The 144179-nt window shown below is 38.9% G+C and overlaps 3 protein-coding genes across 3 annotated transcripts in view; 2 read left to right on the forward strand and 1 right to left on the reverse strand.

The window, feature by feature from the left end:
* Nucleotides 1–23592: 23592 nt before the first annotated feature.
* On the forward strand, nucleotides 23593–25997 carry LOC131223219 (uncharacterized). The gene is made up of 3 exons (XM_058218544.1): nucleotides 23593–23752; nucleotides 25067–25298; nucleotides 25589–25997. The coding sequence occupies exons 1-3, from the start codon at nucleotides 23661–23663 to the stop codon at nucleotides 25883–25885; spliced, it is 621 nt and encodes a 206-aa protein (XP_058074527.1). The 5' UTR covers nucleotides 23593–23660; the 3' UTR covers nucleotides 25886–25997.
* On the reverse strand, nucleotides 25913–55109 carry LOC131223220 (NADH-cytochrome b5 reductase-like protein). The gene is made up of 13 exons (XM_058218545.1): nucleotides 54829–55109; nucleotides 44055–44097; nucleotides 43015–43090; nucleotides 40379–40438; nucleotides 40177–40227; nucleotides 38255–38309; nucleotides 37917–37987; nucleotides 37438–37489; nucleotides 29278–29355; nucleotides 28093–28182; nucleotides 27800–27913; nucleotides 26474–26542; nucleotides 25913–26145 (listed from the first exon to the last, which is right to left on the reverse strand). The coding sequence occupies exons 1-13, from the start codon at nucleotides 54997–54999 to the stop codon at nucleotides 26089–26091; spliced, it is 987 nt and encodes a 328-aa protein (XP_058074528.1). The 5' UTR covers nucleotides 55000–55109; the 3' UTR covers nucleotides 25913–26088.
* An 86876-nt stretch (nucleotides 55110–141985) lies between these two features.
* LOC131223223 (uncharacterized) overlaps nucleotides 141986–144179 on the forward strand; it is an 11586-nt gene continuing 9392 nt past the window's right edge. The window contains exon 1 of the mRNA XM_058218549.1: nucleotides 141986–143788. Within this exon, the coding sequence (XP_058074532.1) occupies nucleotides 143078–143788 (711 nt within the window). The 5' untranslated portion in view covers nucleotides 141986–143077. The remainder of the gene's footprint in view (nucleotides 143789–144179) is intronic.

Genomic DNA, 144179 nt, shown 5'->3' on the forward strand with positions numbered 1-144179 from the left:
CAGCCCCAGCTGTGGGTTAGATGGTGCGAGGGAGGCGAAACTACAGACGGGGATATCAAGAGCTACTGGTGTGGAACTTTTATAGAGAAGTTACCGAGATTTTAAATTTTCGTCAAATTATCGCGGGAAATTGATCAAAGGATATCATCTCGATAATACGGAGAGTTTTGAATAAGTTTTTAATTTCTCGCGGTTTATACCAATATTATGGGAATTACAACTTAGGAAACCTTTAAAAGTGAAAAAAGATTTTGAAAATTATTTAATAATTTTCAATAAATATTTTTATTAAGAAATTTATCAAAATAAATTTATTTTAAAATCTTTTATTTGAAAACTATTTACATACCAAGTGAAGAATTATAAATAAGTAAACTACTTAACATAGAAATTACATTTGGGTATCTTTTCCCGAGGTCTTGGATAGTCTATCTCATTAATTGAGGTATTTGGGTTAGTTGCGTGGGTAAAGGGTCAGCGACTCAAGTGTACCTACTACGGTGTCACGTTGAAACTTAACTCCATCATAAGGCGCATCACTTAATATTAAGACTATGTATCAAACATCAGCTTCATCTATGATTTAAATGTACCACACTATTAATAATATTGTATAGGGCAATGCCCACCATTTATATTGCTTCCTTTGGTGTGAACATTGTACAAGACAACGCTAACTTGAATTGTAGATGGACTGAACTATTAGGTCCTATGCCTAAATCTTAATGTGTCATCCAATAGTTGAAGTGAATTTCAAAGATGCACATCTCTCTCTGATTGTTTTCTCTGATGTAACTCACTTGAATCACATGTCATTGTGATTTTTACCTTGGACCTAATGTGAGATTACACAATCCTTATAGTAAATTTCACATACGCGTTATAGTTGGACCTTCTTAAAAATAATGGGTAAACGTCTCATAAAATTCCTTTTTAAAAAAACATATATTTGTGGAAATTAGGGACATTCATTATTTGTATGTGAAACCATTCCCACCATTAGATGGGTACTCCCATGTTAGAACTAAGGTTAAAAAATCAAGTTAACTACACCACATTATGGTAAACCATTGGGAGAGAGACATAGACGGTTGATTATTATAAGGCCCATCATGATTATATGAAATTCGCTCCAACCATTAAATGTCACACTAAAACTTATAATAACTCTTCAAAAAATCAGGCCAATCCGTGATTTAAGTAAGTCATGCTAAGATAAATAATTTAGAGGGTGAATGTTGCACCATGAACTTTTTATAATAATATGGTCCACTTGAATCACGGATGTGACTGATTTTTGGACCTGGCGGTCGAAGTGGTGTATCCAAGCTCTCACCTTGGATTACAAACCCCCTCAAAGAGGGGAGTGGGAACCCCCTGGATTGGCAATCCCCAACTGCTTTATGCTGCCAAACAACCAAGGGGATTTGAAACCCCCTCTAATCCCCCCCAATCCCCTCCAATCCAAGGTGCCAAACGACCCCTTAGGGACATTCATTATTTGTATGTGAAACCACTCCCACCATTAGATGGGTACTCCCATGTTAGAACTAAGGTTAAAAAATCAAGTTACCTGCGCCACATTATGGTAAACCATTGGGAGAGAGACATACACGATTGATTATTATAAGGCCCATCATGATTATATGAAATTCGCTCCAACCATTAAATGTCACACTAAAACTTAAAACTCTTCAAAAAATCAGGTCAATCCATGATTTAAGTAAGTCATGCTAAGATAAATAATTTAGAGGGTGAATGTTGCACCATATACTTTTTATAATAGTATGGTCCACTTGAATCACGGATGTGACTGATTTTTGGACCTGGCGGTCGAAGTGAATTTTGTATAAACATCATGGTGCAACTCACCCACATCAATGACCCCAACACCTGTTAAGAAAATGTAATGGAGAATACTCCAATGATAATTATTTAAATTATCAGCGTATCTTATTAAAAACCATTTTGAAAAAAGGTCTCACAATATGTAATTTATATCAAATAAGTAATTTTTCTACCAAAACTTTTGCAAGAGGACACCTTTTATGTACTCCCTATTGTCTTCTCCTTTAACCTTCACGTGTATGTCAATGTACCTCATAACTTTTTTCCATTTATACAAATAAAACCAAACACCTACAAAGCTTGTGAGGCCTACCATGCTATGTGTGTAAAACCTAGAACTGAAAAAAAATTAATTAATTAGGTCCACAACTTAGGTAGGCCACACCATGAGGAATAACGGGGATGGGATGTTGATTATGGGTTCGTGTATATTTCATCGGACTCATTAATCAAGTATAAATAACTAGGATGAAGTGAAAATACAAAAATCAGCCAAATCCAAATATTATTCAAGCTACACTATGTGAACTTACGCTGTAGGAGCAGTTTTAAACTGTCCCCATTGGTCTGCCCCATCGAGTATTTTATCAACCTAATCTTTTTTACTTAATAGTTCAGTTGATGGTTCATACCTGATAAAAGGAGTGGATTTATATTTAAAATATGGTGTGTCCCACAAAGCTTAGTGTTTAATGCATGTGCTTCGGACCGATTTGCTCCTTTTTGGAAGCCATACACTACAAAATGTCTACACATGTGCTGATACTAAATGCTTTTATGACATCGCACTTTTATAATGTTGGAAATAATGCTAAAAAAATCAGACAATTCCATTCCTCAGGTGGGCCACAACATACCAATCAAATTAAACTGCTACAATTTTATTTTTCCAAACATTCAATTATTTTGATTTGTTGTGGTTTCACCTTCAGTGTGAAATAGTCTATTTCTTTTTATTCTAGAATACCCAATGAAGTTCACTTGTTAGAAACCTTAGATCTCCAATACATGTTATGTTATGATACAAAGCACCCATGTGTGAATGTGCACAGGCTCACTCATGTGTGGGATCTAGAGAGAAAAAAAATAACTAACCTCCCACAGAGAGTGGTTTTCTATGAGAAAAACTTTGAAAATGCAGCAAAGTCTAATGGATGACATAAAAGTATTTTGAAATTACTTAAACAATAAAAACATGGCATAAAATGGAGTCAAATTAAACCATTCAAATTATGGCACCTGTGTAGATTTAACACGATCTGAAAATTAAACTTATTTGATTATTTAATTAATTGATTGACATTTATTGAATGGTTATAATTGAAAAATACTCAGCGGTCCTATTTCCACAAATGAGTGTCCATGAACAAGTCATTAGAATTGTTCAACCAATCTAATTACTTAAGGACAGTGGGCTACACAATCCAGCCGGTTTCATTTGACTTAATGCATGCGATGTATGTAATTTTTTAATGCCCGCTTATCATGCAACATATGCAGCTCACATATAACTCCTTTTTCATTTGTAGGGAAGGGAATAGTCTAAAACACTTCATTTACGTACGTATGAATCACATTGTTTTATATGTATATTCACTGTCCATTGGATGAGAAATCATCATTTGAATCGCGTGTACAAAAAATAAGCTAATAAATTGTTCACACTCAATTAATCATGGCCAAATCGAATGATCCAGAAGGTGTTTAGTGGCAGTAATACCACACATGGTGAGGATAAACCTCAAAGCCAAGGCACTAATGGCGTATTTGTGTCCTGAAGATCAAGACTAGAGTCCATAAAAATTAATTCTCTGTAAAAAGAAAGAGTTTATTCACATCAAAATTCCGACAAAGCTTTCTACAAATATTACTCAACTAAAATATCAAGAGGCTTATGGAATCTTTCTCGTATACGTGCCCTAAAATAATTAGCTACGCTTATGTAGAAAATCAAGAAGAATTGTACACCTGACTACCCAAATCTCTAATAATACGAAAATTATAATACGACCATCACGTTTCCCAATATATACGAGGAACATATGATGAAGAGGTCGAGATATCAACTGAGCCATCATTCAACCTCTCTCACAATGCAACATTGTCTTATCTTTGCTTTAGTTTGCCCACTTGTTATAAAAAGTCTAGAATTTAGCATAATTTAGATAATCGATGCCCAGTGTCTTCGTTGTAGTACGCTTAAAAGTAGTGTAAATATTCACGACCCACCATCATCAGATCCCAATCAACAAAGTCTATACTTGAGAGATCACACCAATTACGTCATATTGACCATCCACCTTAATTGTTTTTCTATATAAGTGATTGCAGCTGTTTATCTTTTTTCTTTCTTTGCTTATTTTATGTTATATTGATCGTATTAATCCTCATTATAAATCAATAAAAATGACAATTAGACTTTATTTTAATTCTTTTAATCCATTACTGCATTACTGAAAAATTCAAAGCCCACAATCAGCATTAAAAGAAAAGTTATTAACTCGATGCAAAAATATTAAATTTAAAAGGACTAACCCTCCCCTTCTAAATTGTCTGTCAAATCATTGCACATTGGTGGTTGGACAAATTGGGAAACCTTCACAAGTTTGATCATATGACAAATTTGGTACCTAGGGTATTTAGCATTCACTTAAACTTAAGTAAACTATAAATATGTTATGCCCAATTCTATCCTAATCATGTATGTTTGATCGAATATGAGTCAATCACTAACACATGTACTTATATCAGATTGAACTATAACGTAAATACTGATGTGCCACGCTATTGGAAACAATGTAAAACTATTACCATAGCATCTAAATTCAGGATGTATCTCTTGCTTAATATTCTGGCCAAACTAATTTTTATATTTTCACTTTATCCCAGTTGAGTTACATGTGATTAATGGGTTTGATGGAAGATAGACACCACAATGGCCCAATATACAAACTCATGTTCCTTGAGGGTGTGCCCCTCTCAATCATGTAACTCATTAATTTTTTCCCCAAGTCCTAAGATCAAGGATGTATCTTGATGGATGCAGTGGATTTAAATAACATGTAGACTAAGGTTAAACGGTTGTTCTAAATGATTCAATTGGAATTTATAAAAACCAAAATAACCTTTGCAGATAAATTCGTTACTACATATGAAAGTTAACATAGACCATAAGGGTCCCAGGATATGCATGACGAGCCAAACATACCCCGTGAACTTGTCCGGGATATAAGCAATCCCATGGATCTTAAAACAATCCACTGACATCACTGTCATTACCTTAAAATTGATCCCATCCGTTGGTTGGACGGATTGGAAGGTCAAATCTCAGGATATGCCGGGTGTGCCAAATAGACCCAGTCAACTTGTCCCAGGATATAACAATCCCATGGATCTTAAACCAATCCACTGACACCACCATCGTTACCTTAAAATCCATCTCATCCCTTCTAATCCCATGGGGCCAAATAGGCCCTAACAGGAGTACACAAAGGTGTCTCTTAGCCCAAAAATAAAAAATAAAAAAATCAGGTATTTTCATAAAATTTTAATATTTTTCTAGATTTTATTTTTAAATGAAATTGTTTTCGTAAATTTTTATTTATTATTTATTCAATTTAATATGAGATTTTACTGATAATATGACACGAGAAAATCAGGTTATGAAAATCTCTCGATAAATTCACTCGGCGAGAAATTGCCCGCAATGAGATTTTAGGAATGGGGAGCAGAATCGGTGCCGCCCCGCCTCACCCAAGACGGTGCAGTCCTCACTCACCGTGGGCCCATCTTAATATATGTATTGTATATCCATGCCGTCCAACCGTTTTTACGTATCATTTCAAGGCATGAATCCAAAAATTAAGAAAATCCAAATCTAACGTGGACCGTAATATAAGAAACCGTGGTAAATGAATGTCCTACCATTTAAATTTTCCTAAGTCCCACCGTAATACTTCTGTAATATTTATTTTCCATCCAACCTATTGATAAGGTCACATGAACCTGGATGAAGGGAAAAGATAAATATCAGCTAAATTCAAAACTTATATGGCCCATTAACGATCAATCACCACTTTTTCGCATAGTATGGTCTACCTGAGCTTTGTATTTTCTTCATTTTTTAGTTCATACACTAAAATTATCTTTTAAAACGGATGGACGGTGTGGATATAGAATAAATACCTCAAAGTGGGCCCTACGGCAACGGCCGCACCGCCTTGGTTGAGGGCGGCGCGCAGGTAATCTTCTACCGAATGGAATAGGGTTAGGGCAAGCAAGTCATGAGGTATCGCCTTCGGACAAATGTCTGCCACGTGTCACCACGAGCTTTGTTACGATACAGCGAACGCGACTTCAGTGGATCCCTTAATTCACGAGGTCGGCGGATACCTGTGTGGCCACCGTGATGTACGTGTCTTATATCCATGCCGTCCATCTGTTTCGCAGGATCAGTTTAGGGTACGATCCGAAAATGCAGGAGATCTAGCTTTCAATGTGGACCAAACGATGAGAAACAATGGCGAACACCATTAAAAACTTCTCAAGGGCCACAAATGTTTTATATCGAGCTGATATTTGTGTGGTCCTTATCCATGTTTTTATGACTTTATCAATAGGGTGGATGACAAATAAATATTTGGGTAGCCACAAGAAGTTTTTAAGGGTGGGCATTCAATCGCCACTGTTTTCTGTGGTGTGGTCCACCTGCAATTTGGATCTGGTCAATTACCATTATTTCCTGTGGTGTGGTCCACCTGAAATTTGGATTTACTGTAATTTTTTAATGCGTATCTTTAAAATGATCCAGCTAAAGAGATTAACGGCGTGGATATAAGACATACATCATAGTGGAACCTGCAGTTAGTATCCACAGAAGCCTTGCCCTTCTATAGCCATCTGTTTTGACGCCCCTAACGCACTCCCTCGGCCACTCCTGAGCTAGGAAGGATCGTTTCTCGCGCCATCCGGATTCATGGATTTTATTTACACGTAATTATTATTTTTAGGAATCTGATGATAGTTCAACGTGAAACAGAACGTTTTTTTTTTTTTTTTTGACTAAATTAGTGAGTTATACCCTAACTTGTTGCTTCAATAAAATATTTGATAAAAGTAGGTTTAGGGTTTTGTTCCTACTATAAGTGTATTTTAAGAGGATAATCATAAACATGAGCCTAGAGTCGTCCAACTTTTGTAGGGCTTAGTTGAGATCCTTCCAGTATACACTATTCTCGTTTATATCATCGGCCGGTATTATAAATTCAACCATGTCGATGAAACATCCGCCATTATACTTTTTTAGACATTTTTAAAGTTGCTTTATCTTGGTTGTGATCCCAACCCAGCTTCCCTCAAGTGTTGACGACTTATCACAAGACTTTTTCAACAGTGTAGCGTGGAGTAGGCTGATAGGGTACTATAGCATTCGGTAAATCATTTTTTAATCATAGAATAATAGCAATATCTTGCATTATGCTATTTGGATTGGTTCTGGCATTTATATCAGTTGGACGTTCATACTTATTCATTCTAATAAAATGTATTGACCCAAGTTTGTCCCCATAAAAACAGGCCTTGTCTGCATTGGATATGATTAACAATAGTCTGTCGTTGGCCAACACCAAGTCGACTTTATCTTAATTTCAAAAAATTATGAATTGATGCAAAGATGATTGTATACATAAGAAACAATGTATCAAATATCTCCGCAATAAGACATTATAATTTGATTAAATGTCGACCATAAGAAATGCTGTCAACACCTTTTTTGATCCCACCATTAAGTTGATCGATAGGACACTATGTGCTTGTGTCACTCCTCTGGCAAAATTATTGACCGTAACTTCAATTGGAATTAGATCATTAAAAGTTTTTTTCTAATTTGGCTATCATTCTGATTGAAAGAATATTCACAGTCGTTCCATTGTCAACTAAAACTTTGGTAATCGGACACCCCTCTAAATAGACAGAGATGTATAACTGTTTCAGATGTTAAGTCATAGTATTAGTGTGTATCTTTATCACTATTTTCTCGGACGGTATGCTTAGCTTGACTGTAATAGTCGACACATTCCTGGTTCTATCCTCAAAATCAAAGGAACTATGCTATATAATTATGGGATGACTAAGTTCTTCCATGTCTCTTCCATCTTACTTAGTTGTGTTGGTTTAGCTCGAAAGCTCAATGGTAGAGTAAGCACCATATTACAATATAAAACAACATGTGGAAATGATCCAAACTATATCATCGAATTCGGACATTGCCCCTCCCATACATTTTCAAATTCGATCATTCTTTTATACTGTTGACCGAGGTTTTTTCTTTTTTCTTGGTATTCGGTAAAATTTCTTTTAGCGATTTTTGCTTTTGCCAATATTTCCTCGATCAATATATCATCACCCGAAATGCATTCGTCACTAAAGTACTCAGCCAATCTGTTAATGTCAGTACCTTCCTTGTTAGGTTGTTGATTATTCTTGACCAACTTGTGAGGACAAGACTCCATAGTCAAGTCTACCATGTTCACAATTATATGTTCATCCTCTAGTGGCAGAATCCTCGGCATCGACTGTGATTACATCACCCGCATTACTATTTTCTGATTTTTGTTCTCTACATCCACCTTTCTCAAATCTTGGCAACTTGTTGCCTTTGCCAACGCCATTTTTATGTGTGAGTCATTCATTCATGTGTGGTTGGAAACTTAGGGTGCCTAACCCTTGATTCCTTCCTAAGTAGGGAGAGGTTTAACCATCCTTCGTCCTATTATTGGAATCGGTCAAGGGTAGTTAATAGGATGCTAACAAGATTCTACCTATTTTCATTTTCCTCCTCAAGCATGGTTTGGTTCAGTCATTTTCTTGGTTTGGCCGAGGAAACTATCTGGTCAACCAAATTGGTCCTGCGCATTGGTCGCATAAATGTGGTTTGCAGTAAGTAGGTGATACTACTTTTGACTGTGTTTTAGTACTCATGACCGCCCATCATGTCATCTTGGATCCCTTTCTAGGTTGTTGTCCCGGAACTTGGTTATTACTTGATCCAAGGTTAATTTTTCATTATAGTTGAGCCAATTTCTAATGATCGATCATGGCCATATTAATCTCCATGCTTGATGGAAACAGTTCGGTGTCGATCAGCATTGCCTCTTTTTCCTTTTCACAAAATTTCAGCAACTCTCAGTTAATATTGTCTTGGATAATATTTTTTAAAATAATACATTTATTAGTAGAATGAGATTAAGTTTCATGCTATTTGCAGTATTCCATTTTTTTCGATGTCGGTATCTGATGTTTAATGAGAATTTTAATGAACTTTCGAGGTAGTATGATATCAAAGATTTCATCGGCCCGGATAATATAAAATGTATGTCTTTTTAATCTTTTTGCATGGCCGACGTGACCGATTCTGCTTTAACCAATGTCGAGTAAATAAATGGGTATTTAGCCACTACCTTAAACACTACCACATTGCAATTAGGGTAATAATTGTATGTTCCGATTGACAAATTCTTCTACTTCATTCCTTCTTGAAGAAAGCTTCGTATCAGGATTTTTTTTAATTAAATCGTAAAGATCAGCAAATTCCATTCTGAAATTTTTTTTACGGAGTTTAAATTCCAGATTGTTTTGGGCCAATTGTACAAATTCGGCCTTAGTCATGACCACTTTGCATCGGCCTTTATCTCTTTTAAACTGAGCAATATAATTTTCGACCAATTTTCTTGAAAACTGTTAGAAACGTGTAAGGTCGACCATAGAAATTCCATTATCCTTGTAAAAGAATTGTGTGTGATACTTCTCTTCCATTTCTTGACAGTTTTAAATAGAATTTGACAATAGGTTAGAGGACGATGCGAAAGCCACTATTGTTAAGGAATGGCCAAACAATTACAAATTGTGATAATCATTATTGATCACTTCTTCATACTACATGGTAAATCGACTTATGTGTTTTATGATTGATTGACCAGTGTTACCAGTGAATAATGTAAAATCCGGTCAATAATTTCTCGGTAATAGATATTGTCGGTCAATCTATTCAGGATATGGTTTATATAGAAGAGAGTGGTAGTTCAACAAAAAACTTGACCAGCCACCTCTTGGATCAGTTGCAAAATTTGGTCAAGGTCCACATAGCAAGGCTCAACCATTAGAGGTGGCTTAGGGCCTATTGAATATTGTTCCCCATTGTAAGGGATATTCCTAAGAAATGTTTGCTCCCCAGGTATTCCTTGATTCCTAACCTCATGAACAAAATTTATATTCTCATGTTCAAGTCGTATGACCTCAACAGGTTGGGGAATACACAATACTTCTTATATTGGAGTAGGATATGTGTTCTGTTGAAAGAGATGTTCTGTTGGGACTGGTTGTGCTAGCGTCAAGTTTTCAATAGAGCTTATCTCAACAATTTGTTGAGTCAAAGTCATTTGAGTACTATGTTGAAGCACAATTGGTGCTCTTTCAGCGAAAATGACTATCATACGATTCAAGCTTTCAATCTAACTGGTCATCCACCTATTGAAGTATTCAGCTTGAATTCGGGATTGCTCGGCCTGAGCTTGTGAGTTCTACAATATGCTAAATCATCATTTACATATTGCGTGGTCTAACCAATATTATCTCAAGAATACCAGTTCGAGATGAAGATGCCCTATCCTAATTTAAAAGATTGGGTGTTGGATTTAGCAACATCTCAGGCACTAGTTGCACCTGCATTTCCTCCTCTTGTGTAGGAAGTTCATTGGCACCAGAAGTGTTGCGACCTCTTCAGCTCATATTGTATCGATGCACAATAAATATTTATTACAACTTACTAATTTTTAATCCCACTAGGCATGCCAAAAATTGTTGGTTCTTTGCATGATCGATGCACAATAAATATTAATGACAACTTAGTAGCTTGAAGTTCCATCGGGGGTGCCAAAAATGTCTCTCGGCTTATTTTTTGTCACATGTGGTGTGTGTCAGCATGGCAGAATTGATTTTGCGGCTCGATTCAATTCGAACAACTTTGACCCAAAGCACCAATATAGGCAGATACGTCGAATGTGATCATATATGACCAAGACTTGAGAAGATCGATCGACTATTCATCTACTCACATACAATTGTTTCAAGATGATCAGGTGACTTATTGAAGGGTGGGGTTCTTCCTCTGAAAATAGGTTACACTTTGCCTTCAGTATGAAAAAACATTTGGTATACCAAGTAATAAAAAACAATCACACAGAAAAAGAAATACTTGCAATCGATTACAAACCAAGACGATAAGGAATATTTCTAAATGAAGAGCTGCTTGTATTAAAATGAAACTAGTTTAGCGAGAGAGCATAAATTTGAATTACAACTAGAGATTATCGTTACTCCTAAGATAAAACTAAAGCTATGATAAAGAAAGATTGATTGATTTGTTTGTTTGGTTGGTGTGAGACAATTTATTCTGTTAATTTCTTCTTTTATTTATAAACTTTTCCACTATGCAAATACTTTGCAACTGTTTCTGTTATTTACTTCAAAGAACTGAATCGTTGTCAGGTTAGTCTTTTAGATTCTAATACCTCTTTATATTCTCCTAGCTATTTCTCTTTTCTCGACTGCTTTTTGTCATTTTACTTTGAGTTTTTTCGGCAATGCCCTATCATCAAATGACGTGTACTATCCAGCATAGTACTAACTGTGCTTTCATAAAAAGTACTCCAAATATTTTCTCAACTCTTTATGCAATAATACATGTCATTCACTAATTGACCATTTCACAGGTGATAAAAAATATTGCTTTAAAAAAAAAAAAAAGTTTTTAATCTTTTTCTGTTGGTCCTGTTACATGATTGTTTTTATTTTCCAACGTTAACTTTAACTGCAGATTGGATTAATTGAGTTATTCAATATAAATGATGTTTGAGACCTGCACCATCCATACTAGGCCTCACGCACCAATACGAGTTATTCAATATAAACGATTTTCGAGACCTGAACCATCCATAGTAGGGCCCACGCACCAATATGTGAGCCATGGTACTTTTGTACTATCTACTTCCACGCCTGTCCATCTGATGCTAGTGTTACGGCTTCTCTACACCATTGTACACGTATATAGGGGACGGTTTTGGAGGATCCCCAACTGTGAGGCCAACCTTGATGTATGTACATTACATGCCGTCCATCCATTTTGACAACTTATTTTAGGAGATGATATAAAAAACCAAGCACATCTAAATCTTAGGAGGACCACACCACAGGAAACAGTGATGATTGAATCCTCACCATTAAAAACTTCTTGGGGCCACGGGAATGTGATAAGGTCACAAAGACCTCAATGAAGGGGCTACACCAATATCAGCTTGATCCAAAACTTTTGTGGCACACAAAGTTTTTAATAATCAATCACCATTGTTTCTTATTCTGTGTTTCACATCAGATTTGTATCTGCTTTATTTTTTAGTCATTCTCTAAAATAAGCTTTCAAAGTTGATGAACGGTGTGGATATAAGGCATATACATCACAGCAGTCCCTAAAGTCAGGGATCCATAGAAGCCACGCCTCACTTATACACATGTAAAATCCATTTACCTGCCTCTGAAATGCCCACCTTGTTATGTCTATACCATCCAACCGTTCATAAACCATGATGATGGGATGATCTTATCCAATCATCAACTGGGCTCACCTAAAAATCAATTGGCCAGCTCATAAAAACATCCAAATTCACATCATGGCTCACATGATGGTCAGTTGGCATGATCTCTTGGACTTCCCATTTCCACAATGAGGCGACCCTGTCCCTTTGAATGAGCTGGATGCCAAACACACTAAGGTGGGCCCCACAAGTCTAAATAATTACCTTCGACCGTCCATATCTCCACATGGCTTGATGGCGTCTTCTTCCAATCTACAGTATTTTTATATTTATAATTTCATATTCTATAACTGCAATTATTTAGAAATTCTAATATGGAAAGGTTTATGTAGGGTAATGCTCACCTACGCACCTTCTATTTGCTATTGCCCACTTTCAGCTTGATACAAAACTCTGTTGAGGTAGATAAAAATAATAATTTCCACCGTTGAATTTCATTTCTCTTTGCTATTGCCCACTAAATTTTGGATCAGGCTGGAAATTGGGCCCGTAAAATTTCAAGGGGTGATGCATCACGTGGACCGTTCAGATTTCGTTTTCATGACACGTGTGAAAGGTGCTCATGGGTGCCTACGTAAGAAGGTGCGTAGGTGAGCATTCCTCGGTTTAGGTAACAAGCGTGCCAACCCGGTCAGCATTCGAAGTTAAAATTTCAAATTTTCTTTTAGCTGTTTCCAACTACTATGCAACCTGGTGTGTGGGGGTGGGGCCCACCGTGATGCATGCATAAACATCCGATGTGTCCATTGTGGGAGCCCCTTCATGTTCTCCTTGGAACCTAACAATCTAGCTAATCTAAAATTCAGGTTAGCCACATCATGTAAGATCATACTGGAAACCTATACAGTTTGGCTATGACCCCAACACCAGCTAGCTAGCTGGTGTCAAAGGTCCGTGGGTCCCATCATGATATGTCTGTTTTATCCACGCCGTCCATCCATTTTTTCAGATTAGATTAGGGCATGAGCCCAAAAATGAGGTAGATTCAAATCTCAAATGGACCACATAGGAAAACAGTCTTGATCGGATGTTCACCATTAAAAACTTCCTAAAGCCCGCTGTAATGCTTATTTTCATCCAACTTGTTGATATGGCCACGCAAGTTTGGATGAAGGGAAAACACAAATATAAGCTTAATCAAAAACTTTAATAACCCTCAAAAGTTTTTCATGGTAAGCATTCAATCCACAATGTTTCTTGTAGCGTGGTCTATCTCTGGCTTGGATGTAACACTTGGAAATTAAGGAATCGGATATAATCAAAATTTTCAAATCTCTTGATATTACCTTTTAATGTAAATGATTAATTTAATGACATAAATTTATAAGGTATCAAATTATGGTATAAAGAAAATCAATCTTAATCTTGTATGCATGTATCAACTAGAAGATAAGTGTGCGACCCATGCAACCAACAGGATTTACTCAAATTAGAGACTCAATATATACATGTCCGGAAATAAAAGTCTAAGTCTGTCACCCACTGGTATCTAAAATGATAAAATAGAAACAAATACGTAACAACATACAGCTAATCATCAACAAACTGATAGAATGACCCACTAGAAATATGGTCCACCACTTCTTCATCATTTCCGACTGTTCCATTAGTACATGCGTCACCAGCATTTAGTTGGTATTTTAAAACACCATCCTAAAAGGGAGTGAGTGATCAACTCAATGTTATCATTTCGCGAGTGATCAACTCAATGTTATCATTTCCTAGGTAAAAACATAATATCAACATGATCAAATTCAGGTAATAAAGTAGAGCAGTTAAGCAAGTCATATTCTACTTGTTTAATGCATGTATGCAATGCACAAATGCATAGTCCAAACAATATAAATGTGGGGCTTTCTCACCTACTGTGAAGTGAGCCTCTTGCCTCACACAATATGCTAGGGTATAGTTCACCACTAGTCTTCGTGGAGCAACCATGCACTCAGACACTTGTAAGTACCTATGCATATTAATGCATGATTGTTCAACTTATATTATTATGTATTCAAGAAGCAATATTAGTGAGGCCAGATTACCATAATTTTTTTGCAAGTCAATTACACATGAACCACAAAGCTTGTCATCAGGGTCCTTAAACCATTCTGGTCATCAACTATAAAATTTTATTGGTTTTGGCATTAACCCAAAACATATTCTCATATAATCATGGGTCGTTAATATAGATCGATGATGGTAGGCTCGTCTCCTCCATCGGTACTCAAGAGTTATTATAAAGTTCGCTCACTTACACATGTCAGAGACAATACAGACACAGTATCCCATACCACCATGCTTGACTCATGAGTTGTAATGAGTAGCACGTTAAACCGTATTTATTAACAATCATGAATGATGACTATTCGTCAATGGTAATCTAGGTAAATTGGATTAAGTTGAACATGTGACAACATTCACCAATTAGTGATTATTCTTGGATTATATAAATTTGATGAATTAAAAGAACATGGACTATACTAGCCTTGGGTGCAAAGCAACGCACGAGTAGCCAAGGCTATAGTTGGTCAGCTTAATTATGCTTTAATCAATCAAACATGTTATTTACTGCCAAATCAAAATTAGGCATTCATAATACCCATAGTTTCTAGATGCTAATCCCCAACAAAGTAAGTTTAGAATATTCTAAACATGCTCATATGCATAAATTGATAAATTTTAATTGAAAATCTCACTCACTCATTTAATCAAACACCTAACATATTAATTTCATATTTTTATATAAAAAAATTCCAATCCATATGATGAATAACTCAAACAACTCAAAATCATGTCATCAAATAACACAAATATCATGAAATTCATAATAAGATAATATTCATAATTCATAAATATAAATTAAATTAAATTTCACCAACTAAAAACTATCAATGCGTGATAGAAGCCAACTTAAAAGAATAGTCCTTATGAAATTGATTTTGTGTTCTAACTATAAGTAAAACCTAAAATCCAATGAAATCCTTAAAACCTTACATAAATTTCAAATGGAATTTGATTAGAATAAAAGAAAAAGATTTTGGATTTATAAAATCAAAGTTTAATGTAAACTCACGTTCAATTACTACTTGGCGTCGATTGATCGGAAAAACAACAACAATTTTAGAGGATTGCAGCTAAAAAACCCCAAAACCCAAAGAAAATCCAAAAATTCCTTATTTTATAACCTTATTTCTAATGATATATATATATATATATATATATATATATATATATATATATATATATATATATATATATATATAGGGAAAAGGTACTATGCGCTCGACCTCACGAGTCCGTCCCATGAGGTTGAGTTGTGTGGGCTCCACCGTGATGCATTTCGAACATCGACCCCATCAGTCAGATGCACCATTCCATCGCGGGCCTTGGTCTCAAAAATAAAGTCAATCTGTGACTTGTGTGGGCCACACCACATATAGAAGTGGGGAGGGGCCGTGCACCATTAAAACATTCATAATCATTTTTTAGGCTCACTGAGATGTGGTTTGCAAATCCAGCCCATCCATTATGTGTGCCCCACTTGGATGAGGGTTCAGACCAAGTTTCAGCAGCATTAAAAACTCAGGTGGGCCCCACCAAGTGCTTTTATATGTTTTAACGGTGTCTTCACATGATTTTAGATGGTATGGCCCACCTGAGTTCCGTATACGGCTGATTTTTGGGATATCCCATAATTTAGACGGGACTCATCAAATGCACGGTGTTGATGGTTGACACGCATCACGGTAAGGCCCACACAGCTCGACCTCACGGGAGCTTATCCTGAGGTTGAGCGCATAGTACCTTTTCCCATATATATATATATATATATATATATATATATATATATATATAGAGAGAGAGAGAGAGAGAGAGAGAGAGAGAGAGAGAGAGAGAGAGAGAGAGTGTGTGTCATGCTCCCCTACGCGTGTGTGTACTTTTGCACACGTGTCACGAGCGTCTAATTTGAACCGTCCATATAATGCAGAATCCCATGAAGCTCCAAGGGACAAATTTTCACCATGATCTAAAATTCTGGTGGGCCATAGCAAAGAGAAATGCAAATCAAGGGAGGAAACCGTTTTCATTTTTCATGGCCCACCAAAGTTTTGGATCAAAGTAAAATTTGGCCCCAAGGGGTTTCAAGGTACCAATTAATCATTTGAAGCATAAAGAAAAACAAAAAACAAAAAATAAAAAAAAAAAAAAAATAAAAATCCGTTTTTATAGCAATAACTATTCTATTTCAATTAAAAACAAAACAATAATAACAATAGTAATAGAACTTAACATCATACCAATAGGAATTACTAAGATGTTGTTGAAACTCTAGATTCCATTAAATTTTCCAATCTGTCCATTAAGACACTAAACACAATTCAACTATTTGAGAACATAAATATCCATTTCAAAAAAAGAAAAAAAAAACAAAAAAAAAACCAACAAAAAAAAATATGATTACGTTGCTCAAATGCTACTTGCACAATGTTACCAATCCAACACTGAAAATCATAATCTTCACAAAAAAAATAAAAATTACCTGGATCCGCATCCAGATCCAGACCCAGACCCAAACCCATATTTGTACCCTGAGCCAGATCCTGAACCCTCACCATAGCCTGACCCATAATCGCTTCCTGATCCTAGACCATGTCTTAATCCCGAGCCAGAACTGTTGAATTCAGATCCAGATCCAGATCCGGACCCATGCTATGGTTTCTTCCTTGAAGGAGGGATTGAAGAAGGGAGAGACAGGTTTGCACGCCCAGGGTTGCATTGAGAGAGAGAGAGAGAGAGAGAGAGAGAGAGAGAGAGAGAGAGAGAGAGGCTGCATAGGGGCGTTTGGTGGTAGGGATTGAGGGAGACAGGGCTGCTTGTAGAAGTTTAGGGAGAGAGAGGGCTGGACGGCGAGGGAAAAACACCCTTTTATATGGCCGTGTATGTGCTCGGCTTCTCAATAACCGGTGAAACCAGTTTTCTTATTTCAATCCACGCTAATATTCAGCCGTTGGTTTAAAAAACCCATATCCGACGCCCAGCGTACTGCCACCACTCGACCTTACATAATGCTCCGGTAAGGTTGAGCGTATAGTGTGTGTGTGTATATATATATATATATATTTCATGAGGTTCTGCTTCACATAGACTGTTCAGATTTTGGAGTCACATCATGTATGATGAGTTCTCAAAAAAATTCGCATGAGTTCCATATAAACTGGTGCGCAGTTGAGCATTCGGATATATATATATATATATATATATATATATATATATATATATATTATATTTATATATTATTTTTATATATTATAATGAAATGAAAATAACTCTTGGGAACTTCCCATGAGGTCAAGCTGTGTGGACCGTGATGCATGTCAAACATCTACCCCATCAGTTAGATGCACCAATCCATGGTGGGCCTCGATCTTAAAAATCAAGTAAATCCATCACTTGTGTGAGCCACACCGCATAGAAAAGTTGAGAGGGGTTACCCTCCCATTAAAACATTCATATTCATTTTTTGGGCCCACCGAGATGTGGTTCACAAATCCAGCCCATCCATTACGTGTGTCCCACTTGAATGAGGGGTCAAACCAACTTTCAGACGCATCCAAATTTCAGGTGGGCCCCACCAAGTGCTGTTATATTTTACCCATCTAATACACAGTGTCGATGTTCAACACAGATCATGGTGGGGCCCGCACAGCTCACCTCCACCAATTCTCACGAGAACAATGATAACATTTTCAGAACTCATCTCCCATTATACGAGCCCAAAATCTGAATCATTCACTTGATACAACACCTCATGAAACTCCCAGGGCCCAACTTTTACCCTGATCTAAAACTTTGGTGGGCCATGGTAAAAGAGAGAGACAGATCAAGGGAGAAAATTGTTTCCTTTTTCCATTGCCCATCAAAGTTTTGTTTTGAATCAAGGTAAAAGAAGGGCCCAGGGAGTTTCATGGGGTGTTGTATTGTGTGGACAGTTCAGATTTTGGGGAGTTTCACGTGAACGGGAGGAAGCTAATTGAGACAGCAAAAATCGAGGACCTAAAGTTCCTGCAAAGTTAGGTAGAATATCACTATGGTGTTTTATGAGAAATCCACCCTGTACTCTTATTGGAAAAATTAAGTTAGATATACTAAAAAATGAAATATAAAATGAAATAAAGTTCAATTATTTCGTTTCGCTAGGCTAAATCACGTGCCGATGAGTTACAAGTGAATTGTTTTTTGCTTGGTGGCCATCAATCGTTCAGAGCACCGTTCTCAGTCGCTTATAAAGCCTTGGCTCATTTCAGATCCATCGCACTGTCTCGCGACGATACGCATAAGGTTGCGAGGGAGCGACCACTATGCGAAGTGTAAAGTGCGCTAACTAACGCTACTACAACCACGCTGCCCACCCCTATGACCGCGTGCGTGCGAGTGTTCCACTGCGTACGTAACCCAAGCATCTCAATCTTCAAAGCTCGAAGTAAGAATAGCACACACATTTACATATAAACCCCAAATCTTCTCCTATCATTTTCGATGTGGGATAAAAGTACACACCACACTTTTCCATTTAAATTTTTTAAAAATTGTTTTGACGGTAAAATCTCAAAATTTTGAAATATTTGAAATATTTTTTCAAAAAACCACAAATCTCAACAACTAAGGTTTTACCATGTCATATTAGGATAGGAGCCCAAAAATGAAGAAATCTAAACTTTTAGGTAGGTCACGTGATAAAGAAAAAGTGAGGAGGGAAATACACACCGTTGGAACCTTTCTAAGGTCCACCTCGATGTTTATGTAAGATCATTGTCATTGTCAATGGTTTAACTAAAAACCAATCCTCATTTCAGGGCTCATTGTTATAACATGACGTGGCAAAACAGATGCACGAGGGGGATTTCTCACAAACATCACGTGGGCCCACCTAGCTTCCCTGCGGTCGGGATTCGCAGGCAATCCGCATCCTGTAGTGGATATCATGTACAAAACAAGACCCACACCGTCTGGAATGATTTAATGGTGGGCATCCATGCTCCTCCCAACTTTTCCCTGGCGATCCACCTGATCGGCCTCATTTCTAGAATACATAGTGAAATGAAGAGGTGAACCTTATGAATGGATTAGATGTGGTCCGTACATCACGGTGGACCCTACAAACCACACTGTAGAGGGACCGCTTCAGAGAGTTCCCACATGATGATGGGGCCCACATATCAGGATGGACTCTTCCATAAGGTTGGCCCCACCACAAGGATTGCCTCGTGCAAAATTCAGCCTCATTAGGTGAGCCTCACCATAGAAAACAATATCTAACCATTGATAAATAACAAAATACAATTGTGGTCCACTCAGTGAGTGGATGTGTTTGATTTTTGCACAAGGTGATCCTCACGATCGGACCAACCTGTTGGATGGTTTGGATGTCGCACGCCCATGAAAGGTTGCAACTGTCTTGCTGAGGAGAGATTTTGGGCATCCTCCACCCATAGTTCAATGATCCATACCATCAGTTATTTGCACCCCACCATGGATCGATCATGGCCAAAAAACATCCTCAGCAGGTCAATCCTAACATTTTCGTGCCTCCAGTTACACGTGGCAGATGTCTTTAATGGTCCGGCCCAGCCATTGTGGAGTTCGAATGGCCACTATTACTTTTTTTTTTTGTCAGAATATCCTGACCGTCTAAATCAATGGACCTCTTCTCTCTCATTGAGTAGGATACATTACTGACTTCTCTTCAAATCCACCTATCAAAGGATCTGAATTTCTGACAAATCAAGGGAGGAAATTGTTTCCTTTCTCCATGGCCCATCAAAGTTTTGTTTTGGATCAAGATAAAAGTTGAGCCCCAGGAGTTTCATGGGTGCTGTATCATGTGGACAGTTCAGATTTTGGGGAGTTTCACGCGAACGGGAGGAAGTTAATTGAGACAGCAAACATTAAGGGCCAAAAGTTCCTACAAAGTTAGGTAGAATATCACTATGGTGTTTTATGAGAAATCCACCCTATACTATTATTGGAAAAATTAAGTTGGCTATGCTGAAAATTGAAAAATAAAATAAAATAAAGTTTGATTATTTCGTTTCACTATGCTAAATCACGTGCTAATGGGTTACAGGTGAATTTTTTTTGGCATAATTAAATAGTGGATGCGTTTTACAATATTCTATGGAGGAGATGTTATATGGAGGATCTAATGGAAGGGGAGAGATTTTTGTTTACGTTTGAAAAACGTTTGACCATTCATCATTAATTTCAGTCGCTTCTAATCGTCAGACCGGAAGATCTAACCATTGGATCATCATGGCCCATTCTTTTCAGACTGTTGTGGCTTTCAAGGCAGCTAGCCATTTTCAACCGTTCTTAGTCACCTATAAAGCCTTTAGCTCATTTCAGATCCATCGCACCGTCTCACAATGGTACACGTAAAGCTGTTCTGGGCCTATTTAAAATTTTGATTTTGCCTGGCCCGAGCCTGGCCTATGAACGGCTTTAAGCCCCAAGCTCCAGCTTGCTCATCATATATTTTTGTGATGTCCAGTCTCTCCATCCATTTCGCTAACTTGTTTTTATGAGAAATGCAATGCATGTTGGGTCCCATTGGATTTGAATCAACAGTCAGGATCAACGAAAGATGGGCCTCATTGTACAAACTCAAGGTTAGAGGGTCTTATAATTCCACATGAGTTCCAAGGGCTTGTAGCAGCAAAAACGCTCATTCGGTAGGCCCCACTTACTCTAATCAGATCATCCATACCACTCAATCAGAACGAGGCCTACAAAAATATGTGGTTGGCTTTTCTTCCGTAAATCAAGCGGTCAACTTTCTCTCATCGACCTAAGTTCTGGCCGTGGCCCATCCATGGCTGAAATGCCCTACACGTGTGAGACGTTTCATGTTGACAGAAGTATCCCTTGGAACAAATTCAGGCCACTTTGCTCATCAGGTGGGCCATACTGTTGGAATCAGCAGATAACAGACGGTTTCACTCATCATACAGAGTGGCCCACCTAGTGAGTGGATCAGTTTGATTTTAGAGAATGACAATCTTCATGGTGGGGCCCATCATTTTCATGGTTCTGATTTTCTAAAAAGGTGGAGTGTTGGCGAGGAAGATGGCAATGTACCACAAGCTGTGATACGATTGTCCATAGGATCAGTTCTCCCTGGAGAGTTGGTGTTCCCATCTTCTCCAACGATCAAAGATAATTAGTTATGTTGGTTATGGAGAGAGAGGTATGATTGGGGGGGCTATAAATATTCAAACTCATGGTACACGGTTTAGATCTGATCCACGTATGCCACACTTGCAACAATGACATGAAGGAACGAAACCTCTTGTAGTCAATCATCTGGCGTCTACAAATAGACGGTTAATGAGAGATACAGGAACGGTCTAGTTCAAACCGCTGACTTGGCGGGACCCACCATGATGGGCCATCCTAATATTTCTCACATCAGATAATCCTCACCGTCCATTGAAAATGTACAATGAAACCCAGTGGTCCATTTAATGTGGGAGTACATGGCCCACCATGATCCCCAGAATATGGGTCCCACTCATACAGTTTTCAGGACCCCAAACAAAGGAAGCTTCGCCGAACGTTGTTCGTATACCCCAGGAATTGCTAACTCGCGCGAGTAAACTTTGAAGGTGGGCCCTACCTAGTGTTTGCGTGCAATCCAAACCGTGAATCAGGTGCACGTTCTCATGCACTGTATGAGAATTCAAATCACACTTAAAATCTCTAAATCAACGTGGGTGGTCCATATGAGTTATTTAATGGCCTGAATATTTTATTATCCCTTATTCATGATGGGATGCGTCTGATTAGTGGATTGGATTGTATATATACATCATGTTGGATACGGCACACAATCTGGAATTTTCTATATGGCCGGCGGTCCTTTCTTTCCCATCGTTCTTCCTTGTTCCATGTGGTGTGGCATACAAGATATTTAGATGAGATTTATTTTTGGTACCTGGGATTAACATAGTGGGCGCATCTGATGGACGGTTTGGATGGAAATGGAACATCATGGGTGGTCCAACACAGCTGGAACGTACTGGAAATCGTACGTTCAAAGACGTGCGAGGAAACCGACAAGACTGACGAGTCAATGATGGAACTCTTTATAATGCGTTTGTCATAACTACTTAAAATGTGGCAACTCATTCGCTCGTGCACATGGCATCAATGATGACAATCTAGACCGTTCAAATTGTAGTATCCATTTCAGATGCAGTGTGGTCCGAAACTCATACTGATCAGACAGGTGGATTATAAAGAAACCAATAACATTATAGCAGAAGGGGAGAATTTATAGTTGGGGAGTTACTTGATACTCTGGCAGTGAGATGGCTGATACATAGCCATCTTACAAAAATCAGGTTGGTTGAATGTTCCTGATCAATGGACATTTGTTGATTGAATCAGAACCGTTTAACTGTGTTTTTTTCAATTCAGCCATCCATTAAACATCCATCGGATAAGTTTAATCCTTGATTAATGATCATAGATTGAGACCCAAGATTCCCACCATTGTAGTCTTGGGTTGTGATTCAATGGCAATGGATCATAGGATCGACGGCCCAGATTGTCGTGCATGCACAAACTGGGAAGAGCAAGAGCTGCCACAGTTTTGCGATTTAGTCTAGCCTGCACTGGAAACAAAAATGCATAAAAGCTTAACCGCGAGGAGAGGTTGAAGAGGTGACTCGCAGTCCACAAACCATCGTAGAACACGTGTGAGAGATCCGAACCATGCATCATATGGTGATCAACATGATTATTCCATGCTCTTAAACGTATAGTACCCAATTTACTTGGTGGAACACACGGGTATGTTTAATACAAGCTGTTGGTGATTTATTACTATCACGAAACTATAGCTCAGATGATGTGTGGGTTTACGTTTTGTATAAATAAAGAAATTTTATGGTCAGAAAAAAAATAAAATGAATGGATCGGATCTATCACACACGTTCCATATTTCTAACCATGCTGCGATTCACCTCTTCAATCTCTCCTCGTGCAAATCGCCATTATATCTCTCAAATAGAAAAGATACGGCATTTTCGTAATAAAAAGCGAAATCAAGGACTTTGTTCAAGCTTTCCCAAATAAGGACAGCCAAGGAAGAAAGAAGGAACGTCACTCTCGATGGCTTCTTCAAAGGGATGGCTGAGCAATCTTCCTATCCTCGCCTCTCGAATCTATTTCTTCATCATCATCCTTCAGATCCCACTCTTCAGGTGATTTTCCCATTCGAATCTATCAATGCCCACATAAATCTTTTCATTGTTCATGAATCACTTTTTTTTTTTTTCTTTTGACATAGATCTCTGTACAAACAGCAAATCCAAAACTACAAGAATCTTGTTTTTTCCATTTTCTAAGATATGGGTTTTATTTATCTAATGAAATCTTACATCTGCGAATTGAGATTTGGATTTTTAATTTTTTTCCCATAGATTCTAAGATATGGGTTTCCTTCCTCTTGAAATATCATCACATGTGTTTTTTGAAATCCAATGAGTTGTAGCTAGTTTTTGTACTTGTTTCTAAGATCTGGGCCTGCCTATGTTAGTGGTTTTTAACAACACCAATGAAATCCATGAAAATGGTATTTTCTACACTTCAATTGATACCCATGTAATGGTTTTTGAGTCCTCTCATGGAAGTGAACTATACCTACTCCTCGGCCCACGGCAGTGGGAGATCGAGGCGTTCATCATGTGGGTCCCACTGTTTATGTGCCCTGGCCCAACAATCAGCTGGTTGGTTTCTATGTGGGCTGCTGCTGATGGGTGGCTGAGAAAAAAAAAAATGACGAATGGCCTGCCTTATGCTTGGGACATAAAAAAAATGCATACAATTGAGTCTGTTTTGGGAAGGTTTGGTTGATGAAACCCAAATTTGTGGTTAAAGCCGCGTTTGGATGCACAAATAAATTGAATTGTGAACATTCATTTTAAACAAGAGGGTTGAAAATAAGTGATGCTTGCTGGTATTTAAATTGTGAAAGTCTTCCTGAAATTGCAATTTCATCCCCTACAACTTGAATGTAATTACAATTTGGAGCCCAGGGAGATGCAATTCAACATGATGATGCATCCAAACATGCCCCTTCCACAGTCCCATCAATCAGAAATTGAATCTTAAGTCCATCCAAGAAGTGCATCTTTTATTTGACAATCACCAACATTCATAATCCAACTTGCATTGATTTAACATGCCCTTGAAATAGCCCTGAAATTGCAATTACATCCCCTTAAAATCCAACTTGAAAGTAATCACAATTTGGCGCCCGGAAATTCAATACCATTGTGCATCCAAACATGCTTTAAGGCTATAGACTTCTATCTAGTCACCCACATCTCCGCATGTCATGCATTGATTTAAAGAAGTACCCATGCAGCATTCTTAGTACTTTAGATTCAATACAGAATGCTATGCACTTTGAATCCGCTATGAATCCTGCGAGTTCTTATTGTTATTTTTCTGGCATGGATTGGCCAATGAGATTTCAAATTTTTTTTTTTTTTTTTGGTCTCTTCTTTCTTCAGGATCCCATGCAGATCTGGGATGTGTACAACACCAGTGGAGGTGACTTCTTCCCAGTTACTTGCAAGTGAGATCTTCCCGACGACAGCAGTGAAAGCCTTACTCTACCCCGGAGCCGTCGTAAATGGTCTCATCTCAAACATGACCATCCCTCAGTGGGATAACATCCTAACCATATATAACCTCACAGATGTGAAGAATGCATCCGCAATCACCGATCTTCAGCGCCTAGAGGTACCCCCACTTTCCACTCCTCACTGCTCGTTTATTGCTCTCCAACTGATTCTATATTTCGAACCAGGCCCTGCTAAGGCTACAAATTTCAAATCAAACGCCTCACATGTGGCAAAGACTATGAGACCAACCTGGATTTTTGGGCGACAGCACAGATACAGTGTGGCCTACCTAATAACCCACCAGGATCATGCACACACATGCCACCTTTTGCATACATACAAGGAATGGAACCTTTGCATTTCTCTTCATGTAGTGGTAATCTTTATCATTTTGCCTTTTCTTACCAGGTTCTTGCAGGGAGCTACTTCTCTGTGGCTGGTGCCTTTGTGGGTCTCATGAAACCGGGGAGGATGACAATGTTCGGCACGCTTTTGGTAGTCTGGGGCCTTGTCAAGGAAGGCATTCTCGGGAAACCTGTAAACACAGACCCGAAAACAGCTGTTTATGTCTACCCGACAATGTTACTTGCATTGATCTGTGCCTTCTCGTCTATAAAGTATGACGCGAAGAAGGTAGTCAGAAGTAGCCCAGCTAGACCCATTGCCAAACCATTGCAGAGCTCTTCAAAATCCAAACTGAAATGAGTCATTTGTAACTTGATGTTGTAGTGATTTTGACTGGAATACATTTCCGTTTTATTTGATTGAGGAACTTTAGTTTCTGTTCACTGAAAACATGAAAATCACGTTGCAGTAATTCTTCGGTTTCGCAACATAAAACAGCGTACAAATAACTGGAAAAAAAAGAAGCCTCAGCAACCGTGCATCTCAAACAGTCGTTGTTGACGTCAAAATTTATATACCATATCCTCTGTGTATTCGAGTTGCTTGAGTAGCCCTGTTAGCTGCATATAACAACAACGGGGAATGGTCAGTTTGGAAGTCTTGGCTATCCATCAAGGATGGAACAGAATGCGATGATGATGACGTTCAGAGCCTATACATGCCGGGGCAGATGATGTGCTGCCACAACTTGGCAGACCATGCATCTGGTTTTCCGTCTGCACAAGATATAGATCGTGCGGTTTGGCAATCTGTTCCTTTTTTTTTTTTGAATGATATTATATCCAAATAGGCCATAATCCTCTAAAGGATAACCACGGTAAGCAATAAATGGTTTTGGGTAACTTGCTTATGAGAAATTATAAACATGTATGCCAGGTTTTTCTTTACCTCGCCTTGGGTCCGATCTTTTGCCTTGTCACCTGAGATGTGTTTCATCATTCCTGGGGGCCCACATACCTGAAAACAATTGCTCGTTGAACTTATCTGATCATAGTAGTAAAATCCAGATGGAATTATCAACTGTAAACTTAAGTTTATTATTATTATTATTATTGTTTATAATACATTACTTTAGAAGATGGGAATGGATCTGGTGTCGTCATGTGTTTATATGTTATCTCCATAAGTGTGCCATGTGCAAAATCCAGTGCATCCACCTCTGGGCCTTTCAGCAGAAATCACACTGGTCACAGAATCTTAGCCGCTCGATGGATCAGCATTCAATGGGCAGAGAGGTCTAACCCATGGTTCGCTTTTTTAATTTAATTTTTCCTGGGTGTCCTGTGGTAGGGAGCAACAGATGAAAGGTTGGAATATTGTGAAATGACCCTTTTCCTAGTAAAAGATAAAAGATATATCACCTCTTTTAGTCAATTAGAATATTCCATTACATTTCTTTGCAGAGAAATAGAGAATATAGATCAGTTAGACATGGAAAAGAAGATAGTCTATATTACCTCCAATTACATTTGAACAACCTTCAAATCCTAATAAAGAAAATCTTTAAAACCATTAAGAAAATGAAACCCGAAGCCATTCTTCTTCTTTTTTTTTTTTTCTTGTGAACCGTGCGGTTTCATGTCTCAACAGAAGGAAAAAGGCTGCTTTCCATGGTGTTCGAACTGAGCAATAGGATTTGAATCATGCAGAGATTTTAACCATGCTAATTTCAATGGTATGGCAAGTTCCATAAATAATGATGGTTGCCAATGTTCTGGTTATCTTATCAAATTGAATCAATGATCCCTATTATAAATGAACTATAACTCCAATTTTCAAGACATGTCTACAAAATGTCATGTTTAGAAGTATGCTCAAACCATTTTTCTGCTGGAAATGTTGAGGCCACCTGGTATTGACAACATGCAGCATCATCAAATGCATGGAAAGCAAATACTAAATTAAGCAACGATACAATTTCCATCAAACAGCCCAAAATGGCCATGTTATCAATTTTATTTTACTTTTTGTGTGTGTGTGTGAAGGGGCGGGGGGTTCCCGCATTAGACAAAGCCGAAACAGTTCCAATCGTGGACTAATATCATTTGGCTGTCTGACAAATCAATTGGCCACAAAGGTAGATTTGTGTTTTACTAACTAAAGAAATGCAACCACTTAAGCAATCACGTTTTTCAATAAGTTTTAGATTACTTGATGCCATGAAGTGCCGAGACATTTAAAAAATATGCAAGGGATGATGGCAAAAGAACTCACGAGTATAAGTGTGTCTTCACTAGGACGTGGCAAGCCTTTCAACATCATGTCCTTTGATATGAACCCCTTACCCCCTCTCCAATTCTTTGAGGGATTGTCGACGGTGTAAAATATCTGGTATTTTCACCAACGAGAAAAATAAAATATAGTTAGTTTTCTTTCTTTCTTTCTTTCTTTCTTTCTTTTTTTCTTCTTTTTTCTTTCTTTTTTCTTTTTTTTTTTTTTTTCCTGCAAAATAAATAAATAAAAAAAAACTCTGCAACAAATAGTCTTCACATAAAGATGACAGTTACCTTCAGATTTGGATGGCTAGCTGCAAGCATGTCAAGCTTCTCTTTTAGTAGAATGTCATCTGGGGATATGTTAGCATAAAGCAAGGATACCTGAGAGCATATTGACAAGCATGAATTCAGTCAGAGAAACTAACTTCACTAGAGGAACCCTGATGTCAGTTGGGTGAACTCATCATGCCTGTACCCATGGAGATTTGGGGATTGGGTCAAAGAAGACAAACGAGTTGTGCCATTGCCCCTCGAATTCTATAACATTTGTACAGCAGGAAAGTCTGAAGTAGACTCCCCATAACAGGAAGGTGTTTTTAGGCCCTATATTTGGATGGGAATTCTTTCCTTGGTAATAAAACCTCCTTCATTGGTAAATTAAAAGGAACCCAAATGCCCTATGCAAGGATATGCATCTCAGTTTTGGACATAGATGCAAGGTGTTTGACTCGGGGAACCTCAAAAACATTACAAGCTAGAATGTGAATATAATTGTATAACTAAAGCATATTTATATATATCTTGACCGTGAAGGCATATAATATAGAAAAGCATATCTACGGGTGTGTTTGGTTGCACCAAATTTCACGAGTTTTGTACCAAATCAGACTGACTAATCATGAATTTTGCACCAAATTAGACTAATTATCATTTACAAATTTGAACAGTCAGGCTATCCAGGGCTTTGCAGTTGATGCCAACGTTATCATGTAGAAATTCAAACAGTCAGGCCAGTCCAGGGCCAGACGGCCAGTGCTTTATTTAGGCATTTTTGGCAACCCAACAGGAGGCAGTCTTGCCTTCCTTTGTGAGGCCAACTTGAAGAGGCAAACTCACCAGTGGCTGAGACTGAATCGTGCAGGCCATGGGATGTTGGGTAGATTATAGATGGTGATTCTCTCAGTGTGGTTCACTGAGCTACCAACGAACACTATCTAATGGACGATTGCGAAGTCATTCAAGGAGATCCTGCACTCTGTCAAGATCTTGGGGGAGGTCACACCATGTACACATAGGGAAGCGAATGCCAAGCTGATAACTTAGTTAGAAATGAGCTGCCAGAGATACCCCATCTCTGTATATGGGACCTAGCCATGAGGACGGTGCCTGTGGTCAATTTCTTGCAAATCTCCTTCGTATATATAAAAATTCGACATTATAATAGCCTCTAATTTTAAAATTAGTATGTGACCATACCTGAGTGACATCATCTGGGTTCTTCAGAATAGCTTCGATAATCTGCAGCATTGGTGTGATACCTGTGCCACCAGCAATCTGAGACAGAAGCATAGATCTGAGCACCACATATAAGATAAAATCCCACGCCATGTGTAACAGTACTCTATGGACAGAACAAGGTATACCTGATATGTTGACACATCCATGTAAACATATTGAATTAAATTGAAAACCATAGAATTAAGGAAAATACACAATTTAAATGTAAAATACACAATTAAGGAAAAATAATAGATATAATTACACCTCAATATTCAAAACAAGTCTGGTGACAATACAGAACAACATGGCTAAAACCATAGAAGTTCCATGTCCATATTTTGATTGAATTGGTCATACACAGAGCAGGTAGGATTTTAATATTACATATTTCAAATGGTAATCACTTCACACGAATCGACATGCTTGTGATCATTTTAGAAAATTTGGTCAAAAGAAAAAAGGAAGATCATAGTGGGCGATGCTTTGTTCCATCGAAGGCCTATTCCGGTCTTGGCACGCTGCTAGGATTGGTAGGAGAGATTGTCACAGTGGAAGCTAGCTCTTCTTGCTGTTCTTTGGGCAATTTGGGGCGAAAGGAATAGCTGTTTTTTTTTTTTTTTTTGGGTGTGTTTTTGCTGCCTTTGTGGCTTTTAATAAATTGCATTATCTTTCAAAAGAAAAAGGAAAAAGGAAGACGATTAAAAACAAGAACTCAACATTGTACTTTTCATTCCTTTCCATGACATATTGGACCCTCATGTTGCTTTTCAAGATGTTCCGAACAAGATCAGTTTGCTTTCACCATTCTTTGCAAAAAGCCATTCATTACTTGGAAAAAAAATTTCAGATGATATACAAACCACAGATTTAGCTAACATATTTAGTTAGAATCAACACATCGATATTTTCTTCTTGCTATCATGGGCAGGACTAGATCTGCCATGCTTGCATTTAATTTATGTTATATTTGGTTTGTATGCACTTCTTGCCAGAGCAATGTGCAGCTCATAATTCTAGCAAAAGTTAGCAGATAGCCCTACCATGAAGATGATGCTTGAATCAATACTTTCCAACCCAAGACGAAGTCATGTAAATGGAAAAAATATAAAATACAAATATAAATATTTAAAAAAATGGAGTAAGCTATACAATTTACTTAACCTTTGACAATTAAATGGAATTATTGAAAAAAGATAAAATTAATTATATAAAGTAAAACCTTCCTAGTGTCTTCAAAAGATCAATTTTTACATGTTTTTGGAGTCGCACAAAGGATGCCTGGTCATGGTTGAGGTTTCTATAAATAGAAGGGTTTATACCAAATGCAAAAGATAAGCGATATCTTAGAGATTTAGAGATTCATAATGGAAAACATGTGGCCCAAAGGGGTGATAGCACTTCACCAATCAGTAACAGAAGCCAGCAATCACAGACAGATTCTACGTTCCAATGGTTTCAGTTAAAATAAAAACAAAGAAAGTTGCCATGATTCAAACTGTGTGTGTGCGCGCGTGCGCGTGTGCATGTGTGTCGGCACGTAATTTTTATACCTTAATACCACAATATACAATACAATCTTGTTTTTCTGCCCTAATACCACAATACAGTCCTGGGCAGTCTAGACCTGGATGTGAGAAATGCTCACACACAACTAGTTGGACATTGCAAATTCGTCCACCTAATTGTGCATTAAATAGTTTTTTGTTAAAAATAAACTCTCTATGCAAATGCAATGCCCCCTCATGAGAGACTACGAAATATCATGTCCTACTTAAGTCATGTGTCAAAGATCCAGCTTGTTCATCAAATAGGGCTCACTAATTAGATGTTATCTACCAAAAATTAGTAAATGATTCTCATCACTGAAGCCACACATACGAGTTGAAATTGAACCGTTTGAATGCATTTCTAACAGCCCACTTTTCTTGTAAAAGAATATCTTGCTATCGATTAGAGAAAAATCATACTTTTTAGTCCTTCACATGATTACAAGGTACCCTATCTTATTAACGGACTGGATTGCCCGCACAAGTGGTGCATTGCCCGAATACATTACACGTGTACAATGTTAACATATAAGTCTCTCATTACTCCCTTCTAATTTGAAAACAAGCCTCCTCCTCCTCCTCCTCTCTCTCTCTCTCTCTCTCTCTCTCTCTCTCTCTCTCTCTCTCTCTCTCTCTCTATATCTACATCTGATTAGATTCTTTCAAGGGAGATTCTTTCAACGTATCTAGAGCAACTTGTTATGTTGTGAGCCTACATTCCTACCAAACCATTATCTAGTAAGATGCAGCATTGTTGGAATACATTATCTAGCAAAATAATTTGTTTGGAGAAATGCTAAGGCACGTGTAAGATGTGACACAGCTGTGAACATTGAACAACATAGGCCAGTCATCTGGATGGAGATCGACCAACCATGTGAATTCCCTGGCCCAGATTCATGCCCATGCACTCATGTGCTGCTAGGGTTTTTAGGTGGGAGGAGAGGGGTGTGTGTGTGTGTGTGTGTGTGTGTGTGTGTGTGTGAGAGAGAGAGAGAGAGAGAGAGAGAGAGAGAGAGAGAGAGAGAGAGAGAGATGATCCATTGAAAGAATCTAATTGGTTGAGAGAGAGAGAGAGAGAGAGAGGGGCTCATTTTCAAATGAGAAGGGACTAATGAGAGATTCATATGTTAGAAGTTCTACACCAGCAATGTATTCAGGCAATACACCACATGTGTAAGAAATCCAGTCTGTTAATTAGGTAATGTACCTAGTAAGCATGTGAAGGACTAAAAAAAATATAAATTTTCTCTAATTAATAGTAAGATATTCTTTTATGAGAAAAGTGGGCTGTTAAAAATGCATTCCAACAATCCATATTTTGGCTCTAGTGATGAAAATCATTTACTAATTTTTCATAGAACATCTAATTAGTGGATTCTATTTGATGAAAGTCGGATAATTGACACATCACACGTGTTCCCAATGTACTTAAGTAGTACATGATGTTTCATAGGGGCATTAACATTTGCATAGAGAGAGTTTTTTTTTTTAATAGACTATTTAATGCACAACTAGTTGAACGAATTTAAAATTTCCAACTAGCTGTGAGCATCTCTCACTCTCCCCACCCACCCACGCCCGCACATGCACACGGAGATACACCCACCCACCCACCCAGAGGCCACGCAGAGAGAGAGAGAGAGAGAGAGAGAGAGAGAGAGAGAGAGAGAGAGAGAGAGGCTCATTTTCAAATGAGAAGGGACTAATGAGAGATTCATATGTTAGAAGTTCTACACCCGCAATGTATTCAAGCAATACACCACATGTGTAAGAAATCCAGTCCGTTAATCAGGTAATGTACCTAGTAAGCATGTGAAGGACTAAAAAAAATATAATTTTTCTCTAATTAATAGTAAGATATTCTTTTATGAGAAATGTGGGCTGTTAAAAATGCATTCCAACAATCCATATTTTGGCTCTAGTGATGAAAATCATTTACTAATTTTTCATAGATAACATCTAATTAGTGGATTCTATTTGATGAAAGTCGGATAATTGACACATCACATGTGTTCCCAATGTACTTAAGTAGTACATGATGTTTCATAGGGGCATTACATTTGCATAGAGAGAGTTTTTTTTTTCTTTTTTTTAAATAGACTATTTAACGCACAACAAGTTGAACGAATTTAAAATTTCCAACTAGCTGTGAGCATCTCTCACTCTCCCCACCCACCCACGCCCACACATGCACATGGAGATACACCCACCCACCCACCCATAGGCCACATAGAGAGATGTCCACCCTTATGTGTATGTGTGTGTGAGAGAGAAGAGAGAGAGAGAGAGAGAGAGAGAGAGAGAGAGAGAGAGAGAGAGAGAGAGAGAGAGAGAGAGAGAGAGAGAGAGAGAGAGAGAGAGAGAGAGAGAGAGAGAGAGAGAGAGAGAGAGTGAGAGAGAGAGAGAGAGAGAGAGAGAGAGAGAGAGAGAGAGAGAGAGAGAGAGAGAGAGAGAGAGAGAGAGAGAGAGAGAGAGAGAGAGAGAGAGAGAGAGAGAGAGAGAGAGAGAGAGAGAAAGAGAAAGAGAGAGAGAGAGAGAGAGAGAGAGAGAGAGAGAGAGAGAGAGAGAGAGAGAGAGAGAGAGAGAGAGAGAGAGAGAGAGAGAGAGAGAGAGAGAGAGAGGCTCATTTTCAAATGAGAAGGGACTAATGAGAGATTCATATGTTAGAAGTTCTACACCCACAATGTATTCAGGCAATACACCACATGTGTAAGAAATCCAGTCCGTTAATCAGGTAATGTACCTGGTAAGCATGTGAAGGACTAAAAAAAATATAATTTTTCTCTAATTAATAGTAAGATATTCTTTTATGAGAAAAGTGGGCTGTTAAAAATGCATTCCAACAATCCATATTTTGGCTCAAGTGATGAAAATCATTTACTAATTTTTCATAGAAAACATCTCATTAGTGGATTCTATTTGATGAAAGTTGGATAATTGACACATCACACGTGTTCCCAATGTACTTTAGTACATGATGTTTCATAGGGGCATTACATTTGCATAGAGAGAGTTTTTTTTTTTTTTTAATAGACTATTTAACGCACAACTAGTTGAACGAATTTAAAATTTCTAACTAGCTGTGAGCATCTCTCACTCTCCCCACCCACCCACGCCCGCACATGCACACAGAGATACACCCACCCACCCAGAGAGAGAGAGAGAGAGAGAGAGATTCACACACATAGCTTGTTTTTCTGCCCTAAAGTCCCATCTTTTTGTGGGGGCATTAGAAGAACAGTTATCTCTGTACACTGCATAATGCTGAGGTGTATGTAGACATTTGTACATGCATCAAGTTGAATTACATACACCTGTGACAGGTGTGTTTATGAAAAAGATGAACAAGTCTGTGGTTTCCATTCGCCACCCCCTTTTAGATGGTGATGAACTCAGCTACCATACACTTGGAACAAATGTCCATCAATCCAGACAGTCCAAATGTTAGGCCCATACACAGTGGTGCCCACAACTTGTATGCTCTGGATTGCTGGACGTATACACAATGTGTGCAAAAAACCACACCATAGCCTAGCCCTAAAAATATTAGCGCTGACAGTTGAGCAATATTATAGAACTCAAAATCCAATGTCAAGATTACTAAAGGTGCACTCAGTCGTACCAGTATCTCATACAATCATCAAGTTGATCATTCTCACAAGTGATAACACTTGCTTCATGGCAGTTTCTTGAGCCCGCTCAGGTCACAAGAATGGTTGAATAACCAATTGAAGAATCTAAGCACAGTTTATCAAAGCCATCACAGATTAATGAAATATTCAAATCAAAGATGTAAAAATCAAACCATCCCTTTGATATTATAAAGAAGATCCGTCAGAGGGAGGAACACTAATCTATCTCAAAAATGTGAAAGCTTGCTGATTTTGACATCAATAGAGGATTACAGGATTTTAGTTCTGGTAACTGGAACACCCTTACCATGCCAATGTTCTTTTTCATATTGGGGCTATATCTGAGCTTCTCAATTGGCCTGCACGAGCAGACAAACATGCCTAATAAAGCTCATGTTCGGATTGCTTTCTCAGCCAAGAAAATAGGAGGATCCGAAATCCTTTTCCCACATGTCCTAATGTGGCATGTGTGTGGGAGATTTGGACTCTAATCAGGTTGGTCCACCATGTGCATGCCGTGGCCCGAAAGACAGAACAGCCGGCTATCAGGTGGGCATACAGAATGTGGACTGTTTGCCAATTCTTTCTAAGCATAATTTTTTTATTTTTTATTTCCCTTTAATGTGTGGTCCACCTAATAAGCAGAAAGCCAGGATTTCGGGTGTGGATGGAACATCAACGACACAGCTCTCATACACGTGATACATTGACATATGAGAGTAGAATTAAAAAAGCTACTCCCCAGTGCATGTGTGTGGTATTGTGGTGGGAGTGGAGTGGGGTTACCCTTTTACTTCTACTACATCGCCTGGTTTCAAACTTGCCAGATATTGACTCATTTTTCCATCTGGATAAACCTGCATCATTTTATGGCACAGAATGATCAGCAATGCAAAGTGCACGCATACATTGATATCACATGTGTCATGTCGACGGGACAAAATAAACTTGATCTTAAACATTTCAAAGCACAGGATACATGAAAACCTAACTGATACAAAAATAATAACAAAATAAAATAATAAGATGATAAAATGCTTTGAGGCAAGGATACGAAAATGTTCAAGTTGAAACAGAAAATCTCAAAAAACAAGCAACCCCATCAGCAATGAAACATTGCTTACCTTAATCAATAAATCAAAATATCCTTTAGAATCAGGATCTGATATAGGAGTGTACCTGAAAAGTATTAGTACAACAAAAAGATTATAGAATGGCTTGTGCATCTTTTTCTTTATCAGAAACAGTAATTCATTAGAAGAGAGAGAAAAAACATAAAACATTAGGCACGTGGATAATAAGGAACTATCTCCCTACGGCTAAAAAATCATCAACCCAACTCCCTATCCTTATCTTCTAGATTCACATGAAAAAAGGCCTTTCTAGTCCACATCCATACAACAGCTGGCAGGCCAACACACCAGGTGGGCCACACACCTCATCATCATCATCACCATACAAAGGAAGAGAGAGAGAGAGAGAGAGAGAGAGAGAGAGAGAGAGAGAGAGAGAGAGAGAGAGAGAGAGAGAGAGAGAGAGAGAGAGAGAGAGAGAGAGGAGAGAGAGAGAGAGAGAGAGAGAGAGAGAGAGAGGAGAGAGAGAGAGAGAGAGAGAGAGAGAGAGAGAGAAAGAGAAGGGACTAATGAGAGATTCATATGTTAGAAGTTCTACACCCACAATGTATTCAGGCAATACACCACATGTGTAAGAAATCCAGTCCGTTAATCAGGTAATGTACCTGGTAAGCATGTGAAGGACTAAAAAAAATATAATTTTTCTCTAATTAATAGTAAGATATTCTTTTATGAGAAAAGTGGGCTGTTAAAAATGCATTCCAACAATCCATATTTTGGCTCAAGTGATGAAAATCATTTACTAATTTTTCATAGAAAACATCTCATTAGTGGATTCTATTTGATGAAAGTCGGATAATTGACACATCACACGTGTTCCCAATGTACTTTAGTACATGATGTTTCTTAGGGGCATTACATTTGCATAGAGAGTTTTTTTTTTTTTTTAATAGACTATTTAACGCACAACTAGTTGAACGAATTTAAAATTTCTAACTAGCTGTGAGCATCTCTCACTCTCCCCACCCACCCACGCCCGCACATGCACACGGAGATACACCCACCCACCCAGAGAGAGAGAGAGAGAGAGAGAGAGAGAGAGAGAGAGAGAGAGAGATTCACACACATAGCTTGTTTTTCTGCCCTAAAGTCCCATCTTTTTGTGGGGGCATTAGAAGAACATTTATCTCTGTACATTGCATAATGCTGAGGTGTATGTAGACATTTGTACATGCATCAAGTTGAATTACATACACCTGTGACAGGTGTGTTTATGAAAAAGATGAACAAGTCTGTGGTTTCCATTCGCCACCTCCTTTTAGATGGTGATGAACTCAGCTACCATACACTTGGAACAAATGTCCATCAATCCAGACCGTCCAAATGTTAGGCCCATACACAGTGGTGCCCACAACTTGTATGCTCTGGATTGCTGGACGTATACACAATGTGTGCAAAAAACCACACCATAGCCTAGCCCTAAAAATATTAGCGCTGACAGTTGAGCAATATTATAGAACTCAAAATCCAATGTCAAGATTACTAAAGGTGCACTCAGTCGTACCAGTATCTCATACAATCATCAAGTTGATCATTCTCACAAGTGATAACACTTGCTTCATGGCAGTTTCTTGAGCCCGCTCAGGTCACAAGAATGGTTGAATAACCAATTGAAGAATCTAAGCACAGTTTTTCAAAGCCATCACAGATTAATGAAATATTCAAATCAAAGATGTAAAAATCAAACCATCCCTTTGATATTATAAAGAAGATCCGTCAGAGGGAGGAACACTAATCTATCTCAAAAATGTGAAAGCTTGCTGATTTTGACATCAATAGAGGATTACAGGATTTTAGTTCTGGTAACTGGAACACCCTTACCATGCCAATGTTCTTTTTCATATTGGGGCTATATCTGAGCTTCTCAATTGGCCTGCACGAGCAGACAAACATGCCTAATAAAGCTCATGTTCGGATTGCTTTCTCAGCCAAGAAAATAGGAGGATCCGAAATCCTTTTCCCACATGTCCTAATGTGGCATGTGTGTGGGAGATTTGGACTCTAATCAGGTTGGTCCACCATGTGCATGCCGTGGCCCGAAAGACAGAACAGCCGGCTATCAGGTGGGCATACAGAATGTGGACTGTTTGCCAATTCTTTCTAAGCATAATTTTTTTATTTTTTATTTCCCTTTAATGTGTGGTCCACCTAATAAGCAGAAAGCCAGGATTTCGGGTGTGGATGGAACATCAACGACACAGCTCTCATACACGTGATACATTGACATATGAGAGTAGAATTAAAAAAGCTACTCCCCAGTGCATGTGTGTGGTATTGTGGTGGGAGTAGAGTGGGGTTACCCTTTTACTTCTACTACATCGCCTGGTTTCAAACTTGCCAGATATTGACTCATTTTTCCATCTGGATAAACCTGCATCATTTTATGGCACAGAATGATCAGCAATGCAAAGTGCACGCATTCATTGATATCACATGTGTCATGTCGACGGGACAAAATAAACTTGATCTTAAACATTTCAAAGCACAGGATACATGAAAACCTAACTGATACAAAAATAATAACAAAATAAAATAATAAGATGATAAAATGCTTTGAGGCAAGGATACGAAAATGTTCAAGTTGAAACAGAAAATCTCAAAAAACAAGCAACCCCATCAGCAATGAAACATTGCTTACCTTAATCAATAAATCAAAATATCCTTTAGAATCAGGATCTGATATAGGAGTGTACCTGAAAAGTATTAGTACAACAAAAAGATTATAGAATGGCTTGTGCATCTTTTTCTTTATCAGAAACAGTAATTCATTAGAAGAGAGAGAAAAAACATAAAACATTAGGCACGTGGATAATAAGGAACTATCTCCCTACGGCTAAAAAATCATCAACCCAACTCCCTATCCTTATCTTCTAGATTCACATGAAAAAAGGCCTTTCTAGTCCACATCCATACAACAGCTGGCAGGCCATGCAATACCATGTGGCTGCATTGGTGTGATAGGTTGGTAAAATAACCCTCAATTCAAGATTTGGAATCACAAAATACCACATTTATCAAGAGGAACTAACACCAAATACAGTTTACCTTCATGTTTTAGATTTCTGTACAACAAGAGCAAGGTGAACAGTGGCAGTCCTCTTTCTTTTTCTTGTTTTTTTTTTCCTTTTTTTTTTTTTTGGGAGAATTAACAGTCTATTATCTTGTGATATTTAATAAATTGAAAAGCTTAAAAACCATCATCTAGTTTACGAAAACAATAATGTAACATTTTTGTCTAAAATATTATCAAGCTCGAGTAGAAAAGGAATGGTCACCGGCAGCATGAGTGAGGAAACAACAGAGATGTAGGAAGGAAGAAACCAGCTAATATTACATTAGCACCACAATTTTAATATATCAAGGACAGATTATTGGGATTTTGAATTAAGAAAGTTAATCTTTCTTATTTCTATTTCTGTGATGGGATTCAAACCTTAGAAGATATTTATCAATAAAAAACAACAAAAAGAAGAAGAAGGAGAAGAAGAAATCAAATATTAGAAGAGAGATTCTTCTAGAAACCCTTTGGTATGACTCCCTAGGGCCTTTTGTGGAGCGATTCGATATTATTTTCTGTTATTTCTTAATTTCTTACTATGATTGGATCTGATCAAGACGCGTTGGAGCATCTAGAGGTGAGGTTACATTCCCTTCAGGTCAATCTCATCAATATTTGGTAAATAATTGGATCTTGTGTTTCCAGTTCAATCCCATCTCTATGATTCATTACCCTTAAATTGAGGTTACATTCCTTTCAGGTCCAACCTGAAACTAGCATAATCACGATTTGGAGCCTAACAAAGGAAGGGATCACAATATGGTTATTTCCTCTCTATTTGACAAATTAATCCGTACAATTCAATCGATGCATCCAGTCAATTGCAACCAGAATGTTCAATTTATTGGAGTCAGATGGACAATGGCAGAAGACCATTGAGATTCTCAGGCAGCATTCCTGTTTTAATATCCATGTTTCTGGATGTAAAAGATCAATCATGTGTACCCAAAATGAAAATTGATTAAAGGGGAAGGAAAAATAAGGAGAACAGGGAAGTTACCCAATCATCAGTGAGCATACAAAATTACACATATACACATTCAAAACTGCACATACCATCGGGACCATGACAATGCAATAGGTTATTGGTCAATGTACATCAAATATTATTATTCTTTTTATTGTTATTATTGCTATTGTTATTCTTATTAGTGGGTATGGCATGTGTAATGCAAGGAGAGGTTGGGGGGGAGTCCTCTTAAAACCCAAAGTTCACGATTATCCGAAGACTAATCGCATGGGTAAAATTGTCCATGGCTACTTTTGTTATATATAGTAGAGATTGTTGTCATTGGTAAAATTGTTCATGGCTACTTTGCTTTATATATGGTAGAGGTGGTTGTTTTGAACGGCAATCTACATCACATATTGAACTAGTCATGACTGATGGAGTATGGCTGATCATGTGAAGAGAACTGAAGACTCACATAAATTTGTTATCAAAGCAGTTAACGCAAAGAAAATTGCAGGTCAGCATTCTATTATTTAAGCAGAAGACTTACGGGCGAATGACATATTTCGTTTTTCCTTCAGCATCATTTCCTAACGGGGCCCTGCAATCAGCACGGCTTTAGGAATTAGGTAACAAGGGCACAGTAAGGCAATGTATATGATGCATGCACACCTTCAACAGACTCCAATTTAAGAAACACCAAACAAAATACTCCTGCTAGGAAGAGAAAATGTGGGTGAAATAAAGAATACCTTGTAAGAAGACACGAAGCAATATCAAGGCCCAACTTTGCAGAAGGATCAAAGGAGAACCTGCCATTTTGTGAAAGAATTAAGTACAGCCAACTAAAGTTGGAAAGGTAGTAATGTCTAGATTATTTAAACAAATGAAAATAATATGAGTGAACCTAGTTAAGCAGGTTTTGCTGTGAAAATAAGAATAAATTTGAAAAACTTGAACAAAACCTGTCATACAACAGTTTAGTGAAGAATTCATTTTTTGCAGCCTAAGGTTTACATCACACCACACCACACCACACACACACACACACACATAAAGAAACAAAGAAAAAAAAAGAAAAGTACTCACGTGGGAGAATAGGGGTGCGAAAACACTAGGTCTGGACAAAGCTTGGGCGAAAGCCCAGCACAAAATGCAATAACTGTACACATGATAACATATAAGGGGTCGTTTGGCACCATGGAAATGGTGGAAATTGGTGGTATAGGCATAAAGTAAGTGTGTTTGGGGAGTGGTACGGTGGTGGTAAATGGATTCCATTTATCATCCTTTCACCCGTTTTGAATTCCTCAGTTAGAGGTGTGTTTTCAAACTCTGCATTACCACCTTTTACAATGGGTGACGCCTGCATAAAAAAGAACTATGTGCTTGCTTCACGAATTGGACCCCACTGTGATGTTTATGTGAAATCCACCTCGATCACTAAGTGTGCCCCCTTAATTTAACCGTAGAGCCTAAAAATCAGCTTGATGTGTGATTTAGGTGGGCCATACCAAGGGAAAAGCTAGGAGAGGGATACCCACCCTTATTTTTTTAGGGCCCACAGTGATGATTATATAAAATCCACTCCAACCATTAGATACAAAATTAAAATGTAGGCATAGGGACCAAAAATCAAGCCCATCCTCAATGCATATTGGCCACACAAAAAGGAAACAGTTTGGAGGGTGAGTGTTACTACTTTCCTTCGTATGTCCCACCTGAATCACAAAGCAATCTGATATTTGGGCCCTACATCCAAAATTAAGCAACACACCTAGTGATAGGGGTAGATTTTACATAAACATCATGGTGGCCATGTCCCACAACATTTTTAAGGCCTAGATGGGTTCACATGATGACATCTCTGCATGAAGTGACCATAGTTGACTTCAAGAATTGGTGTGCCTCACCTTAATGTTTATGTGAAATCCACCCCGATCACTAAGTGTGCCACTCCATTTTAGCCGTAGGGCCCAAAAATCGGCCTGGTTTGTGATTCAGGTAGGCCATATGAAGGGAAACGGTTGGGAGAGGCATGCCTTATATATTGTTTCCAATCGTATGGTCCACTTCAATCACGGACTGAACTGACTTTTGGGCCCCACAGCTAAAATAGAGTGACACACTTGGTGCTCAGGGTGGATTTCACATAAACCCTACCACCTGGTGATCAGGGTGGATTTCACATAAACCCTACAATGGGCTACTATTGAGAATTTAATAAAATACATGGAAAAAGGTGCCAAACACAAATTTTGGATTCACATGGAATCCATATGCATAGTGCCAAACACCAAAAGGATTCCAATTTGCATGAATTCCATGGTGATTGTGATTTAGATTACAATTCATCCATGCTGCCAAACGACCCCTAAAATAAAATGCATATCCAACTAAGAGAACATTCTTAACAGATGTTATTTGAATTAACTATCAAACACACAATATCCATAGCAACATGTAGGACCACCAGATCTTTCATCTCTTCGGCCCTCTTGTGGATTGCGCTTTACCCCAAACTAAGGACTCTTGAGGATTACAAGGAGGCGTAGGGGGAAAAAAAAATAGAGTCAACATTTAATATCCAATGGGAAAAAAAATATAAAAAAAATTCCTCCAAGAGATGGTTCGTCAGACTGGTGTGAATAGCCTATCAACGGCAGAGTATAATAGATGAACGATCTTGATTTTGCACATGCATGCCATGTGTTCAGGGATTGAGTGCTCAATAAATTAGCGAATAGCATTTAGCATTGGAAAATTCCTCTAGAAATGAAAATTTATTATAATTGCCATCATGATCCAAACCCAATGACCTTGACCAAAGCCCAGCCCAATTAGTAATTGGGCCTGAACATTTAGACTCAACCCATCCAGTAGGCCTCGGAATCTAGGCCCAAAGTCAACACATGACAGGCCAGACCCATCAAACACGTCAAACATGTGTTCTTTCTGTACAACTCAATCTGACAATGAGTCATGATGATTTCACCCACCGGACAAAGTTGCACTATGGTTCCCAGTTTTGAGTAAGCTGACATATGGGTAAAATGACTGCTTTGAATTGTTGATTATCTGCTTTGAAGCGAACTTCGCATCTGCCACTTATTTCCCAAAGGCAAATATTTCATCACTTTCGCCATGAAAAAATTTCACATGCAATAAAAATCATAGGAAAATCAGCAGTCAGTAATTTAGTGGTTCCCAAGTGTATCACCATCACCTCATTTCATTGTATGCCACGAGCATATGGAAATGCCTAAGTAAAACAGCTTAGATGGTAAAAAGATATGATAACCATGCATCTATGACAGTGAAGAATAGACCTGCACAAAGAGCTCTCTGAAGGAAACTGGGAGCAGACATGTGAACCAAAAGAAGTTACCTGAATAACTTTGTGTTGTGGCTGACCCTTGCAGTGTCTTGTAGCTCAAACTCGATCCACTTTTCGGGGTTGAGGGCTGAAAATGAAACAAAAGCTTCAATTGAGTTATAACATGCAAGGGTGAGAAAGCAGGACACTCGGCGACTTTCACTTCAAGAGGGAAGCTCACTGCACGTGACTTTACGTGCACACTTTTTCCCATGGGAATGACTTGTACAAGATCCACACCACTAATCTGGTGGGTCCCAGTGATTTATAAATGCCATCCAGTACAATTCATTTTTGGCCTAATGTAGTGGTTACTGTCTAAAATGCCACCAAACTAATACGGACTGAAATGGAACTGAAACCGACTGATATGAGACTGTTATGGATGAGTTGGGGCAAGTCGTCCCAGTTTTTGTTCCCAGGTCAGTCACTTTCCAAGATAGCTATTCAAAACCATGGTCCCACTATATATGGCCCATGGCCCAGAAATAAGGTTAGTTGGATCGGATTTTGAACATTGACAACATATGATGTGGTCCACTGGTTGAGTAATTAAGAACTTGCAGATATCTGCAGGTATCCCCCATGGAGATAGTAAGCAAAATGTGTGCGAACAATCATGCTTTAGCATTCCTCTCACATCACAGTATTTGATAGAATCACATCCCAAGTAGAAAAAATGACATATGAATTCATCAAAACCGGACTACAGCCAGGCCAAATCATCACTCCAACTATCAAGTGAACTGTGCAAGAATATAATTCTCAAAAATATAGTGGAAGCCTTCAATTGAAAAGCTATATACATGGCTAGCTTCTTTGCCATGTTCCCCACCCATAGATCAAGGAACAACCTATTTAACGGATTACTAGTAGATACCAATAATAGAAACCAGGAAAATTTTAGAATTTTAAACTTGAAAGGCGACAAAACCACACCCTGCATCCTGTTTTCTGCTGGATATACTAATTAAACCACCATAATCATAACCAGAAGTAGTCCAGATTCAAGAGGCTTTTCAAACTTGCATAAATAACAGAACTGAACATACCAACTTTTCTGCCCACTTCTTCACTTTGTTGATCTAAATGAACCTGTACATTGGATTGAAAAATGACTTAGGTGCCGCACATTTAATTAGAAGTGAAGAAATTTGGATAAAACATCGCCATAATTAAGTAAAAAAATGCAGATTCCAACAGAATTATTTAGCTTAAAAATTAAAATAGAGCAGAAGCAGACATTTTACAATTTTTTGATGCTCGAGCTTAAAATAATAGGTATTGCAGAAACCCAACTTCCATTCTATAACAACTTTCCTGAAAACCAAATGAAAGCAGCATCCTAAACCACCCAACCCATGTAACTGAATGTCTATAAAGACAAAATGACAGCAGGTAAATAAAACTCAAATACATCAAGAACCCGATTTGGTGCAATACCAGCAACTTCTCTAGAAACCTAAATGATAGAGCACCGGAAGTTACCAATGTGGCTCAATAACAAGTATTAGCTACAAAAGACACTGGGTACAGGGAATAAGAACCAAAAGAAAATACAGATATCAAACTCAAATAAACCCATTACTCTTGACAGCAAATTTCCATAGAATAACGACTCCAGAAATGATATGGTGAACATCCTTGCAAACCAAGGATTTCTAAACCTCTTTTTGTCATGCGATCTGCCTAAGCTTATAACATTTCTTCTTGCATTAATAAAGATTGATATTTGTTATTAAAAAAAAAAAAACTCAAGAAACCCAAATAAAACTGGTGTCAGAAACTACCCACCACATCCCTAGAACTCGAAGCAAAAGTAGAAGTCAGAAAAATTCAAATCCATTTATTAGTCTTTATATCCAGACTCCATTTTGATATTAGGAAAAATCTTCTTTGTATGCAAGTTACAAGAAGAGGAAAAGTGTAATTCTTGGCCTGAAAAACCAGTGTTTTCATTCACGCTTGCGAGGTGGTGACCACCTTTCAGCAACCCAAACCATTCACTCATGACCCTCAGAATGGATAGCTGACTCCATCATTATAATCGCTATTCATCCAATAATAGACCCCTAAATTGACAGTTAGAAATAAAATAAAGCTGACAATCTATATGGAATGGGAAAAGGTCCACCAATCGGATGGCTGGAATTGTTTCGTTGAGGAGATCTTTGATCCATCAGCTATTCATTGTAAATCCACCAAATGAACAACCCGGATCACTGAAAGATGGATCCATTTGTATGGATTGCTGGCCTAAATAAAAAATTCCAATATAGTTCAGATCAGACATTTTATTATCCTAAACTTCCCAGATGACCGTTTTATCTGGAATGATGTCCAATGTTCGAATTAACCCATTGCTTCAGAAATAAAATTTCCCTTGCAGGCTATTAAAAAAAAAAAAAAAAACCTCCATCCTAAAACAACTTTTCTTTAATGGGTATAATACAAGCCCCAGCCTAGACTACTTCTCAAAAAAAAAAAAGCCCCAGCCTAGACTACTAGGGTTTCATTTGAACCAGCATTCCATACAGTACATTCTTTTTCAGTGATTCAGTTCATCAATATAGTGTACACCAATGGCGGCAGATAATGGACCAAAAATCTCCTCCATCAGACAATGTAAGCCATCTGATCAGTGGACTTATCCCCGCTGCATATAGACTATTGGATAAGTTTCCTATTAGCCAACCATTTTGAAGGCGAGCATTTGGATTGCTACCATTGTTGGATAGTGAACTTTACAGCATCGCCCATTCGTCGTGGTATCACTGAAAGGTGGATCCCACCTGTACAGTCCACATCAAGCACAACCAATTCATGTATATTTTTGTATATTTCTTATTTCATGAGAAACAAAAGAACTTGCATCTATGGAAAATGCAATCACTTGTGCAATATCTATGGAAAATGCAATCTCCAAAGATTTTAATTGACATGTAGGACAATCAATCATCATCTGGACTGTCCATTTATACATACCACCAGGGGACAACGATGGTGGTGCAAAAAGATCACATCAATCAAATGATCCTAACTCTTTGAGTGTGGACCATTTTATTACAACTGCCCCTTTTTTGTGGGCCATATATCGGATAGCTAGCATCATTAAACCAAAGTGCTTCTTTGGAATTGTAAGCAATCCACGGTGGGACCATATTGAATAGATGTTTTAAGATATGATGATTGGACCTATTTTGTTTCTCTGCTTGATCTTGACTGTCCAATATTCATGCAATCGATCAGATGGTTAGGATCATCCAATCAGCATGGTTTTTGCACCATGGCTTGCCTATAGTTGTATGAATAATGAACACTCCTGATTGATGATTGCAAGCTCCACATGTCAAATTAAAAGCTTTGAGGATATTGCAAATGTTCCCATGAAGGTTATACTGGTGTAATAAAATGTGATACTCCAACTTCAACCACTGATCTTATTATTCAAATTCCATTCAACCCATTAATCACATAAGCAATTGATTGATACTTTTCAAATTCCATCCAACCATAAATCTATCAACCAAAAACATGATACGGGTACCATAAAACCTAAAGAACACTGCAGAAATGAATTCAAATCAACCCATCAGTCCTGATATCCAAATCCAATTGAATCTGCAACAAAATTCTATCAAAACCCAAACAAATAGTAATGCATCATAAGCCACTCTTTATAAGACTGACCCATTTCTTCGATGGCCATTTTCTGAATGACCGTCAGTCAAAACAAATTCGAATCGACCATTACTCCCAATATCCAAATCCAATTGAATCTGCAACAAGTTCTATTAAAACCTAAACAAACAATAACATCAAAAGCCACTCTTTACAAGATCAGCCCATTTCATCAACAGCCTTATTTTCTTTTTCTTTTTCCTTTTTTCCAAATGAACACTGCCGAAAACGAATTCAAAGCAACCTGATACTCCCAATCAATGTTTTCAATATCAATGATATCAGCTGATAGATCTCACAATATATCTTGTATCCTACCCATGCAATACGAAATGCACAGGTAGTGTGTCTAAATTTTTTTCGTATCGCAAGATATATTGCAATAAATTGCATGTTGTAGCAGATGTTGCCCAATCATTTACAAAAAATACTTCGTATCAGTGATATCTGTTGATGACGCAGGACAACCCTAATTATGATGCATGCTCATGGACATAATTAAACAACGGAAATAAAAGGAATAAATGATCTAAAATACTAACAGTAATCATCATAACTGAGAAAATCATAAAGGAAACATGCAATGGAGCGGGCCATCACTACAACCATAGATTATGGAATTCAATTACTACTTAGGTTGGATCCGGCGAGGGATGAGACCTCCCGATCTTGCATGGTCACACCCAATCGATCAATGAAGATCACTAGTCCGAAGAACCAAGAAGTTTCTCGGATTAGGGATTTGAGAATTTGGGGGTTTAGGGTTTAGATCGGTTCTCAAGATTTTGATCGAAGAAGGATTAGCCAAAACTGGAAAATAGAAGGAAGAAAATTATTACCTTGAAGAAGTTGGAGGGACCCAAGAAGAAATTAGAAGAAAATCAAGGGAAGAGAAGAAGCACCATTAGAGAGAAGAAAGGAAGGAGGCAACCAAAGGGTTTGCTTTTCATTAATCAATAGTTGAAATTCGTGTTTAGGGCTTTAGTCCACTTAAATAAGCAAATAAAGACATAAAATTACTAAAATACCCCTAGAATAAGCAAATAAAGACATAAAATTACTAAAAGACCCCTAACTAAGTCAAAAACGCGCAAATAACATAAGTACGGGAAAGTTTGGGCGCGTGGTGCGCTCGGTCTTCTTTCTCCAATCTTCCTTCACATGTGTCTTCCCTGAGTGGGGTCTTCTATATGTCCAATCACATGTGAAAGGTCTTCAGCTCCTCAATAGTCGCCTATCCATAAGGACGACACTTGTGGTTGGCGCTTTCTTCGTTGGTACACCTTGAATGCGCTTGTGTCCGCATCAATTCCCCTCGGGTGAGAAAAACTCGACTCCGACGAGTTGAAACTTTTGTAGCGCTCAAGTAGATCTGGATCAATACCCTGCAATGCGTCGCCAGACAGCCACGTAGATTCAGACGATGGTTTGTTCTTCCACTTGATAAGATACCTTTGGAAACCCCCATCTCTCGTGGATACTATCTCGTCATCCAAGATTTCCTCAATTGCTTATTTATGGGTAATGGGTGGAGGAGGGGGTGGAAGGGGTTGGGTAGCAAACTCAGAAAAAGGCCATGAAAGGGACGATGTATCAACAATGGGAGTATGGGCACGGACTAGATCTTCCACATTAAAAGTTGGATTAATGCTCATTTCAGGTGGAAGGTCAACCCGAAACGCGTTGGACCCAACCTTTTATAATATCTTGAATGATCCAGCACTACGCGCTTGTAATTTCTTTGCAGATCCTTGAGAGAATCGCTCTAGCCTTATTCGCACCATTACAGTCTCCTTCTTGAAATTCTTGCACTCTACTATGAGAATCAGCTGAAACTTTATAATCATCATTGCTTTTATTTAACCGCTGTCTAATATGTGTATGCAAATCATGAATATGGCGTGCGAATGCATCGGCTGACTCAGAAGACCTTTGGATAACAGACATAGGTAAGAGATCTATGGGCATTCTAGGTTTATAACCACTTACAATTTCAAAAGGACTCAACCCTGTAGATCTATTAACTGACCCATTATAAGCAAGTTCAGCAGTTGGTAAAATTAGGTCTCAAGTCTTAATATGTTCACCCACTAGACAACGTAGAAGATTTCCAAGGCTACGGTTTACCACTTCAGTTTGACCATCTGTTTGTGGGTGGTAAGCAGTAGAAAATTACAAACGAGTTCCCATAATGTGCCACAGTGTCTTCCAAAAATAGCTAGTAAATCGAACATCACGATCAGACACTATGGTTTTAGGTAACCCATGGAGACGCACCACACCATCAAAAAAGAGACGAGCAACATGAGACGCATCTGACGTCTTCGAACATGGGAGGAAATGCGACATTTTAGAAAAACGGTCCACAACGACAAAAACGAAATCGTGCTTTTTTATAGTCTTGGGAAGCCCGAGCACGAAGTCCATACTAATGTCCTGCCACGGAGCATGTGGCACTGGCAATGGCGTGTACAGCCCGGTATTTTGCTTTCTTTGCTTTGCCAGCTGACATGTTCGACACTGCCTTAAAACTTTGGCTACGTCTCGCTTGAGGCTTGGCCAATAGAAACGATCTTCCACGAGGGCAATGGTCTTATCACGACCAAAATGGCCAGCCATCCCTCCTGAATGAAGCTCCCAGATGAAGAATTCACAAAGGGACATACGGGGAATACAAAGTCCGTCTCCCTTGAAAAAAAAGCCATCTTTAAGAACATATTTACCCATAATATGCTGGTCACTAGAGAGCGACGCGTAAGTACCTCCAAAATCAGGACATATGGGGTATTCATCTTTCAGTTGCTCAAATCCGACTACCTCTACACTCAAGGAGTTGAGCAACGCCACTCTCCTACTAAGGGCATCCGCTGGTTTGTTTTCAACCCCGGCCTTGTGTTTCAAAACAAACGAATATTCCTGAAGAAACGCTACCCACTTAGCATGCCTTGGGTTGAGTTTCTTCTGAGAATGCAAATATCTCAAAGCCTCATGGTCAGAAAACAAAATGAATTCTTGCGGTAGGAGGTAGTGTCGCCAATGTCTCAGGGATTGCACTACCGCATAAAACTCTTTGTCGTAAGTGGAGTATTTTTGTTTTGCCTCATTCAGTTTCTCACTGAAATAGGCCACTGGGTGTCCTTCTTGACTCAACACTCCACCTATACCGATACCAGACACATCGCACGCTACTACAAAGACTTTAGAAAAGTCAGGTAGACGCATGACAGGAGCTTCCACCATCTTGCCCTTAATTTCTTTAAAAGCCTTGATGGCGGCTTTAGACCACACGAACTCACCCTTTTTCATGCACTCGATAATGTGAGCCATGATCGTGCTAAAACCCCTAATGAATCGACGATAAAAAGTTGCTAGGCCGTGAAAACTTCGCACCTCATGAATGTTCCTTGGTTCTGGCCACTCAACTATGGCCCTGACTTTTTCAGGGTCTGCGCACATCCCTTCAGATGACACTATAAATCCTAAGAACACAACTTGGCTAGACATGAATGCACATTTCTTAAGATTAGCGTACAACTTTTCCTTCCTAAGGACACTACAGACCTTCTTTAAATGTTCAAGGTGTGATTCCTTAGTGGTACTATAAATAAGAATATCGTCAAAGTACACCACTAGGAATTTTTCCATGAACGGCCTCAAAGCTTGTGTCATCACCCGCATGAAAGTACTGGGTGCGTTAGTCAAGCTGAAGGGCATGACCAACCACTCATACGACCCATCTTTCGTCTTAAACGCCGTCTTCCACTCATCTCCTGGGCGTATACGGATTTGGTGATATTCACTCTTGAGGTCTATCTTAGAGAATATAGTGGACCTGGCCAACATGTCAAGCATATCATCAAGTCTAGGTATAGGGAACCTATACTTAACAGTAATTTTGTTTATGGCACGGCTGTCCACACATATGCGCCACGTGCCGTCTTTCTTTGGCGTCAACAATGCAGGCACGACACACGGGCTCATACTCTCTTGGATGAAACCCTTTTGCAGAAGCTTATCAACTTGCTTCTTCAACTCTGCATGCGCTGCAGGGTTCATCCTGTAGTGAGGAAGGTTCGGTAGAGTAGACCCTGGGACAAGATCAATGGCATGTTGTATGTCCCTCATAGGTGGCAACTCATTCGGTAAGTCTTCAGGAAATACATCACCGTATTCCTTCAGGACCGAGGTCACCTCACGGGGCAACTCTGATGGAACCTCAGGTGTAATTTCTCTAGCCACAAGGGCATACACCATAAAATCCTCCTTAGCCTCTTTTTCAAACTCTCTTGCGCTGATTATATGTAAAGACTTAGGTTTGGATTTCTCCATTTCTCTAGGCTCACTTGCCTTCTCATCTTTCTTCTTCCCTAGTGTATTCTCAGGTGGCATGGGATTAAGTTTGATCTTTTTACCATTATATATAAAAGTACACACATTCGAACGGCCAAAGATCGTGACATCATTATCGAATAGCCATGGTCTACCTAGGATAACATGTCCCACATCCATAGGTAAAACATCACACCACAAGGACTCTTTGTATGACCCAAACTCGATGGGGACTAGACATTGCTGGGTGACAGGTAAGGATGTCTTGTCAACCCAAGAAACTTTATATGGGTCTGGATGAGGTGTGGATTTCAATTTTAAGCGATCTAAGGTGCTAGTGGAAATCACATTCTGACAACTTCCACTGTCCACTATCACCTTACAATTCTTTTCACCACACTTGGCAATAGTGTAGAAGATAGTCCTTCGACGCCAGTCAGCACTACTTCTAGACTGAGCTAACACACGCCTGACTACTGCAAGCGTTGCTTCTCCATCCACTTCTTCTTCATCAGTAAGTCCTCCTTCAGGGTGATACTCTTCAACTTCATAATCACCCTGGTCATCTCCACCCTCGTGGGACTCGCCTATAACTAAGGCTCTCCCATGGCTCTTCGTAGGATACTGATTAGACATGTGGCCAAGGTTGCCACACTCATACCACCTCACTTGGCTCATGTTACTAGGACCGGTACCAAGAACCCCTTTGCTCTTGTCCTCCCTAAGCCTAGGCGGAATGGTCGCTTGTGCCCTAGGTTGATTACCAATATTAGGTCTAGTTCCTTGGGAACTAGATCTAGCACTGGAGTCTCGGGACTCAAAACGACGAACGACAGGAGCCTTCAGATATTGCTCTAACTCCTGCACGACTTGATATGCTTCATCTAAGTCCGTTAAGGGCCGAGTAATAAGCTCGCGCTGAAGATCCGCACAAAGGCCCGTCTTAAAACCCGAGAGCGTTACTAGAGGATCTTCTCGGATATCACATCGCATCACATACTCTTCAAATTTAGCGATGTAGTTAGCGGCAGGCATTGACCCTTGGCGTAAGGATTGCCATTGGTCAAGGAGCTTCTGACGGTATGAGAGAGGAAGGTACTTCTCCTTCAACTTCTCTTTCATCCCATACCAATGTGTGATAGGGGCTCTACCAACTCTCTCTATCCTATGCTCGGTGTTAGTCCAGAAGAGCTTGGCTTGACCCACAAGCTTCATCTTAGCAAACCGCATTTGACGGTTTTCTGACATGCCATACCACTCAAAGTAGTGGTCCATGTCAGCAACCCAGTCAAGGAATGCTTTGGGATCCAAGCGCCCATCAAAACTCGAGGCCTCAACTCTCACACTCTTCATCGCACGCTCATCTGGATCATAGCGGTCTTGATGACCACATGTGGCTCGTGCCTCTCGCACCACACCACGACCGTTACCACGATCTCTATCCTCAATACCACCACGTGTGGCAGCGCGTTCTTCCATGATTCCTTCCACTTGGGAGTGCGCATCTTCCCCTACAGTGGAGTTTTTCTTTTGGGACGCCTCTAGTTGCTCCACCTTAGTCATGGTAGTGGTAATTTGGTTCTCAAGGCGGGCAAACTCACGCCTTTGACCCGCTTCTAGGGCGGTTATCTTTTGTATCAATTGAGCAAGTTGCTCAGATAACTGCTCGTTATTCATGGTAGGTTGAAGTCCGAACCTTCTACCTCTTCTCGTGGGCATACAATGAAGACTTGAACCAAACTCTACCTAACTAGACTACTAGGTGTTATGACTTTTAAGATGAATGCGATGAATGCAAAACTACTATGAATTGACACAATTAAGTTGAAACAGGAAACAACTTAAATCTGGAAAATTTTCAGATTAGGAACTTTCTAAAATTGAAAACTTTCTAAACCTGGAACTTTCCTAAGTTAAACCTAAAAATCAAAACCCTAATTTGATAACTCGATCTAAACAAAAACCATGCAAGCCTAGGCTTTGATACCAAATTTGACGCAGGACAGCCCTAATTATGATGCATGCTCATGGACATAATTAAACAGCGAAAATAAAAGGAATAAATGATCTAAAATACTAACAGTAATCATCATAACTGAGAAAATCATAAAGGAAACATGCAATGGAGCGGGCCATCACTACAACCATAGATTATGGAATTCAATTACTACTTAGGTTGGATCCGGCGAGGGATGAGACCTCCCGATCTTGCATGGTCACACCCAATCGATCAATGAAGATCACTAGTCCGAAGAACCAAGAAGTTTCTCGGATTAGGGATTTGAGAATTTGGGGGTTTAGGGTTTAGATCGGTTCTCAAGATTTTGATCGAAGAAGGATTAGCCAAAACTAGAAAATAGAAGGAAGAAAATTATTACCTTGAAGAAGTTGGAGGGGCTCAAAAAGAAATTAGAAGAAGATCAAGGGAAGAGAAGAAGCACCATTAGAGAGAAGAGAGGAAAGAGGCAACCAAAGGGTTTGCTTTTCACTAATCAATAGTTGAAATTCGTGTTTAGGGCTTTAGCCTACTTAAATAAGCAAATAAAGACATAAAATTACTAAAATACCCCTAGAATAAGCAAATAAAGACATAAAATTACTAAAAGACCCCTAACTAAGTCAAAAACGTGCAAATAACATAAGTACGGGAAAGTTTGGGCGCATGGTGCGCTCGGTCTTCTTTCTCCAATCTTCCTTCACATGTGTCTTCCCTGAGTGGGGTCTTCTATATGTCCAATCACATGTGAAAGGTCTTCAGCTCCTCAATAGTCACCTATCCATAAGGATGGCACTTGTGGTTGGCGCTTTCTTCGTTGGTACACCTTGAATGCGCTTGTGTCCGCATCAGTTGATATCGACAGTTATCGCATGAACGCATGGGATGTTTGGGTCTTAGGGTAGGGGGAAAAAAAACATCCAAACCCCTTCGATCAACGGTTAATTGAGAAATTTTCAAATTTTCTCAAATCGGAGGGGAAGAGTACTAGCGTTATGTTAGAGAGTATCTTTATTGGTATCATTCCCATGACATGACAATAGTATTGTCAGTTTGTAGAGCAACAATACTATGCCCAGCTCCGTCGAGATGAAAATGATGATTTTGAGCCATCGCGCAGCTCTGTGGGTTTGAGCCACAACCACACATTATTCACAGGTATATTTCTAATTTTCTACTTCTTCTTTATCATTTGAGTGTATTGCTTGCGTTTTCATACATGTCTTGTTACATTTATAAATTATATGAATTGATTGTGAATATACTTGCATCAGTTCAGTCTAACAACACAGATTAGGACAAGGAAACCTATTATGTACACTCTTTTTTTTTTTTTGGTGATGTTTTGATTTCTACGCGTGTATTGATGTCTTTTTTTAACAATCTCTGAAGTTTCATTGAAAAATTCGACCAATTTCTCAATGTTTCCCCATGTTTCCCAACAACAGCACTACAATATGCGATACAACCGATATATCCCATGCAATAATTGATATACATCTGGATCCCAAGGGTGCGATACATTACACAATAATGATACGGGAAACATTGCTCCCAACATCCAAATCTAATTGAACCTGCAACAAATTCTATCAAAACCCAAACTAACATTAAAATCAAAAGCAACTCATTACAAGACCGACCCATTTCATTGACAGCCATTTTTTTCCTGAATGAATACCGCTGAAAACGAATTCAAATGAATCCATTACTCCCAATATCCAAACCCAATTGAAACTGCAACAAATTCTAACAAAACCCAAAACAAAAGCTAGTCTTTCCAACCGAACAACCCAAGTGAAATTAGTAAGAGAAAATACCATATTGGGAGAAGAGAGGTGGTAGTAGAATGTAATTCCACCAGAAATGGCAGCGATTGCTCCTCCCAGATGTAAACGACTGTTGAAATTCGACTTGGATTGTTCTCGAAATGCATTGGTGAATGAAAGAGGAGCAGCTGCTCTTGCAAGTCTTCTGAAAAACAGAGCCATTTCGATTCAGGAAGAAGGGCCAAAGAAGTGGGGTTTTGCAGTTTATAACTTCGCGAATTACGATTCCGGGTGTCCCGCGAACTACTAAACCAGGAGGTTTGTTTCTTTCGTGGGCTTATTCGATACTCTGGCAGAGCCTAATGCTTTCTACGCAGGCACTAAAGAGCTGTACACATGGCATACAATCATTCAAAACAATTGAGTAAATTTTTGACTCCCAAGTAACAGTCTCAGAATAAGATTTTTGGAATGACCATAACCTCTTTTTGGTAGACAGTTATTTGATGAAATAGGATCATTGGACATTTTTCAATATTGACCGTCCAATAAATGTCCACTAATAAGATAGTCAGAGGATTAAATAAGCATCATTTTTTTGGGTGCATGATACATCGAAACTAAGCGCATAATTCGAATAGTTTAATTGAATTAATTATATTCTACTGATGCAATTCTGAGTGCCAGCGGATCATGTATCACACCCTGCTAGAGCATCAAACTTCCCCACCTCCCCCCCCCCCCCCCCCTTTTTTTATCTATTCATTCTATAGAATTTGATTAGATAACGAAATCAGTGTGTTTTTATCGTACTGAGTCAACTGATGGGCCCACCGTGAATGTAGTTGGTTTATCCACGCTGTCCATCCGTTTTTATAGCCCAAAATTGAAGTAAATCCATAGATCAAGTGGACCACACCACAGGAAACAATGAGAATAATGGTTTCCACCGTTGAAACCTTCATAAACCCTTCAATTAATCCAACCTGTTCATAAGATCGCATAGACATGTATGGAGGGAAAACACTAATATCAGCTTGATCCAAAACTTCTGTGACTCAAAGAAGTTTTCAACAGTAGATGTTTAATGCACACTCTTTCTTGTGGTGTGGTTCACTTGAGCTTTGGATATGATTCATTTTTTTTAATCAAGACTAAAATTATCAGATAAAATGGATGGACCGAGTGGATAAAAACACATAAATCAAGGTGGGCCCTACAGAGTTTGCTCAGTATGCTTACCGTGCTAAGTTACTCGATACGCAATCTTCTGCCTGAAACGCCGAAACGGGGTTATCAATGGGCCGCTCAGGCTTGAAAATGAAAATTTTGAATACAGCTGACCTAGTGGCCAGACCTGAAGCAGTTAAAAATCAGCGCCGAAACTTACTGAGGCCCAGCCCGTTGACAATTCTGCTTGGAAAACGCTAGTGTCCCCCCTGTACGTGCACAGGGGTGTGCTTACAGCTACCGTGGGGCCCACTTTGATGTATGTGATTACATCTACACCATCCATCCATATTGAAAGCTCATTTTAAGGCATGATCCAAAAAATGAAGCTTATCTCATATGGACCATAATATATGAAACTGTGGTAATCGGCCATTAAAAACTTCTTGTGGGCCACAAAAGTTTTGGATCAAACTTGTTGATGTAGAAATCTAGTTCACCCTCTCTGACCTCCGAGCACTCGTACCGAACGTTGTAAGCCTACATAGGAGGAGGACAAAGGAGACCCTGACTAAGGCAGGAACCCTCCAATGTCAAAGTCAGGCTAGGAATCTAGGTCTAAGTAGTATAGATGGGAGTTTGGGTGAGAGATTTTACGTATCTGTTCCTATTGTTGCATCCCTTATTTATACCTTCTGGTTGGAGTGACCGTGTCCATCATTCTTGGCACCACTAGCGCCATTATGTGTGAATGATGCGCATGTTGATATTGGCGGTTACCTCGCGATCATGCATCGGAAACCATTCTTTACGTACGTTACTGGAGTTGATTAGTCAATGTAATTGCAAACCACATTCTCATCCGAGCCAGCCCAAAAGTCTACGTCTCACCCGTGACAGTTTGAGCCCATGAGTGGGCTGATCTTGGTAGCTCGTTGACAAGGGTCTGGTCGAAGGCAATTGGTAGAGTATATAATAGCTTCTTTCGGGTTCGAAGCTAATGTGAAAGCTCTACAAAAGAGCTTGGAAGCTAAATATTGATTGCTATGACCAGGTCAGGGTAGGCGAACCACTACTGAGCTGTGGATCGGCTCATTTAGTTTTGTCATCCGACCTACTATGGCGAGCTTGCTCAACTGACCAGGTCAGGATATATCTGTTTTGACCAGGCCGCTCAATCGGTTGAGCCAAGTTTACTCTTATTGGGATCGGCCCAGATTTTCTCATAACAAAATTGATATTAGATCTTTGTAGCCTTACTAACAAGTTAGATGAAAAATAAACATTCGGTGGCTCCCATGAATATTTTAACAATGGAGGTTCAAGCACTACCGTTTCTTGTGGTATGGTCCCCTGTGAGATTTGGAACTGCTTCATTTTCGGAATCATGGCAAAAAATGACCTTTCAAAATGGTTGGACGGTGTGGATTTAAGGCACATGTATCATTGTGAGCCCCACAATCAGGAGTCCCAACTACCTGAGTGGATCCAGGATCTCACCTAACCCGCCCCCGAGTTTAGATGCATGAAATCTATCCCATCCATCAAGTGCACCGTCCTTTGGTTGAAATCGGAGTGTCGTACTGAGTTACTCACTTTGTACTGTGTAAACTCACTTATGTACTGAGTAAACTCAGTTGAGTGTTGGGCCCACCTTGAATGTATGTGATCTATCCACGCTGTTCATCCGTTTTATCATTTAATTTAAGGGGTTGAACCCGAAATTGAAGCATATCCAGATATCAAGTAGATCATACCACTAGAAAAGTGGGGATAATGATTTTCACCATTGAAACCTTTCTAGGCCCCATAGTAATGTTTAATTGTCATCCAACCTGATCATAATATCATGCAGACATAGATGAAGGGAAAACACAAATATAAGTTTGATCCAAAACTTCAGTGGCCCCCAAGCATTTTTCAACCGTAGAAATTCAATTAAACTATTTCCTGTGGTGTGGTCCATTTGAATAGTGAATATCCCTCATTTTTAGTCGCAAGCCCTAAAATTACCCGGTAAAATGGCTTGACAGAGAGGATAAAATACATAAATCCTGGTGGACCTCACAGAGTTTACTCAGCAAGCTAAGCACAGTGAGTTACCCACTGGGCAATCCGCTCCCAAATAAATAAATATAAGCTGGATCCAATATATATATATATAGTGTAAAATAATGCCAAAAATATCTAAATTCATGTGGTGCAATTTGGTCTATAGCTCAAGCGGTCCCTTTCAGTCAGTCAACCCTTCTTAAGACCATCTCATCCAGACATGCCTTGCTTCATGGGTAATCATTTTTAATTTGTTTATTTTTTTTCTTTTGGGCGCAAGGAGGTTCATTCTCTTTATTCTCTATGGTGTTGGGATTTCCATAGGTGTGCACATTGTGAATGTTCATCTGTTGGGCCTCGTATCCTTAGAGGGTAACACACGAGTTTTCGAGCAAAAGGCACAAACTATCTTAAAAAGAGTGACATCATATACAACACCTTGATCACCTAGTCACGTACCGCAAACATCAATTGCGTTGTTACAGTTTTTTCAGTCTGCATTATATGGGCAGAGTTTCATATCATTTGATTTGTATTATTTGTATATTTCCTATAGCATTTGATTATACTACCACAAACATGAGGCAACACATGTGATGGATGGCGTGGATCTCATGCATGTTACTCGCATGCGGCATTTGGTTAGTGGTAGACTCACCATCCTTACCTATGCAAGTTACATTGGTCCTCTTCCAATTAGTTCAAGGCCTTGGTTAATATAAATCAATTAATTCTTTTTTCAGCTCGACGATGCTTATCCCTTTATTCCTCTATTGACACACATTAATTTAGTTTCTTAGCTTAGTGCCCTCTATTTTTGTCTAGCCATATTATAATAAGTCCAAAGTCGTTAGTTTTTAGATTAGTTTTGCCATCTTCTAGCATATGATTGTGGTACATTTGTAAGAGTAGTTAAATATCCATAACTAAGTTGTCAGATCCCCATATTCTCAAGTTTTTACTTGGTACATCTTTGGTTACGTCTTGCTAACCTCACACCACGACCAGCTCATGACTGTCCAAGTAGACTATCAAGGCTACGATTGTTCTATAATAACTTGGATTCGTATAGGTGATTATACACTCTTCGTTACGAGATTTATTGATTTTTGGGATATTCAAAAGGTGTTTCGTAGAATTTAAAACTCCAAGCGGGCAAGAATGAAATAAATAATGTTGGGGATTTGTGCTGCTGAATAACACAGATCTAGATATTGGATAGCAATCCAAGAGCACCAAGTAATCTCAAGAGAATACAAAGATTTAACGTGAAAAATCCATTTGGAAAAAAATCACGGCACAAAGCGACAGATCTTCACTATGAAAATAGAAATTACAAAGAGAGATGACTTACCCGATTCGAACAACCTCAAATCTCACCTTTGCTACACCCTTTAATAACCCTAGAACCCTTTTAGAAACCCTTGGAATACCTTTAGGAAGCCTTAGAATACTTTAGAAAGGCCCTAGGGACCCCAATTTATAGTTTAGGAAACTCTACTTACGCGCCTATCTGAAGCCGCCTCAAATTTATGCAGTTTGTGCAGAATCCGCGCAGCATCTGCGTAACCCTTGACTAGTCGAAGGGACCTTCGACTAATCGAGTCAATCCCTCGACTGGGTGAGCAGCACAGAACTCCAAATATATCACTACTAGACTTCGAGTCGAGCGGGCTTTGACCAATCGAAGGGAGCTTCGACTAGTCGAGCAGGCCTCTCAACTGGTCGAGCAGCGTAGACAGAAGATCTAAGACATCTTTTGACAACAATTTTCACCATGTCTTCAATCTTCAATCGTGTAGCTATTTGACCTCTTCTCTTATCTCTACATCGCATTATAGCTTCAATTAACATTTCTCGTGTACATTCCGTCCTTCTTTTACGCCATCGCCAAGCCTAGAGAAATTGCATAGAACTTGAACTTCTCTGTAGGAACGACCTTGGTGAGCATGTTTGATGGATTCACGTTGGTGTGAATCTTCTTCAAAGTTACGCCTCCTTCTTCAAGCACCTGTCGGATAAAGTGGTGACGAACATCAATGTGTTTAGTACGTGAGTGATAAATTGAATTTTTAGCCAAATTGATAGTGCTCTTGCTATCACAGTTAACCGGCACGGCTTCCTGCTGAAGTTTTAAATGATTTATCATACCTCTGAGCCAAACACCTTCTTTAAACGCTTCTGTCACTCCCATATATTCTTCTTCGGTCGTGGAAAGAACCACCACGGAGTGAAGCTTCGACATTCAACTGATTGCTCCATCTGCTAGTACAAACGAGTATCCTGAAGTAGACTTTCTGAAATCCACACTGTCTGCGTAGTCTGAATCCACATACCCTACCAACTTTGCTCCTGTCTTTTCAAAACTTAAGGCGTAGTCTTTTATACCTCGAATGTATCGAAGTAGCCATTTCACTGCTTCTCAATGTTGCTTGCCGGGGTTTGACATGTATCTGCTCATAACACCGATTGCTTGTGAAATATCTGGTCTTGTAAAATCATGATATACATTAAACTACCAACCGCATTCGAATAAGGCAAATGAGACATAATCTGTTTTTTCTCATTTAATTTAGGATATTGTCTCGAGGAAAGGTTGAAGTGAGCTGCGTGGGGGACGCTCACCGGCTTTACTTAGTCCATCCCATACTTAATCAATACCTTTTCAAGGTATTCCGCCTGCGATAATCAAAGCCTACTCTTCTTCTTGTCTTTATGAATATCTATATCGAGAACCCTCTTTGGAGCTCCCAGATCTTTCATCTCGAATGTCCCTAATAGCTGAGTCTTTAGTACATTGATTTCAAACATATAATGATTGGCGACCAACATATCATCAACATACAATGCTAAGATGATAAATTTGTTATAACTCAGTGTCTTACAATAGACACGGTGATTGTATTCACTCCGAGTAAATTTCTGACTCAACACGAAAGAATCAAATTTTTTATACCACTGCCTAGGCGATTATTTCAGGCCGTATAACGACCTCATTAACTTGCAAACTTTTTCTCTACCCCTTTAATTTCGTAGCCTTCTGGTTTCTTCATGTAGATCTACTCTTCCAACTCTCCATGCAGGAATGCAATCTTGACATCCATTTATTTCAGCTCGAGATCGTATTAAGCAACCAGTGCCAACACGAATCTGATAGACACTTACTTAACCATCGGCGTGAATATCTCTGTGAAGTCGATTTCTTATATCTGAGTATAACCCTTCGCTACCAATCTAGCTTTGTATCTATTATGTTTTCTTTTGGATAATCACTTGTATCCGATCGCTTTTCGGCCCATTGAAAACTTCACCAGCTTCCATGTGTGATTTTTGTACAACGAGTCCATCTCATCGTTCATAGTTACCTTCCACTTTTTTGCATCAGGCTCACTGAGAGCCTCATGAATAGTAGATGGGTCCCCCTCATTTGTAATGAGGGCATATGCAATATTAGAGTCGTCCCTGTATCTTGCCGATAACCTGTGATCATGTTGTGGATTTCTTCTCACAAGTAGCTACTCCACTAGATCTTTTAACTCTGTCTTCGCATTTGTCTTTGCCTGAGTATCATCTGTATCAATATGGATGTTTACGATTAACCTTTCAGGTCCCTTTTACTCTTCTTGATCATTTTTGTGAAATATGGAGCTTTCATCGAATCTGACGTCACGGCTAGTGATGATCTTGCGTGTGACCTTGTCGAATAACTTGTAACCCTTCATATAATTGTCATAGGTAACAAAGATGTACTTTTTGGCTCTATAGTTTAGCTTATCTCTCTCAACTGACAATACATGAGAGTAAGCCTCACAACTAAATATGCGTAGATCTGAGTAGTCGATTTTCTGATCACTCCATACTTGCTCTGAGATTTTACATTCAATTGCGGTTGAAGGAGACCGGTTCACAAAATAACAAGCCGTGTTAACGGCCTCTGTTCATAGGTCCCTGCCAAACGTAACATTACTTAACATGCATTTGACCTCTCCAGGAGAGTCCGATTCACTCAGCTATACCGTTTTGTTCGGGCGTGTGGCGCACTGTGTTGTGCTTGATGATCCCTTCATTTTTGCAATAATCATTAAACTTAGTGGAAGTAAATTCTCCACCATTGTCAGTCCTCAAAACTTTTATTTTTCGCCCTGATTGCTTTTTCTACCATTGTCTTCTATTGTTTGAATATAATGAAAACTTCGGATTTACATTTCATGAGGTAAACCCAAACTTTCCTGTAGTAGTTATCAATAAATGAAACAAACCATGACGACCCCCAACAGAAACTTCTGGTGATAGCCCCCATACATTAGAGTGCACATAATCAAGCACTCCCTTACATACATGTTTTCCAGATTTAAAAGATAATCTATATTGTTTACTATATATACAATGCTCATATATATCTAAAATAGAATTTTTAAAAGCTGGAATCAAACAACGATCAGATACTACATTCATGCCCCGCTCACTCATGTGGCCCAAATGAATATGCCATATACGTAGAGACGTATAATCTGCAATAGCTGCTACCGCTCCACCTGCCGAAGTGTTCCTGATCAACTTGTAAAGGTTTCTGTGCCTTTGCGCTCTCATAACCACGAGTACTCATTTTGAAACTTTAAGGACACCATCAATACCAGTAAACTTGCATCCTATAGCCTCGAGTGCACCGAGAGAAATCAGACTTTTTTTATATCAGGAGCATGCCTGACATCAGTTAGTGTATGCTCCATCCCATCAAATATCTTGATGCTCACCGTACCAATAGTCATAACATTACAGGCATTGTCATTGCCCATAAAAATTTGTCTACCATCGCTTTCCTTGTAACTGGAGAACAAACTCTGATGAGGAGTCATGTGATATGATGCTCCTATGTCTAGGATCCACTCATTTGCATGATTGTCGTGCACATGTTCAATCATGGACACAGATAGAACTTCACCATCACTTGTCTTTTCATTAGATGTGACAACATTAGCCTCCTTGGAAAAAGTTGCTGAATTTTCTTTCTTCGCTTTAGGATTGGTACAATCCTTTTTCATGTGTCTAGACATCCCACAGTTCTAGCACTTTAGTTTTCTTTTGCCATTGCCCTTGGATTTGGATCTAGGTCTTGAAGATCTTGTATCTCGCTCAGAATTCCTGTCTCTCGTAATTAGTGCATAAGAAGATGTCCCTATGTTACCATTTAGCTTTCTCATGACCTTCCCTTAAAGGGCTGAGATAACGGCGTTGACACTCAGGGTATTATTTATGGTGTACATTGTGTCCTTGAATGACTCATAGGATGCCGAAAGAGAATTCAACAACATACATGCTTGTTCATCATCTTTGATCACTTCCTCCATATCCAGCAATTTGTAGACTAATTTAATAAAGTTGTTGATGTGGGCCTCCATATCTCTACCCTCTGCCATCTTAAAGTTATACCACTATCGCTTCAAGTGTAGGCGATTTTCAGAGGATTTTTTCGCATAAATATCCTCTAACTTCGCCCATAAACTAGCCACAGTTTTCTCTCTCAAAACATTGTAAAGAATCTTATCCGTGAGACAAACAGATTGAGGATAATGCCTTCTTATTAAGAGTATTCCATTTATCATCAGTCATACTAGACTTTCTCGCCTCAAGAGCATCATCCTCGCCTTGCTTGGTTAAGGAACTGATTATCTTGATCTTGCATAATTCAAAGTTATTTTTTCCTGAGTACTTCTCAATATCATACCTAGTATTTCCCATTATTGCTAATCTTGCAAATTTAGATCTGTGCCCCAACGACTACTTTGATACCACTTGTTGGGGATTTGTGCTTTAGAATCACACAGATCTAGATCTAGGATAGTAATCCAAGAGCACTAAGCCATCTAAAGAGAACACAAAGATTTAACGTGGAAAATCCTTTCGGGAAAAAATCTACGACATAAAGGGACAAATCTTCACTATGAAAATAAAAATTACAAAGAGAGAGGACTTACTCGATTTGAACAACCTCGAATCTCACCCTTACTACATGTTTTGATAACCCTAGAACCCTTTTAGAAACTCTTGGAATACCTTTAGGAAACCTTAGAATACTTTAGAAAGGCCTAAGGACTCCTATTTATAATTTAAGAAACTCCACTTATGCACCTCTCTGAAACCGCCTCAAATTTACGTAGAATCTGCGCAGCATCTGCGTAACCCTCGACTAGTCGAAGGAAGGGACCTTCGACTAGTTGAGCTAATCCCTCGACTGGTCAAGCAGCGCGGAACTCCAAATACATCACTGCTGGACTTTGAGTCGAGTGGGCTTCGACCAATCGAAGGGAGCTTCGACTAGTCGAGCAGGCTTCTCAACTAGTCGAGCAGCGCGAACAAAAGATTTAAGACATCTTCTGACAATAAATAACACTTAGCCTTACTTCACAGGGTTTAGGACCTCATGTAAGAAAAAAAAAGAGAATATAGATAAGAGAGAGAGAGTATTGCAAAATAAAAATAAAAAGACAGTGAGTATGCGATTTTGATGTGCTTGGGATGTGTGGACTGAAATGTAAGTTGATTTGAGATTTGTGAAGGAAAATGGGAGACTCAACACCCTTTTTCACAAAAGGAATGGTTAGATATCCTCGGTTCCAACCTCTTTGACTTTAATAACTTTTTCTTATTTGATCATTCGTACTTTTTGTTGGGTAAAATAACGACGTAATCAGGCCTTTTCTGAGCTGACAGGCTATCATAACAGATTTTTGCGTGTGTAGTTTTGGTTGGCAACAACGCGCTGACTTCGGCTCAACTTGGCACACACCTCAGTTGGTCAAGGACGCTCTGGGCAGCTCCCTACCCTCTTTAGCTCTCAGTCACTGCCTCATGAATGGCTTATTGTGTGGTCCTTAAATATGTTAGGTATCCTTTTTAGCATGAGAGGCACTCTTTGTTGCAAAGTCATCATTTTTTTGGCATTTGTTGATGCCTTTCTTCAACTTGGGCTCCCCCCCCCCCCCCCCCCCCCTGTACATTAGCTAACATATATGATGGTCTTGAGGCTTAAGTGGGTTAGGGTGTGTAATTTTGCTCTACCGTCCACCTATTTTAGTGTTAGCTGATAGGAGACGGTGGTTGTTTTCGAGAGGTGTTGTGGATCCTTTCAACTTGATTTTCTTGGATCTTTGGTACTGCTGGGGTCTGGCAGATGTGGCTTGATCGGTTTGTAACTCCTAGATACCTTAGGCGAGAGACTGATATTTGGTTAAACGAGCTGTAGGCTTGCCAATCTAGTTTGTCGGTCATTTTTGGGGCTTGTCAAGTATCCTCATTAGCTGTCCAATCCACGCTTTTAAGGCCTTTCGAACTAACCAGAGGTGGATTTATCACAATGGAGTGCATCCTAAGTTCCAGGAGGATCCCAATGATTTGGTTGAGATTGGATTGGTGGGCCCTTCGATCCGTCGATTCGGCTCGTCAACTATTTTTGAGGACTGTTTGAGCCATACCTTGTCCAACTTGTACAATTGTACGACAAGTGCTGAGCCATATGAATACTTTTGATTGAAGCTCGATTAAAGTCGAATAATATTTTTAATCTCATTTTTGGGTGGGGTGTATATAGTAACATGAAATCTTTTCTGTCATTCCATGTATCAAGGGTCATAATTTCAATTAGACTACATGTTATCAAGTTTTTTTCTTAGTACTTCTACCCACATCCTTTTAGACCTTTCAATTTTCTTTTTAGAGCCTTCAACTCGTGCAAACTTACTCTTAACCAACACATTTATTAGTCCATTTTCCTCATCTTGTTACCCATTGATGCTATTCCAAAATTTCCTCCAATGCATTAACATCTAACTCCATCCTTCCCTATCTAGCCACTCATCTATCTTACATCCTTAGTTCAACTACACTCATCTTATAAACATGTTCCCTAACAACTGAACATTTTCTGCCATAAAAGAACACCTAGTCTTATAGCCATCTTATAAAATTTCCTCAGTAGTTTGAGTGGGTACACAATGATCACATAGAACTCCAAAGGCACATTTCAATTTCTTCCACCTTGCTCGAATTCTATAGGCATCATTCTTCTCAACCTCTTCTTTCTCATTAATTATTGATTCAAGATATCAAAAATGGCCATTTTGGATGATTTCTTGCTCACCAGTCTCTACTAATTTCTCATTCCCACTCCTATTATTACTAAAATTGCACTTCGTATACTCTATTTTAATATGACCAATTCTAAATAAATCATATTCTAAGTACCTCTGTATAATTTGCTGTGTTTACACTCTCCCTTATCTTACCGATCAAAACTATACCATCAATAAATAACATACGTTATCGGATCTTTTCCTACAAATGCCTCATTAACTTGTCCATGACTAATGCAAAAATGGAAATGGGAACTCACTTATCACTCCACTAAAGGACTTTATATTTGTTATAGCTAAGCTCCCTCATACGTATTGTCGTGTGTGATGATCATGCCTATTCATCATAAGTGGGTTGCACACATGCGCTGCCTTTAGAGAAGACAACTCATCATACAATGTCTCCAGCGTTTTACCAAAAGAGTAACTCACATTTCAATTGTTGCATATGTAACAGGCTAGGCTGGGCCAAAGGAAGCCCAGGTCCTTCTGAGTTATGAATGGGCCGGATTGCCTTGTGGGTTAACTGTCTTGATCTGCTTTTTAGAAAATGGTAGGAGGTTGGGTTCAATGGATAAAACAAGGTCCGGTTGATGGAATAGGTGAGCCTAACCTTCACCTGTCTTGCCTAAGGGTGGCAATAGCCTGGTGCGGTAGGAGTAGGCTTCGGCTCCCAAACTTGGCCCGAGGTTTGAGCCTGGGTTTACAATCTGAGGCACCTAGTGTTCGGGCTGGCCTTGACCAGGCCAAAGATGAATGGCCCAGCTCATTGGACCAGTCCTACCATCAAGTGGGCTACCATTATATAAAAAGAATGGACTATTTAGAGTCGTTAGAGAGAAATTCTCATTTATCATTTATGTGAGACTTGTTAGATGTGGATCATGTTTCAACCATCCAACCCATCTATTCAATGGAACTCATGGTAGATGAAGGATACTTTCGAGAAATTCTTTAATGATTTTTCTTTTTCCTTGTATGGTAGGGCTGGGGCTCATGGGACTAGGGCTGGGCTAGGGTCAATCCCAGGCCACCCCTAGTCTTGATTCACTCATATAAATTGTCAAATGGGCTGGACAAGAGGACCCGACCAGACCCAAAACTCCAACCCAAAAAAGATATTATAGAACTTTGATCCGAACCCTGAATTGGAACACTGCTACTATGAAAAAAAATGTTAAGTATATTTCTTTTATTTAAATAATAAATAAGATAAGCTATTAGAGAAACATGAACATACTCTCATCTTGTACAAGTGGGACCCATGGTTTAAAAATTCAAACCATCAATCCACTATTGATGGACTAGGGATTTTCCAATCATTATGACTCTTTAACCTTAAGTGATCTGTGGCAGTCTTGCACGATGCACGTCCAATAAACAATCTAAATTAATGGTCCATGTAGATTTTAATAATCCTAATGGACAACATTATATTTTAGCCATTTGCACTATAGGCTGAAACTTCCTTCTTACATTCGTGCTCCTCATTGAAGTACGTACCATAAAAACATGTAAAAATCTTTTAGGAGCATGCTTGATCCTATGGCTGATTTTTCTTGCCAACTAGGGATTCTATGAACTCAAAATCTATAACCCCAATTGTTATGAGAATACAGTTTAGTTGACCTATGCCAGCTTGAATAGCCTTCATTGGACCTTATTTATCTGTTAATTGGGGTGGATATTGGGTATGCCGTTAGCGCCACATCTTGTTCTAGGTTGGGCTAGATGGGCTAGGTTAGTTGAGCCTGCTACTATTACAATTCAACAAGTTAGGTTGAGCCGGACAGAGCTTAATGAATTTTAAGTGAGTTGAGATGGGCTTCTAGGTAATGGATAATGGTTTTATGACTCAGTGATTCGGACCTGAATTGTTTGCTCCTGAGTTCAATTGTGGCTTGGCCGAGTCAGGGTGAATCAGCCCGACTCACCTGTAAGCTGTATCTGGGGTGAATAATCTGGGTGACTCACCGTGTCGAAATGTATTGGGTCTAACCGTGTTTGAGTAGACCCGGATGAATTCTAGGGACTTGTACGTGGGAGTCTTAAAACCATGGGATGGTTATCTTCAGAAGAGGAATTCTCAGATCTATCTCATTGGATGATACACCGTGATCGGGCAGGCCACATGTGTGTATTTGAGTCAATCTATTGGCTACTATGGAGCACTTGTGCAAGATCTAAACTTTTCATCTAGTTGGAAATAGTATTTAGATGTTTTTTCTTAAAAATCAAGAAATCTTATTGCTTACACTTAGCCTATTATTGTCAGATCAGATAGTTAAAAAGACGGCATATGATAGTCATGCCACATGTGGTATAGATGAACAGATATACCAGATGGCCTAGAAGATAATACATGACAACCATGCCAGATGTGGTGTAGATGAATTTTAAAGACAGAGCTGGAGACGTGCATATGAGAATATTAAATATTAGAGTTCCAACAAAAATAATTTTTTTAGAAAGGAGTAATGTGGAGACTTCCACAAAACTTCTTATGCATGTTGCTTGATTGAAATAGTAAGATAAAAGAATATGTAATCATGTTGCTTTTTTTTTTTTTTTAATTTTTTATTTTTATCGTTGGTTAGCTTGTTAGTACACCCACTCTCAGTTCACACTTCAGTGTTAGCCACCCCCACTAGGGAATCAATACCAGGAACTCAGTGGTGAAACAAGGTATCTTTCATTCAGTGTCTACCACTTGAGCTATGGATCAAATATGTAATCATGTTGCTTAATAATATGTAATCTAAGGTGCTTGATGTCTATTGTACACGTAATCTAATGTAAGAAGTTATATGAAAGCTTGAGAAGATTTGCACGGTCAACCATCCAACCTTTCACGCGGTTTAAGATTACGCCACTGCTTCTCCAAGTCTATAAAAGTAAAATAAAAAGAAAAGCTCAAGGCATCACACAAATACAATTATACAAAACCTTTCAATTCTACACTGCATATCTTCCTTTCATGCCCTATGGAGATCTCGTTAAATTAGTTTAATTCTAGTTTACTTCAATTCTGTCTAACACCATGATGCAGAAAGCTTTGAGCCTTTAGCATAGCTCTTAGCTCTTAATTTTCTGCTACTGTCTAGCTAGCGCACTGCTACAATACGTTAACTAATCTAGTATAAATATTCATGACCTTGTCATTCGAATCCCCAAATACTAAGTTCTTACTTGGTAATTCTTCGATCATGACCGGCTAATTATACGTCACGAGGGTCTCATGATCGTTCAGGTCCAAAGTACTATTAAGATCATGATCGTTTCACTAGCACATATCACCATGATAATATCTTTTGCTTATTTATTTATTTTTGTCATTTTTACTTTATTCTAATTTCATATGAATAAAATCAACAATTAAGTGTTTGCTTTTAGTTTGTGTATCTTTTATTTATTTTGTTAAGAAATACCACCAATGCTATCACCGTTGTAAGAAAAATCTTTATTTTCAAGGAATGAGGATCCATCGGAAGGATTAACCCTCATTTTTATAAATTGTTTGATCACATTACCGATCAGTAGCTGAATACTTAGGCTATTCTTCACATATTTGGTCTTACTCTAGATAGTTCAGTTCCCCAGTCACAGGGGTGTTTAGTTTGATTCGAGTTGGTTACAACTCTAACACGCTTGACACTAAACATATTCGAACACGTTAAAATTGGGCCATTCGTTGCATGCTTGCCATGTCTATGTTGAACAACAACGTTTACTACTCAAGTGGTGTGCAAAATAAACTAACGGTGGATCCATTTGCTTTGACATCGTGTGACCCACCTGAAGTTTGAAATGAACATGATTTTAAGGAATTAGATCTTAACAATGTAACTCACCTCATAGAAAGCTCAGATCACACATCCAGAAACGCTATCTAAGCAGATCATTGGACATCATACGCCAGTCTGCGTGACTATCTGACCGTTGGATGTCACTCTCATCAAGTGCAAATTGCCAACCATCAATGATGGGCAACAATCAAGAGGAACTAATGCACCGTGGGAATGATGATCACCACAGGTTCGAGATGTCTGGGGTCCCCCATGATGCCTAATAGCCATCCAACCCGTACATTAGATGTACGCGGCAATGTTGGTCCTAGATATCAAAATCCAAGCTGATCCATGACTCAGGTGGGCCACACCAATTCGAAAAATGGGAAATTTGGGGAACGTAACGGCTGCCATAGAAACTTCCAGATAGAATGTGGGGCCCACTGCGTTGTAAATAAAACAGCCAGACTGCAGTGTTTGTCACCCCTATTTTCCTTTTGGGACAAGGTATCAGTGGATTCGTTCTTTCACACGTGTGCTACGAGTACAAGATCCAAAACCGTTCATCACAATGGGCATCGCCTTTGATGGGCCATATCCGGAAAATCATTCCAATCAAACAGTCCCCATCTTTTAACAACAAAAACAACAACAATATTATTATAATTAAATGATGGTTATATATAGGACGAATGCTCACGTGCATACCTTCTTGTGTGAGCACCCGTGCGCACCTTTTTACCGTATCCAATTTTTAACAACAACAACAACTGCAATGTATGGGTTTAACCAGTGTCATCCATACATTTTTCATATCATTTTAGGATACGAGTCTAAAACTTAGGTAGGTCCAATGTTCAAGTAGATTGCACCACAAGAAGCAACGACAATAATGAAACTCACCCTCTCCCTAATTAGGTGGGATGGAATTGCATTTGGCCCCGTCTAAATTCCATCGGCTGCAGATTGGAAGGTTGGGATAATGTGGGATGGAATTGCATTTGGTCCATGTGGGATTTCCTTGGATTTTGAAATCCACTGCACATGTGTGCCCCACATTGATGTATGTGTTTATCCACACCGTCCATCCATACACACTCTTTACATGTGATATTCTGGTTATATGTGTACAAGTGAAGACATCTGTTGTGAATTTAGTTCATTAATTACAATTCTATGGTCCACCAAACAGAATTTTGCTTAATCCAATGTTTTCCCCACCCATACTAAGAATTTTTTCCCAAATATGGGATTGGATGACCAAAATACCATGGAATTTCAGACATGCAATCATTGCCTAATAATAGTACTATTCCCATCTAAGACAATTAAGTACCATTTAGTCCCACCAACCAAACATGCTGTTGTGATGTTTATTTGCCATCCAACCAGTTCATAAGGTGAAATAAACTTGGATGTCGGCCTCATTTTTTGGGTTCATATTCTAAAGTGATCTAAAAAAAAGCGGATGGACTGCAAAGATAAAACCTATACATCACGGTGGGCCCCACAGAGCCCTGCTTGGTCTTCCGCTCCACTGCTTTTATCAGCTAGGAGGCCAGATCCACTACAAAGGTTTTGTAAGTTAAGCTAATCCTACAACATGATCTGTGGGCCCACCGTATGTGTGCATACATCTAATCCATCCATTATATGCATTCCCCCAGGTTTTCCTTGGCCCCCGAAATTAAGGTTGATTCAAAAGGTGGGCCACACCACGAGAAACAATTTGGATGTGAACCTCACCATTACAAACCTTCCAAATTGTGTAGAACTCACAATGTTCTGTACATGCCATCCGATCCATTAAGATGTACCCAACACGATGAAGAGATCCAACTCAACGATATGGCCTTTCCAAAACCTAGGTGGGCCACACCATGTGATTTTAGAAGTTTCATGCCTTACTTTACACTGTGTGGCCCACCTAAATTTGGCCAGATTCTTTGGCCCCGACACACATGATAGATAGATTGGATGCTGCAATCAAATCACCGTAGGCCCCACAAATTACATTATAGTTTAAGCAGCTTAGTGGATCCAAAATCGATAGAGAAATATTCAAATAAATACATTAAATTACTCAAAATTTCTTGCACTAATTATTAAGTATAACAAAAAAATAATTTGTGATTTCTTAGTGTTTGGATTCTTGGATGCCATGATCAAATCACCGTAGGCCCCACAAATCACATTATAGCTTAAGCATCTTAGTGGATCCAAAATCAATAGAGAAATAATATATTCAAATAAATACATTAAATTACTCAAAATATCTTGCAATTATTATTATAACAAAAGAATAATTTGTGATTTAATAGTGTTTGGATTCTAAATTGCAATTATGTAAACATTCTGAATTTGATTTATTTGTGCATCCAAACGTAATATGCACTCGTCAACTTCCATTGGAATGCATCATCAAATAGGTACAAGCTATACTTTTCAGGTCCTCTCACTATCTTGTAAAGGACTATCTCCTACATGCGCCTGCACCATAACTTCTCATGTTGTCCCATTTTCCAGCCATATGTACCATGCAAGCGGTAGGCCCCATGGTAGAGATCACCTGACATGAAAATCAGGCCCATCCGTTCATCAGGTGGGCTAGACCATTGGAATGAATGGATTGATACGGTATTACTCAACATACAAGTGTGGCCCACCTAACAAGTGGATCAACCTTATTATTGAGAAGGGTTGAATGATGGCGCCTAACATTTGCATGGAAGGGTATCCAACACTTGTACCATTTTTGGGGCACAAAAAATATTCTCTCTTTCGAAGTCTCATTGCAGGTCCATCGCCTTAGTGAGGAAATTTCATTGTGTGGGTCAACTCCGCTCCCTCTAATGCACAACTTAACACCCCAGCCTATCATTTCGATTGCACACACTCTCTCCTTGAACCCCTGTTGTGCGCCCCATGTTGTGCGCTCGCTATTGTGCGCCCCCTGTTGTGCGCTCCCTGTTGTGCGCAAATGGTCTTCACACGTGTGAAAAAATCTATAAATACCCCTCTTTCATCCTCATTTGGAGGAGGACAGAAGTAAGAGAAACTCAAGGAGCTCCTGGAGCACAATGGAATTCCCGCACAACGGAAATCTCGCACAATGGAATTTCCCGCACAACGGAAGTCCCCCACAATGGAAGTTCCCCATAATGGAAATCCTGTACAATGGAAAACCTGAACAATGAAAATCCCGCACAACGAAAGTCCCCTACAATGGAAGTCCCACAACCAGAACTGATGAAGAAGCGCATTAAAGACCTCCAGGTTATCAACCTTAGGGATCCGCTCAAGGAAAGTGAAGTTCACCTGTTTTAGTTGACTCTACGCTCCTCCTTTAAAGGGAATCAATCTCATACACCTAATCAGGGGGCCCTGATCCATCTCCTTCCCATATTCGCTGTTTGTATAATCGGCATTCGCCTCCAACAACTTCCCATTTGAGATATCTTACCCTTTAGGTCTTTCTTGAATGCCAATGCCTTGCAAACTCCTTTATTAACTTGTTGGCACAACCTTCTTCCCAATGACAGGACGTCGGTTGGCTATTCACAACCTTCTTCCTAACAACAGGACATCAGTTGGCTATTCAATGTATTAAACAACTGGAACGTCGGCAGCGGATCAAACAGCTGACACTGCAATTGGACCCCAATCGATCTATAAAATCAGAGACGAATACTTGCAAGTCTTGCTATGTAAGGTCACGGAAAAATCCGTACAAGGATCTAAGTATTACCTTAGGCAGAACCACCTAAGGACCGCATCCCATCGGATAATTTAGGTGGAAATTAGTTAAGTACTAAACTAAATAATCAGTGGATTAAGCTCAGGCCGCCATTTCCACAAATGGGAGGCCTAAAACCATTAATACCACTGACTCAACGTAACTTAATGACCTAGGAGAAATCCCAAGAGCTTGTCGCTCTCGGGAGTACATTGAAACCCCGTATCGGACCTACACCGCACGCTGAGGGTCCGATGACAGCAAAACTATAGAACTATATCCGTCCTACTGGGCTTGACAACCATCGTAGGAATTAAGCCCAGATGGTGTCCAAAAATGTACAACTTGAACCCTGAGTGAAGCGCGTGAGAAATGCGAATACCTTTAGAAAATGAAATGAAACTTAAGTGAGTTGGGCCATTTACTCTCATGTGAAATTGAGGATTTCTGACCGTCAGTTTCTGACCAAACTTCACCCATGGTGAAAAGAAATTTCCCTGCACATATCCATATAATTGTGGCCTCGATTGAGTAAGTATGACCGTTGATCTGACACAGGTTCTCCACGGTCGATCAACCCATCTAATCGCATCGAAATCATGTCCTAGCATAGATCCATTGTCAGGGAACATACCCTATGACGTAGGTGAGTAGTGAGCCTCCCTGTGAGCCCTGTTTGTCAAAAACAGCTGCCCAAAGGATATAACCTATGTATATAGTGGCCATGGGGCCATTTGTATCACTTATGAGCTTATAAATAGCCCTTATTTCACCCCACCTCTCTCATATACGATTTTCTTCAAAACCCTAAGGGAGAGAGAGAGAGAGAAAAGAAGAGAAAAGAGGAAAGAGAGAAGAGAGATCTTGGGAGATCGTTGCAGGAATCCTCTCCCATGACTCCACACACCGAATCTTTGTCCATCACGCTACACAACCTGTTTTGGCTACGATTTTGGATAAGAAAACATAACCCTAATGTCGTTGTAGAGATCCAGGTTGATTGTTCGTCAAACTAGCTAACCTATTACGTCATTTAGGTGCCTGATGTTCCGTTTTCGGAAACGTAGAGTTTGGACAGAGTCCGAATCGAGCATCCCGACGAAAGGTGCGGACTATAAACGCTTATGTTATAGTTACTAATGCTTTCAATGTCAGCTAATGGTTTATGTCTAACTTGATTACTGTCATATTATCTTAGATACGCTGATTTCAATAGGAAATGTACATATGAACTGTGATGAGTAAAAGATGCATTCCATGTGTTTGTTGAAATGTTTGAATGAGCATTTGAATATGATTTGTGCTTGCCATGATTACTGATCTAGGGTTAATCATTGTCATATGCACGTTGATCTCTCCATATGAGGAATTGTTAAAATATATGTTGTAACTAACCTAATCTATGTATTTGGTGAAGTGTAGTCTAAGTGTTTGTTGAATTGTCTGAATGAGAAATTGTTGATGATTTGTACTTATTATGAGTATTAAGATAAGATTCTTTATTGCCTTATATATATGTATAATTTCTTATATGTAATCATATTTGCCTCTACGCAAATTTGTGGATAAAATGTAAGTGCTGGGTAACATGATCAATGTGTTTGATGAAATGCTCAAATGAAGAATTCACTTAAATTGTTTGTTGAATGCTGAAATGATTATCACATGTGTTTATTTTCTGCATCTAAGTAAGATTGGGGCTACAACGTAGCCTAGGCAATCGGTAACAGTCCCTGTTCAGGTGGCGGAATTAGTCACGCCACATTGGGAAAATTCGACGAATCTGGGTCACACGACGATTGTCGACAGTGGCTAGGCCATGAGGGGTGCTTATGCGCTCCATCTCAATTAAGTCAGCATGTGTCCATACCAATCGAACTTGCCTAATGGACCGATTGACTTATTGTGTGTTTACCATGTATGAACACTACTACTTGAATCTAAGGTACCCCCACCAATAGAAAGACTCACTTTAAACATGGTACCACGATCCGCTAAGACTCATGAGCTAGACATGGTGGTACGGGACATTGTGTTCGAAGTGTAGGCCTACGCTAGGGTGACAAGCCTTCCCGTAGTAACCAGTGAGCAACTAAGACTCGTGAGCCGAGCATGGTGGTATGAGACACCGTGTTCGAGCTGTCAGCCTACGCTGAGGTGACGAGCCTCCCGTAGTGACCGCAAGTATAAACTTTTGAATTTGCCTATCGACTGCTTTTTATTGGGAGTGATGATCCTACAACTTATCTATTGTATGTGCTTGACTAGGAGTGAAGAACCTAGATGGATCATTCGGTTCGGGTCAATGATATAAAGGGAGGTACCCTAGCTTCTCAAACCTATTGTATGAATAAGCCTAATTAAGTACTCGGCTAACATGACCATGCATCGCATTGCATTAGTTAGGATGTGCTTTGGCAAGGAAGTTGCACTGTTTTGAGGGAGTGTTGTCATATGGGAAATAGGTTGCCGGAGTTGCTTGTGAGGGAGCTTTGATGTGAGGGCATACATCATTATTTGCACTCCATTCCTGCATTAATAAGAGTAGTTAGGAAGTGATTATTATGCTGCTTTATCATTACTGCTTGTTTGACTTGATAACATGTTAACTTTTGCTTTATAATACCATTGAGTTTGCCACTCATTCCCACTATGGGATGGTGTTTTAAAACACCAATCAGATTCTGGTTTAGATGTAGGTGCTGATGAAGTTTATGCGACAGAGCAGGACTTTATGGATGAAGAGGAGGAGTTTTACTTTCAGCTCTCAGGGAGGTCGATGTAGACATCGTGCCGATGCGCAGGGACTGCAGGGATATTTGGCTTAGTTGGATACATCTACTTATCCACATTTTATTTATTTTGAAACAATACATATATATATTCAGCCCGGTTACATATCCATACTCTGGAGGTTGTGAAATACTTACATGCTTAAATATATATATATTTTAAACTTCCGCTTGTTTAATTTAATTATATCCGGAGTATGATATGCTATTTTAAGTATAATCCCACTCATGTTTAACTCGTTAATATGGGCGAAACCTTAACATCATTATCCATATTGCATAAGTGATGTACTGGATCTCGGGAGTAAAGCTTTGCTCGACCCTCGAAATTTAGGGCGTTACATGCTAGCAACCGATTTTTAATATGACATAATTAGTTGTGGATATAGTCAACCTCCTACTAGCCCAACGACTAATAAGATTTTATAGGATTGGACACACATGTACCTAACTATCAGAGTCTAAATAAATCATCTTTTGATAATAATACAGAAGGGGATCATCACCAGGTCCAATAGACATGATCTTTCCAGCCAGACGGAGGTCTTCCAATAGCGCATATCCAGCTTGATCGTCGAAGATGACTTCATCATTTCTTCTAGTTGAAATCAAAACTTCATTGATGAATCTAGTAAATGCTATCTGTTCACACCGCAAGTATAGAGTTGTGATGTAGTAATAAACTCGATAAGACCGAGGTCGAATCAACAAGGACTAAACCTTGTACGTAATCAGAAAGTAACTTGAACTAGAACTAGGTGAAGATGTAATCTAAATCAGAGAAAATTAAGAGAATAATTGTGAATAGATTAATTAAAAACTAATAAAAATAAAGGTGGGAACTAGAGTGCCAAGGATCCACTTGTAGCAACTGGGAAGCTACCATGCATTGATTCAAAGACATAATTGGAATCAGAGTCCTATCCTATCCAATTGGTAGGAAGAGATTTATCAGATCTCTGAACTACTCATGGATCCAATCATCAATAGATAAGAGTGGTGAATATTTGGAAGTGATCTCGTCACCTAACCATGCCCAGGAGACTGGCAAACAACAACAATTTACCAAACCCATAACCAATCATAAGAGAATTTTGAAAGTTAGGAAGGATTCCGTCACCCTACCATGCCCATGGGACGATGGTGAATAACAGGTCTTACTAATTTCACAATCTCAATAATAGAAAAAACATACTTAAAGCTATCGCAATCTATTGTAATTTAAGTCACAACAAACCATTAAAAACTAAAAGTATACCTTCATAATTAAACTAGAATCCAAAAGAGTTCAATAAAACATGAATCAAAACCGAGCAAATATCCCAATCATGCTACAAGCTTCACCTCTTAGCCCTAGCTAAGAGGTTTAGCTAGTCATGACTGAACTAAAATCCCAGGAAAACATAAAAGGAAAAGAAAAACAAGGAAGAAGAAGGAAGAACTCTTGATGGAGCTTGGCTAGCTACTCCACACTCTCTCCTTTCCTCGTGCTCACGTCCACAAGATGCGCCTCCACAGCTGCCCAGAGATCTAGATCTAAGGGATCAAAAGATAGCCTCCCCATGTTGCCCTCTCTCTTCTTTATATAGCCAGCAAGAGGCTAGGTCGGCTGGAGTCGGCGTGCACTCGTACTCACATTGCATGCGCAACGTTAGCGGAAGAACTGCATGTGGTCTGCTGTTGATGCCGATGACTGATCCATTGTCGGGATCTCAATCATTCAGACTCCTTGGTAGCGGTCAGACGTCCCCTGGGATCAGTTTGGATGACCAAGATCATTAGAGCGATCCTGGCTATAGACACGAAACGGCCTGGATCATCCGGACGTCCATAACGCACGTTGCATGCGTTAGAATTGTGCTAGAGTGCTCGGTGGGCCCATGATCGGTGTCAGCGGAAAAATCCACTTCGTTAATTGAATTCATAACAAAAAACTAGTCGAGAAGGAGTGGTTTTTATCAGGTTTTGGTGCGGTCCAATGTATAAAATCAACTCACCGTTCATCCTGCATTTTCCATCAATTTATGCGTGTACACGTGCATGGGGCTAAAAGGTACCTTGACGAGGGGTGTGGCCCCCCCCCCCGGAACATATGGACGGCTCGGATCATCCATTTGGATGATGGGTGGGCCCCACTACTCAAACCCGGCGGAACCACATCCGTCCGCTATTGCTGGTGCAGAAGGAGTCGGGTTAGCTGACTTTGACCGGGATTCCTAGTCCGGTGTGGCTCGCATGCGGACGTGCTGTGTACAAGCATGTCGTACGTGGGGTCCACAGTGATGTGTGTGAAAAATCCTCTCCGTCCATATGTTTTTTAACCATACTTAAGGGGTTGAGACCAAATTTGAACTATATCCAGATATCAGGTGGGACCCAAATTGAGGATTTATGGGCTGATCTATCCGTTGGGCCACTTCCACAAGGATCCAATGGTTGAAATTTGATTTTTACAGTTAATTTATGGTCTTCATGCCAGATATAAAGTTTCGAGCCGAACGGATGGTGGGAACTCCATGATCTTGCATTTTGGATGACTTTCAAGCCTGTTTAAACCCAATTACTTGATTTTCTTGGATCTTTGGCGTGTAAATTCTTTGATCTTTATCCCCTGGGGCCCGACCCTTTCTTTGGTGATTTTAGAGCATTAAATCCATGCTTTTAATACCCTTTTCAGTCCAAGTTATTTAAATTCACCTTGCAACATAAACACGATTAAAATTGGGCATTAAACGGTATTATGTTCATAAAACCAGGTAATAACTGAGGTCTAATATGCAATATTTGACTCTCAACACAATCTCAGGAAACCTTTTGGGAAACTCAGGATCAAAGATGTCCATTAAGACGATATTGAATAAGACCCTCGTGATTTCACCCACAGGTGGAATACCACTAAAGCGGATATCTAACCTATTCTTTCCATCATCATCAATGATAGAGAGATAAAGTAAAGATGAAATGAGTTTATAAATGGAACTATCTCTAACAAAAGGCTTCACCTTATCTAAAATCAGACTGATTCCTTAATGAAGCCATTAAGTCAAGCCTGTAGTCTATCCACCTTTACCATTTGTTGAAGACTGTCATAAAAGGAATCTAACAGATTTTCTAATTGGTAACCATCTTTTGGCAAGTGACCATGAGAAAGATGAAGTAACATATTTGCAACTTGTCCTTCTGTGTACAAACTGTACACATATGAGTGAAGAACCTGGGATCTCAAGCTTGCGCAACTCTCTGTTAATGCAACAGATGCTTTTCGAACTGAAATGCTTTCAAAATTACTATTAAACTACTCTTTGTTTATTTCATTGTACTTTGTTTCTGAATCAAGGGAAACATGAGGATGTAAACAAACTCAGAATTAATGAAATTTATGATGATGAATGTTCTTGTATTTTCTTTATTTTCATTGAATGATAATTCCCCGAATCAAATCTATTCGTTTCTTGTCGAAACAAAATGACGACTCCGCTGGGGATCTGTTATTATTCAATGATAACTTAGAAAATATTCAGAGAACTTTTATCACTCTTTGATGTCAAATAGATGCTAAAATGACGACTCTCAATGGGAATATCCTCCCCTTCATCTCTAAAATAAAGTACAATTTTATTTTACTAAAATAACCAATACCCTATTTTAAACAATAGGAATTCCGTCTTTACACAACTGCAATAGCTTTTCTCTCGACTAACGTAATTGTTTTCTTCATATTCAATGGATTCGCGCAAAATTGCATCGACAATACACAATCACCACCACAGAAAATATCAGAGAAAGTTAAAGCAGTTACAATTAAAGATAGATGAGACTAGAGAATTTAGTTTGACTGAATTGGTCTCTGCTCGCTAATGAGAAAGACGGATCAGATGACGAATTCATTAGTTGAGTTGGGGGCATCATGTCGATATCTTCCGGAAGAATCGAATTAGGTCAACATTGGAGCCAGTATTATTACTACGGCTGAACTATTATATGATAATGTTCAAGCCCGGGAATATTATGGTGATCAAATTATTGCTACGGCCGAAAGGTAAAATAGTTTTGATTGTGAATATTCTCAGAGAAAATCTCGCCTAATCAAAAGGGGGCAAATCAACAATAAAGTTCTAATACAAATCTCCATGCTTCACTCCCAAAGCTTCAATGTAAAGCTCTAATGCAAAAGCTAATTAAGCAAAGATCAAAGAATAAAGTTAAGCAATGATCGAAAGAATTACAATACAGTACGTACGTTCAAGCTGCAACCAATGACATCTGTTACAAGCAAGATGATCAGGTGAAGATATATCTAAATTCCATGGAAATGGGAATTGCGTTTGGACTTACAAGCATCCAACATAAAGACCTTCCGAGATCTCACTACAGAAGCACATGTATTGGAGTTGATGGCCAGGAAAATGCCAGTGTTTCAAAACAGAATAGAAAGAAGAGGATCGAATAGATTAATGGTAAACTGCTGGAGCTATCAAGTTACCTTAGCCCAAATATCCAGAGGAAGTAGAGATGACAAAAGAAAAGAATTATTGTCATTATCATCGTTTCTTAGGATATTCCACAGAAGACTGCTTCACATTGAAGGATAAGTTATAGAAAATGATAAAATAAGGAGAGCTAGTAATAAAGAAAGGCAAAGAACAAGATGGAAAAGTAACTATAAATATGACGTTTGCAAGCGATCCATCAAAGATATGGAAAGGTAAGGAGAAAACTACTGCGACATGAGAGTTGTCACTTGCAATACTTCCTGTAACAAGTTTCGTCAAGAATATTCATCATTATTCATGGCTTCCTGGGCCATCCGTTGAAGAAATTAGTCTAAACGATCGAGCTTCAATATGCCAACAAGAAGACGAACCGGTCAAAAAATTCATCAATCAATGAAGAATCTTGGGTGCATCATGACCACAATTTGCAGAAAAAAAAGAACAAATCAAGTTATGTATAAAATACATAAGACCAAATATTGCATTAAGTCTTATTGGTTCAAGTATATAAACCTTTCAAGATCTGATCAAGAAGGCTTGCAATCTAGAAAAGGTTAGTACAAAAGTGGTCAATTCTCATATGAGCCGGTTGTTTTAAAATCTCAAAAGAACTTTGACTGATACTACCGAAGATGAAAGAAAAGTGAAGAATTGTCAGGATGAATAAAAAAAAAACTTTTGATGAAATAAATATGAGTGTTCTACAACTATGAAAGTAAAGAAAGGATTCGGATGATTCAAGAACTATGAGAAGTATACGTTTGAAGAAGATAATAGATTTCCTATGGTGAACAAATTGCTGGCCGTAAAGAAAATCAAATTGCCATGGCCAAATTGTCCAAAGGAAATGAAGAAGATAAGAGAAAATATTACTATTATCATCATTTTTTCAGACATCGAACTAAGAAGTGCTTCGCCTTGAAGAATATTTTATGAACAATGGTGAAATAATCATAAGAAAAACGTATGATATAAGTGAGAAAGTAATGACACGTAATCCTGATAAAAAACAGTTAGGATCATTTGAAAGAAAAACAATATTTTAATATGGGCACGACTCTTCATATATTTGTGATCGGAATGTGAAGCCGCAAAGATGGTCAGGATCATTTGAAAGAAGAATAATATTCTAATATGGACACGACTCTTCATATATTTGTGATCGGAATGTGAAGCCGCAAGACAAGTATATTCACAAGACTGGAGGCAGGTATATTCTTAAAGATTGTTGTAATTTTGATTCCAAAGATTATCATTATAATCCTTCACAATCAAAAGGGGGCAAGATAAGCAGAATGATGAAAAAGTTTCAAAAGGCAATGCCATGTATTCTTCCCCTTATATAAAAGGCAGATTCTCAAGCATATCAAACTTATCGTCGATTATCGCCAAGCACTGATGATTATCGTCAAATTGATATTTATCGCCACGCTAATTGCTATTGACCACTATTACAAAAGCCATTATTGTCGAATTGATATTATTGTCTACGTCATAAGTATTACAGTTATCGATTTATTATATACAACAACGGAATATCACGCATAAGACCTATCACAATCAAGCGATACGTCAAATATTATGCAGATAGCAGTGAGAAGCTAGTGGCCCTAAAAAGTCCGTATATGCCATCACATGCTTAGACTCATGTGGGCAACGGATGAAGCCAGCGACTAAAAGCCCTAAGCGACCTAAAGTCTACAAAGGCCAGTCATGCGTGAGACCAATGCTATTTGTTTAGCTTCTGACAGCGTCACGGGGGAAGGTGAGAGAAAATGCCCTCCCGTGAATGGGTCCGATCTTGCAGATAAAGAAAAAGCGGGCTGTAGTATGTGCTCTTTGTCCATTGTCCATAAATAGGCCAACCATGTGTAAGACTCTCCAGATTCCTAGTTTAATTTCAGTAGTAATTCATGAGGATAGAGTCTCTAAAATAAATTACCCCCTTATTGATGGACTAACGACCTTGGATTTGGTACCTTAAGGTAGCCTCGCATGCCCTGTGAACTCTAGAGAGTTACTGCGGCCAACCTATGCATAAAACCCACCGAGTTCACTGCCCCGGTAGCTTTACTGGGCCACTCTGATGGATCGTGGTTTGTGAATTCCCCGGCTGCTATAAGTCCGGTGAACTAATAAATATTACAGAGACCATTTGCGTAAGACCCGACTCCAACTACTCATGAGTCTAAAAAACTCTGATCGCTCCACTACTCAAAAGTTTAAATTGTGTGAAAGTGTTCAGTCAAGTCAAGTCCAGTTAAGTCAAGTCTAGTCAAGTCGAGTCCAGTCAAGTCAAGTCACGTCCAGTCAAAGTATGTTCAGTGAAAAGTATACTAGCTCCACTATTCAAGAGCGTAAACTATGTGTAGGATCAAAATGCTGCAGATATACATGATCATCTATTTTACTTAAGATATGCTCAAATATGCATTTGCCTGATGAAAATCTCAAACACTAATTAAACAACATACAAAAATGCGGTTATCTTGAATCAGGTTCAAATAACAGTAATAGCAAGTTTGTTCAAAATACTTGCTACTTTCTATTCAAAAGTTAAATTCTTGAAGATATAATACGAGTCTTCAATTATAATATGCTTATCCTTTCGGAGAGAATAATGATGCCTTCCTGTCTCTTGCTTTCCTGATAATGAAGGAAGGTTATCTTGCAAAATCTGCAAAGGTGGAGGAGGATGAAAATATGCAGAATTATCATTCTCTTTTGGATGATGTAAAAATTCAGATGTATTCTTTGGATTCAGCACCAAATACTATCAATCCTTCAGGGGTATTAGCAGGCTTCATTTCGTAAATATTATCTTATGAAGAAATCTTTATACAAAGTTGGCCTAGAGAGGGGGCATGATTTATTTCTTTAAAGTAATCTATGCCTTGGTCTTTCTAATAATTTTTTATGCACGGCAGGGGAATCGATATGGCATGATCTATTGGATAATAATTGCGTACTAAGTAATATTGATGAGCTCACCAACACATCCAACTATAAGAAGCATGAACTGGATAATTATAGCTGAGAATTATGAAGTGTGATCCAGTGCGAGCGTTCAAAAGTTGCTTCTATATCAAGGCCCAATTATATGGTCTGATGTCATAACTTCTCATTGTTCTAATAATGATATCGCAAGTCTTCGGTACAGTCCAGTCAAATCCAAAATGACGAGTAAATCTACTTGGATAATATGGTTCACGCCAAAATGAACTATCTTCCCTTAATGGAAGAGTACTGGACTTAGTCGAGACAAGGAACAAATGTTCACCAAAAGAGATAGAATCATCGTTGATAACTTATATGTTCTCTGGAAAGCTAGTAAATGAAAATTGAAAAAAGTGTTCTCTATTTTTTTGGTGACCCAACCATTCAATTTTTCAATCATCTTTCTCAGTTAATAATGATGGGGTGGAAGCCGATGAGGATTTGAATAGGCTCTTTCAGAATTAATAAGGGTCCAAGGAAAATACACTCCTATCCAGCCTACGAGAAATGCCAATGATCACAAATTAGAAAAGGCTCAGCGGTTGAACCTCTAGAACCAAAAATGACATCTTCAAAAGCCTGATATAATGAGTAAAAATGCAACAAATATAATGCAAAGCATGCTGACAAGTACATAGATAGAATGACCAAATCATTATCATATTGCAAATATTACAATCATTCTAAAAGCTTTTAATATATACATCATGAAATTAAATTGCAAAATTATGATATCTTGATATACTAATTCCGATTAATTTGGTAGGAAAGATTACCATTCGAAATCCTGGATTATGCAGACTATGAATAAATGAGACAATCAAAGAGATAGTTGTAGCAGGAACATCATTAAAGAACAATTCCCTAGTCACGAAGTTCAAAGAAAGAGTCACCGGAGTTGATCGAAGAGATCGTTGCAGCAGGAGCAATATTAAAAGACAGTTCTTAGATCAAGTTACTCAAAGATGGAGTCACCACAGCTGTTACAGTAGCAAGTTTCGATGAAAAGAGAATTATGCGAATAAGGGAGTTAAAACCTTGGAGGATGCAATTGTGGCCATGTTCATAGAAAGGAGTTCTATCTGATTGACTGCTATGAAGACAAAGTGCTTTCGTTGCTACCATTATCCTCCCTATTGAAATATTCATTCCATGCTGGGGGCATTCAATCTTCCGTTCGAGCATGATCATTCAGTCTTCCGTTCGAACTCGATTATTAAAGATCTTCGTTTAAGCGATCATTTTCTAACGTGAAAGGATTTTTGTGCAGAAGAAGATCGATCCTCTACTTGATTTCATAGGACAAATTAAAGAATGATCGAGGGGACATATGTTGGGGCACAAAAAATATTCTTTCTCTCTCTGGAACTCTCATTGCAGGTCCATCGCCTTAGTGAGGAAATTTCATTGTGTGGGTCAACTCCTCATATTGCTCCCTCTATTGCGCGAGTTAGTACCCCAGCCTATCATTTCTATTACGCACACTCTCTCTCCTCAAACCCCTATTGTGCTCCCCTGGTTGTGTGCTCGCTGTTGTGCGCTCCTTATTGTGCGCAAATGACCTTCACACATTTGAAAAAGCCTATAAATATCCCTCTCTCATCCTCATTTGGAGGAGGACAGAAGTAAGAGAAACTCAAGGAGCTCCCGGAGCACAACGGAATTTCCCGCACAACGGAATTCCCGCACAATGGAATTTCCTACACAATGGAATTCCCGCACAACAGAAATCCCGCACAACGGAAGTCCCCCGCAACGGAAGTCCCCCACAATAGAAATCCCCCACAATGGAAATCCCGTACAATGGAAATCCCGAACAACGAAAATCCTGCACAACGGAAGTCCCCTACAACAAAATCCCATACAACGGAAGTCCTACAATAGCAATACCCGCACAACAGTTTGACATATTTGCGACTTGTCCTCCTGTGTACAAACTGTACACATATGAGTGAGGAACCTGGGATCTCAAGCTTGCGCAACTCTCTGTCAATGCAACATACACTTTTCGAATTGAAATGCTTTCGAAATTACCATTAAACTACTCTTTATTTTTGTCATTGTACTTTGTTTCTGAATAAGGGAAACATGAGGATGTAAACAAACTCAGAATTAATGAAATCTATGATGATGAATGTTCTTATATTTTCTTTATTATCATTGAATGATAATTCCCCGAATCAAATCCATTCGTTTCTTGTTGAAACAACCATACAATTGAATAAATCTATTGCAATACGTTCTCAATTGAATATGATACATTCTGATGTTTTAAACAATGTATTAGCTGGTGCGGTACGTGTTCTCCACCACCATCAGATATGTGGTTGTCAGTTACCATCCATTGATCTGAGGTGGGCCTATGATCTAGTTATGCTGGATTGATTGATTGGTATGTCTGAATAAAAACACAAACTGATCAATCGTACCAGCGTTCAAATCTAAGAATATACACCAAAGAAACAGTGGAGCTTGCAAAGATGACCGTGACAAATCCATCCATCCATCAGCTTCTAAAGATCACAATAGAAGAGGATTAAAAAAATCAGGCAAATTCAAAACTAAGATGGGCCGCACCGCATAAAACAGTGAGAGCGAAATCATCCACCATTGAAACCTTCCTAGAGCCAACCTTGATGTTTATATGCCATCCAAACAGTTAATAGGGTAATTACCACTCAAATAAACTGTAGGTAAAAATATTATCCTAAGTAAAAATTTATGTGGCCTCCACAAAGTTTCCAATGATGGGTGTTATTTATTTATTTATTATTATTATTTTAAAGAAGCCCCAAATGTATGTGGAATATATTTCATGAAAACGAACCTTTACAAGTCATTCGGATCAAAGGCAGGTGAGCAAGCCCAGGCCAAGACCTATCATAAAAGGAAAAAATACACACGTGGGATTATATACTAGGGAAAGGTGGGAAAATGATGGGTCTCTCGAATAACATCGAGACCCACCCTATCCAGTAGAATGGAGCCTTTAATAGCCGGACGTAGCTCAGACACATGATGGGCTAGTAAGGAAAGCTGAAACTCGGACCCCATTTGGGCCATCCCATCTGCCAGGTCGTTACCTTCCATGAGCACATGCTCGAATTTGAATGACTCAGAGGACCTCAGCCTATCAATTCTCTTCAACCAGGAATTCCAGCACCAACTGGGGTCAGATGAGTCGTTGAGAAGAGCCACCACAAACTTCGAATCAGATTCAACCTCCACCTGCCCAATGCCAAACTCCAAGCAGAGAGTAAGACTGTTGTAGACGGTCCTGAGTTCGGCTCTTGACTTGGAGCCTGGGCCGTATCCCACCGTGAAAGCGAAGCAAAGCTCCCCGTCATGACGTTTGCAAACACCGCCTCCTCTTGACATCCCGGGGTTCCCCAAGGCAGAGCCATCAACATTTAGTTTCGCCCACCCCCTACAAGGCCTAATCCATTTAACAACGGAGAAGGAGGGAGGAGTAGAGGGAGGGGCGCTAATGCCCAGCCTCTTGATTCATCGTTGGAGGACACAGAAGCCTTTCCTGCCCTTCGACTCCAGTAAAATCTTACAAGAAAGCCTCCACTTCACCCTGGCAATCACCGATGATGCAATCGGGGGAGCTCCATCAAACCTAGTTGAGTTCCTGGCCAATCAGATCTCCCATAAGACCAAACAAGGAGTAATGCCTCGCAGAAGATGAACCTAGCTGGAGGGCTGATTCGGCCGCCACCATTTGGAGAGGTAGCCCTCCATAGACGTTGAGGAAGGAACCGTCAAACCAAAAGCTGAAAAGAAAAATACCCATACGGCGGATGCTACATTCCCACTCATGAAAATGGACTAGAGATTTAGAGGCAAGATAGGATCCTGGAGTACTTTGACAACATGAACATCTCAATGCCAGGTGGACCCCTTTTTTCTGCATGGCCACGTCGACTGGGATAGCGTTATTCAACAGCCTCCACACAAAGACTGAGATCTTGGGTGGAAGAAGGGCATGCCAGACCCACTTGGCCTAGCCAACGCGAAGCGACCTATCTCGGATAATGGTCTAGGCAGATTTGACCTGTCGGTTCTAGCGGCCAAAAGTTCCTTGCTGGTTCTTCTGAGGGGTAGAATCTTCCTGAAAAGATGAGATGTAAAACCTCTTGCGGTAAGCAAGTAAGCACCGAGGATGGAGAAAGAGGGCTATGGCCTAGGAAGTCTTTAATCTACAACAACAATAAACCAGGGGGAATCGGCTGGGTCACCTTAGTTTTGAATATGCTTGATTTTAAGATTTCTGTCCTACTGTGATCTTAAGAAACTGATAGACGGAGTGGATTTGTTACTGGAATCTCTGTAGTATTATTATTAGTATTGGACTTAGGGAGAAGGATGGCTATAGAAAGACACGGTCAACCAAAATTCCATCCATTAACTGTTTTTCATTCAATCAAAGGGTTAGGATCGTCCAATATATCAGTGTTATTTTTATGTCGTGGCCCATCCAATGTGAGGCCCATTTGTTCAGGTTCATATGCATGATTTTGCCACATGCAAGAAAAATAAAGTGGCATACCTGTATGTCACTCCAGATTGCCCAAGGGTCTCACTATGGATGTTAATAATCCGATATCAACCATTGAATCTGGACCGTTGGACGTTTTCATTTTAAGCGTACATTTCATGGCTGCTGATTCGGATTGTTAGGATGTCTAATAAGATTGTTTTTGGGATATTTTCCATTCACATCAGGCCCACGACTGGGACGATGCTGATTGCAATTTATGTTTGGGATTTTTGCCATAAAATTTCTCATAAATTCTGATTTTACTAAATAATGCCTTTGATGAACTGAAATAATGGGTAGAGCTGTAGACGAAGTGAGTTAGCTCGGTTAACTTGCTTGACTCGACTCAAAAAAGATCGATTGGACTCTGTTTGAAACTGAGTTCGAGCCAAGCCGAGCTGATTTTTGAAGCTCGAAAAAATTTCAAGCCAAGTTCGAGCTTATCCGAATTCGAATCGACTCGGATCGAATTAGTTCGGTAATTCTATTATTTTGATATTGACGCTACTCACCAAGTGTTTGATGAAATGACTCAATGAAGTGTTGTTTCAGGTGCATATATTCTCCGCGGGATTAGCTAGTGGCAAGGTATGGATACAAAACAAATTACTACGGAAAAAAAAAAAAAACTTTACATGATAAAACTATTCTTATATCTTGATTTTGATGTTGCTTGCCGAGTGTTTGATGAAATACTTATACGTTATTGCTGCTCTTTTGCATGCTGTGAGAAACTGATGGTGCACTCTATTTGTTTGAGAAAATATTGCACAGGTTCAAACTCGGCTCGAACTGGCCCAAGCTACTGACTGAATGAGCTGAGCTAGCCAGTCAGGCTCGAGGACCGAGCCAAGCCGAGTTCAAGCTGGGGTTAGCTACTGGCCGAGCCGAGCCGAGTTGTGCCAAGCTCAACTCGGTTCGACTCATGTACAACTCTAATCATGGAAGGGTACTTTTTAAAGGGTTGAAATGACCAAAATACCTTTATTAATTTTTCTTCTCTAAAAAAAGGTGCTAACGGGAATTTGTGGGGCTACATGGTTCATGTATGACACTTAAACATACACATCCTAGCACGATGACCAGAATAACTGAACTCAGGCCATTCTAATCATCATCATCAAGGGGCCACTATAAAGAAAAAATCAACTTACACTAACCAAAAGATCCAAAATTCCGCTTGGCTCATCCGATGATGATGGGTGGGCCTGATTTTTTCACTCTTCTAATAATCAAAGTGGAGTGCATTTTCATGTGGACCCCGCAATTTCTCAACATTACCACTTCTTAGACAAATAATAATAATAATAAACAATGACACATTTGGATCAACCTATGACAACCTCCTCAACATCATGATAATTTGTAGTAAATTGAATTGAGCTGAACCCGAGTCCAACTTGACCTCAAGAAGATCTAACCCACAACCCACAATTTGACTAGACCAGACCCAATTTTCAATCCAAGGTGCCCGACCTAAAACCCAACCGGAAGTTCTCTATAAAAGACCCAACCTCATCCAACCTGGCCCGAACACTTGTGAATATCCCCAACCTAACCTAACATGTCCTGTATTTATTCATCCTAAACCCAACCTAAATTCAAATTGGTTTGGCCTTTTCCAACCTGAACCTAACTCGAGGACCATGACAACCATACCCAACTTAGCCGAACTTGGGATGGATCAATTGGGTTTGAGTTGTGCCGAACACACGTTTCAGCTCTAATTCTCTTATTCGTTAATTGCCAACTGGTCAACGTCGATATGGTCAATCAGCTCTACTTTTTAGTATTTACTTTCTCTTATAGGTTAATTGCACCAACCTCTCTTCAATCAAATGACATTTTTCTCTATTTCATAAGCAACTGGTTGTAGACATGTGGGTCCATCATATTTTGGATTTCTTCCAACCCATTTAAGATGGTCACTCATCATGAAAGTAGGACACCGTAAAAATTAAGTTGATCCAACCATCAAGTGACCCATGACATGAATTTGGTGATTTTTAGGTGGATGTTTATTATTTTCTATGCTGTAGCCCACCTAGTTATGGGATTATAGCCTAATTTGTTAGCTAGGCACCCAAATTTTTTGGTGGAGTGACCTTGTCGATGGGTCAAATGCCATTTATAAATAACAATGGCCCAACATGCAACCAAATCTAACTCCTTAGGTGAGGGCACTTGTGATTTGATACAGGTTCCTCTAATATCTCCATCCAACAGAAGGTACTTGCAATAATCCTAAACAAAAGGGAGGTATGTATAATTGCATTGTAGCTAAGGGGGGATAGCTACAATTACCCTTTCTGTAACTTAAAATTCCCAAAGTTGAGGTAATGTTTCAAGCATGGTATGATACTGATGCGACAGCCTTTATCATCAACTAGAGCTAGGTTGGATCCACTACAAAGCTTTGTAAGTTAAGCTTATCCTACAACATGATGTGTGGGCCCACTATATGTGTGCATACATCTAATCCATCTATTATATGCATCCCCTCAAGTTTTTCTTCCCCTAAAAATAAGGCTGTTTCAAAAGTGGGCACAACATAATTAAAAACAGTTTGGATGCGAGCCTCACCGTTAAAAATCTTTCAGACTGTCTAGATCTCCCCATGATTTGTATATGCCATCCAATCCGTTAAGAAGATGTGTCCAATATGATGAAGGGATAACCCAATGATATGGCCTTTCCAAGACTTAGGTGGGCCACACAATGTGATTTTAGAGGTTTCATGCCTGACTTTACATGGTGTTGCCCACCTAAGTCATAGATTGGCCAGATTCTTTGGCCCAAGGAGAAATGAGGCAACACACCAAAGTCATACATGGTGTTGCCCACCTAAGAAAGATTTGATGCCATGATCAAAACATATGATAAGAAGATTGGATGCCATGATCAAATCACTGTAGGCCCCACAAATCACATTATAGCTTAAGCACCTTAGTGGATCCAAAATTGAGAGAGAAATATTTAAATAAAATACATTAAATTACTCAAAATATCTTGCAAGTATTAGTATAACAAAAGAAAAAGTTGTGATTTCTTAGTGTTTGGATTCCAAATTGCAAATTAAGTAAACATTCTGAATTTGATTTACTCGTGCATCCAAACGCAATATGCACACATCAACTTCCATTGGAATGCATCGTCAACTAGGTACAAGTTATACTTTTCAGTTCCTGTCACTATCATGTTATAGGGGACTGATCATCTACATGCGCCTCTGCAGCATAACTTCTTACTTTGTTCCATTTTCCAGCCATATGCCCTTTGTGGAGGACATATGGGTAGGCCCCATGGTGAAGATCACCTTGCATGAAAATCAGGATGGTCCACTCACCATCATATTCATCATACAAGTGTGGCCTACCTAACAAGTGGACCAACCACATTTTCAAGAAGGGCTTCATGAAGGGGCCTACATTTGCATGGAACAGATGTCCTACACAAGTGACACAGTGCAAAGTGCGCCATTATAATCATACTGCCCGTGCCCGAGCATTCGGAACATGCAAACCAAACATCTCATCCTCCATTTTTTCATTGAAGAATAATACCCACTCAACCACTTATAAATAGGGGTGTACATCGAGTTGAACCGAGTCGAGTTGGCCTCAGCTCCACTCGGTTCGGCCACTAGCTGACCTCAGCTCGAACTCGGCTCGACCACTAGCTGACCTCAACTCGAACTCAACTTGGCTTGGTCCTCGAGCCTAACTGGCCAGCTCATCTCAGTTTGGTCAGCAGCTTGGGCCAGTTTGAGCTCAGTTCGAGCCAAGATCGAGCCGAGTTCGCCATTGCAACATTTTCACAAACACCTGGACTACACCTTCAAAATCTCACTGTATTTGAGACAACAATAATGGTTTTACAGGTATTTTATCAAACACCTTCTAAGCAACATAAAAATCAAGAAAAAAAGGGTGTTGGTTTCATATTCATACCTTTCTTGCCACCGGCCACACTTCTTTGAGTCATTTCATCAAACACTTGGTGAGCAACATCAATATCAAAGTAACCGAGTCACTGAACTGGTTCAATTCGAGTTGGGTTCGATCCGAGTCGAGCTGAACTCGGCTCAAACTCGTTTTCAAGGTCGAAAAATCAGCTCGACTCGACTCGAACTCAGCTTCGAACCGAGCTTTTTCGAGTCGAGTTGAGCGAGCTAGTGAGCTAGCTCGGTTCGTGTACACCTCTACTTATAAACCATAACTTTTCTTCCATTCATTTCAGTATGGAACTAAAGAAGCTATTTTTCTTTTGAAAATTACAAAACCGTTTTGGAGGAAAAATGAAATTTCAAAACCGTTTTGGAGGAAGAAAATGGCCATAGATAGACACAGTCAACCAAAATTCCATCCATTAACTGTTTTTCATTCAATCAAAGGGTTAGAATCGTTCAATATATCAGTGTTATTTTTATGCCGTGGCCCATCCAATGTAAGGCCCATCTATTTAGGTTCTCATGATTTTGCTACACGCAAGAAAACAAAGTGGCATACATGTGTGTCAATCCAGAATTTGTGGGGCTACATAGTTCATGTATGACGTCTAAACATACGCATCCTAGCATGATGACCATGATAACTAAACTCAGGCCATTCTAATCATCATCATCATGGGGTCACACCATAAAGAAGAAAACAACTTATGCTAACCAAAAGATACAAAATTCCGTTTGGCTCGTCTGATGATGGATGGGCCTGATTTTTTTACTCTTCTAATAATCAAAGTTCGCATTTGCATGTGGACCCCACAATTTCTCAACATTACTACTTTTTAGACAAATTATAATAATAATAACAAACAATGACATTTAGATCATTTTAACCTATGACAACCTTCTTAACATCTACTCTTGCTCCGGTGGTAGACTCTTTAGGAGTTTCAACACCCAGTCAAGGGTTTGAGTATCCATAGGTGATGAAATCCCACTATGGCATGAGTGTGTGGGGGTGTGTAAAAAAAAAAAAAAAAAACATCATAATACCGGGGTAATTTTGTAGTAAAAATCTCTTTCAGTTAGGGGTGCAACTCTAGCCAATTGGATTGGGTTGAACCAGAGCCCAACCTGACCTCAAGAACCCACAATTTGACCAGACCCTATCCAATTTCCAACCCTAGTGCTGAAACTAAACCCAACCGGAAGTTCTCTATACAAGACCCAACCTCATGCAACCCGACCCAAATATATGTGAATATCCCCAACCTAACCTAACATGTCCTGTATTTACTCATCCTAAACCCAACCCAAATTCAAATTGGTTTGGCCTTTTCCAACCGGAACCTAACTCGAGGACCATGACAACCTAATCCAACCTGACCGAACTTGGGATGGATCAATTGGGTTTGAGTTGTGCCGAACACAAGTTGCAGCTCTACTTCTCTTATTGGTTAATTGCCAACCCGGTCGAACTCGAGATGGGTCAATCAGCTCTGCTTTTTAGTATTCACTTTCTCTTATAGGTTAATTGCACCTACCTCTCTTCGATCAAATGACATTTTTCTCTATTTCATAAGCAACTAGTTGTAGACATGTGGGTCTATTATATTTTGGATTTCTTCCAACCCATTTGAGATGGTCACTCATCATGAAAGTAGGACACCGCAAAAATTAGGTTGATCCAACCATCAAGTGACCCACGACCTGAATTTGGTGATTTTTAGGTGGACGTTCATTATTTTCAATGCTGTAGCCCACCTAGTTATGGGATTATAGCCTAATTTGTTAGCTAGGCACCTAAATTTTTCGGTGGAGTGACCTTGTTGATGGGTCAAATGCCATTTATAAATAACAATGGCCCCACATGCAACCAAATCTAACTCCTTAGGTGAGGGCACTTGTGATTTGATACAGGTTCCTCTAATATCTCTAACCATCAGAATGTACTTGCAATAATCCTAAACAAAAGGGAGGTATGTATAATTGCATCATAGCTAAGGGGAGATAGCTACATTTACCCTTTCCCGTAGCTTAAAATTCCCAAAGTTGAGGTAATGTTTCAAGCGTTGTATGATAGTGATGCGACAGCCTTTATCATCATGCTAGAGGCTGGATCCACTACATAGCTTTGTAAGTTAAGCTTATCCTACAACATGATGTGTGGGCCCACTATATGTGTGCATACATCTAATCCATCTATTATATGCATCCCCTCGAGTTTTTCTTGCCCCCCAAAATAAGGCTGTTCCAAAAGTAGCCACACCACAAGAAACAGTTCGGAACTGAACCTCACCATTAAAAATCTTTCAAACTGTCTAGAGCTCCCCATGATTCGTATATGCCATCCAATCCATTAATAAGAAGATGTGGCCAATATGATGAAGGGACAACCCAATGATATGGCCTTTCCAAGACGTAGGTGGGCCACACAATGTGATTTTAGAGGTTTCATCCCTGACTTTACATGGTGTTGCCCACCTAAGTCATAGATTGGCTAGATTCTTTGGCCCCAAGGAGAGATGAGGCAACACACATGACAGAAAGATTGGATGCCATGATCAAAACATACGATAAGAAGATTGGATGCCATGATCAAATCACTGTAGGCCCCACAAATCACATTATAACTTAAGCACCTTAGTGGATCCAAAATTGAGAGAGAAATATTCAAATAAAATACATTAAATTACTCAAAATATCTTGCAGTAATTATTATAACAAAAGAAAAATTTGTGATTTCTTAGTGTCTGGATTTCAAATTGCAAATTAAGTAAACATTCTGAATTTGATTTACTTGTGCATCCAAACGCAATATGCACACATCAACTTCCATTGGAATGCATCATCAAATAGGTACAAGATATACTTTTCAGTTCCTGTCACTATCATGTTATAGAGGACTGATCACCTACATACACCTGTACCATAACTTCTCACGTTGTTCCATTTTCCAGCCATATGCCCTTTGTGGAGGACATATGGGTAGGCCCCATGGTGAAGATCACCTGACGCAGGGGAGGACGTGAGGTCGAGCACCGTCTTCCTCAAGAGGATAACTATTCCGAATCCACGGAACTTCTCTGGACTCCTCACAGAGACTTCTCGAATCCACGAGGAAAGAAAGCAGGAAATAGAAATAAATTCTAATAAATTCGAATTTGATTAATTAATAATTGATAATTGTCTAATGTGTCTCCTTACATCATTAATATAGGAAAAAATAAACTAAAATTCGTAATTACCAAAAATAGCAAAATTTTAACTCTAATAAAAATCCTAATTCTAATAAAACTCTTCTAAGGCCTAATTTCTAAAAATAAAAATTACAAATAAACTTTCTCTAAAAGAGTCCTAGTATAACTAAAAGTTATTTCTAAAAGGAAAGAAAATTTAAAACTTTAAAAATATTAAAAAAATCGGAATTACTAAAAATAGTAAAATTTTCCTAAAAATTCGTTTTTGAGCTGAAAGCGCGCCTTTTCTGACGAAACGGACAAATGCGACCCACTTTGTGGGTCGGTTCACCTCGGATGGCCCATTTCATTAAAGATTGATAGGTTGTGCGCCCCGTAACGATACCCGGATCAAAAGTTATAGTCAATTCACAGTCCATCTTCTTTTGGCTCAACCATGCTAGGAACGTGTCTGTGACAGGTTCTACATAAGACCCCTCTACTTGAAAAAAACTCGTCCTCGAGTTACGCAAGAGACTTGGCACATGAGTCTGAGATAACTTCTGACATCGATGTTCATTAGCCTTTTTTTTTGTACTTGGCATTAAGCTTTTGACCCGACACAATACATATACTCATGCTTTCCTTGACTTGACTAATATCGATTAGTTCCTTCACATCTGTCTTCAAGATTTCATATTTTTTCTGATAATGTGGGCAATTAGGCAGACTTGCCCCTGCGACGGGATCAACGTGATTTTGCATATCTTGTATGAGAGGTAATTTATTAGGGAGTTCATCGAGCACAACCCCCTTGAACTCTTGCGATACTGGTTCCAAATCCTCTACGATATTCACAGGTTCCACATATTTTTTCTCTTCAACTAATGCATATATATCTTCCGTTTTCTCAGATTGTTTAACAAAGGCCTGTTCAGTCATGAGAGATTGTCCCTCCACTTTAGAAGTCTTGAGTTGGTTCACTGTTCCCATAAGGGTCACATGTTCGCCACTGATGAATTCTGTGGTTTGTTGCAACTCTATTTTGACCCGGTCACCTTTCGCCGACAAATAATAGGATTTCTCTGCATAACCCTTTAATAATTGGTTATCTTGCCAATAATTTTGATTTTGTTAGAATAATACCTGATCGTAATTGGTAGGGAAGAATTGCATGCACAATAACTTCTTCATCCGCGACCACATGCGGATTGGTGCTTTCATTCGTCTCGTTCGCTCGAGTTGAAGTTGTTCCCACCAATCTGAAGCTCTGCCCGTCAACTTATAGGCCACGAGTTTAACTTTCTTTTCTTCCATTATGTTCATGTAGTCGAAGAAACATTCGACTTTAAGCAACCAATTGAGGAAGTCCTTGAAGTAGAGTTGACCATTAAAACTAGGAAGATCGACTTTCATCTTAAATTCTTGATCCATCCGATCCATCTGATCAATGCCTCGTCTAGGATGCTGTGAAATCATGTCGCTAGATCCCACTTTATCAGGAGTGATCCTGTGGTTCACTGATAGTGTCGCCCTACAATCAGTATGATTACGAATTCTAGCAATTGTTGATGGTGGATCACCACCATGAACACGGAGCTGCCCTAGGGCCTCCGCCAAACGATCCGCCATGCGATCGATGGAAGCCTGCAGCCCTTGCATGACTTGCCGATTCTCTCGCCGTGCTGATTCGAAAGCTACTGCCGTTAAAGGTAAATTCCCTGGAGCACCACCCATGGGATTGTTGCCCGACCCGTCGTTAGAAGCCATCAATCCAAGGAAAAACCTCGCTTTGATACCAATTGACGCAGGGGAGGACGTGAGGTCGAGCACCGTCTTCCTCAAGAGGATAACTATTCCGAATCCACGGAACTTCTCTGGACTCCTCACAGAGACTTCTCGAATCCACGAGGAAAGAAAGCAGAAAATAGAAATAAATTCTAATAAATTCGAAATTGATTGATTCATTAATAAAAACGAGTTCACAACCCTTTAAATAGGGATACCAACCAATAAGAAAGAAATCATAAGCAAACTAAAACTAAAACTCCTAGAAATTCGCAACTTACTATAAATAGTAAATTTACTTTTTATAGTAAGTTTTGTATGTGGCTTAACCACGTTATTCTCCTAATTATTCTAAGCACTTTTCATGTTGGACACAACTCCTAAAGCCCAACGAATGAAGAGTTATAATCAAACTAAAACTTACTATTTATAGTAAAAACGGAACTAAACATGGAATTTCACCGTCAATAGGATGGAATCTCGCAAATTCGATGTGGGCAACCCGGCATAGCCGGGTTGGTTGGCTAAAGTAGCTCGTCCTACCCCAAAATTATATATGGTACGTCGAGTAACTCATTCCGGTTTGCGAGATATGCATGTTTTATGGTTCTGACGGTCTTGATGATTTCTGTCTCTGATCGGGCCTTCTCTGATTCATCTTGGACATGAAAGTGTTTGCGGCCCGCTCTACATAAGTCTCCTCCACTTCAAAAGAACTCATCCTCGAGTTCTTACATTGCTTCGGTTCATGATACTCGGTCTGGTGCGCAGTAAAAATACCCGGATCAAAAGTTACGATCAATTTATAGTCCACCTTCCTTTGGTCTAACCATGCTAGGAATGTATTTATGACATGTCCTACATCAGACCCCTCTGCTTGGAAAAAACTCGTCCTCGAGTTACTCAAGGGACTTGGTTCATGATTCTGAGATAACTTTTGATGCCGATGTTTATTAGTCATTTCCTTATACATGACATTAAGCTCTTGAGTTGACACAATACATGTACTTATGCTCTCCTTGACTTGGCTAGTATAAATCAGTTCCTTGACTTCTGCCTTCAAGATTTCACATTCCTTCTGATAATGTGGGCAATTAGGCAGACTTGCCCCTGCGACGGGATCAACGTGATTTTGCATATCTTGTATGAGAGGTAATTTATTAGGGAGTTCATCGAGCACAACCCCCTTGAACTCCTGCGATACTGGTTCCAAATCCTCTACGATATTCACAGGTTCCACATATTTTTTCTCTTCAACTAATGCATATATATCTCCCGTTTCCTCAGATTGTATAACAAAGGCATGTTCAGTCATGAGAGATTGTCCCTCCACTTTAGAAGTCTTGAGTTGGTTCACCATTCCTATAAGGGTAACATGTTCCCCACTGATGAATTCTGTGGTCTGTTGTAACTCCGTTTTGACTCGGTCACCTCTCACCGACAAATAATAGGATTTCTCTGCATAACCCTTTAATAATTGGTTATCTTGCCAATAATTTTAATTTTGTTAGAATAATACCTGATCGTAATTGGTAGGGAAGAATCGTATGCACAATAACTTCTTCATCCGCGACTACATGCGGATTGACGCCTTCATCCGTCTCATTCGCTCGAGTTGAAGTTGTTCCCACTGAAGCTTTGCCCGTCAACTTATAGGCCACGAGTTTAACTTTCTTTTCTTCCATTATGTTCATGTAGTCGAAGAAACATTCGACTTTAAGCAACCAATTGAGGAAGTCCTTGAAGTAGAGTTGACCATTAAAACTAGGAAGATCGACTTTCATCTTGAATTCTTGATCCATCCGATCCATCTGATCAATGCCTCGTCTAGGATGCTGTGAAATCATGTCGCTAGATCCCACTTTATCAGGAGTGATCCTGTGGTTCACTGATAGTGTCGCCCTACAATCAATATGATTACGAATTCTAGCAATTGTTGATGGTGGATCACCACCATGAACACGGAGCTGCCTTAGGGCCTCCGCCAAACGATCCGCCATGCGATCGATGGAAGCCTGCCTGTAGCCCTTGCATGGCTTGCCGATTCTCTCGCCATGCTGATTCGAAAGCTGTCGCCGTTAAAGGTAAATGAGTTGATTGTGGTGCTTATCATTGGTCCACGTCATCGCTGTTGATAACTCTAGCTAATTGATACAGGGGAGGACGTGAGGTCGAGCACCGTCTTCCTCAAGAGGATAACTATTCCGAATCCACGAAACTTCTCTGGACTCCTCACAGAGACTTCTCGAATCCACGAGGAAAGAAAGCAGGAAATAGAAATAAATTCTAATAAATTCGAATTTGATTAATTAATAATTGATAATTGTCTGATGTGTCTCCTTACATCATTAATATAGGAAAAAATAAACTAAAATTCGTAATTACCAAAAATAGCAAAATTCTAACTCTAATAAAAATCCTAATTCTATTAAAACTCTTCTAAGGCCTAATTTCTAAAAATAAAAATTACAAATAAACTTTCTCTAAAAGAGTCCTAGTATAACTAAAAGTTATTTCTAAAAGGAAAGAAAATTTAAAACTTTAAAAATATTTAAAAAATCGAAATTATTAAAAATAGTAAAATTTTCCTAAAAATTCGTTTTTGAGCTGAAAGCGCGCCTTTTCTGACGAAATGGACAAATGCGACCTACTTTGTGGGTCGGTTCACCTCGGATGGCCCATTTCAGTAAAGATTGATAGGTTGTGCGCCCCGTAACGATACCCGGATCAAAAGTTACAGTCAATTCATGGTCCATCTTCTTTGGGTTCAACCATGCTAGGAACGTGTCTGTGACAGGTTCTACATCATCACCTTGCATGAAAATCAGGATGGTCCACTCACCATCATATTCATCATACAAGTGTGGCCTACCTAACAAGTGGACCAACCACATTTTCAAGAAGGGCTGCGTGAAGGGGCTGACATTTGCATGGAACGGATGTCCTACACAAGTGACACAGTGCAAAGTGCGCCATTACAATTATGTTACCCGTGCCTGACCATTTGGAACATGCAAACCGAGCATCTCATCCTCCATTTCTTCAATGAAGAATAATACCCACTCAACCACTTATAAACCATAACTTTTCTCTCACTCATTTTGATATGAAACTAAAGAAAACATTTTTCTTTTGAAAATTTCAAAATCATTTCGGAGAAAAAACGAAATTTCAAAACCGTTTTGGGGTGACCATAGATAGACACAGTCAACCAAAATTCCATCCATCAACTGTTTTTCATTTAATCAAAGGGTTATGATCATCCAATATATCTTTATGCCGTGGCCCATCCAACATAAGGCCCATCTGTTTAGGTTCTTATGATTTTGTTACGTGCAAGAAAATAAAGTGGCATACATGTGTGTCAATCCAGAATTTGTGGGGCTACATAGTTCATGTAAGACATCTAAACATATAAACGCATCCTAGCATGATGATCATGATAACTAAACTCAGGCCATTCTACATCATCATCATGTGGTCACACCATAAATAAAAAAACAACTTGCGCTAACCAAAGATACAAAATTCCGTCCGGCTCATCTGATGATGGATGGGCCTGATTTTATTACTCTTCTAATAATCAAAGTGGAGTGCATTTGCATGTGGATCCCACAATTTCTCAACATTACTACTTTTTAGACAAATAATAATAAACAATGACATTTAAATATTTTAACCTATGATCTCAACATCATAATACCTTGGTAGTTTTGTGGTAAAAATCTCTTTTAGTTAGGGGTGCAACTCTGGCAAATTGGATTGGGTTAAACCAAAGCCCAACCTGACCTCAAGAACCCACAATTTGACCAGACCCTACCCAATTTCCAACCCGAGGTGCCCAACCTAAACCCAACCGAAAGTTCTCTATACAAGACCCAACCTCATGCAACCCGACCCAAATACATGTGAATACCCCCAAACTAACCTAACATGTCTTGTATTTACTCATCCTAAAGCCAACCCAAATTCAAATTGGTTTGGCCTTTTCCAACATGAACCTAACTCAAGGACCATGACAACCTAATCCAACCTGACCAAACTTGGGATGGATCAATTGGGTTTGAGTTGCGTCGAACACAAGTTGCAGCTCTACTTGTTAATAGGTTAATTGCACCTACCTCTCTTTGATCAAATGGCATTTATCACTATTTCATAGGTAACTAGTTGTAGACATGTGGGTCCATTATATTTTGGATTTCTTTCTACCCATTTGAGATGGTCACTTATCATGAAAGTGGGACACTCCAAAAATTATATTGATCCAACCATCAAGTGGCCTATGACATGAATTTGGTGATTTTTGGGTGTATGTTCGACATTGTTTTCTACACGAGCAGTAGCCCACCTAGTTATTGGATTAGCCTAATTTGTTAGGCACCCAATTTTTTCAGTGGGGTGACCTTGCTGTGGGTGGAATTCCATTTATAAATAACAATGGCCCTACATGCAGCCAAATCCAACTCCTTAGGTGAGGGCACTTGTGATTTGATACAGGTTCCTCTAATATCTCTAACCACCTGAAGGTACTTACAATAATCCTAAACAAAAGGGAGTATATATGTATAATTACCTTTTAGCCAAGGGGAGGTAGCTACAATTAACCTTTCCATGCTTAAAATTCCCAAAGTTGAGGTAATGTTGCAGGTGTTGTATGACAGTGATGTCGACAGCCTTTATCAGCTAGGAAGTTGGATCCACTACAAATCTTTGTAACTTTATGCTTATCCTACAACATAATGTGTGGGCCCACTATACGTGTGCATACATCTAATCCATCTATTATATGCATCTCCTCAAGTTTTCCTAGCCCCCCAAAATAAGGCTGTTCTAAAAGTGGGCACACCATAAAAAACAGTTCGGATGTGATCCTCGCCATTAAAAATCTTTCAGACTGTCTAGAAGTCCCTATGATTTGTATATGCCATCCAATTAATCCGTTAAGAAGATGTGGCCAATATGATGAAGGGCAACCCAATGATATGGCCTTTTCAAGACTTAGGTGGGCCACACAATGTGATTTTAGAGGTTTCATACCTGACTTTACATGGTGTTTCCCACCTAAGTCATTGATTGGCCAGATTTTTTGGCCCCAAGGAGAGATGCAACAAAAAATGACAGAAGGATTGGATGCCATAATCAAAACATATGATAAGAAGATTCGATGCCATGATCAAATCACCGTAGGCCCCTCAAATCACATTATAGCTTATTAGTGGATCCAAAATTGAGAGAGAAATATTCAAATAAAATACATTAAAATACTCAAAATATCTTGCAATTATTAGTATAACAAAAGAATAATTTGCGATTTCTTAGTGTTTGGATTCCAAATTGCAACTTGTAAGCAAACATTCTGAATTTGATTTACTTGTGCATCCAAACGCAATATGCACACATCAGCTTCCATTGGAATGCATCATCAAATAGGTTCAAGTTATACTTCTCCGCTCCTATGACTATCATGTTATAAAGGACTGATCACCTACATGCGCCTGCACCATAACTTCTTATGTTATTCCATTTTCCAGCCATGTGCCCTTTGTGGATGACGTATGAGTAGGCCCCATGGTGAAGATCACCTGGCATGAAAATCAGGCTGGTCCACTCATCAGGTGGGCCACACCATTGTAATGAATGAACAACCAATGACATATTCATCATACAAGTGTGGCCTACCTAACAAGTGGACCAACCTCATTTTTGAGAAGGGCTGCATGATGGGGCCTGACATTTGCATGGAACAGATGTCCTACACAAGTCTCATCTCATCATTGAACAGGTTGTACCACACGACCGGATAAATCTATTGCAATACATTCTCAATTGGATATGATACGTTCTGATGCTTTAAACACTTTCAGAATATGGCATGCTATGTGTTCTTTACCACCATAACATATGCGGTGGGGATGGACGTGATGAGGTCGAGCATTGTCTTCCTCAAGAGATAATTACTCCGAATCCACATGGCTTCTCGGACTCTTCAAAAATATTCCTCAAATCCACGAGGAAAAGGTAGAAAATAGAAATAAATTCTAATAAAATCCAAAATCCAAAATAAATGATTGATAATAAAAAATGAGTTTACAATCCCTTAAATAGTGATATGAACCCTAGAAAAAAGTTTCAGATTCAAACTACAATTCAAACTCTCTAAAATCGTGACTTACTATAAATAGTAAACCTACCATTTATAGACGATAATGATACCTACTAAACTTAATGGTTTTTGGCCAAAAATAGTGTCCTAATTGGTTTTACCATGTTATTCTTGTAATTTTTCTAACCACTTTCATGTTGGACACAACTCTATGAATCAAAAGTTATGATTGAACTAAAACTCATCATAAATAGTAAAAATGAAATTAAAAAGGATTTTTGACGGTCGATTTGATGGAATCTTGCAAATTCGGCATAGAAGTTTGGGTGGCTAAAGTAGGTTCTCCTACCCAAAATTATATATGATACTTCGGATAACTCATTCCAGTTTGTGAGATATACCTGTTTTAAGGTTTTGATGGTCCAAATCACTTCTGCCTCCAATCGGGGCTTCCCTTGTCCATCTTGACCTTGAAATTGTCCACAACCTGCTCTACATCAAGATATGTGGTTCCTAGTCACCATCCTTTGATCTAAGGTGGATCTAGTTATGCTGGATTGATTGATTGGAATGTCTGAACAAAAGCACAAACTGATGGCATTCGTACCTTGAAGTACTTCCGCTGTCTTTCTTAGCCACTCTTATCCCTCTCTTTCACTCTAAAAAGCCCGTTTTCTTGGGGAGAAATGCTAATAAGGTGATCCACAGGACATATGCCAACAATTGCACACATGCATGAGATCCAAGCCATTCATTGGGTGAGGCATGTGGCAGGGTTGCACCAGCCCAAGATTTGGCTGGGCAACTCATCAGCTGGGGCATATGTACTTGTCAAATATGGACTCATTTATCATTTTTAACCGTTCATTTTTCTTGTATATGTGTGGCTTTTTACTGTTGATGGGTGATGTAAGACAAAGTAAAGAACAATCACATGGACAGCTGAAATCAAAAGAAATTAAGTTTAAAAGCTCGATTGAAGAGTTTAGTACTTATTATAGCTCTCAATACCGTAATTTCATAGTTGATTATTTGTTTCATGTGTATAATATATTGTTGAAAAGCTATTATGGAGCTCTATATCTTAGTGTATGCTAATGATTTTTTTAAAATAAATTATTTTAAAGTTAATTTTGATTTTTTTAGTCAAAAGTGACTATTTTTATTAAGTTATGATATTTGCTACTTTTAGGGCATTTTAAAGCTTGAAAAGTGCCAAAGTAGCTTAAAGTTCTTGTATGAGTCATACCAAAAGGTTTGAATTAATTTAGAAGTTGTTTACTATTTTTAGTTATTGTTTTGTAAAAGTTACATATTTAGAATTTATGACTTAAGTTATATGAGAGGGATTCGAAAATAAACTTTTATTACATATCACTTTTATCTTTCATTTTTTAGAGTTTTCTCTCTGCATGTGGATTGAAGGGCTCTTTTCTGAGAAGACGACGTTTGATCTCCTCTTTATCAACACACCCTCTACATTAATGTATTAGCCTAATTAGTAAACCCTAAAATGATCAAATCTTGCAATGGATGAAATTTTGTTAGTAATTGAATAATGCATACTCAATTTCAAGGGGCCATGACATGGATTGAATATGAAGGCAGTCAATATCACACGACAAGAGCTACAAATTCATTGGTTGATGTTACTTGAGTGGGATTTATGTAAAGCTAGATAATATTGAATGAAAACGACCAATAACCTATCCTATGCAGGTAAGCCCCTCTCAAGAGTACATTTAGTATGACGAGGTACGTATCAATCCAAACCATCCATCTAGTGGTCCCTATTATGGATTGAAATGGTTTGAAAAAATAAAATTAATCAGATGATCCTAGTTATCGCGCCCTGCTTGCGAAAAAAAATATATTGTGGCAAAATGCACCACGGACGGGCTGAGTCAGGGTTCCAATAGTTTCACGGGTAACCAGGGTTCATGCAAACGCCCTGTTAGCAAACAGCTTAGTTCACTAGCCTGATTGTGGCCAGGACTCAGAGGACCATGGCAGGATTAGGGGTAAACCCTGGGCAACTCATTGCCGCACCTACTATATCTCTTAGGGCCTGTTAGGGTAGGGGACCCTACATAGTCAATATTAAGTTTAATCATGATTCTGGTGAGCCCCATATCCCCCAGGTAGGATTCACAGCACTAAAATGCTGCTAATTGCATTTATAAGAGGAAAATGCTACTTTATTGCATAGTTCTAAAACTCAGTGAGTTGACTCAAACTTGGCTGAGTCAAGTCAACTTGGTAGGATTTCGAGCCTGAGGGCCTGTTTGTTAACGCTGAATTTTTGCACTTAACACAGAATTGGGAAAATGTTCCGTGTTTAGTGGTGTTTGTTAATGCGTTGTTAATACAGAAGAAGGAAAGCGTTAAGTGGTTTTTCATTAAATTCTTTCCACAATAGGAGTCTGGCTTAATGGTTAACAAGGATTGCACTCCATAAGTTTTTCTATTAAAAAAAAAATTACTTCCAAAATTACCCTTTTTACTATGAAAATTTTCTTCCCTTTAAATTGTTTGTGCAATACAAAACCAACTTTTAACATATATAACTTGTTTATGCCCCACCATGATTTATGTGTTTGATCTACACCGTCCATCAACTTTTTCAGATCATTTAAGGTATGAGCCAAAAAAAGAAGTAGGTCCAAGAATTAATTGGACCACAAGGTGGGGATTGAACGTTCACCATTAAAAACTTCTTGGGAGTTGGAGAAGTTTCAGATCAAGCTGATATTTGTGTTTTTACTTCATCCACATCTACATGACCTAATGAATAGGTTGGATGGTAAAAAAACATCACAGTGGCCCTTAGAAAGGTTTCAACAGTGGATGTCATTATCACGCAACATCCTTTAGTGTGGTTCCCTGGAGCTGCTTCATCTTTATGATAGTGTATTAAAATAATATGAGAAAAACGATAAACGGCTTGGATAAAATACTTACATCACGATGGGCCCCACAGAGCCCTGCCTGGACGGTAACTGTCCGGGCAGGTGTAGGACGTAATCCGTGTTAGAAGCGGATGGGTTGGGGATGGGATTGGAAAGCGGATTGGTTGGTGTATTGACGTCAGCAAGTTCTGTGAGTCCCATCATGATATATTTCCATTTTGTGAGCTCGTCGTAAGGCTTGAGCCAAAAAATAAGACAGATCTAAAGATAAACTAGCCACACTGCAAAAAGTAGTGGGGGATTGAACGTCTACCATTGAAACCCTTTTGGGGTCACCGAAGCTTCAGATCAATATGAAATTTATTTTCCCTATTCATTTAGATATTTTTGACCTTATGAATAGATTAGATGGAAAATAAATGTTATAGTTGGGCCTGCGAATATTTTTACGGTGAAAATCATTATCTCGCTGCTATTTTTGGAGTGGTCCATTTGAGTTTTGGATATGATTCATTTTTTGGATAATACTCTAAAATGATCTCGAAAATTTGATGAACGGTGTTGATATAATAAATACATTATTGTAGGGCCCTTGTACCTTTGATCTCCTTTGAACCATTCATTAGTACAACTTGGACCTTGAGGAGGGTCGGTGCTCGTCTTCGCACGTATCTACACCAGCTATATAGTTGGTGTGTGGTACGGAAATAGATTGGCTACTCCCCTGCCACAAGCCTGGTGGGTGGTGGTCGGTGCTCTATGACCCCCATGATGTATGTGTTTCATCCATTTTTACATCATTTTATGTCTCTATCCCAAAAATAAGAGGGATTAGATCTCAGGTGGACCACACCACAGGAAAACAATAGTGATCAGATATCCACCATTAAAATCCTCTTAGGGCCATTGTACTGTTTATTTGACATCCAATATGTTGATTAGGTCTTACATGCCTAGATGAAGTGAAAAAACAAAAATCAGCTTGATTCAAAACTTTTAAGGCCTCCAAAAGGTTTTCAATGGACAAAGCTCATTCAACACTGATCCTTGTAATGTGGTCCACTTGAGATTGGGATATACCTCATTTTTGGTCTCATACTATTATGTCCAATATGCGAGAAGAAATTGTGGCCACACTTATACATGCAAATCATTAATTTTTTATCTATTTTTATGAATAATCATATTTTAATTTTTTATTAAGTACTTTATAGTTTATTTGAATTAAATAGAATAATTTTATTTTCATTTAATAAAAATTAATTTCTCTATACTGTAAAAAATTTCCAAACAGGAAATAAGAGCAAATGCATCAAATTAACGTATTTCAAACATTTCATATGTTTGTTAACAAACGGGTTGTTTCAAATTCAGTACTTAATTTCCAGACTTCAGCCATAATTACCAAACAAGTTTTTTGAGTTCAGATTTCAAATTCAGGCTTCAGGTTTCAGATTCAGGCTTCAGATTTCAAATTCAATAAACGAAGCCTGAGTCTCATAGAAATTCGTTGAATGGCATGACACGGTTGGGTCTCAACAAGCTTTGCCGAGTTGGATAAAAAACCTAGCTGCCTTAGTAGGACTAGACATGAATGACTGGCCTAGTCAGCTAGGTTTTGTATTCAAAACTAAAAAAATTGCTCTGTCCAAAATTCAAAAATGCTACGACGGCACTAAAATGTGAAGTTGTGCATTCTTTGGGTATTTTAATTCTTTTACTGGTTTCCAACAATTAGAAATGCATTAAATAATAAAAAATTAATGATTAAAATATCAGTCAAGTTGATTAAAGATTCAGTTTAGCCGTTGGGTTGACCCAACCAGCTAAACATTTTTGAGTTTTTAAACCATTCTTCAGTGCAGTGAATTCTACGTGAAAGTCATGGGGCCTGCCAAACTTGGGATTATTTAAATCCTGATGATGGGGACCCTTACATTTGTACATGCTGTGGAGAAGCTGAAAACATAATATATTTCTACTCCCATTTTGGGTTTTCTTCTAATTTCATGCGTGGTAGATAATTGTATCCACTACTTTAACAACATTATCTACCACGCATGAAATTAAAAGAAAACCCTGGTGACATACATATGTAAGACATGTTCATTTTCAAGGGAAATTGACTGTGTATCCTCAAAAGTTCGTTAAAGGAATAGATAATTCAAGAGTTACACGAAGGTGCCTTAGTGGACACCTTGGGCGAGACAAGACGCGGGATCTCGTGAAAGAATGGTATTATTGGCCGCAATTGGTACGTGATGTGAGAAAGACAGTCTAACATTATTATATTTGTCAAACCTCCAAGGGGCAATCTTATAATACGGGCCTCTACACCTCGTTACCTGTGCCTGACGGTCATTGAAAGGATTTATATATGGACTTCGTGCTTGGTCTTCCACGAACATAACGCGGCATGGATTCGGTGTTTGTGATAGTAGATCGTTTCTCCAAGGTGACGCACTTTATTCCATGCAAGAAGACTCTCGATGTAACACACGTAGTGAATCTATTCTTCAGAGAAGTTATGCGACTATACGGGGTTCCTAAGACTATTACTTCTGATCGTGACATAAAGTTCATTAGCGACTTTTGGCGAACTTTGTGGACTCGATTCGATACACGACTTCAGTTCAGCAGCGCCTATCACCCACAAATTGACGAGCAGACCGAGGTTGTGAATCACACGTTGGGAAACCTCCTTCAATCTATTTCAGGAGAAAAATTAAAGCAGTGGGATTTAACCTTGTCTCAAGTGGAGTTTGCATTCAACAACATGGTGAACCACTTAACAGGAAAACCCCCGTTCCAAGTTATTTACAGACGGGTACCTCATCACACACTTGATTTGGTCCCTCTGCCCAAGCTCCAAGGCATGAGCATTGCAGCAGAACATATGACAGATAGGATTATGGGCATTCATGCGGAAGTACAGACCAAGCAACATGCTTCAAACGAAAAGTACAGGGAGAGAGCAGACAAGCATCGGTGACAAAAAGTGTTCGAGGTGGGTAACCAGGTAATGGTTTATCTGCGCAAAGAAAAATTTCCTACCAGAACGTATAACAAGTTGAAAAATAAGAAGATTAAACTGGTACCAATCATCCGAAAGATCAATGACAACGCTTACGTTGTTGATCTTCCAGATGACATGGCGATCTCATGGACTTTCAACGTCGCGGACCTGACCGAGTATCATGAACCAGAGCAAGATGAGAACTCGCAGACGAGGAAATTGATGTAGAGAGGGTTGCCGACAGTTACATGACCAAGATGGATCAGAAAAGGCCCGGTCGATGGCAGAAGTGATCCGGATCGTCGGACCTTAAATCAGACATATCTCGTAATCCGGAACGAGTTATCGGACGTAAAATATATGATTTTAGGGTAGAATGAGCTACTTTAGCCAACCAACCTTGATACGCCAGGTTGCCCAAGTCCAATTTGTGAAATACCGCCAGATCGACGGTTGTTTCCCTATTTTAATTCCGTTTTAACTATAAATAGTAAGTTTTAGTTTGATTATAACTCTTCATCCGTTGGGCTTTAGGAGTTGTGTCCAACGTGAAAAGAGCTTAGAAAAATTAGGAGAACAACTTGGTGGAGCCAAATAGGATACTATTTTTAGCCAAAAACCTTGTGCACTAGTAAACATCACGACCGTCTATAAATAGTAAGTTTACTATTTATAGTAAATCGTGAATTCTAGGAGTTTTAGTTGTAGTTTGATTCTGATTTATTTTCCATTGCTTTGTAACCCTATTTAAAGGGTTGTGAACTCGTTTTAATTCATTCATCAATTAATTTCAAATTTTATAGAATTTATTTTCTATTTTGCTTGCTTTCTTTCTCGTGGATTCGAAAAATCTCTACGAGGAGTACAGAGAAGTTCAGTAGATTCGGAACAGTTATTCCCTTGAGGAAGATGGTGCTCGACCTTACGTCCTCCCTGCGTCAGGTTTAGATTGATATTGATATAATTATTGGACCAATCCTGCTTTTGCATACGAAAGAGTAGTTGAAATTTTATATTTCAAAATCATCACGAATATACGAATCTATTTTGAGTAGACAGTGAGTTGATTTGTAATCAAGAATAATGCCAGACACTTCTCTATCTTTGCAAGGGAGAGGAAGAGAGGTTGAGTTGTCTAAGTAAACAATGCCTATCATTTGATGAGGACATGCAAATAGTGTGACAGCACTGGGCCCATGCGCAGCACTTGTAAAATCAGCAAACTGATTGAAGGAACAGGTCTTCCGTTCTCTTTATAATCCATGTTTGCGGTCCCACTCGCACCTTTCCATATGCATTGCTAAACATGGTGGCCACCACCAACTAGCCTGGCCAGACATGTGAGCTAACCTGTACACAGGGAGTAGGTTTAGCTGTTACCCGTGTTACACTAACCATGTAGGGCCTACCTTGATGTATTTGTTGTATATCCACGCCATCCATCTGTTTTTCCGTTTCATTTTAGGAAGCGATCCCAAACCTTAATAAGAGCGAAATCTCAGGTGGACCATACCACTAGAAGCAGTGATGAATGACCGTTAAAGACTTTTTGTGAGTCTAAATCAAGATGATCTTTGTATTTTCCCTTCATCAAATTCTTCTTGACATTATCAACAGATTGGATGGAAAATAAAAATTACCAAAACCTTAGGATGGGTCCTTTGGAATTTTTAATGGCGAGGCACTCAATCACCAATGTTTCCTGTGGTGTGGTTCACATGAGATTTGGATCTGCTTAATTTTTGGAAACTTGTCCTATAATGGGCTGGAGAAATGGATGGACAGCGTGGATATATAACACATCATCAAGGTGGGCCCTACGGTAATTACCTGTGGTAACACCTAACTAGCTCACCTGTAAAACAAGGTTGCCTCCGCCAGAAAGTTAGTGCCTAAAAAAGTAGACCCAGTGCCTCCGCCAAAAAGTTCGGTGCCTGAAAAAGTAGACCCATGCAGCCATCATGTCAGATTTGAAGGCTTTTACATGTTTGAATGAGAACCAACCTCATAAAATGGTCCTTAAGTTTCTTTCTACGTATTATATCTACTGTATATAGTGCTTACTCGCTAGGGTAAAATTTTCTACTCATGTGTTTTGGATTATTAAGAGATATGAGACAGATTTTGTTTTAAAAACTGAGCATTCAGGTAATTTGATAAAGCTGCATGGCCACGTGAGTGTTGAGCAACACTCCCTTTCCCTTTACAATAAGACAAACTTCAACACTACCAGAGTACCATTGTTGGTGGCAAGGTACTAATAAATTTGTAAAAATCATAAATGACAAGCTTAAATAAAATTATAAGCCCTATTAAAGTAGTTATATATGAATGAGATAAAAAATGATAACCCTTTTTCAGAAACAATAGGTGATGGCTTTCGTATATATGAAAGCTCATAATTAAGCACCCATTTATTTACATATTTTCCAGACTTAAATGATAACTATGATTGTGTGTGTGTGTGTGTGTGTGTGTGTGTGTGTGTGTGTGTATATATCACTTTTAAATATAAGAATTAAAGAATAATCAGAAAGTATTTTCATACCGCACTTGCTCATATGGCTTAGGCACGCATGCCATAAGCATGCTGATGTGAACCCCGGTATATACGCTACAGCTCCACCATATACGGTATTCTTGATCAACTTATAAATGTTACTGCTCTACTTTGATTTCATTACAATAAGTGTCCCCTTTGAAACTTTTAGGATACGATCAAACCCTATGAACTTACACTCAAGTGCCTCGAGAGCTCTCAAAGATATCGGATTCTTCTTTAAATTAGGAACGTGTCTCACATCCCTCAGAATATGGTCCATCCTATCAAACATCTTGATGCATACCAATTTGATGCTAACAACCTTACAGGTAATGTCATTGCCCATTAACACTTGGCCACCATCGTACTTAATGTTTCTGACAAACTAACTCCGATGAGAAGTCATGTGGTATAAAGCCCCCTGAATCCAAAATATACATGTTGTTAAGAAACCTGGATTTGGATGCAGTCAGAATGTCACAAATACTCGCATCTTCATTATATTATGTTGGATTGGCCTCCTTCGGTGAATCTTCTAATTTCTTTGCTTTCCGATCTTTAGAATTTCCACAATCATTCTTCATATATATGCTCTATCCTTTCATAGTTATAGCACTTCATCTTCTCTTTTTCCTTAGACTTGGACTTATATCGCGAATTTTCCTTCTCCCACTCAGAATTTCTTCCCCTTTGCTATCAACATATTTGTAGAGGAACCTCACCACTGTCCTTTTTTCTCAACTGCTTCGAATGAAGGGTTGAAATAACAATTTTGACGTCAATGGTCTCCCTACATATACATAGTGTCTACGAGACTCAAGTACGACTCTGGAAGAGAATTCAACAGAATTAGGGCTTGGTTTTCTTCGTCGATTTTCACCTCCACACTCAATAACTTACAAAATAAATATTTGAATGCACCAATGTATTCATTAATATCAAACAATTCCATCATTTTCATATTATAGAATTGCTTTTTCAGGTACAGACAATTTGACAGAGATTCATTATGTACAAGCTTTTTAACTTTGTCTAAATCCGTGTGGTGGTCTTCTAATCAAGGATATTATAAAATGAGTCATTCGCCAAATATAATTGGATCGATGTTTTTACAATCTCATATAGTTCTTTCCACTCTTCATTACTCATAATCGCAAGACGCTTCATTATACCAAGGAGTACCTATTGCAATCCTTGTTGTACTAGAATGTCTCTCATCTCTACCTTTCATTGTTCAAAAGTATTATTCCCAATAAACTTCTCTATTTCATACTTCATGTTAGATCTCTTCATCGGCATGTTTCAGATTCAAACTTTAATTTCAATGTACATATTTGATACCACTTATTGGGAAACCACAGAAGCAATCCCCGAATTTGAATCACACAACGAGAAATAAACGCAAATGAAGTATGCACAAAAACACATGATTTTACATGGAAAACTTTTGCGGAAAAAAAATCACGATACAAAATGACAAGCTAATTCACTATGAAAACGAAAGTACAAGAGATGGAATCACTTACATATGTGAAAACCCTTGTTTTTTCTCTTCCAAACCTAAGAAATGACTTGGACATTTTCCGTTCTACCCTAATCCCACAATTACACCCATACATATAATGTTACACCTGAAATAAGAAACAAATCGTGCAATTACGCAAAAATGCATGCATCAACGATTTAATTATCGATCCATTGACATCGATTTAATTGAATGAGCTCCCATATGTTTGATCAATCGAACATGCTCAAAAGTGTCTAGAAAATTAACATGAATTTTTTGATTTTTTGTCGATCGCTCAAACCCTCCAAGATTGATCAATTGACTTTGTCCAAAATTGTCTAGAAACCAATCCGTCTAATTTGGGGTTCACTCAATTAATCGTAGAGTAGGCTTTCGGTCGATTGGACTCCTCGGTTCCTGCATTGATTGAAGACATTTAGACAACATCATCTTCTTATTTTAGGAGCGACTTGACAATCTGACATCATGAAGGGTTGATTTTCTTGGTATACTTCATATGTACTATTTCAAAGTGCCACAGTATCAAACATCACAACGTGCTATAGCTTGTCTCCCCACCAAAACCACCTCCGGCATTTTGCAATTACTTCCTCTCTCTCCACATAAGTAAACAAAGAGATTTGATGGCCTCACATGCACCTGTCCACACCCACCTCTATATGCTGACACGGGTGCAGAACTGTCGCATGTGAACGATGCGTCAATCAACGATGAGTCGGGCAGACACATGATAAAACAATGATAAAACTTGTAGATATTTGTTTGCACCATCTATGATTTTTGTACCTGTGTGGCCCACGGGCTACAACATCATATATCATGACCTTTTGAAATGCTCATACAGGCTGTTTCTAAATAATACACTGGATGTAAGAATAGATGAACCAAAATGATGATTCATTAGATACACTTGTCCTTTTCACATGGGCATTGTATGTACCACTTTCAAGGGGGAAGATTCTTTACAATAATGAAAGAGCTATGTAATGGGATTTTAATAATGCCTCGATTACTTTCCAAGAAAAAACTAGTTGATGATATCACCAAAACCCAGTCGCGCTTGCACTCATTTTTATTACGCAAAATATATAATAATAATAATAATAATCTCTCCGTTAGCAAAATTCATGATGTGTGTGTACGCACAAACACATACACACACACACCACACACGTTAGAGTAGATGGACAAACAACTTGAAAATTTAAAATCTCCTTTTGTTTTGTCTTTTGAAATTTTCACACCAACGGAAGAGGCTGACTCAAGAACAGCTAGCTTGGATGATGTGTGAAATTTTTTGCCATATGCAAAATAACTCTAAGTGGGAGTAGTTCAAAAATCAATTAATCAATTAATAACTCAAAGTAGGGATAGTATGATATGAAATATGTTACAGTAGAAACATTATTGCAAAGGTATAACTAATGGAAAATGATTTAGGATCATGAAGAAAGATGGCTCTATTGTATTATGGTTCTTTTAGATTTTTTGTATCATTTTCCCGCATCAAAACAATTGTTTTTTGCTACTTGTCGTCCCTTCTTTCCCACATCTTGCAAACCACTTCCACAATTATGATCATTTCTACTAGGCAAATGTTCCTTTGGTTTGATGGTCTATGAATTTATAGTTGTCAAGTGGCCAAGCTGAGGTCTCTCCAAGCCCGGATACCTGCCTAGTAAAATATAGGCATGATCCCAGTCTAACCATTGACAGACTGAAACAGATGGGCGAGAGCTAAGTCCAATAATAAAGGTCCAAAGGCAAGCAAGCCTAAGCCTAGTTTGGCTAATGACGGGCCAAAGCAAACAGACCCACGCCTAAGCTTAACACCCACTCACATTTATACAAGATCTAGAATATTTATTACGTATATATGCCTGATTGTTCATATGCAGTGGCTCAAAATAGGCTAATGCAATTATAAGTTGAGCTAGATATTTATAAAATGTATGAAATATGAACTGCATTGTATGTGTAGGATATATTAAAAAATAGTCCTCGTTAACTGCCATTGGGCCTGTTACTTATGCCATCCCAAGCCTCACCCAAAAGCAGGCTAGATCTGAAGCTTAAGGGGCAAACCCAGCTGAGGGGTAGCTCCACTTGCATTCCTAACCAAGGCCTCCTTATCTTTAATGGTTGTTCTGTGGCAATCTGATCCCCTACTGTAGATACTTTTATTATTATTATTATTATTATTATTATGAGTGGACTTGGCTATTTGTCGTTATAAATATATCAACCAAATATCTTATTTCCAAATTGTAAGATTTCTACCCTTTATTTTAATGTGTCAATCAAGTATGGCCTGAATTTTTTTGTGGGGCGCATCTGAAAGTTGTAATTTTTTTTTATCAACAAAGTTACAAATGGTATGCTCCTACCTTTCTCACAAATTTTTTTTTTTTCTAACGTGTCAACCAAACAAAAACTAGGCAATCCAGAAGTCTTGCTAATTCAGGATTGACTATTTTTGTGATACATAACCTCCTAGATTAGAAAGTCCAACTATCAAAATAATCCCTAATTTAAATAGGTTACTACAAGTCCTACACACATATGTGAGTATCATAGGGGCTATATGGGAACAACGATTCTAGTGTAAATCATTTTCTTTTTAATGAATATAGTGTTTTTCTCTGTTTGTTTTATAAAAGAATAGTTGTGAATCATGATTATTATTATTATTATTATTATTTTAAAATGTAGCCTTTTGATTTCTTCTCTAAAAGCTAATCTAAGAGCATTTCTATGATAATGCGAGACAAATCCCATTATTGAGTACTGACATTTCAACACATCTCGACTACTAACCTTTCAATATTTTCATTGTTTACCATAGAAAGGATTTTCCATTTCCATGTTGAGATGTCACCCTCCTCACATTGGCCTAAGAATTCATGTACATGGACACATTGGCCCATAAATTTCATATGAGAGACTCAAGTATTTTTCCTTAGGTGAAACATCTCTTTCTATGAGAGCAAAACAATCATCTCTCTTGAGAAAACAACCCTGTAATACATGCATTTATGGATTAAGTGATGCCCACGCATCTCAGTAAATTTAAAAATCTTAACTATCTGATTAGGCCCCTTAAATTTGAACAATTTTATTTTTTAACTGTCCACTTAATAGTGTCTAATTGGATGACTAGGATGGATCAGTGTGATTTTCCATCTATAACTGGTCGACAATAGCCCTTGGGTGGTCTGACCATATACGGAGAACATTGGAGATTGGCTTGCATGCCATGTAGGAGCTGACTCACCACCATCTTTTGAAAAATGGTGCTAAACATGCATAGGAGTCTAGCTAAAACCATGGTTATCATGGTTTGGATTAACATGGCTGTTATAATCTAATTGTCGTGGCATCCTAACCTTACGTTGTTAATAATGATTCATGTATCAAGGCTGATTATTATGGAGTAATGATCAGATGCACCAGTCGTATGTTATGATAAAGCCAATTGTTCCTACTAACATGCCTCGCATGCCGACTATTGGATCAATGTTATTATTATTATTATTTTTAAGTAAAATTTTAATTTCTTCTCTAAAAGCTAATCCAAGAACGTATTTATGATAATGTGAGATAAATCTCAATGTTGATATATAGACAATTAACCTTTCAATATTTTCATTGTTTCTCAAGAAGGGGTTTTCCATTTCAACAGTTAGATGGATCACCCTACTCACATAGGCCCAACAATTCACTCATACGGACACATTTTCCCACAATTTTCATGTGAGAAATTCAAGTATTTTTCCTTATGTGAAACAACTCTTTCTATGAGATAAAAACAATAATATCTTTTTATGAGAAACAAAACTATATATTAATACATGGCATCTAAGGATTGAGTGATGCCCATGTATCTCAGTAAAATCTAAAAATCTTAACCATCTTATTAGGGCCCTTGAATTTGGACAATTTTATTTTTAACTGTCCACTTAATAGTTAATAATATTGGACGACCAGGATCAGCCCTACTATTGGGTGGCCTTACTATATGGACAATTTTATTTTTAACTGTCCACTTCATGATCACCAACATTTAATTTTTTAAAAATGGTGCCAATTAACACGCAAAGGAGTCTAGCCCCATGGTTATCATCATTTGGATTAACATGGCTGTTGTAATCTAATTAACGTGTCATCCTAATCATTTGTCATTTATAGTAATGATCAGTCATGTATCATGGCTGATGATCAAATGCACCGGCCCTATATATGTTAAGATACAGCCAATCGTTCTCACTAACGTTCCACACGTGTCGGTTATTGAATTTTCTATCCATACAAAATGTGGGCCCCACAATGATGATCACTTGACATATAAATCAGACATATCCATGCATGGATTGGTACCGTACTACAACATCAAAATCAATGGACAATAAATGGTATGACTTATGGTGTGGCCCACTTAATGAATGAAAAGGTAACAATTTCGTATCAGATTATAAATCTCAAGCGGTCCTACCTTTTGCACGGATTGGATATTCTACACGTTTGACGTGTTGGTGGGAAAGAAATGGCTGAATCATGGCAGTAGAACCTTATCATTTCAGGTATTATATATATTTACTTGCTGTGGGCATGTGCTGTAAAGAGCCAGACCAACCAGTTATTATATTAAATGACCCCGCACCGAGGCTTTGGCGTGTTCAGGTTTTCAGTTCTGCTGAAATCCACCGTTGATTTGTGGACAAGCAACAGACGTTGAAAGGAGAAATACAGCAGTCCATGTTCAAACCGAAAAGGACGCTAGTGGCTAGTATATATCTCCCAACTTTGGAGTCCTACTTTTGGGGGGATGGACCCTCCATGGTGAAATCCACCGGTCGCTTTCAAGATAACGAGAAGCCCGAGTACTGGACCAACGGTCACTTGCATGAGATTAAGAAGCCTGAGTATGATGTGCAAGGGTAGTTACTTGGTGGCAAATACTTCGCTACTCTGGCAAGGTGTGATGGATGACACACAAGCAGTTAGAAATTACTCCAAAATTGCTGACGTGGCATACCAATAATTCAAATTAAACCATCTAACTTAAAGGAATCAATTAAAATATATAAAGAACCTTTTAAAAAAGAAAAAAAAAGAAAAAAAAAGGAAGAAGCTCTTATTTAGTACTCAAAATATTAAATTGTTGAACATCACATTAAAAAAAAGTTACACAATGGTCATTATAATGACTATTGTTGATGCAAAAGTTTGGTCCATCTTCTCTAGACCTTCGGGTATCTGTACAGGAAGAAGACAAAGGATACCCTATCTAGAGGAGGGGACCCTCCGATGCCAAAGTCAGGTTAGGAATCTGGGTTTAGTAGTATCGATGGGTTTTGGTTGAAAGATTCTGCATACCTCTTTGTATAGATGGGCTCCTTAATTGTAATGTAGGTGGGCTAGAGATGATTCTCGATCTTAGGCATAATCTTTACGTAAATTTCTCAACCATTATGCGGGATTTGCATAGGTAATAAGTGTTAACGTATTCGACACTAGAATCATACAATGGATGATCGAGGTCCACCTGAGCCGTGCCCTCGAACAGATAAGTGTTAATGTTGACCTGAGCCAAGCCCTCGATTAATGAGGATTAGGTTGAGCTGTGCCGAGCCATCAATCAATTGGGCTAATCTCCATGGTCTGCTCAGAGTGAGTTTCTACATTGGCCATCACTGGTCAGCTCTTCGTGTACTTTGATCTGTCTGTGCTCCGAGCATAGGGAGTAGACCCCATCTCCTCGGCGATACTTGCTGCTCTTGATGGATTGTCCCCTTGATCTCGCCGAGCTGATTAATCTTCTGATTGTATACATCGGAACATCTCTTCAAGATGTGCAAATAAGCTTAGTCGAAGTCTCGGAAATATACACCGCCGACTTGGGAGTGTAAAGTCCACCTTTCTTTAGAATGATCTGAGACGGTTGTTCAAGAGCCCTTTGGTCCAGAAGTATGCGCTTGTGAGTCTGAGTTGACCCCATGAGTGGTCGAACCATTTTTACCCACAATAGCCATAACAATTGGCTTGTAATAACCATAGGGCTGAATGTTACGGTCATCGTGATTGCTATTGAATACTTTAGTGTTGATATTTATTTTACGGCTGGTAGTAAAAAATATTTCATGGATTTATTTAAAAAATAAGTATTCGTAAATTAGAGATTAGGATTGTCCAACCAATCTGATTTTTATATTGTAACTAAACGACACTAGATTCCATAATTTAGCCAATTTAATTTGTATTAATATACAACATGTGTATCAAGCATCATACACAGCCATGGTATCAAATAACTTCTCTTATTTGGTGCCCTAGCTGCTTATGGGAAGCAGATTGCGTCCTACCCTGCCAGAGACACTTTCTAGTTTTTGGCAAGGAATGGGCAAATTTGTGTGAGGCCCACTGTGATGTATCTGTTTAACCATGCCACTCATTCCTTTTCTCATATTATTTCAAGTTATGAGCTAAAAATGAGGTAGATCCAATGCTCAAGTTGACCTCAACAAATCATAAACTCGAGTTGCATTAAATGCAAGTCATATGCTACGTGGTTCACTTGAGCATTGAATTTACCTCATTCTTTGGGCTCATACCTTAAAATGATATGAAAAAATAAATGGATGGCATGAATAAATAGATACATCACAATGAGCCCCCACATAGATTTATCCATTCCTGACTAGAGATAAGCAGGGTAGGACACAATCCACTTCCTTGCTTATGAAACTTAAAATAAAGTCTACAAGCAAAAAATATTAAATCCTGTTTAACTGATTAGATTGTGGAACTAATGATCACTATGTGATCTTAACAATGAGATTTGTTGAACAATCTCAACTTATGATTCCTGTACGCTTGTTTTCTAAAATAAGAGTTTTGATCTTTTTCATTTTTAATCATCTAACAAATGTCCAACGAATTAATTTTAAATAACCAAATAAGAGTATATTTTGGTACAAGACCTGGAACAGTTTATTTTGAGTTAGTAGCATGCCATGATGCAATTTGTCAATAATTTTCTAAGTGAGTGCATATCATCCATCATCCTATACCAGAGTATATAAAGTATTTCTCAATGTGCACCTCGAGCCAGGGAGCTTAAATTCATCCACAGGCGACATGGATTTTGAAGATATTTTCCACGCTGACGCAGCGGATTTTGGAGATACTTTCCACGCTGAGGCAACGCTCGAGGACGCGGTTTGGCTAGTGACCCAAACATCAGCCAGCTAGCTGATGTCAAAGCTATGTGGGCCCCGTATGTGCTTCATCCAGGCCGTCCATCCATTTTGGAAGTTCATTTCAGGGCATTTAACACCTGTTGAAAACTTTTCGGGGGCCCCAGAAGTTTTGGATCTAGATGATATTTGTGTTTTGTATTCATCCAGGTCTGTGTGACCTTATCGATTGGTTGGATGGCAAATAAACATTACAGTGGGCTGTAGGTAGTTTGTAATGGTGGACGTGCAATCCCCACTGTTTTCCTATAGTGTAGTGCACCTGAGATTTAGATCTACCTCATTTTTTGACTCATAGCCTAAAATGAGATGGAAAAATGGATGGACGGCATGGATAAAACCAATACATCACAGTGGGGCCCACAGAGCTTTGATATCAGCTAGCTGTATGATGCTGGGTTCACTAGCCAACAGCGCCCAACACTGGGTGCCCTTGGGTAAGGGCATTGTTCAGTGAGCAGCTCCTCGTCCAAGGGACTGGAAACGTGTCAGGGAGCTGTTTGTACGTTGCATATGCTAGAGATCCGTGCCATTCATCAGCTCGAGGCTGTGATATGCTACAGACCAAAAAATAATCAGGGTAGCATGCTCATCAATATCAGGCTGTGTAATCTTTTTTTCCCTCAAGTTTAGCGGCTAAGATTGTTTTACTAATTTGAAATTTTCACATCTATGGTAGGGGCTACCTCATGAACTGCTTGGATCTCAAGCACGTTTGCCTGTACACTTGTGTGTTGTGTGTACGATTTTTTGCCATAAACAAATCGACTCTACGTAGGAATAGTTCAAAAACAAATTAATCAATTAATAACTCCAAGTAGGGGTGGTTTATACAAAACATCTTATTGTAGGTATATTGTTGCAAAGTCATAACTATTAGAAAATGGGAAGCTGATTGCGCAGTGTACCACACACCACTGAGGTCGGTGGTGTGGCAGCACCACCAAGTTATGTAGGCCCCACCATTATATATATATATATATATATATATATATATATATATATATATATATATATCTCCACGCTGTATATTCATTTTACGAGATCATTCTAGGAAATGACTCAAAAATTAGGCAAATCCAAAGCTCAAGTGTAGCACACCATGGAAGGCAATGGGAACAATGATGTCCAACGTGGAAATCTTTTTAAGGCTCATCTTGATGTTTATTTTCCATTCAACTTGTTCGCAAGGTCACAGGTCACACGGATGAAAGTAAAATACAAATATCAACTTGATTCAAAACTTTCGTGGTCTCTAGGAAGTTTTGGATGATAATCGTTCAATCTCCACTACATTTTTATTTATTTATTTATTTTTTTCGTGGCCTCAAGTATTACACACACTCCATGTTAGCCACCCCCACTAGGGATCAATACCAAGACCTTAGTGTTGAAACGAGGTATAATCTCTGCTACTTGGTGGTGTAATACTTGAGCTTTGGATCTACCTTATTTTTGGGCAGATGAACTTACAAAATGGATGGACAGTGTGGGTATAACAAATACACCACCAAGGTCAGCACACCATCCAATCAGCTACCCAATGGTCTATGGGCCGGATCAGATAGGCTAGAGCTCGGTCTGGGTAATGAAGGTCTAAGGCAAGCAAGCCTGAGAATAGCTAGTTTGGCCAATGACGTGCAAAAACTAATAGACCTATGGCTGAGGTACCATCCACTCAGATACTTCTATACAAGATGTAGGATATTCATTACATATGCCTGATCGTTCATATGCAGTGGCTCAAAATAGGCTAATTCAATCATAACTTGCGCTGGACATTTATAAAAAGAATGAAATATGAACTGCATGCTTGTTTAAGAACTATTACAAAATTATCCTTGATAAATATAAATTTGTCAGGCTTGAGATGATGTGCACTTTTATTACATATCAAGAACTTGACCTGATTGGGTTCCAGTCCTTGCCTGAGTGGTAGACTCTGAGGAGTTTCAACACGAGGTCTTGGGTTCGAAACCCATAGGTGGTGAAATTCCACTATGGCATGCGTGGGTGTGTGACGCAGGGGAGGACGTGAGGTCGAGCACCGTCTTCCTCAAGAGGATAATCCGAATCCACGGAACTTCTTTGGACTCCTCACAGAGACTTCTCGAATCCAAGAGGAAAGAAAGCAGAAAATAGAAATAAATTCTAATAAATTCGAAATTGATTGATGAAAGAATAAAAACGAGTTCACAACCCTTTAAATAAGGGTATCAAGCAATGGGAAAGAAATCATAATCAAACTATAACTCAAACTCCTAGAATCCGTGACTTACTATTTATAGACGGTCGTGATGTCTACTAGTGTGCAAAGTTTTCGGCCAAAAATAATAAGTGTCTTATTTGGCTTCACCAAACCGTTATCCTAATTATTCTAAGCTCTTTTCACGTTGGGCGCAACTCCTAAAGCCCGACGGATGAAAAGTTATAATCAAACTAAAACTTACTATTTATAGTAAAAACGAAATTAAAACAGGAAAACGACCGTCGATCAAGGGGTTTTTTGCAATTCCGGGCTGCGCAACCCGGCGTAGCAGGGTTGATTGGCTAAAGTAGCTCGTTCTACCCTAAAATCATATATTTTACGTCAGATAACTCATTCCGGATTGCGAGATACGCCCGATCTAAGCTCCGATGGTACGGATCACTTCTGTCGTCGACCGGGCCTTTTCTGATCCATCTTGGCCATGAAACTGTCCGCGACCCGCTCTACATCAGTGTGTGGCGGGTGCATGTGTAAAAAAAAATAATAATAATAAAACTTGACCTAATTAATAAACGAGTGTGAATTTCAGGCCCGAGCTACCATGACTAGACTTGACTATTCATCTTTTTTATAAATATATCAGACCAAATAACATATTTACAACTTCTAAGATTTCTTATAAATATATCATCAGAGAAGGTAATGCCTGGCAGATGGTATGGCCCGAGAAGGGAGCCATCTTCAACAGTCCAATACCTATCTTCATTCTTCGTCCCTGCCTCCTCTTGTCCGCGGTATGATCGTTTTGGATAGGACCGGGATTGGCTCGTTCAGATCGGTTAGCTGACATGGGTCCTTCCCTTTTCCCTTCCTAGGCTTTCAGTCGTTTTGGTGGGGCCTTCTTTTCCCCCATTTCGTCTGCTCCTCGCTTTTTCTTACAAGGGGCTGGATGTTCCTCTTCCTTTCTTTGTGCAGAGCCTTGTATAGCGTATACCTTTCTGAAATGATATGATATTATTTAAAAAAAAAAAAAAAGCCTTAACCACACAAAAATTGTGCAATCCAGAAGTTGCTAATTCGGATTTACTATTCTTGTGATTTGTAACTTCCTAGATTAGAAAGTCCCTCAATCCAAATAACCCATCATTTAAATAGATTACTTCTAGTGCGACACACATATGAGCATTATGGGCTATTTGGAAACATGGATCACTCACCACCACCATACACGTATAGGAGTGTAACCTCATGGTTATCATAGTTTGTATTAACACGGCTGTTATAATCTAATCAACGTGGCATCCTAACCATATGTCGTTTATGGTAATGAATCATGTATTAAGGTTGATTATTATATAGTAATGATCAGATGCACCGGCGGTATGTGATGATACAGCCAATTGTTCAACCAACATGCCACACTTGTTGACTGTCGAATATCCTAACCGTGCAAAAAGGTGGGCCCCACAATGATGATCACTTGCCTTATAAATCAGACATATCCATGCATTGATCGGGACACAACATGAAAAATCAAAGGAGAACAGATGGTATGGCTAAGTATACTGGTGTGGCCCACTCAATGGGTGGAAAGACAATGATTTCATATAAGATAATAACCATCGTGCGGCCCCACATTTTGCACAGATGGGATATTTTACACATTTGACATGGTGGCGGGGAAGAAATAATGCCTGCATCATACACCGTATCTTATCATTTCACGTATTGTATATATAGCGAGTAATGCTCACCTGTGCACCTTCTTAGGTGTACGCCTGTGAGAAGCTTCGTACGCATGCAATGGGAATAAAATCTGAACGGTCCATGTGATGTGAAACCCCATGAAACTCACAGGAACCGACTTTCAACCTGATCCAAAACTCTTTGCACCAAAGCAAAGAGAGAACCAAATCAAGGGAGGAAACTGATTTTCTTTTCCATGGCTCACAAAAACTTTGGATCAAAGTAAAAGTTAGGATCTAGGATTTAATGGAGTGATGCATCATTTAGACCGTTCAGATTTTGTACTTGTATATATTGTGTGAGATGACGATCCCAGCTGAGCATTTCACCTGTATATACCTCCTGTAAGCATTGCTGTAAAGATCCAGGAATTATATTAAATGAAATGAACCTCGACCGAGGCTTTGAATGGTACCTTCGTTTTCAGCTCAAATCCACGGCTGATTCGCAGACAAGAAATAGACGTTGAAAGGAGAAATACAGCAGAGTCCATGTTCAAACAAAAAAGATACCAGTGGCTTGGATCACCCATTTTTGGAGTCTTACTTTAGGGGCATGGACCATCCACCATGCAGGCCAACGGTCCCTTTCATGAGAACATACGGGATGCCCGAGTACAGGACCAACGGTCACTTGCATGAGAAGCCTGAGTATAATGTGCATGGGGAGGAGTTATTTGATAATAAATTCTTTGCTACTCTGTCAGGGTGTGATGGACGGTACACAAGCAGTTAGAAATTACTCTAAAATTGCTTATTGATGTACAAATAATTCAAACTAAACTGTCCAAATTGTAGGAATCATTTTAAATGATTTATGAAAAAAAAAAAGGAGGAAAAAAAAAAACCCATTAAGTAGTAATGGAAATATTAAAATTTTGATCTAAAAGAAAACATACAAATACTGTGCAGGGCTATAATGGCCATTCTGAAGGCATTCAACTTTAACAGTTTTCTTTTTTCTTTTTTTTTTTGAGTTAGCTTGTTAGTACATACCCATGTCAGTACACATACTCCATTTTAGCCACCCCCGCTAGGGATCGATACTAAAACCTCAAGTATTGAAACGGGGTATCTCCACTCAGTCTACCAGTTGAGCTATGGATCTAGGTGTAACAGTTTGAAATAGGTGATTATATTTTTATGATATTTTATTTGTTTAAGTCCTTACTCATACCTTGGTGGTAGACTTACAAAGGTTTAAACACAAGGTCATGAGTTTGAGTTGTCAGGTGTAAGGCCTGTAAGAAAAAAGGTGCTTGTATTTTTTTCCTCTAGAAAACTTTTAGCCATTATAAGGTATAATTGCTGTAATAAGTGTCTCCTAATCAGTTCTTAGGATTGTTCAACTAATCTATTTTTTTTTATACTTAATTTGAGTTAGTGTGTATCACATGCACCATATCCAAGAGCTTGTGTATCAAGCATCATATGCCACAAGAGTATCAAATAACTTCTCTTATTTGATACACTAATTGCCTGTGCTATTATCGCTTGATATAAATTTTATATGCAGAAAATAGGTGAAAGTGAATTGCATCCTACCACGCCCTCTCTGGTCCAGAATGGGAAGATCTGTGTAGGGGGTCCCCTGTGATGTTTTTGTTCATCCATGCTACCATCCATCCTTTTTCTTAAATCGTTTTAAGATAGGAGCCTAAAAATGAAGTAGATCTAACTCTCAAGTGTACCACACTAAATAGGAAGCTTAAGTTACATTAAATGCATAAAACATTAAATATAAGTCATCTTGCATTGTAACTGTCTTTTCAGGCTCATACTTTAAAATGACATATGAAAAGGGCTAGACAGCTTGAAAAAACATATACATGACGGTGAGTTCCTACACAGATCCGCCCGTTCCCTGCTAGAGACTGGTGAGTAGGATGCAATTTGCTTCCAAAATATTTGGTTAAACTGGCTAGATTGTGGAACCAATTTATCACTAAGTTATGTTAAAAATAAGATCTGTTGAGCAATCTTAATCTTTAATTTGTGTACACTTGTTTTTTTAAAATAAGACTTTTTGATATTTTTTATTTTTAATCATCCAATGAAGGCCCAGTAATCTAATTTTTAGAAAACCAAATGAGAGTATATTTTGTTACATGGCATGTGTAAATTGATATCCATAATTTGGACAGTTTATCTTGAGTTAATATCATGCCTTGTATGTAATTTGTCAATAGTTTTCTGTCTGCCTGCGTATCATCCATCATGCTATGCCTGAGTATATCAAAGTATTTCTCAATGTACGCCTCATGGCGAGGAGCTTAAATTCATCGACGGGCGACATGGGTTTTGGAGATATTTCCTACACTGACGCAACGTGAACTCCCCGTGGGATTGCGAATTGTCTGTGCCCCCGTGTCAGGGGAAGTTCCTGTGGTCGGAAGCTATGTGAGGCCCACAGAGATGCTGTGACAAATCCACTTCCGTCCATCAGTTTCTCAACAACGGTAGGACAGCAGTCCAGGAAGATACAAAATTCATGTATATATGAAAAAGAGGGGATTGAACCACTACCATTGGAAACTTTTTGATGCCCGTGGAAGTTTTGTATGATGATATTTGTACTTACAGTTTATTTGAGTGTTAATTAGAGCTGTGCACTAACTGAGTTAGCTGTTAACTCGTCTGAATTGACTTGACTCGGCTTGAAACTTTATTCAAGCCAACTTGAATTGATTTTTCAAACTTAGAAAAAATTTCAAGTTAAGTTTGAGCTAGACCCAACTTGACACAACTTACTTTGTGTGTGTGTGTGTGTGTGTATATATATTAAAATCATAAAATTTAAACTCAAACTCAGCTTGTAGGCTTGAACTCGACAGCTTGTAAGATCGAGCTCAAGCTCAATTTGAGTTGGCTCGAGCTATTGGCTGAACCAAACCGAGTTGCCCAATTAGGCTTGAGAATCGAGTCGAGCCGAGTTCAAGCTAGGGTAGCGGGCTAGCTGAGCAAAGCCAGGCTGGCCTACCCCAACCCGATTCAACTTATGTACAACTCTAGTGTTAATGGGCATGGATTGCATCCTACCCCAAGTCTCTGACTAGGAATGGGCAAGAGCTCTAAGTGGCTATTGTGATGTATGGGTTTTATCCACACTGTCTATCTACTTCTTGGTGACATTTTTTGCAAAGGGACAAAAAATCAAGAAAATCCAAGGCTCAACTTCTTGGTGATGATGCTCACCGTTGAAACTTTTCTAGGGCCCATGGTGATGTTTATTTGCCATCCAACCTATTCATAAAGTTATCTAGACTTGGATGAAGGGAAAACATAAATATCATCTCAATCCAAAACTTATGTCAGCCCTAAGAAGTTTTCAATGGTAAGAGATTAATCCCCATTGTGTGGTCCACTTGTGTCTTAGATATGCCTAAGCTTTAGACCTATATCCTGAAATGTTACGGATAAATGGATGGACGGTGTGGATAAAACCCATACATCACGGCGACCACTCAGAGCTCCTGCCCATTCCTAGCTGGAGACTGGTGGCCGTGGGGGTAGGATGCAATCCGCGTTCATTATTATTAAACATATGGCCTATGTGGATGGCATATAGGGGTGTACATCGAGTTGAACTGAGTCGAGCTGGCCTTGACTCGACTCAGCTCAGCCACTAGCTGACCTCAGCTCGAACTCGGCTCGGCTTGGTCCTCCAGCCTAACTGGCCAGTTCGGCTCAATTCAGTCAGCAGCTCAGGCCAGTTTGAGCCAAGATCGAGCCGAGTTCGCCTATGCAGCATTTTCACAAACACCTGGTGTGCACCTTCAAAATCTCATTGTATTTAAGATAGCAGCAATGGTTTTACAAGTATTTTATCAAACACCTTCTAAGCGACATGAAAAATCAAGAAAAAAAAAGATATTGGTTTCATAAACATACCTTCCTTGCCACCAATCACACTTCGTTGGGTCATTTCATCAAACACTTGGTGCGCAACATGGAGTCACTGAACTGGTTCGATTCGAGTTTGATTCGAACTGGGTTTGATCCGAGTCGAGTTGAACTGGGGCTAGCTCGAACTCGGCTGGAACTCATTTTCGAACTAAAAAAATCAGCTCAACTCGTCTCAAGCTCAACTTTGAACCGAGTCAATTCGAGCTTTTTCAAGTCGAGTCAAGCGAGCTAACCGGGCTAGCTCGGTTCGTGTACACCTCTAATGGCACATGAACTCATGCTCAGCTGGAGGAAGGTTTTACGCATCTCTTTCCACTGTTTCATATGATGTAGTCCGCCTGAGTATTTTATCTATCTGATCTTTGGAATCCTATCATACCGTGGCCTTGGAAACCGATGGACGGAGTAGATTTGTCACGGAAATATCAGTGAGCCCAGCTTCCGACCACGGGAACTTCCTGTGGCCGGCGGAGGCAATTCGCGTCCGTCCTGGGGTAGGGAACATTATTCACCGGCAGAATACGTGTCAGGGATCAGTGTATATGTAACACGTGCTAAAGATCCGAACCATTCATCAGAGCAGGCTCTGGTATGTCATGTGCCCAAAACCAGGGTAGCATGTTCATCATGAGCCGCACGTGTAAGTTGAGCTTTTACTTTTGGTCTTCTTTTTGACGGCCCGTAGTGGACCAACAATAGGTTTGATGACATGTTCCTGCTGATGGATGGCCCAGATCTCTGAAAATAATAGCATAGATACCGATCCCTTACACGTATTCCACCCCCTTATGGGAAGCGGATTAGGTGAGACCCTAGATCTAGCAAGGTGGGTGGGTCCCTGACTGTGGGGCTGACAGTGATGTATGTGTCTTAAATCCATACCGTCCAACCATTTTGAAAGCTTATTGTAGGCCATGATCCAAAAAATGAAGCCGACTAAAATCTTAGGTCAACCGTACCACAGGAAACAGTACTGATTCAACCCTACCATTAAAAACTTCATGGATTCCACTTGAATGTTTATTTGCCATCCAACCTGTTGATAATGTACTAAAAACTAAGTGAAGTGACCACACAAATATCATTTTGACCCAAAGCTTTTGTAGGTTACAAAAAGTTTTTACTAGTCAATCACCACTATTTCCTTAACTATGGCCCAACTGGGATTTGGAGCTGCATCAATTTCTTAGATCATGCCTTAAAATAAGCTTTCAATAAAGATGGACGGCGTGCATGTAGTCACATACATCAAAATGGGCCTCACAGTCAGGGGTCCTACCTCCGTTGGTGGATAAGGGTCTCACCTAACCCACCCTTAAGGTAAGTAGCAGCTCACTAAATGACAGCCAATTATTTAATGCTCTAATAGAGCGTGAGATAGTTAGGACGTGGATTACTAGCTGAGTAGTTTGTGGGGCCCAACTTGATGTATATTTCTTGAGTCGGGATCCCCTATTATCAGGTCAACAGAGAATTCCTGTTACCCTAATAGTTTGGCATCCGAAGCTGTTTTTTATTATTTTTATTTTTTTAGCGAGTGGGGACGTGGACCAATGAGAATTAGGGTATCAGGATTTCTCTGTTGACCTAATAACAGAGGATCCGGACTCATATTTCCTATTCACGTCGTCCCATTTCCGAGTTCATTATATGGCATGAGCTCAAAATAAAAGAATATCCTAAGCTCGAGTGGACCATGAGTTGGTAGGGGCTGCCTGGTGAACAGCTTGGATCTCAAGCATATTTACCTGTACATAGAGCTGGGCATGCGGACCGGATTGGGTCCTACTCGACTCATGATCGAAATTTGGAGGGCCAAATCCGAACTTGATCAGTTTTGAATCCGAGTCCGAGTCATTAGACCCGAATAGATCCTAATCCCTCCTGGCCTGACCCAATCCGAGTCCGTCTCGGTCAGGACAACCAAGTCGGATCGGATTGGGCAAGGGCCGGATCGTCATTTTTTTCAACAGTGTTGAAATCATTATTCCCACTGTTTCTTACGGTGTGATCTACTTAATTATTAGATATATTTAAAATTTAGCATCAATCCCTAAGATCATCTGAAAAAACTGATGGACGGTTTCGATAAACCAGAAAAATACAAGACGAGCCCACATAGTTTACTCAGATAACTCTGTACGAAATCTACTTCTAACTCCATAAGTACTTGTTGTCTATAGGCTATCCTTCCTACCAGCTATACAGCTGCTCTATGTACAGCTATAGCTCCTACCAGCTATACAGCTCTTGCAAGTACTACAGGGTTCGTGAAAATTAATTAGTAAAGAACTTTGCTTCAACAGGCCACTTGTTCCATGCATTGTGGCTGTGGCACCTGATGAGCGGATCAGCCTTATTTAATTCTTTTCTGCATAGATTCATGGTAGGGCCCAGGTGATGGACGGTTTGGATCTCATACATTTAGGCTGTCTTCATACATGTGCTGCGTGAAAGTGAGCTGGGTTACACTCACGTGGTATTAGCAAACGCAATGTAGTCTGTATTCCCTCTGGATGTTTGCGCCTCTACATGCCGGCGTATTACAATCAGGGCTTGTTTAATTTCCCATTGCACTGGTAAATACCAGGGAAAAGAGTTATAATCATTTCCCTGTGTATTTATACGGCACCTGATTTGACTACTTACTTTTTGACATGGTAATCGAAAACATTGCAAAATATATATGGCTCTTACTGTGATGCATTTCACTTATCATCACCGTTAATCTATTATGCCTTTTGAATTTATAGTATGACCAAAAAAATAAAGTATATTTAAAACTCAAGTAGACCACACCATTCGAAAACAGGAATCGAATACTTACCATTAAAAACTTTGTGAGGCCACTGTTTCTTTTGGTGTGGGCCACCTGAGTGTTGGATCATCTTCATTTTTTGTCTCATGCCTCAAAATATTGTGGTAAACACATGAACGGAATTGATATACCATATACATTACTTGAGGTTCAAAAATTTTAAATAGCTATTTGAACCATTTCGCATTGCAAAAGTTTCCCTGGATTTTCAAAGGGAGGAAAAGGTAAAAATTACTCATTTCCTGGGTATTTACCCAAGCTCTTGGAAATCAAACACACCCTAAAGGTAAGTTGAGAGACTACACGCTGGATTTAGAATCCTATCAATGATCCAAACTGTTTATTTGATAGGACTGCTGTTGGACAGGGGATTCACAAAATAACTCTCAGTCTGAAAATCTAAAGACTTTAATTCTAAAAAGATTATGTTAACTGTCCATATCAAAAGGAAAAGAGTTAAAATACTCCAACCTCTACTTGTTGTCCATCCACCATCGAAAGAAACGCACATCATATAAACGGTTTGGATCATTTGAAGATAACCCAAATTCAAGGCTAGACTCCCGACATATTTTATTTGAATACATTGGGATGTAATTGAGCGTTTCTAGATTTGATGGTTATCTTAAGTCGGCGATGTACTTTGCCTGAGAAATTTACTCTATGTGAATCCAACTATAGGCTATAGCTCCTACCAGCTATATAGCTGCTCTGTACGTGTCGTACGAAGACGAGCACTGACACTCCTCGAGCTCCGAGTTGTACGAACGGTCTAAAGGAGATCAAAGTTACATGGCTCCATAGTGATGTATTTAGTAAATCTATACCATTCATCTGTTTTTAGAGTTCATTTTAGAGCATTATCCAAAAAATGAATAATATCCAAAGATCATCTGGACCACACCATAAATAGAAGCGGAGATAATGATTTTCACCGTTGAACAATTTATACGGCCCACCATAGCATTTATTTTCATCCAATCTATTCGTAAGGTCACAAATACCTCAATGAAGAGGAAAAACAAATTTCATATTAATCCAAAACTTTTGTGAACCCAAGAAGGGTTTCAATGGTAGATGTTCAATCCCCCACTGCTTTCCGTAGTGTGGTCCACTTAATAGTTAGATATGTCTTATTTTTTGTCTCAAGCGTTAATACGATATTCTCAAATGGATGGACGGTTTGGATATAACACATACCTTGTAATTAGACTCACAGAACTTGCTAACGTTACACCTGCAAATCCACTTCGTACACCAGCCAATACGCTTCCGTCATGTAAACGGCTGTATTGCAACCATTCCTGCTACGACTCTCTCTGTCTTTCTCTATTCCGTACATAGCTTTATACCATTTCTCAATGTATTTCCCTCTCTGACAGAGAAATCCCATAGAGCTCCAAAACCCAACGGCTCTCCATGTATATTTCTCCCCAACAGAGAAATCCCATAAAAGCTCCAAAACCCAGCGCAAGACATCTAGCTAGCCTTCTTCTTGCCTTCTTCTTCAACAAAAAGGGAGAGACAGATATAGGGAGAGACAAATATATAGAGAGATAAAGAGAGATAGAGAAATAGAGTTGGGGCTCAGGTGTACATTTGGTGGGGTTTTTTGGCGCCAAATGAAAAGCCAAAGATGCGTGGAGAAAGAATTTTTCAAAATCGAGGGATATTTACATCCTGGGTCGGGTCGGTTCGGACCCTTTTGGTTCGGATTTTCAGATCGGCTCTGTTCGGATACACCCCTATCCGAATCCGACCCGAAAAATGATCAGATCTGAATGGATAGATTCGATCAGGGCCGATCTAGGCCGTCGGTTCTGTTCGGAACGGTACCGAATCGGGTGGGATCGGGTCGAATCCACTGGATCGAGTCCAACTTGCCCACCTCTACTTGTACACTAATGCATGGTGTGACACATGTAGGGCTGTACATGAACCGACTTAGTCAAAATTGAGTTCTTCAAAACTGAGTTCAAGCCTAGTCGAGCGGATTTTTTGAGTTCGAAAAATGTTCAAGCTTCCCAAGCTCGACTCGACTCAAATCGAACCCCAACTCGAATCGAATTCAAATTGAACTAGTTTGGTGACTTGATTAATTTGATATTGATGTCGCTCACCAAGTGTTTTGATGAAATGACACAATAAAGTGTGGGCTAGTGGCAAGGAAGGTATGTATATGAAACAAATACCATTTTTTTTCTTGATTTTGATATTGGCTATAAGGTGTTTGATGAAATATTGTAAACATCTGTTGTTGTTTTACATATAGTAAGAAATTGAAAGTACACTCCATGTATTTGTGAAAATGCTGCACAGGCTCGATCTTAGCTTAAATTGCTGAGCCATTGGCCGAACCGAGTCAAACTGGCTAGTTAAGCACGTGGATCAAGTTGAGCCGAGTTCAAGCTAGGTCAGCTAGTGGCCGAGCTGAGTCAAGCTGTGCAAAGCTCGACTCGGCTGGACTTGTGTACACCTCTAAGGTCCGCATGCAATTTTTACATAGCCATATGCAAATTGACTCTAGGGAGGATGAGTGTGATTTTTCATCTATAACCGGTCCATGATAGTCTTACAATAGGGTAGCCCTATTGTTCCCGCCAACATGCCACACGTGTTGATTGTCGAATATCCTATCAGTATGAAAAGGTGGGTCCCACAATAATATCGCCTGACCTGTAAATCAGACTGATGCATTTCTCAATTGAGTGGCAATATCAAAATCAATGGATAACAAATGGTATTACTTAGTATATTCGTGTGGCGCACTCAATGAGTGAAAAGGCAACCGTTTCATATCAGATCATAACAATCATGCGGCCCACCTTTTGCACGGATTGGACATTCTACATATTTTATATATTGGTGGGAAAGAAATGGCTTCATCATACGCTGTATCTTTTATATATATATAAAATGTATGTGAAGTAAAGAGCCGGCCTATATATATATTGGAATGTTCACCCCGCACACTTTTTTTTATGTGAGCACCCATGTGCACCTTTGCACAGTATTTTATGCACCAAATCTGAACCGTACACGTGATGCGGCACCCCTTGAAACTCTCTGTGTCCAATTTTCAGCCATCCAAAACTTTAGTGGGTCATAGCGAAGAGAAATGCAAATCAAGGGAGGAAACTATTTCCTTTTGCCATGGTCCACCAGAATTTTGTATCGGGCTGAAACTCGGACCTATAAGGTTTCAAGGGGTCCCGCATCACAAGGACAGTTCAAATTTTGTGCGGCATAAGACACGCGTACAAAGGTGCGCACGGATGCTCACACAAGAAGGTGCGCAGGCAAGCATTGCTCTGGGATTTTCATTTCTGCTGTAATCCACCGTTGATTTGTGGACAAGAATAGACTTAGGAGAGATACAGGAGCGTTATCTATGGTCTCTTTAACGAGAACATGGAAGGCCAAGGATCGGACCAAAGTCACTTGCATGAGAAGAGGAAGCCCAAGTATAATGTGCAATGAGAGTTATTTGATAAGAAAATACTTTTAATACTCTTACAAAGTGTGATTGATGATACACAAGCAGTTTTTACATTAAAATAAGCATCAAAGTATACTTATACACTATCTGGGTTCAAGATTTTTATTATAATTTTATAAAAAAGTTCAATGATTATCTTCTTTTTTAATACATTTATATTTCACTGACAATTCTTATATTCAGTTTAATTATGGTAAAATCATAATGATAACATATTTACTTTACAATACTAAGGTAATTAGCGAAATTGTCGGGATTCAGACACCCTAACAAACTCATATCAATCATAGCTATTAGAAATTCAGATCTAATATCACTATCAATTTACGAGCTTTATGGAAGCACGTATAATGAAGATATAACAATTGAATAAACAGAATAATCAAACAATAAGGCAATCAACCACAAAACACAATGATATTTACTTGAAAAACCCTTGTGGGAACAAACCACAACACAAAGCAACAAAAATACATTATAATCAAATCCTTAGAGATTACACCACTCTTCTTTTTTTCTTTTTCTTTTTTTAATTACAGACGAAACTCGCATATTTCCTTATGATGTGCACCTCTAAGAAACTCTAGATCCCTTAAGAAAATCTATTCCCAAACCCTTACAAGTGTAGAAACCCTCTCCCTTAGCAAAATCATTGCTCCTTGAGAGAAAACACTTGTCGATACAAGCCCTAATTCAAAATTAGGCTTAAATACCATTTACTTATGCAAAAAATGTGCAAACCGTCAGTCGCCCCTTCGGTCAATCAAAATAATCCCCAATCAACTGGGAACATCATAGGCTCAACTAGCTCCACCTGCACCGACAATTTCTCAGTCTCACCATGTTTTTTCTCACTTCTCTGCAGCTTCCTTGTTGGCCTTCAACATTAATGTCTCATTGAAGATAACATCTCTATTAATGACAACATTATATGAAACTGAATCCCAAAGCTTGTAGCCATTGGCATGTTTTTCATATCCGAAAAAGATGCACTTCACAAACTTTGGATCCAACTTCGACCTTTGTCCACTCTGCATGTGAACATATGTCAGACACTCAAAGATCCTTAATCTTGAGTAATCGACGTCCATGTCTGTCCATACTTCCTTTACAACCTTAGGGCGTGTTTGGATTCACGGTTTCGAGTGTATAGTATCGTATTAGTGGGGTTGATGGGACATGTCCCTTGCTTGAAAACGAACGGCGGGCGATGCATTCAACGCGCGCTAATACGTCCGAGAACCACTTTGCATCATTGATGGGATTATACCGCGCAATCGGCTGGACGTTCAGTCAGACGTAAACAGGAAGAAAGCATTTTCTTCTTTCACTGTGTTGCTGTATGGCCGTCTTTTGACAAATCCACACCGTTCATCATCTTCCTCTCGAGATTTAAACCATGAATGGTGAGACTTTGATCATCCGATGATGTGGCCCACTGAGACAATCAAGCTGAAACAACAGCTGAACGGTCTTCTTTTGATCATTGTAGCGATCATGAGGAAGTACATGGCCATGAAAGGTCAACATGTTTTTGATGGGTTTTTCTCCCTCTACCTGATGAACGGTTTAGATCCACCTTTCACTGCATGATGTGGCCCACAACGAAAAGACGGAACCTCTGTTTCGCAATAAAGTTGACGTACGTCAACTCTATGAAGTTTGGTGGCCCACTTATTGAAGCTTCTTAGAAAATTCACTCCGTCCATTGGATTTAGGACGAAAAACCATCCGGAAGGGAGTGCTCTTGAAGTGAAATCAGCGTGGCCCATGAGGGTGTTTACTCTGCCGTCCATTTCATGTTTAATGGTTGAGATTCTGCAATAGTTTGCATAGAAACGAAAGGACACCTAGGCAAGGGCAATGCCCACCCTCTGAAGTGAATGAACGACTCAGATCATTCAATGGAACAGTGAGTGGGCCCCACTACACGCACGTATATACATCGTGTGGCCCTTATTCGATCGTTTCCAAACATTGATCTGACATGAAATTATATACATGCTAGAGTAATACATCATATCCAAACATTGGTTAGTAGCACGTCTCCACTGGATGTATTCTGAATATCGCCCAACGTATACGTGAATAGTACCAGATACAACACAATACAACCAAAACGTGAATCCAAACACGCCCTTAAAGTCCAACATTGTAGGTAGTGAATGATTTACAATATAGCATGTCATGTTCAACGCTTCAACATAAAAACTTTTAGGCAACACCGCATGAAACCACATACTTCTTGCTATCTCCAATAGAGTTTTATTCATCCTTTATGCTACCTTATTTTGTTGTGGAGTCCTTGGAATTAAGAAGTGTTTAATGATGCATTATTCTTTATAGAATTTCATGAATCTCACCTCTCTATACTCCATATGGTTATCTAATCTGAGCACTTAACATGTCTCTCAGTTTGCTTCTCTACCTCTGTCTCTCATTGCTTGAACCTAACTAACATATCAGACTTGTGTTTCATGAAGCAGACCTAAACCTTCCTCGAGTAATCGTTTATGAAGGTCACAAAGTATCATGCCCATCCCTTAAACGATACTATATATCACCAGCCTCGAGACATCATAATAAACATAGTCAAGCAGCCCACCACTAGTGCGTATAGAAGTCTCGAACCTTACCTTGCACTGCTTCCTTTAAACGCAATGCTCATAAAAATCTACCTTATACGCCCTAACTCCTTTTAACAGTTTTTGTTTGTGAAGTTCCATCACACCCCTTTTGCTCATATACCCTAGCCGCATACGCCATAGATTTATGTCCTCTGTGCTAGATTCTATGTGTGATGTGGTAGCGGCCTCACCTATAATTATGCTCCCATCCGGCTTGTATATATTTTAAACCTTATGGCCATTGATCACCGCCAAATGTGGTGAATGTGTACCCGTTCATATTTATAACCTCAGGGATGTCACATTTTTCTTCATGCCTGACATCACCTAGAGTCTGTATGACAAACATCCTTACTTTTATGGTCCATATTTCGATGGCATGGTATGACATGTCATTCCCCATCAGAATACTTCCATCATCATATGACTTGTAGGGATCAAACCAGGTCTAATCCGAAGTCATGTGATACGAACATTCTGAATTTAGAATCCACGTGTGTGTGAGAGATGACTCGTAGTTAAAAGGACTGAGAGGAGATCTTCTTTTGAGCTTTCTTCTACAACACTGATTGATTCACTTATGTTCCCTTTTTCTTTGCTTTTCAGGTCATCCTTCCATTTTTGGTAATCTCTCTTGAAATGTCCATTAATGTCACAGTAAAAACATATGTCATTTGCCTTCAACTTTAATCTAGATTTATTTTATTATTATTTTTTATAAACCTAGATTTCTCCATAAATCACACATGTCCCTAATCCCCTTTCACGACTAGCCCTTCTGCCTGAGAATCCTCATCACTTGGCTTATTCCTCATATCGTTAGAAACAAGAGTCGTGATGATCTCTTACAGCTTCATTGTATTCTTCCCATACAACAGAATAGTAATGAGATGGTCGTACGATGTGGGAAGCAATATTGTTAGAAGTAGTATCATTTTATTTTCTTCATTAACCGTCACTTCAAGCCTTAACAATTCGCTACATAGTTTTGTAAATAAGTTCACATGCTTTAGGAGATCAGATCCTTCATTTGTAGCCCGAAAAATTGTTTCTTCACGAACAACTTATTTGTGAGAGATTTTGACATATATAGGTCTTTTAGTTTCTTTCACATTTCCCGGGGAGATTCCTCATTTAGGACATTGTACATTACCTCATCTGACAGACATAAATGGATGGTAATCATAATTTTCTCCCTAAGATCGTTGCAGACATCATCTAACATCTTTTCCGGTTTAGTCTCCAACAACGCCTTGCTCATCCCTTGTGAACTAAAATATCATTTACCTTCTATTGCCACAAACTGAAATTATTCTTCCCATTAAATTTATGTATATCAAATTTTGACTCTGACATCTTCATTAGATTCCCGAAAGTTTTAAACCTAACTCTATGATACCACTTTATTGGGATTCAGAACCCATAACAAACACAGATTAACCCTAGGTATTAGAAATTCAGATCTAATACCACCATCAATTTGCACGCTTTATGAAAGCACGTACAATAAAAATAAAACAATCGAAAAAGCATAATAACCAAATAATAAAGAAATCAACCACAAAATACAATGATATTTACGTAGAAAACCCTTGCGCGAAAAAAAGCACGGTACAAAACGATAGAAATCCATTATAATCAAAGTCTTAAAGATTACACTACTCACCTTCTTCGATTACAGACGAAACCCAGATATTTCCTTGCAATGCACACCTCTAGAAAACCTTAGATCCCTTGAGAAAATTCTTCCGAAACCCTTACAAGTGTAGAAACCCTATTCATTAGCAAAACCCTTGGTCCTTAAGAGAAAACACTCATCGGTACAAATCCCTGATTTGAAATTAGGCTTAAATATATTTTACTTATGCAAAAATGTGCAAACAACTGATCGTACCTTCGATCGGCCGAGCCGAGCTATCAATCGAAACAATCTTCGGTCGACTGGGAACATCACAATGTGGTTCGGTTGACTCCTGAATTTCTCAGTCGACTGAATTACACCTGCAGCCAAATTAAAGGCAGAATGCTAAGCATCCTGCACAATAGAAACAAATACTCTCTCCCAAGTCTTACAAACCACTCTCTCTCTACCTAATATCACATGCAATATCTATTAGTTATCTCCTTATAGAAGGTCACCTTATAAGTATCTTATATGAGAAGATATTAAGTCTAATTGGTTAGACCATAAGTTATGGTTCCCTCAATGGATAACTTCCAATTGTTCATGTGCGCATGGCAACAAACCAATCCAATGGGTTTGCTCCATAATGAAGACCACCTTGTGTGAGAATGTGTCACACTGGCTATATCGACTCATTAATTAGACCACACTTATATTTTGTTATTTAGGGCTTGTTTAGATTGTGAATTACATCAATAATTTTATCGTAAATGTGCTATCATTATGATTTCGCCAAGATTATTTAAACATGTCATTTAGTGGTCAAATGCAAATGTATTAGGAGTCAGGTATTGTAATTTTAAGCATCATCATTTTAAATTACATTATAGATAAAATATTCTATCAAAACACATACATAAGTATAATTTTTTCTCAATGAATTGACATTAAAATAATATAAAATGCCATCATTATAATTTTACCATAATAAACTAACACAAAAATTGTCAATCAAACATAACTTTTTTTTAAAAAACAAGTATTGTAATTTGTAACCATTGCACTTTCACAGTGCATTACTAACGTAATTTGCAATCCAAATAGGTCCTTACTAATGGTTGCACATTATTTTCATGGTTTAACCCACTTGATGAGTAAGATAAGGGTGATTTTTACACTAAGTGATCCTCACAATGGGTCAACCCATTGGAAGAGTTGGATTTCATGTGCACTTACCAAGTGGGAATTATATGTTGGGTGGAACATACCTTGTGGTTCAAAGTGATTGGACTTGAGACCTTTTCTTATTTGTCCAAACACACTAGTTTATTAATTATTTTTATTTTAGGAATTTTTACTGCAAAATTCCTTGCCGGTTGAGATTTTATCAAATAATATTTTGGGAAACTGATATTTTCCAACTAGTGCTTATTCAAAGGAAAAATTACATTCCTATATTTATTTTTCTTTACAAGGTAAAATGTAGAATTATGGGATTATGATATGTGTTTGACATCCAATTCTAGAACAAATAAAAACCAACATTATTATTAGCAAACCAAAAAATACGGTGGGTACAATAATAAAGTATATGGATCCATAAAATATAATATACACCACTTATTAGAATATCCAAATTCAAGTATGGCCAATATGATGATTTAATAGGCCTGATGGTTTGGTGTATACGATTGGATGGTTTGGATGTTATACACATATGTGGTGACCCCACATGTATTGATTTTCACTACTTTTTAATTAAAAATTTAGATAAGGGTATTTTTATAATTTCATTATTCAAAAAGCAACTCCATGAGAATTTCCAAAATGTCCCTGAGAAATTCTACAGTAAATATTCCTTTATTCAAAGCTTTCAAACGTCACGGGGTAAGACCAATCATAGATTCGACCAATCCATTTAATCGTACCAACAGGTGTAAAACCTATGCATAAATCAAGCCCGTGAGTGATCCTAACCCTTCGAATATGGGCTGTTTTGTAACACCCATCCATTTTTTACGAGCCATGGATTAGACGGTTTGCATCATCCAATTGAATTGTTTATTTAAAATCATAAGCAATCCATGACGAGACCCATTGAATAGATGTTTATTTGAAATCGTAAGCAATCCATGATGAATCCATTGACAAGATGTTGACCAATTTTATTTCTTCATTTATGCTTGATTGTCCATTTATCTTGAAACTAATCTGACGGCTAGGATCTTCCGATCGGTGTGATTTTTTGCACTATGCCTTGCCCCACTGGTAGGATTGAAAAGGACCGTCCAGATTGACGTTTGGGATTTCCCCATTATCATTAGAGTAAAATACTAACGCATGGCTAAGAATACAGAGATTACATGGTTTTGGGTCCAGTTACGGATGTTCATGACCATCCCAATAAGAGAGGACTGGACCTAATGGACGGTCCAGACATGTTATGGGGATTCCATACACAGCCCAGTAGATCATTCTCGTATGTATGCGCTACATCCAAACCGTCCAATAGGTTGGTTCCACATGTGGATCCCCTAATGTAAAAGTCAGCCCCATCTGAATCATCAGATCACTATACATTATTTTAAATGGTATGACGCACACGATTAGTGGATGAGACTTATTTTTTCACACGAGTGGATCATCGTGGTGGGTCCGACTTATTGGACGGGTTGGATGTCACATGCACATGACACGTTGGAAGTTATCCGCTGGATGGACGGTAACTTTCGTCCAACATGTTGGATGGGAGATATTCTACACATAGATAGAGATCGAGTGAGTTCCAACAGTGACAGCGGAGGGAAGGAGGGGAGAGATTTACAGCCGTAAATGGAGATGAAAAGTGGGTCATTTACAGTAGATTGGGGCCCACCCTTTCATACTGCGATCTCTTTCATTTCAACTTTCAAGAATCCAATGTCAGAAGAGGATGAACAAGAAATAAAAAAAAATCAGGGAGTGTGGGGTAGGAAAATCCATGCTTCCTGTAGTCTGTTTTCTTGGACTTTTGCTATGATGGATAGGAAGACGACGCTGGAGTTGGGTGGCAACAGGTGATAGGTAGAAAGGCATTTAAGATTCCTCCCAAATTCGATGATTGAACGATCTTTGATCGGAAAAAATTGTATAAAGCCAATGAAATGTTTGTTGGAGGGGAGATGTCATTGACTTGGGTTCTTTTTTTTGTTTCGTCTTTAGCATTGAAAGATTGGAATTTGATGGTGGATTGTTGTTTGCGCGTTTGAATTGTGCATAGCCCAGAAAGGTTTTAGGGTTTTAGAGGTTGGTTTTTTGTTTTCAGGATTTAAATTGAGTTTTGGATCTGGGTTCTTGTTTCCAGGTGCTAAAGGTTATTGATTTTATGAAAATTTTCTAGTTTTTAGAGGCGGGTTTTGGTTTATAGGGCTGAAATCAGAGGAATTAGAAAAGTTCAGTAGTTTTTATAAGTGGGTTTTTGTTTTTAGGGGCTGAAGTTTATTGATTTTATGAAAATTTTCTCTTTTTAGAGGTGGGTTTTGGTTTATAGGGCTGAAATAAGAGGAATTAGAAAACTTTAGTAGTTTTTATAGGTGGGTTTTTGTTTTTAGGGCTGAAATTTAGAGGAATTAGGAAATTTTCTAGTTTTTAGAGGTGGGTTTTGGTTTTCAGGGGCTGAAATTTAGAGAATCCATTAAAAGTTAGTGTAGTACAGAGGTGATTTGGATTCAGGAGCTGAATTTTCAACAATCTATGAAATTTCAGCAGTTTTTAGAGGTGGGTTTTGGGTTTTAGGGGCCGAAATTTAGAGATACTTAACAAAAGATTTACCAGTTTTTTGAGCTGGGTTTATGTTTTAGGGGCTCAAATTAGAGAAGCCATGAAGATATACTAGCTTTTGTAGGTAGATTTTGGTGTTCGGGAGAAGCATGACAATGTCATTCCATGCATTGAATTGCCCATCCCATCTCATGGGCAATATAAACAAGCATAAGACCCAGTTCAAAACCAGGTCTTACAATCAAGGATTCGTTGTAAGATCATCTTCAATTATCTTGTCAACAGATGAGCATGGTAATTTACCTGAATCTAAGATCTTCAACATGGATTCTACTCAGACAGGCACTCAGGCCTCAGCTTCCGTTCTCAAGCAAGCCAATACAATCGGTATCATCGGAGGAGCATCGGCTGATTCTACTCTGAACTTCTTGAAGAAACTTGTTGGCTGGAGCTCAAAATATGGAGAACAGAACCTTCCATTCCTTGTCTGCAGCGATCCAGTGTTAAATAAGGAGCTTTCCTCACGTGAAAAGCTTTCTTTTCCCTACCTCAATTCAAGAAATGCCCGTCACCAGTCAGATCATACAGCTATTGTGGAGAATCTACGACGTAAAAGGGCCTTTCTTGAGCAATCAGGAGCTCGTTGCATTGTTATGCCTTGCCATATCTCGCATTCGTGGCATGGTGAGATTTCAGAGGGCTGTTCCATTCCTTTTCTTCATGTAGGTGAGTGCATCGCCAATGAGCTCAAGGAAGCAAACTTGAAGCCAGTCGAAGCTGGGAGTAGTGTACGAATTGGTGTCCTTGCCACAGATGCAACCCTGGCGGCTGGGTTTTATCAGGAGAAGCTCCAGAATGAGGTATGCCAGTGTCTCTTGCTTTCTAGTTTCATCGTGTTTTTGGATTAATAATCTGGGTGTGAAAGAGCCCTAGAAATAGTTAATTGGCAGAAATGATTTCCTACAACCTAATCAGAAATTTAGATAAATTTTTACTTAATTATTCTTGTAATGATTCAATAGAAGCTATGGAGTTGTACTTAAATGTTCTTCCATCATGAAATTTGCACACTTTGTACTTCTCCCATTAATGATGAGATCTGCTTGACATGTAATTATTTCGTTTTTTATCCATCCAATTAAGACGTCTCTTCCTTTATTGAAATTTCAATTTACATATTGCAAGGAGCTTCTTCTTTTTTGTCTTTTTTCTGTACAGCAACAAAAGTTTTATTCAAGAAAGCAAGATAAC

Source organism: Magnolia sinica, chromosome 13, assembly GCF_029962835.1.
Source record: "Magnolia sinica isolate HGM2019 chromosome 13, MsV1, whole genome shotgun sequence".
Lineage (NCBI taxonomy): Eukaryota > Viridiplantae > Streptophyta > Magnoliopsida > Magnoliales > Magnoliaceae > Magnolia > Magnolia sinica.

Coding starts and splice junctions, on each gene's coding strand:
- LOC131223219 (XM_058218544.1), top strand. CDS start 23,661: ATGGCTTCTTCAAAGGGATGGCTGAGCAATCTTCCTATCCTCGCCTCT. Junction 23,753..25,066: donor CTTCAGATCCCACTCTTCAG/GTGATTTTCCCA, acceptor TTCTTTCTTCAG/GATCCCATGCAGATCTGGGA. Junction 25,299..25,588: donor CCGATCTTCAGCGCCTAGAG/GTACCCCCACTT, acceptor TTTTCTTACCAG/GTTCTTGCAGGGAGCTACTT.
- LOC131223220 (XM_058218545.1), bottom strand. CDS start 54,999: ATGGCTCTGTTTTTCAGAAGACTTGCAAGAGCAGCTGCTCCTCTTTCA. Junction 40,439..43,014: donor CACAACACAAAGTTATTCAG/GTAACTTCTTTT, acceptor ACAAAATGGCAG/GTTCTCCTTTGATCCTTCTG. Junction 38,310..40,176: donor ACGAAATATGTCATTCGCCC/GTAAGTCTTCTG, acceptor AATACTTTTCAG/GTACACTCCTATATCAGATC.